At 45.5% G+C, this 144,179-nt stretch overlaps 2 protein-coding genes, 9 non-coding genes and 1 pseudogene across 11 annotated transcripts; 5 read left to right on the top strand and 7 right to left on the bottom strand.

The window, feature by feature from the left end:
• Positions 1-15,513: 15,513 nt before the first annotated feature.
• On the bottom strand, positions 15,514-22,777 carry LOC137311989 (transmembrane emp24 domain-containing protein 10-like; the record flags this gene model as incomplete). The annotated part of the gene is made up of 5 exons (XM_067978808.1): positions 15,514-15,762; positions 18,316-18,471; positions 20,193-20,313; positions 22,165-22,305; positions 22,562-22,777. Coding segments are annotated over 5 exons (756 nt in total), but the record flags the coding sequence as incomplete, so codon positions are not given.
• A 996-nt stretch (positions 22,778-23,773) lies between these two features.
• Positions 23,774-34,179, top strand: LOC137311990 (zinc finger protein 79-like). Its single transcript, XM_067978809.1, has 2 exons — positions 23,774-24,216; positions 32,653-34,179. Exon 2 carries the CDS (start codon positions 33,003-33,005, stop codon positions 33,630-33,632), a length of 630 nt encoding a protein of 209 aa, XP_067834910.1. The 5' UTR covers positions 23,774-24,216; positions 32,653-33,002; the 3' UTR covers positions 33,633-34,179.
• Positions 34,180-38,240: 4,061 nt separating this feature from the next.
• On the bottom strand, positions 38,241-38,334 carry trnay-gua (transfer RNA tyrosine (anticodon GUA)). Its single transcript has 2 exons — positions 38,298-38,334; positions 38,241-38,276 (listed from the first exon to the last, which is right to left on the bottom strand). It is a non-coding gene; the product is annotated as a tRNA-Tyr (tRNA).
• Positions 38,335-52,519: 14,185 nt separating this feature from the next.
• LOC137311987 (zinc finger protein 235-like) lies at positions 52,520-56,962 on the top strand (annotated as a pseudogene).
• A 65-nt stretch (positions 56,963-57,027) lies between these two features.
• trnat-agu (transfer RNA threonine (anticodon AGU)) lies at positions 57,028-57,101 on the top strand. Its single transcript has one exon. It is a non-coding gene; the product is annotated as a tRNA-Thr (tRNA).
• Positions 57,102-58,122: 1,021 nt separating this feature from the next.
• Positions 58,123-58,204, bottom strand: trnap-cgg (transfer RNA proline (anticodon CGG)). The gene has a single exon. It is a non-coding gene; the product is annotated as a tRNA-Pro (tRNA).
• A 4,842-nt stretch (positions 58,205-63,046) lies between these two features.
• trnaa-ugc (transfer RNA alanine (anticodon UGC)) lies at positions 63,047-63,118 on the bottom strand. Its single transcript has one exon. It is a non-coding gene; the product is annotated as a tRNA-Ala (tRNA).
• A 9,996-nt stretch (positions 63,119-73,114) lies between these two features.
• Positions 73,115-73,199, bottom strand: trnak-uuu (transfer RNA lysine (anticodon UUU)). The gene is given in 2 exon segments: positions 73,115-73,150; positions 73,163-73,199. It is a non-coding gene; the product is annotated as a tRNA-Lys (tRNA).
• Positions 73,200-76,376: 3,177 nt separating this feature from the next.
• trnaw-cca (transfer RNA tryptophan (anticodon CCA)) lies at positions 76,377-76,448 on the top strand. The gene has a single exon. It is a non-coding gene; the product is annotated as a tRNA-Trp (tRNA).
• A 1,591-nt stretch (positions 76,449-78,039) lies between these two features.
• Positions 78,040-78,131, bottom strand: trnar-ucu (transfer RNA arginine (anticodon UCU)). Its single transcript is given in 2 exon segments — positions 78,040-78,075; positions 78,095-78,131. It is a non-coding gene; the product is annotated as a tRNA-Arg (tRNA).
• Positions 78,132-107,281: 29,150 nt separating this feature from the next.
• On the top strand, positions 107,282-107,366 carry trnak-uuu (transfer RNA lysine (anticodon UUU)). Its single transcript is given in 2 exon segments — positions 107,282-107,318; positions 107,331-107,366. It is a non-coding gene; the product is annotated as a tRNA-Lys (tRNA).
• Positions 107,367-121,196: 13,830 nt separating this feature from the next.
• On the bottom strand, positions 121,197-121,290 carry trnay-gua (transfer RNA tyrosine (anticodon GUA)). The gene is made up of 2 exons: positions 121,254-121,290; positions 121,197-121,232 (listed from the first exon to the last, which is right to left on the bottom strand). It is a non-coding gene; the product is annotated as a tRNA-Tyr (tRNA).
• Between the last annotated feature and the right edge of the window lie 22,889 nt (positions 121,291-144,179).

Below are 144,179 nucleotides of genomic sequence, written 5' to 3'. Positions count from 1 at the left end.
GGAGTGAGTGTGAGAGAGTGAGTGTGAGAGAGTGTGAGTACAGCAGTGGGCTCGGTGTGGAGAATGAAGTGGGGCAGGTGGAGCATGTTTCAGTGGGGCAGCAGTGATCATAATCTCATTAGGTTTAGAATAGTTATGGAAAAGGACAAGGAACAGTCAAATGTGAAAATTCTTAACTGGAGGAGGGCTAATTCCAGTGAGTTAAAAAAGGATCTTTTCTGTGTGGATTGGAATCAAAAATTGGCAGGCAGAACAGTAATTGAACAGTGGGAGGCCTTCAAGGAGGAGTTGGTTTGGGTACAGAGTAGACAGATTCCAACGAGAAGGAAAGGAACAGCATCCAAAGCTCGAGCTCGGATGAATAAAGATATAGAGATCACCATTTCTCCTTCATTTACAGACGATCACTGACCGATCATCATTTCTCCTTAATTTACAGACATTCCCTGACCGATTACCGTTTCTCCTTCATTTAAAGACGTTCCCTGACCAATCACCATTTCTGCTTCATTTACAGATGCTCCCTGACCAATCACATTTCTCCGTCATTTCCAGATGCTCCCTGACCGATCGCCAGTTCTTCAATTACAGACACTCCCTGACCGATCTCCATTTCTCCTTCAATTGCAGACGCTCCCTAACCGATCTCCATTTCTCCTTCAATTACAGATGCTCCCTGACTGATCACTATTTCTCCTTCATTTACAGATGCTCCCTGACCGACCATTATTTCTCCTTCATTTACAGACGCTCCCTGACCGATCACCATTTCTCCTTCAATTGCAGACGCTCCCTGACAGATCACCATTTCTCCTTCATTTACAGATGCTCCCTGACTGATCACTATTTCTCCTTCATTTACAGACACGCCCTGACCGACCACTATTTCTCCTTCATTTACAGACGCTCCCTGACCGATCACCATTTCTTCTTCATTTACAGACACTCCCTGACTGACCACTATTTCTCCTTCATTTACAGACGCTCCCTGACCGATCACCATTTCTCCTTCATTTACAGACGCTCCCTGACCGATAACCATTTCCCCTTCATTTACAAACGCTCCCTGACCGATCACTATATCTCTTTCATTTACAGACGCTCCCTGACTGATCACCATTTCTCCTTCATTTACAGACGCTCCCTGACCGATCACCATTTCTCCTTCATTTACAGACGCTCCCCGACCGATCGCCATTTCTCCTTCATTTACAGACGGTCCCTGACCGATCACCATTTCTCCTTTATTTACAGATGCTCCCTGTCCGATCCCCATTTCTCCTTCATTTACAGACGCTCCCTGACCGATCACCATTTCTCCTTCATTTACAGACGCTCCCTGACCGATCCCCATTTCCCCTTCATTTCCCGGCGGGTAGTGAGGGGGGGATAATGTTCACTGTTTTATATTCGGGTCTGGGGCCGCACTCGGGGTTTGTAAAGCCTGAGCCTGGGCCTGAGCCCGGACCCGGGCCCCGGGGTTTATTGAGCCTCTTGCTCCGATCCTCTGACCTGCACCGAACGCGCTCCTCCCGCAGCCTCGACTGGCCGCGCATGCTCAGGACACACTGACCGGAAATGAGTCACTACCGCGCCTGCGTGCTGGGCTCCACTGATTCAGATAGGGCACAATCTGAACCGCGCTGCATGCTGGGTGATGCAGCCGCCATTGATGATCTTACTGTCCGGCCGAAAAGCAAAGACATTGGAAGCAGGGAGAGCGCGTTTGGACCAAGGATAATAAAATAAACTGAAATCCCAGCGCTTCGAGCCATTAAAACCGGCACAAACACACAGCATTGAAGCCCCCCTCCACCCCGAATTTGGTGAACTCCAGAAAAAAAATTTTCAGTGACTTTTATTAATTTCGTTTTATTAAATGTTGCAACTGAAGGGTTCAATTAATGTTTATTTTCCAAATGCACCTCGGGACCGCCAGTCTCACCATTAATCCCGCCTGGCTATTAAGGAGAGTTCCGGACCAATAGGAGGAGCGGAAATTTATAGGCATTTCATATAAATCGTGGGGTGTTGCAGGGATCAGTACTGTGGCCTCAATTATTTACAATATATATCAATGACTTGGATGGAGGAACAGAGTGTCTTGTGGCCAGATTTGCTGATGGTACAAAGATAGGTGGAAAAGCAAGTTGCAATGAGGACACAACGTGTCTGCGAAGGGATATTGACAGGTTAAGCGAATGGGCAAAAAATTGGCAGATGGAATATAATGTGGGAAAATGTGAAGTCATTCACTTTGGGAGGAAAACAATATTTTGCTTTTTTATTTGAATGGAGAAATACTACAAAATGCTGCAGCACGGAGGGATCTGGGTTTCCTCGTGCAAGAAAGACACAATTCAACATACAGGTGCAGCAGGTAATCCAGAAGGCAAACGGAATATTGGCTTTTATGTCTCGGGGGATGGTGCATTAAAGCAGTGAAGTGATGCTCCAAATGTACAGGGTGCTGGAAATGTACAGGAACCTAAAGCAATTAAGATTAGTAAAGAAAAAGTACTGGAGGAATTAATGGGACTAAAAGCTGACAAATTCATTGGACCTGATGGCCGACATCCTCAGGTTTAAAAAGAGGTGGCTGCAGAGAAAGTGGATGCATTGGTTTTATCTTCCAGAGTTCCCATGATTCCAGAAAGGTCAACATGGATTACAAGGTACCAAATGTAACCCCGTTATTCAAGAAAGGAGGGAGAGAGAAAACAGGGAACTACAGAACCTTTAGCCTGACAATAGTAGTAGGGAAATTGCGAGAATCTATTACTAGGGACGTGGTAACAGGGCACTTAGAAAATCATAATATGATTAGGCACATGCAACATGGTTTTATGAAAGGGAAATCGTGTTTGACAAATCTATTTGAGGTTTTGAGGGTGTTGATAGCAGGGTAGATAAGGGAGAACCAGTGGATGTAGAATATTTGGATTTTCAAAAGGTATTCGATAAGGTGCCACACAAAAGTTTGTTGAACAAGATTAGGGTTCATGGGATTCTGGGTAATATATTAGCATGGATTGGGGATTTGATGACGTAGAGAAAACAGGAAGTCGGAATAAAGAGGTCATTTTGGGGTTGGCAGGTTGTAACTAGTGGGGTGCGTGAAGATCAGTGCTTGGGCCTCAGCTATTTACAATCCATATTAATGACTGAGATGAAGGGACCGAGTGTAATGTATCCAAGTTTGCTGACGATACAAAACTGGGTGGGAAAGTAAGCTTTGGTCTTTCAGCAACGTGTTGAGGAGAATCCTTGTTTCTGTTGAACATGATGTAAGAAACATGGACAGTGAACTCGTGAGTTTACAATTCTACTTGTTTGTACAAAATGTCTTGTCATTCGTTAGCAGCAATTAAAAAATACACTTTACCCAATGGCTCAAAAGCTGAACTTGTTCCACACGGGAGCTGGAAAAGGCCTCTCGACATTTCAGCCGATCAACAATTGAAAGCTGAATAATTTCACCCGTTACACCGTGACACCAGGCAGCAGATTTGCCTCCCGAATTTTCCCTACACGACACTTCAAACCGATGAATCCCTGCTTCACGGAAAGAAGAATTGTGTGTTTGGTTCTTTAGATTTAAAGATGTCGTGCCGGCCGCTTTACCATTTCAGCTCTCGCCAATCGCCCCCTCTCCCTCCTATAAACAAATAAACTCTCGCCTGCTATTGCAAGACGGGAGGCCCGAGGAGTCTCAGTGCCCACATGGGGACATGAAGAAGTCGATGTGTTATGGAACTGGTTGTACCTTGAACTCCAGTCAAAATGTTTAGAAGGTTCAACTACTTTAGATGGCGCTGGAGCTCACAACCCCAGCATTTCTCGAGTGTATAATTATTGTAGAAATAACGCGCGCTGACCGATTGCGCCACTGGAGCCGTGCACGGTCTGTGTCCCCAGTGCTCCCATCAAACAGCTTCATCCTCGGTCTCTCAATTATCGCTTCCTGATCTTTCCCACACAGAAACCTCCAACCAAGAGGCGATTCGTTAAACATCAGCAGTGACCTTTAAAAGCCGTGGAATCTGAAACAAAACCCCAGACAATAAAAGTTCTTAATTATATTATTAGTGACTTAAGGACAATTATTTTCATGGTACTTTAAGGAGGATTTGGGCAAAGTGGGAGCTGAAATTATGAAACTCTCTCTGGGCTGTCGGTGATTGGAGAGATGGGCGTTATTTCATTTGAAAACCGAGGCTCGGAACTTCCTGATGGAGAAGTGTGAGAGAAGATTGTGGTTAGTGGCAGTTGCCGGGGAGATCGAGAGGAGAGGGAGAAAAGTCAAAGTCACAGCTGTGACAGCTCAAGTGCTCTGCTTATCTGTAATATTTAGACAGAAATGTACAGCACAGGACAAACCAGTTTAGAATGTGACCGTGACACGTAAATGTGACGACACGTTCTTGTTTCTGGGCTCATTGAGGTCGGGGTATAATTCTCGATGCGAGGTTCATATCCCGGCGAATCCCTAATTTAGCCCGGGACTTTTGATCTTGATCTGCGGTTCAAACTTTTGCAAAGAGGGAAAGGAAGTCCCCAAATCACTCCACCTGAATCTCAAGCGCTTTCGGAAGAAATTCAGTTCAAACAATCAGGACTTTAAAGGCACCTCAATGACCTGCACTTTCATTGAACGAGCTTTGCTTACAATTGCATTCGACCTTGAAACCGCTCTGGGCTTTCAACTCACTGAAGCAGAGTGAGGCCGCTCTGTATCTGTGAGCATGTCGGTGACGAGGTTCGCTTTGATATTGGTCGCTTTCAATTTTTAAAAATTTCACCAAACTCAGGGAAAAGAAACCGAGAATCGAATTGTCCCTGTAAGTGATGAATTGAAGGGATTGGTGCTCCAAGCAGATCTGGAAAATGCGCAGTGCGGTCGCTCAGGAATTCCAAATCCACCCTCTCGCCACTCATATTAACTGAGCTTTACTCTGGCCCAGTGTCACCGCGCTGAAATCGAGTATTTCTCCGGCACGTTTCTCTTAACTTCACAGTTGCTGGTTTAAGATTGAAGACCGGCTCGTTGGATTTTCACTCCTGCAAGTTTCAACCATTCATTTTGGACTGACTGCAGACAGCTGTTATATTGGTCACTGCAATCAAAAAGTTCAGCTCAGTGAGTTACTGGTTCAGTGGGTGAATTCTTCACCTGTCTCGGTGGTGCTATCGGTTGGTGCAAAAGTTTGATGGTTCGAGCCCTAATTTTATTTTCCCTAAGGATTCATCGCCTCAAAGTTCCAGGGTTTCAATGTGTGTTTTGTCTGCAAGAAAATGTACCGTGATCATTGCCGGCTGAGCAGGGCTGATATTCCACCATTTACCCTGTTGTCGGAGAGCAGGCACATGAATCATATAAAGGAATGGAACATTGGCTTCACAGAAATCACAATTCATAACCCATTTATTTTAAACGGGTTTATTTTAAATGAGTTAACACCTGCCTTAAATGGTAGACTCAGGACTGTCACACAAACAGGTTAAATCTTCATAGAATAATTACTACGGTCATTTTTAGACTGGACGCCTCACGGCGACATTGCTGTCAGTGAAGAGAGACGAGAAAGACCAAAGTGCCGTTTGCCCCTCTCAGTGTGGCCCTGAAGGACTGTGTCCAGGCTGAAGTTATGTTCCCACCGGACGATCCTCCCCCCAGATAGTCCTTTCTGAGCTCCAGTCAGGTGATGCTAAACACTCAGGTGGGAAAGACCAAAATCTACAACAAGGTGATTAAAACAAAGCTGATTTATTTAACAGATACCCAGAATATTAAACTCCAGCCCAGTTATAGGGCTTATTAACATCAGGAGAAACAAACCCCAACTGTCAGAATGAACATGGTTCAGTCCTGGATGGGATTAACAGCAGAATCCAACTCCTGTCGTCACTTTTGAACTCCCTGGTGTCTCAGTACGTGTGATGACTGAGTGAATCCCTTCCCACACACGGAATCATAGAATCAGAGAAAGCTACAGCACAGAAGGAAGCCATTCGGCCCATCGTGTCTGTGACGGCCGAAAAAGAGCTATCCAGCTTAATCCCACTTTCCAGGGCTTGGTCCGTAGCCCTGTAGGTTACGGCACTTCAAATGCACATCCATGCACTTTTGAAATGAGTTGAGGTTTTCTGCCTCGACCACCCTTTCAGACAGTGAGTTCCAGACCCCGACCACCCTGTCCGCTTCTGTGTATCCTCGAACTTTATCACTGCTATCTGGAGGTCGAGGAGACAACCATTCGCTCCTCTATGACATAAATCGTGAATTATACCCTGACCCCGACGAGCCCAGAAACAAGAACGTGTCCTTAAATTAAAGTGTTACAGACACATTCTATGAGAGGTCTGTCTGTGCGATGAAATGGTGTTTTTGAACAGTCATTCTGATATCAGTTTCCTCCTCAAACCTCAACAAATACCAATTCCAAAGTGTGACTTTGTCGCTGAATTCCACAAATTAGGTAAAAATAATAAATTACACAAAACACTGCTGGGAGTTAAACCCAGGATTGCCTGTTTGCAAGACAGATGTTTTAACCAACTGAACCACAGCACCAATTCACAGCACCTGTTCCCCACCTCGTCTCACTAATATCGATCAGCGACACGTTACTGTCTGTTCGAGGCACAGACCGTTTTATCTTTGTCTGTTTCCCTTGTCCGTTCACCTGTGCATCCTGATACTGCCTGCATTTCTCGCTGTGTTTATCTTTGTGTATCCATCAGTGTGTTGATGCACGGATGATTAAGTGTGCTTGTGTTTGTTACATTAAATAAATTAGGGGTTCAGACAATTCGGGGTTCAGACAATTCTCGCTCTGACATTGGAGAACTATTGAGTCATAGAGTTATACAGCACGGATAGAGGCCCTTCGGCCCATCATTGAGCCGAACTTTACAGCAAAGTGTTGTTTATTGTGGTGCTGAAACGAAAAACCCGAAGAGGTCCAAAAAGGGAAAAGGAGCAAAAACTTGTGAGGGAAAATAACGACAACAATCAAGGTATTTACAGGTATATTAAGAGAAAGAAGGGTGACTAAGAGTAATGTGGGACCCTTAAAGACAGATGGAGGTGATATTGTAATTGAAAATCAGGAAATGGCAGAGTTGCTAAATATTTAATTTAGATCGGTCTTCATGGAAATGGATGAGGCGAACATGGCAGAGACACGAGGAAAACCGTAAAGAAATCAAGGGGATTCAGTGTAAATCAGATAATGGCGATGGAGAAAATAATGAGATTGAAGATTGTCAAATCTCCAGGACCTGATTTTACCATCCCAGGGGAATAAGAGGAATAGGTAAGGAACTTGTACATGCTTACTCATGATCGATCAAAACTCTCTTGATTCAGGAATTGTTGCTTTAATTGAAACATTGTCAATGTCACTCCATTATTTCGGATGGGTCGGAGAGATAAAGTTGGAAATTCTAGGCCTATCAGTCTGACGCCTGTTGTGGGGAAGTTACCAGTATCCGTTATTGGGGAAACAATGACTGAGCACTTGGATAAATATGGAGTAATCAGAGAGAGCCAGCATGGATTTGTAAAGGGGAAGTCAAGTCTAACAAAGCTCGTTGAACTTTTTGAAGATGTAACTAACGTGCTCGATAATGGAGTGTCTCTGGGTGTTAGATGGACATTGACTTCCAAAGGCATCCAATAAGGGACCACATAAGAGACTGTCAACAAAAATGAGAGTGCGTGGAATTTAAGGCAACCTATTGAAATGGGTCGGGAGTTGGTTAGAAGGTGGGAGGCAGAGGCCCGGGATAATAAGGGATGTACTCAAATTGGCCGGATGTGATTAGTTCTGGAGCATCAGCTTTTTCCGATATGTATAAATGAGGGAGATGAAGGAATAGAGAGCCGAACACTCATGTTTGTCGCTGACATCGAGTTAGGAGGCGCAGTGAGTAGTGTAGATGGGAGCATAAAGTTACAAAGGGAAATTGATAGATTCAGTGAGTTGGTAAAACTGTGTCAGATGGAGCTTACATAGAATTACATCGAATGTACATCACAGAAACAGGCAATTCGGCCCAACCAGACTATACCGGTGTTTATGCTGCAGACGAGCCTCCTCCAACCCCTCTTCATCTAACCCTATGAGCAAACTCTAATATTCCCTTCTCCTCTATGTGCTTATCCAGCTTCCCCGTAAATGCATCCATTCTATTCGCCTTAACTACTCCTTGTGGTGGCAAGTTGAACATTCTAACGCCTCTCTGGGTAAGTCTGTTTCTCTTGAATGCCAGATTGGATACATTAGTGACTGTATTAATGTTTCAGAAGATGGGATGATCGAGTGAATCTCTTCCCACACACGGAGCAGGTGAAAAGTCTCTCCCCAGTGTGAGTGCATCGATGTCTCAGCAGTTCGTTTCTGATTTTAAATCTCTTCCCACAGTCAGAACATTTAAAGGTCTCTCAGTGTGAACTTGCTGGTGTCTCAGCAGGTTGGATGACTGAATGAATCTCTTCCCACACACAGAGCAGGAGAACGGCCTCTCCCCAGTGTGGGTGCGTTGGTGCATCAGCAGGGTGGATGACCGAGTGAATCCCTTCGCACACGCAGAGCATGTGAACGGTCTCTCCCCAGTGTGGGTGCGTTGGTGTGTCAGCAGAATACTTTTGCTTTTAAACCTCTTCTCACAGTCAGAACATTTAAAAGGTCTCTCATCAGAGTGAACTCGCTGGTGTGACAGAAGGTGTGATGACCGAGTGAATCCCTTCCCACACACGGAGCAGGTGAACGGCCTCTCCCCAGTGTGAGTGCGTTGGTGTCTCAGCAGGTTGGATGCCCAAGTGAATCCCTTCCCACAAGCAGAGCAGGTGAACGGCCTCTCCCCAATGTGAGTGCGTTGGTGTGTCAGCAGAATACTTTTGCTTTTAAACCTCTTCTCACAGTCAGAACATTTAAAAGGTCTCTCATCAGAGTGAACTCGCTGGTGTGACAGAAGGTGTGATGACCGAGTGAATCCCTTCCCACACACGGAGCAGGTGAACGGCCTCTCCCCAGTGTGAGTGCATTGGTGTTTCAGCAGAATACTTTTGCATTTAAACCTCTTCTCACAGTCAGAACATTTAATAGGTCTCTCATCAGTGTGAACTCGCTGGTGTGTCAGGAGGCCGGATGACTGAGTGAATCCCTTCCCACACATGGAGCAGGTGAACGGCCTCTCCCCAGTGTGACGGCGTCGATGAGTTTCCAGCTGTGACGGGTAATTGAATCCCTTCCCACAATCCCCACATTTCCACGGTTTCTCCGTGGTCCGGGTGTCCTTGTGTCTCTCCAGGTTGGACGATCAGTTGAAGCCTCGTCCACACACAGAACACGTGTACGGTGTCTCCCCACTGTGAATGGTGTGATGTTTTTTCTGGCTGTGTAACTGGTTAAAGCTCTTTCCACAGACAGTGCACTGGAATACTCTCACTCGGGTGTGTGTGTCTCGGTGCTTTTCCACTCACACTGATGTTTGAAACCTTCTCCCATGGATAGAACAGACAAACATTTCTCCTTCAACATTCAAAGGCCGATGATATTCAGGTCCTGATGAATCGAGTGACTCTGTCAGATCTTGACGTGATCTTTGGTTTGAGTTTCCCTCTGCAAATCCTCCCCTGTAAAAGTAGTTTATAAAAGTTATCACTGTAAGTACAGGATAGAAATTCAGATCAGACAACTCTACTTTCTATGGAACATTATTTCCTCTCTCATTCCTCAAAGCTGTAAATCCCCGTCCCACACACTCTCCCTCCTCCCTGTGCTGAAATCCAAACCCATCGCATCATCTTTCAGTGGCCCGAAACCATGAGTGAAAGGGTGAGAGAGGAATGTGAGAGAGTGAGTGTGTGAGAGTGTGAGTGTGAGTGAGTGTGAGTGTGAGAGAGTGTGAGTACAGCAGTGGGCTCGGTGTGGAGAATGAAGTGGGGCAGGTGGAGCATATTTCATTGGGGCAGCAGTGATGATAATCTCATTAGGTTTAGAACAGTTATGGAAAAGGACAGGGGACAGTCAAATGTGAAAATTCTTAACTGGAGGAGGGCAAATTCCAGTGAGTTAAAAAGGGATCTTGTCCAGGTGGATTGGAATCAAAAATTGGCAGGCAGAACAATAATTGAACAGTGGGAGGCCTTCAAGGAGGAGTTGGTTTGGGTGCAGAGTAGACAGATTCCCACGAGGAGGAAAGGAACAGCATCCAAAGCTCGAGCTCCCTGGATGACTGAAGATAGAGAGATCACCATTTCTCCTTCATTTACAGACGCTCCCTGACCGATCACCATTTCTCCTTCATTTACAGACGCTCCCTGACCGATCACCATTTCTCCCTTCATTTACAGACGCTCCCTGACCGATCACCATTTCTCCTTCATTTACAGACGCTCCCTGACCGATCCCCATTTCTCCTTCATTTACAGACGCTCCCTGACCGATCCCCATTTCCCCTTCATTTCCCGGCGGGTAGTGAGGGGGGGATAATGTTCACTGTTTTATATTCGGGTCTGGGCCCGCACTCGGGGTTTGTAAAGCCTGAGCCTGGGCCTGAGCCCGGACCCGGGCCCCGGGGTTTATTGAGCCTCTTGCTCCGATCCTCTGACCTGCACCGAACGCGCTCCTCCCGCAGCCTCGACTGGCCGCGCATGCTCAGGACACACTGACCGGAAGAGAGTCACTACGGCGCCTGCGCACTGGGCTCCACTGATTCGGATAGGGCACAATCTGTACCGCGCTGCATGCTGGGTGATGCAGCCGCCATTGATGATCTTAATATCAGGCCGGAAAACAAAGACATTGGAAGCAGGAAGAGCGCGTTTGGACCAAGGAAAATAAAATAAACTGAAACCCCAGCCCTTCGTGCCACTTAAACCGGCACAAACACACAGCGCAGACGTTCCACCAGTTTGGTGAAATCAGGAAATATTTTTTACGGTAACATTTATTAATTTCGTTTTATTAATTGTTGCAACTGACGGGTTCAATTAATGTTTATTTTCGAACCGCACCTCAGGATGTCAATTTCACCTCTAATCCCGCCCTGGTGATTAAGGAGAGTTCCGGACCAATCGGAGGAGCGGAAATCGACAGGAAGGGTGAGAGGGTGAGTTGGTCCTCCAACAAGTCGGAGTGTGTGAGGGGCGGGAGTTGAGGCACAGAATGGGCGGGTCTAAGCCCAGATGTCCCTCATCGTCTGAAACATAATATTTAAAACCTAATTTATCTTAAACTCCAGGAGACAACTCGACCTTTCTGTTGCGTCTTGAAACAGATCAAACCAGATGAGGTGGAGCAAACATTTCAACATTTGTTAGAAAAACATATTAATTATCAAAGGCAAAAATGAATCATTTGAGATAACTCAAGTCTACTGATAAAGTGAATGTAGTGGATGTTGTGTACATTGATTGTGAAAGGGTTTTTGGTAAGATGCCGGACAGGAGGCTTGTTGATAAAATTAGTACTTACCGTATTAAAAGGAATGAGGCAGTGTGTATCGGAAGTTGTGTAAAGGGCAGAAAACAGAGAATAGTGGTTAATGGATGTTCTCCAGACTGGAGGGATGTAAACAGTGGTGTCCCCCAGGGTCAGTGTTGGGACCATTACTAACCACAATATAGAGAATGATATGAGCTTGGGTTTGTGGGACACAAGGTGAAAATCTCTAGATGACTCCAAAATTGGCACCGGGGCAACTGTGAAGAGGAGTCAGTGACTTCACTGTGACGTCCACGGGTTAGTAAATGGGCCAGGTGAAATTTAATGCAGAGAAATGTGACGTTTTGCATTTTGAGAGGAAGAAAAATGAGATGAAATGTAAACTAAATGGTCAAAGTTTAAAAGTAGAGCAGCAGAGAGACTTAGGGATGGAAGGTTCTAAATAATGCATTGTCTTATTAATTAACAAGTCTGAGAGTCAGCAACTTTAATACCTCATTAAGAAATATATGAGTAAATTCTCTTTCCTCTCCCATACCAGACTAAACATGCAAATCCCCCGTGTAGACGAGATCAGCCCTCTGGATGGAACCACGGACTCCCTGAGCTTGATCTCCGGTGTCTCCAGTCCCAACTGCCCCTTACATCAGTAGCCCCTCACTTTTATACCCTGTTGTGATCCATCTCTGTCACTGGAGCTGGAACTTCCCTAATCTGTGGTTTACAAGGACACATTGCTTGGTTCCCAGCAGTTACTTTTCTTCAGTAGTGTTCTCATGATCCCTGAACTACCCTGCTTAGTGTTAATTAGAATCATAGAATCATAGAAAATTTACAGCACAGAAGGAGGCCATTCAGTCCATTGTGTCCGCGCCAGCCGAAAATGAGTCACCCAGCCTAATCCCACTTTCCAGCACTTGGTCCATAGCCTTGTCGGTCACGGCACTTCAGGTGCATATCCGGGTACCTTTTAAATGAGTTGAGGGTTTCTGCCTCTCCCACCCTTTCAGGCAGTGAGTTCCAGACACCTACCAGCCTCTGGGTGAAAAATGTTTTCCTCAGCTCCTCAATAATCCTTCCACCAATCACTTTAAATCTATGCCCTGCCCCTTGTTTATTGACCTCTCTGCTCAGGGAAATCGGTCCTTCCTATCCAGCCTATCTCGGCCACACATAAATTTGTACACCTCAATTAAATCAATCCTCAGCCTCTTCTGTTTCAAAGAGAACAATCCCAGCCGATCCAATCTTTCCTCATAGCTAAAATTATCCAGTCCTGGCAACATCCTCGTAAATCTCCCCTGCACCCTCTCGAATGCAATTACACCCATCCTGTAATGTGGTGACCAGAACTGTACGCAGTACTCAAGTTGTGGCCTAACCATTGTTTTATACAGTTCCAGCCTAACCTCCCTGCTCTTATATTCTATGCCGTGTCTAATGAAGGAAAGAATTCCATTTGCCTTGTTAACCACCTTATCTACCTGTCCTGCTACCTTCAGGGATCTGTGGACATGCATTCCAAGGTCCCTCACTTCTTCTACACCTTTCAGTATCCTCCCATTTATTGTGTGCTCCCTTGCCTTATTTGCCGGTCCCAAATGCATTACCTCACTCTTCTCCGGATTAAATTCCATTTACCATTTTCCTGCCCACCTGACCAGTCCATTGATATCTTCCTGCACTCTACAGCTTTCCTCCTCACTGTCAACCATGCGGCCAATTTTGTATCATCTGCAAACTTCTTGATCAAGCCCCCTACATTTAAGTCCAAATCATTAATACACATCACAAAAAGCAAGGGACCGAGTACTGAGCTCTGCGGAACCCCACTGGAAACAGCCTTCCAGTCAAAAAAACACCCCTTGATCATTACCCTTTTCTTCCTGCCACTGAGCCAATTTTGGATCCAACCTGCGCCTGGTTATCAGTATCTCAGTTTGGAGATTCAAACACGCACAGCCCACCAAACAAACTAGTTATATTTTTCGCTATTCCCAATACTCTGGAATGCAGGCAGCTGGAGGCTGATCTTAAAATAGCTCCTGCCCCCCTCCCGGGGAGGAACGGTCAGTCCTGTTCCAGCATCACGCTGGGCGAGTTTGGGAAACACACGGACATGGAGCAGTTGGGACTGGGATTATCAGGGGGTCACATCAGATGGACGAGTGGCGTCTTGTCGATATTGTGAGTGATGTTGGGACTGAGAACTTGTCCGTCAAAGCGGAGAGCGATTTGACGAGCGCGGCTCTGGTGACTCTCTCTCTCTCTCTCTCTCACCCTCCGCAAAGTGCTTAAGCCCGGCCTTCGGGAATCTCGTTTCTTATTCCTGAATTTTGCCTCGGGCCAGTGCAGGGAAAGTTTTTATTAATGATCCAGCTTTCAGACTGATCGTGGTGTGAAAAGATGGGAAATACAGAATGTGAACTTGCACTGGATTACAATGAGAAGTGTTTCATTTTGGACTCTGAAGAAATTCAGTATCTTTTTTTTGAAAATACATATTATTAAAATGAGTTTCTTTGTGTCTCACATTCCCCTTAAAGTTCTTTCATCCCCAGGGTCCTCACTCACCTCCTGTTAGTTCACAGTTGACTTCTGCTCAATTATCCGGTGGTGGGAATTAAGAAATGATTTCAATTTGAATTAACTGTTAATTCAAAAAGCAGCCACTTTAATTCAAGAGTAAGGAATCTTACAACACCAGGTTATAGTCCAACAAATTTATTTTAAAATCACAAGCTTTCGGAGATTATCTCCTTCTTCATCTGACGACGGAGATAATCTCCGAAAGCTTGTGATTTTAAAATAAATTTGTTGGACTATAACCTGGTGTTGTAAGATTCCTTACATTTGTCCACCCCAGTCCATCACCGGCATCTCCACATCTTAATTTAAGAGCAGCGGAGGCTGTAAAGGTTCGACAGGAATAAACCAGGCCTGGACTCGCAAGGAACAGAGATTGTGCCTTGAAACAATAAACCGTTTTGTTTTTCCAAAATAATTTCTCAGAGACGCCGTTTCTTGTCGAAAGGGAAGAAAATTTGATCCGTTTGCCTTTCTCTCCCGACCTTTCCTGGGCCGTGAGGTCGAACAGCTTCTATCAGGTCACTGGTGCCAGGCCTGGGCACCAGTTAGACCTGCGTTGCCCACGCTGAGGAGGAGGCACTGTGCTTTCCCTGGCGGTTATAAGGCGTCCAAAATCAGAATACCAGGTTAATAGCACAGCGGAGAGAGATGTCACCGGTGGACACAATGCCTGGACTTTCCAGCAACAGGGTGAGGGCGGGAATTCTGCCCATCGCCCCCTGACCGCACCCTGGTCATTACCCAGTTTCCTGGGTCAGCGGCCATTAGTCACGGTGGGCCCCGGCCCCTGATGGAAATTCCACCGGCGAGCAGCAGCCCAGCGGCCCCCGGGGAAATTTGTAATAACTTTCAAAAGGGAACAGGCTAAATATTTGAAGGGGAGAAATCTGCAGGACCGCGGGGAAAGAGCAGGGGGGAGTGGGACTAATTGGAGAGCTGTTTGAAGGAGCCAGCACAGGCACGATGGGCTGAACGGCATCCTCCTGTGCTGTCAGATCCTATGAGGTTCAAGGTGCAGCGGGGTCAGGGTGGAGCGGCTGTCACCAGCTCTGCCTGATGACCATCAGGTGAAGTCCAACACAGTGAAGGAAATGCAGCCCCCAGTGCACTCTCCCTCCCTGCAGCATTCCTCCAGGAATCCACTCGACACTGTGCAGCATCACACCGGCAAATGAGTTGGAGAGGAACTTCTACAAACGTTAGATTTTTCCCAAAGAAGTTCGGACGTTTGTCTCTCTCTCTCTCTCCTGGGGAGCAACGGGGCCGGGTGGAATTAATCCCAGTACCTTCCGAAAACAATCAATCAATCATCGAAAGCTCAGGGCAGCGAACACTATTGGTCCCACCTCCTGATCCAGGGCATGTCTGAGGATACTGATTGTTTCCAGGACTCCCTCAGACTGGTCTGAAACACCGACCGGGGGCCAATTACTGACTGCAATGCTACGAATTAAAACACAACCTACAGTTTAAACATTCAAAGCACCCCATTTAATATAAAGAGACATTATTGAAAATTACCCCCACCCACTGAACACTCTCCAGGCACAGACAGACACACGGGCCAGCGTTTTACACACACACACACATCGTCGTTACTCAATGAGCTTCTTGGCTTTGAAGAAGCGTCGCAGGTAGAAGACCTGCCAGGTGGCCAGGCCGACGAGGCAGCACATGGAGAAGATGCTGAAATACAGGACACGAGCACTGGTGGACTCTGCACGGAGGGGGAGAGAGAGAGAGAGAGGGGCCCATCAAACAGGTTGGAGGAGTGGATTCAATCTGCACTAAGATCACTTCACTGAAGGCAGCCCTCCCTCTTCCCTTCACCTTGCTGCCCCGAGCACCGTTTCCCTGCTCCTGGGTCACTGCTGCTCCGAGTCTGCCCTTTGGTCGATGCCTGGGGTCACTCCCTCCCCCGAATCCCCATCCTGGATCCACTCTCGCTAAACAGCTCAGGTGAGAGCAGGGACATGGCAGGCCTTTCATGGGAGCGTCACTCTGTCCACAACTGACACCCTGTCCCTTTCTAACAGGTCAATCCCACCACCTAGAATCTTACAGCACAGGAGGCCTCTCGGCCCATCGTGCCTGTGCTGGCTCTTTGAAAGAGCTGTCCCATTAGTCCCACTCCCCTGCCCTTTCCCCATAGCCCTGCAAATGTTTCCTTTCAGTGTTTATCCAATTCCCTTTTGAAAGTTATTATTAAATCTGCTTCAGGCAGCGCATTCCAGGTCATAACTCGCTGCGTAAAATAAAACCCTCATCGCCATCTGGTTCTTTTGCCAATTACCTTAAATCTGTGTCCTCTGGTTACCGACCCTTCTGCCACTGGAAATAGTTTCTCCTTATTTAATCTATTAAAAGTCTTCATAATTTTGAACACCTCTATTAAATCTCCCCGTAACCTTCTCTGCTCTAAAGAGAACAATCCCAGTTTCTCGACATCACTGAAGTCCCTCATCCCGGGTACCATTCTAGTAAATCTCCTCTGCACCCTCTCCAAGGCCTTGACATCCTTCCTAAAGTGTGGTGCCCAGAATTGGACACAATACTCCAGCTGAGGCCTAACCAGTGTTTTATAAAGGTTTAGTATAACTTCCTTGCTTTCGTACTCTATGCCTCTATTAATAAAGCCCAGGATCCTGTATGCTTTTTTTAAACAGCCTTCTCAATTTGTCACCTTCAAGGATTTGTGTCTGTGCACTCCCCAGGTCTCTCTGTTCCTGCATTCCCTTTAAAATTGTACCATTTAGTTTATATTGCCTCTCCTCATTCTTCCTGCCAAAATGTATCACTTCCCACTTCTGTGTTAAATTTCATCTGCCATGTGTCTGCCCATTCCACCAGTCTGTGTCCTCCTGAAGTCTGTTGCTATCCTCCACATTGTTAACTACATTTCTGAGTTTCGTATCATCTGCAAAGTTTGAAATACCCTGAATACCTAAGTGCAAGTCATTAATATATATCAAAAAGAGCAGTGGTCCTAATACTGACCCCTGGGGAACACCACTGTATATTTCCCTCCAGTCTGAAAAACAACCGTTCACCACTACTCTCTGTCCCTTAGCCAATTTTGTAACCATGCAGCCACTGTCCCTTTAATCCCAGGGGCTTCAAATGATCCCTTCTGTCTCTGGACCCCGTTTATACCGTCCTTCCCCAAAAACTTATTCCACAACTCTGCCCTCTGGTGTAGAAAGGTCCCAGCCCTCTGACTCCAACTCCCTGGTTTAGATGAGTGGAGGCCTCCAGCCCATGGAGCACCCCATCTAACGGCCCATGAAAGGACTCTGTGTTTTCCCTCCGCTACCCGACTGAGAGCCTCCCCTCCGGGTGTTCCATCCTGCCCACACTCGCCCCAGTTTGTACACACGTTCCCTTATCCTGCAGTCAAACTTGGAATGAAAATATGCAGAATCTTATCTGCCTCGACAAGGCCCCCTTGTCAGAAGGTCGTGGGTTCGAGCCCCACTCCAGAGACTCGAGCACCTAATCCAGGCCGACACTCCCAGTGCAGTACTGAGGGAGTGCGGCACTGTCTGAGGTGCCGTATTTCCGATGAGACGTTAAACTGAGTCCCTGCCTGCCCCTCTCAGGTGGACGTAAAAGATCTCACAGACACTAATGGGAGAAGAGCAGAATTCTCCCCTGGGTGTTCTGGCCAATATTTATCCCTCAACCAACGCCACTAAAACACAGATTATCTGGTCATTATCACAACGCTGTTTGTGGGATCTTGCTGTGCGCAAGTTGGCTGCCCGTTCCCTAAATTGCAACAGTGACTCCACTTCAAAATAGTACATTACTGGCTATTAAGTGCTCTGGGACGTCCCGAGGTCGTGGAAGGGGCGAAATAAATGTACGTTTTTTTAAAAACTAAGTCCCTTTGACACTGGGGATCAGTCCTGCAGTCCTTTTAACCCCTGACCCCTGGTACCCAAGCCCTAGACCACCCCTCTTTACTCAGAGGGCGAGTGGAGGGCAGTTGGGGCAAGGGATGCTTTGCCACAAAGTGCCTGAAGCAGAACCCACTGCATCTTTCACAGGACGACTGGATAACCGTATGAAGCTGAGGCTCGTGCTATGGGGGAGAGAAGGGGAGAGGGGCTTATGTCCCGGGAGGTGGAGGGAGCTAAAACCCACAAACTTCTGACTCGGAGGGGTGAGTGACGCTGACCGAGGAACGAGACAGGGTCCCCGAGACCGAGAGCAGTAAGTGGAGAAGGGGCGGGTGTTGCAGACTGAAGCCTGTGCTGGGTGCTCCTACCATTGGTGTCCCTCATCTCTTCCTCTCGCTGCTTCATGTAGGCAAAGTCATTGACGATCGACTCTGACAGATCCTCCAATCGTCGCAGCTCCACCTCAAGTGGCTTCTCCGCCTTGGCGATCTGGGCAGGGAGAGAGAGAGAGAGAGAGAGACGGTCTGGAAGATCAGACAAAGATGTAGTAAATCCATTGTTGACTTGAGAGACCCACACTACAGAAAGGATATTGAAGCACTGGAGGCGAGGGGAGGAGATGCAGAGAGGGACTAGGTTCTTAACACTCCCAATCTTGTTTCTTGATATCACGTGGAGTGAAACAAATTGGCTGAAGACTGGCTTCTGTGATGGTGGGGATATCAGGAGGAGGCCGAGACGGATTATCCACTTGGCACTTCTGGCTGAAGATGGTTGCAAACGCTTCAGCCTTGTCTTTTGCACTCACGCTGGACTCCGCCATCATTGAGGATGGGGATGTTTACAGAGCCTCCTCCTCCCGTTAGTTGTTTAATTGTCCACCACCATTCACAACTGGATGTGGCAGGACTGCAGAGCTTTGATCTGATCCGTTGGTTGTGGAATCGCTTAGCTCTGTCTACAGCATGTTGCCTCCGCTGTTTACCATGCATGTAGTCCTGTGTTGTAGCTTCACCAGGTTGGCACCTCATTTTTAGATACGTCTGGTGCTGCTTCTGGCATGCTCTTCTACACTCGTCCTTGAACCAGGGTTGATCCCCTGACTTGTTGGTAATGGTGGAGTGAGGAAAATGTCGGGCCATGAGGTTACAGATTGTGCTGGAATACAATTCTGCTGCTGCTGATGGCCCACAGCGCCTCATGGATGCCCAGTTTTGAGCTGCTAGATCTGTTCTGAATCTATCCCATTTAGCATGGTGGTAGTGCCACACAACACGTTGGATGGTGTCCTCAGTGCGAAGACGGGACTTCGTCTCCACGAGGCCTGTGCGGTGATCACTCCTACCAATACAGTCCTTTTATACTTGTTTTAACCGTCTGATTCACTTTTTTTATTCCTTATGCTATCTGCACTTGTGGAGAGAACTCTTATTTGGGCAACAGACCGACTAGACCATATCTAGAATATACTGTGTGCAGTTTTGGTCTCCTTATTTAAGGAAGGACATACTTGCTTTGGAGGCATTTCAGAGAAGGTTCCCTCGACTGATTCCTGGGATGAGGGGGTTATCTTATGAGGAAAGGTTGGACAAGTTGGGCCTGTACAGGCTGGAGTTTAGAAGAATGAGAGGTGATCTTGAGGAGACTAGAAGGGGTAGATGCTGAGAGGATGTTTCCCCTTGTGGGAGAGACTAGAACTCGGGGACCACAGTTTAAAAATAAATGGTCTCCCATTTAAGACGGAGATGAGGAGAAACTTTTTCTCTCAGAGGGTGGTGAGTCTGTGGAACTCCCTTCCCCAGAGAGCGGTGGAGGCAGGGTCAGTGAATATTTTTAAGGCTGAGTTAGATGGATTCCTGATTAACAGGGGAGTCAAAGGTAATAGTTGGTGGATGGGAAAGTAGGGTTGAGGTCACAATCGGATCAGCCTTGATCTTATCAAATGGCAGAGGGGCCGAATGGCCTACTCCTGCTCTTAATTCATATGTTCTATGCTGTTTTTCTCACTTCTTAAAAATATCACACTTGTTTTTCATCACTGCTGTATTATTTTTTAATCAGTTATTTTATTATTTCCTCTATTTTTTTTTGATGAACCTGAAGTATTTATATTACCTGTGACACTATTTGTGACCTGGACTTTGTTCTCATCCCTTTTTCTTATCAGTGAGCTATTTTCCCTTTTATTATTATTTCTGCCCGAGCCCTCCCCGTACCCCAGGACCCCCCCCTCGGACTCACTCACCCGGGGGCAGGCGGCTCTCGAAGCAGATCTCGAACATGTCGTAGTCGTCAGTGGTGAAGGCGAATTTGCCCTTAGTCGCCTCCTCCTTAGAGTACAGGATGTGGCCGGAGGAGTCCGTCACCTGGGGGGAGGGGAAACAGAGAGGTTACACCCTGGCTCCAGCCCGGAACTGTCCCCCACAGCTCCCTCCCCACACCACCCTCCCAATGGTGGAAAGGTACAAAAAGATCATTAAAAAGGATAATGGAACGTTGGCCTTTATCTCGAGGGCTGGAATACAAAGAGGTGGAAGTTATATTACAGCTGGACAGAGCTCTGGTCAGACCCCATCTGGAGACACTGCGTCCAGTTCTGGGCACCGTCCCCTCAGGAAGGATATATCGGCCTTGGAGGGGGTGCAGTGCAGATTCACCAGAATAACACCGGGGCTAAAAGGGTTAAATTACGAGGACAGGTTGCAGAGACGAGGCTTGTATTCCCTCGAGTGTAGAAGATTAAGGGGTGATCGAATCGAGGGGTTTAAGATGATTAAAGGATTTGATGGGGTCGATAGAGAGAAACTATTTCCTCTGGTGGGGGGAGTCCAGAACAAGGGGGAATAATCTTAAAATTAGAGCCCGGCCGTTCAGGGGTGATGTCAGGAAGCATTTCTTCACACAAAGGGGAGTGGGAATCTGGAACTCTCTCCCCCGGAAAAGGGGGAGGCCGGGGGTCAATTGAAAATTTCAAAACTGAGACTGATGGATTTTTGTTGGGTGAGGGGATTAAAGGGAATGGAACCAAGGGGGGAAATGGAGTGAAATACAAATCAGACATGGTCGGACTGAATGGGAGACATGGTCGGACTGAATGGGGGACATGGTCGGACTGAATGGGGGACAAGCTACCGCCGCCCGCCCCCCCCCTCCCCCCTCTCCCTCTCCCCCCCCCCTCCCCCACCTCACCTCTCCCCCCCCCCTCTCCCCCACTCCCCTCCCACCCCTCCCCTCTCTCCCACCTCACCTCTCCCCCTCCTCTCCCCCACTCCCCTCCTCACCCATCCCCTCTCTCCCTTCCCCCCCCTCTCTCTCTCCCCCCCCCCTCCTCTCTCCCCCCCCCTCCCTCTCTCCCCCCCCCCTCCCTCTCTCTCTCCCCCCCCCCTCCCTCTCTCTCTCCCCCCCCCCTCCCTCTCTCTCTCCCCCCCCCTCCTCTCTCTCTCCCCCCCCCCTCCCTCTCTCTCTCCCCCCCCCCCTCCCTCTCTCTCTCCCCCCCCCCCTCCCTCTCTCTCTCCCCCCCCCTCCCTCTCTCTCTCCCCTCCCTCCTCTCTCTCTCCACCCCCCCCCCTCTCTCTCTCCCCCCCCCCCCCTCTCACTCTCTCCCCCCCCCCCCCCTCCTCTCTCTCTCCCCTCCCTCCCTCTCTCTCCCCTCCCCCCCCCTCCCTCTCTCTCCCCTCCTCTCTCTCCCCCCCCCTCCTCCTCTCCCCCCCCTCCTCTCTCTCCCCCCCCCCCCTCTCTCTCCCCCCCCTCTCTCACCCCCCCCCCCCCCTCCCTCTCTCTCTCCCCCCCCCCTCCCTCTCTCTCTCCCCCTCCCCCCCTCCCTCCCTCTCTCTCCCCCTCTCCCCCTCCCCCCCCCTCCCTCTCTCTCCCCCTCCCCCCCCCCCTCCCTCTCTCTCTCCCCCCCTCCCTCTCTCTCTCCCTCCCTCTCTCTCTCTCTCCCCCCCCCTCCTCTCTCTCCCCCCCCCCCCCTCCTCTCTCTCCCCCCCCTCCTCTCTCTCCCCCCCCCCCTCCCCCCCTCTCTCCCCCTCCCCCCCTCCCTCCCCCTCCCCCCCCTCCCCCTCCCCCCCCTCCCCCCCCCTCCCTCTCTCTCCCCTCCCTCTCTCCTCCCCCTCCCTCTCTCTCCCCCCCCCCCTCCTCTCTCCCCCCCCCCCCTCTCTCTCCCCCTTGAGGTGGGGGCGGGCGGCCGGCTGTTCGCTCAGCTCGGACTCTCCGCTCACCAGCCTGTCCTTGTGGATCTCCTCCCGCAGACACTTCCTGGCGTTGGACGGCAGTTGGAAGGAGATGGCGCCGGCGGCCAGCAGCTGGTTCAGGGCGGCGAGGGGCAGGAGCAGGGCGGGGGGAGGAGGTGAGGGCCTGAGGCCGGGGACTGGGAGTCGGGGAGGGGCCTGAGGCCGGGGACTGGGAGTCGGGGAGGGGCCTGAGGCCGGGGACTGGGAGTCGGGGAGGGGCCTGAGGCCGGGGACTGGGAGTCGGGGAGGGGCCTGAGGCCGGGGACTGGGAGTCGGGGAGGGGCCTGAGGCCGGGGACTGGGAGTCGGGGAGGGGCCTGAGGCCGGGGACTGGGAGTCGGGGAGGGGCCTGAGGCCGGGGACTGGGAGTCGGGGAGGGGCCTGAGGCCGGGGACTGGGAGTCGGGCCTGAGGCCGCTCTCGGGTCGCTCGGTTCCTGCGCGGTTTCCAGGGGCAACGGATTCCGGGCCCAGGCCCAGCGACCGTTACTATGGGCGGCCTGGTATTATGGGATGGAGGGAGAGGCCTGTCCCCAACTTTAGTTCTTTCAATGTGGACGCCGGGCAGGGTGGGATGTGTCGGAGGTCCCCGGGGTGTTTGGGTCACGGGGGGAGGGGGGAGACAGGCTGAGGGTGGGGGGGACTCGGTTTGGGGTGAGGGAAGAGGGGGAGACAGGCTGAGGGTGGGGGGGACTCGGTTTGGGGTGAGGGAAGAGGGGGAGACAGGCTGAGGGTGGGGGGGACTCGGTTTGGGGTGAGGGAAGAGGGGGAGACAGGCTGAGGGTGGGGGGGACTCGGTTTGGGGTGAGGGAAGAGGGGGAGACAGGCTGAGGGTGGAGGGGACTCGGTTTGGGGTGAGGGAAGAGGGGGAGACAGGCTGAGGGTGGGGGGGACTCGGTTTGGGGTGAGGGAAGAGGGGGAGACAGGCTGTGAGGGTTTCAAATCAGTAAAATAGGTCCTTGAAATGTGGCTCATTCCAGCAGACAGGTCTCCTGGTCAAACCAGTCCTGTCCTGGGCTGTCCCTGGATTAACATGAGAACGGACAGGTCCCTGAGGGAGACCCATTGAGATTCAGTCTAATATCTCAAATGATGTGGAGATGCCGGTGATGGACTGGGGTGGACAAATGTCAGGAATCTTACAACACCAGGTTATAGTCCAACAGTTTTATTTGAAAATCACAAGCTTTCGGAGGCTTTCTCCTTTGTCAGGTGAGTGTGGGATTCCATAGTCAGAGCACAATGCCTGGTGATCACAGATAATCTTTCCAACTGCCCGTTGTCAAGGCAATCAAAGGATTCGAATAGTGTTCAGACAGAGAGACACTACATACGGGACAATCAGTATATTCAGTAGTCCCGTATGTAACTGATTGGAATTTGAGATTTTAATCCCATATTCATTTGTGGCACAGCTCAGCTCAATTCAAACCCAATGTCTGTGCAAGGGACACGTGTCTCCTGACTGTACAGTCTGTGTGTGTGTGTGTGTGTGTGTGTCTCAGTCTCACTGGTCTCATAACATAACTTTAAAGCAGTAAAATTAACCAGAACTTGCTCCAAAGACAAAACCGATCCACACCCATGAGGACGGCCTCAACCGGGATCTTGGGTTCATGTCACGCTGCACGTAACCCCACCAGCGAACAAAAGCTATCTGTTTTTAATATAACGGGTCATATGCTGGCTTTCTCTGCCTTCTGGATGTTTCTGCCTCTCTCTTTTCTGTTTTTATTTGTGTTGACTGTATATTCGGGGGCTCTGTAGGTAACACCTCTCTGTCTGAACACTGTGATTGCCTTGGCAACGGGCAGTTGCAAAGACTATCTGTAATCACCATGTATTGTTCTGTGATTTATAAATGCGTAGGCTTCGAGGAGTTCCTGACATTTACCTGAGGAAGGAGGAAGCCTCCAAAAGCTTGTAAATTTCAAATAAAATCGTTGGACTATAACTTGGTGTTGTAAAATTGTTTACAATTGTCAACCCCAGTCCATCACCGGCATCTCCACATCATGGCTAAAACCGATCCAGATCTTGAAGGTGTGATGATTTCCTCCTTCTCTCTGCTCTGTTGGTGGGAGGCTCATTTCCAGTCCCAGGTATTTGTCTATTCCCCATGTCTGATGGGTTGGTTCCTGTGAACAGTTTGTCAGAGAGTGTTTCACTGCCTCAGGGTGTTTACAGAGAGTGCCTCAGGGTGTTTACAGTTTTTTTCCACACCGTTCACCTGAGGAAGGAGGAAGCCTCCGAAAGCTTGTGGAATTTAAAATAAATTTGTTGGACTATAACTTGGTGTTGTAAAATTGTTTAGAATTTACAGAGAGAGAGATAAGCAGCTCCCATCCTGGTCTGAAAGACCCAGTCAATGAGAGATTTATGAACAATCCAGCCCAGTGCAGTTAAACCTTGTCCCCCATTAATCCAAACACACCATATTGTGAGCAAAATTCAATATTTCACAGGGCCAGTGAGTCCCAGACACAGATTGTACCCACCTCCCTAAACTCAACTCCTTACTGTAAAAAGTGTCTGTCAAAACACAGCCCGTTTAGGGACTGAACCCCTCAAATAACCGTTACACTCAACATTGCAATCTCTCAGTGAATCGTTCCCTTTTACCCACTGTGTACTGTACATGTACAGGAGCTGACACTGAGACACACACGGGCCGTACAGTACCAGACAGGAGTGAATCGTTCCCTTTTACCCACAGTGTACTGTACATGTACAGGAGCTGACACTGAGACACACACGGGCCGTACAGTACCTGAGTACTTTTCAATCAAGAGAAATTCAGAAAGACAACAGAGAGAGAGGGGCAGAGAGAGAGAAAAGGACAGAGAGAGAGGGGGAGAGAGGCAGAGAGAGAGAGAGAAAAAGGCAGAGCGGGGAGAGAGTCAGAGAGAGAAAGACAGAGAGGGTGAGAGAGAGAGGAGCGAGAGGCAGAAGGAGAGAGGGGGACAGAGAGAAAGAAAAAGAGAGAGAGAGGGGCAGAGAGTGTGGTAGAGAGGCAGAGAGTGGATTGGTCCTGCCTGGTGATTTACCCATTTCCCGCGAGCAGCCAGGCCTCTCTGGGCTGTTTAATGGCTTCTCACCAGCAAGGGGGGCCCCCATCTCCCACCTCGCAATAAACTCTTTCAATCAGATGCTTCCTCTCACCCTCACACATTACCACTGTTGCAAGCCGCACACCCACAACCCACAGGTCACACACACTGGCACCTATTCAACCATGACAGGCACATCACCCAAACAACCACCAGGTCCCTCACCGACACACGTCCCGTTTTCTTGCAGGGAGTCCCCCTCTCTCTGTCCCCCCTCTCTCTGTCCCCCCTCTCTCTGTCTTTTTCTCTCTCTGTCTTTTTCTCTCTCTGTCTTTTTCTCTCTCTGTCTTTTTCTCTCTTTGTCTTTTTCTCTCTCTGTCTTTTTCTCTCTCTCTCTTTTTCTCTCTCTGTCTTTTTCTCTCTCTGTCTTTTTCTCTCTCTGTCTTTTTCTCTCTCTGTCTTTTTCTCTCTCTGTCTTTTTCTCTCTCTGTCTTTTTCTCTCTCTGTCTTTTTCTCTCTCTGTCTTTTTCTCTCTCTGTCTTTTTCTCTCTCTGTCTTTTTCTCTCTCTGTCTTTTTCTCTCTCTCTCTTTTTCTCTCTCTCTCTTTTTCTCTCTCTGTCTTTTTCTCTCTCTGTCTTTTTCTCTCTCTCTCCCACTCTCTCTCTCTACCGCTATCTCTGTCACTCTCTCTCTCTCCCTCAGCCCTCTCACTGTCTTTTTCTCTCTCTCTCTCTGCCTCTCTCCCGCTCTCTCTCTTCCCCTCTCTCTTTGTGACTCCCTCTCTCCATCCCTCTCTCTGTCCCCATCTCTCTCTTTCTTTTTCTCTCCACCTGTCTCTCTCTCTCCCCCCCCTCGCTGCCGCTCTTCCTCTCTCTGTCCCGATCTCTCTCCCCCTGTCTCTCTCTCTCTCTCGCTGCCTCTCTCCCTTCTCTGTCTTTTTCTCTCTCTCTCTCTCTCTATCTATCTTTTTCTCTGTCTCTCTGTCCCTCTCTCTCCCTCTGCCTCTTTGCCCCTCTCTCTCTGTCTCTCTCTCTGTCTTTTTCTCTCTCTCTGTCCCTCTCACCCCTCTCTTTCTCTCTCACCCCTCCCACTCTGTCTTTTTCTCTCTCTCTCTGTCTCTCCCCCTCTCTCTCACCCCCCCCTCTCTCTGCCTCTCTCCTGCTCTCACTCTGTCTCTCTCTCTTCCCCTCTCTTTCGCTGCCTCTCTTCCTCTCTCTGTCTTTTTCTCTCTCTCTCTCTCTCTCTCTCTCTATCTCTCTCTGCCTCTCTCTGTGTCTTATTCTCTGTCTCTCCCCCATCCTCTGTCGTTTTCGCTCTCTCTCTCTGCCTCTTTCCCCCTCTTCCTCTGTCTCTCTCTCTCTCTGTCTTTTTCTCTGTCTCTCTGTCCCTCTCTCTCCCTCTGCCTCTTTCCCCCTCTCTCTCTGTTTCTCTCTTTCTCTGTGTGTCTCTCTCTCTCTGCCTCTCTCCCTCGTCTCTCCGTCCTTTTCTCTCTCTCTATCCCTCTCTCCCGCTCTCTCTGTCTTTTTCTCTCTCTATCCCTCTCTCCATCATTCTCTCTCTCTCTCTGCCTCTCTCCTCCACTCTCTCTGTCCCTCCCTCTCTCAGCCTCTCTTCTCCTCTCTCTGACCTTTTCTCTCTCTCTCTCTCCCCCTCTCTCTCTCTGTTTTACTCTCTATCTATCTGTCCCCCTCGCTTTCTCGCTGCCTATCTCCCCCTCTCCCTCTGTCTTTTTCTCTCTCTGACCTTCTCTCTCTCTCTCTCTCTCTCCCCCTCTCTCTCTCTGTCCATTTCTCTCTCTCCCCCTCTCTCTCTCTCTCTCTCTCTCGGCCTCTCACACCCTCTGACACTGAGACACACATGGGCCGTACAGTACCAGACAGGAGTGAATCGTTCCCTTTTACCCACTGTGTACTATACATGTACAGGAGCTGACACTGAGACACACACAGGCCGTACAGTACCTGAGTACTTTCCTAACAAGAGAAATTCGGAAAGACAACAGAGAGAGAGGGGGTGAGAGGCAGAGAGAGAGAGAGAGAGAAAAAGACAGAGCGGGGAGACAGAGAGAGAGGAGGCGAGAGGCAGAGAGAGAGAGAAAAAGATGGAGACAGGGCGAGAGAGAGGCAGAGAGTGAATTGGTACTGCCTGGTGATTTACCCGATTCCTGCGAGCAGCCAGGCCTCTCTGGGCTGTTTAATGGCTTCTCAACAGCAAGGGGGGCCCCCATCTCCCACCCACCAAAAAACTCTTTCAATCAGATGCTTCCTCTCACCCTCACACATTACCACTGTTGCAAGCCGCACACCCACAACTCACAGGTCACACACACTGGCAGCTATTCAACCATGACAGGCACATCACCCAAACACCCTGCAGGACCCTCACCGACACAAGTCCCGCTTTCTGGCAGGAGACCCCCTCACACTCTCTCTCCCCCTCGCTCTGTCTTTTTCTCTCACCCTCTGTTCGCTGTCTTTCTCTGCCTCTCTCCCCTCTCTGTCATTTTCTCTCTCTCTCTTTCTCTCTCTCTATCTCTCTGCCTCTCTCTGTTATTCTCTCTCTCTCCCCCCACTCTCTCTGTCTTTTTCTGTCTCTGCCTCTGTCTCTCTCTGCCTCTCTCCCCTTCTCTCTGTCCCTCTCTCTCCCTCTGCCTCTTTACCCCTCTCTCTGCCTCTCTCGCCCTGTCTTTGCCTTTTTCTCTGTCTCTCTCTCGCTCTCTTTCTATCTCTCTCTCCATCATTCTCTCTCTCTCTCTCCTCCTCTCCCTCTCTATCCCCCTCTCTCTCTCTCGGCCTCTCTTCCCCTCTCTGACTTTTTCTCTCTCTCTCTCCCCCTCGCTCTCTTTCTCTCTCTCTCTGTTTTTCTCACGACCTATCTGTCCCCCTCGCTGTCTCTCTGCCTATCTCCCACTCTCCCGCTGTGTTTTTCGCAATCTCTGTCTCTCTCTCTCTCTCTCTCTCTCGCTGTTACTCTCTCTCTCTCTCTCTATCTCTGTCACCCTCTCTCTGTCTCGGCCTCTCACACCTTTGACACTGAGACACACACGGGCCGTACAGTACCAGACAGGAGTGAATCGTTCCCTTTAACCCACCATGTGCTGTACATGTACAGGAGCTGACACTGAGACACACAGTAACAAACTTTATATGGGATCAGGAGTTAACCCCTTACATGCTGTTTCTAGCAATACAAAAATATAATTTAAATTAGATGGTGGGGAGGGCAGGAATGCTGTGGATCCAATCACTCATCTCTGCCCAGCTCCGTCATGCCAGAATATCAGCATCTGTTCGAGCCCAAATTCCTCCCTTCGTTCATTGCAAGTGCAACTTTTCAGAAATAACACAAAGTGGATCAAACTATTATTCAGAGGCTGACAATGTGACATATCTGGGGTCTTAATTGAAATTAAAAACTCTTTCAGGGAGCGTCCTGCAGCACCCAGAGGGCCCAAATGTGAAAACAGCCTCCAAATGTTTTCTGAGTTTGAAGTTTAATTTTTGAAAAGGTCACTGACAACTCAGAAAGAAATCGTGTTAATTCCGAAGCCATTTTGGGCCCCCATGTGAAATTGTATTGTAATGGAACCACACAGACACATGGGGAAGCTCGGGAGCAAACTGATTGGAATTTGAGATTTTAATCCCATATTCATTTGTGGCACAGCTCAGCTCAATTCAAACCCAATGTCTGTACAAGGGACACGTGTCTCCTGACTGTACAGTCTGTGTGTGTGTGTGTGTGTGTGTGTGTGTCTCAGTCTCACTGGTCCCATAACATAACTTTAAAGCAGTAAAATTAACCAGAACCTGCTCCAATGACAAAACCGATCCAGATCTTGAAGGTGTGATGATTTCCTCCTTCTCTCTGCTCTGTTGGTGGGAGGCTCATTTCCAGTCCCAGGTATTTGTCTATTCCCCATGTCTGATGGGTTGGTTCCTGTGAACAGTTTGTCAGAGAGTGTTTCACTGCCTCAGGGTGTTTACAGAGAGGGAGAGAGAGAGAAGCAGCTCCCATCCTGGTCGGAAAGACCCAGTCAATGAGAGATTTATAAAACAATCCAGCCCAGTGCAGTTAAACCTTGTCCCCCATTGATCCAAACACACCATATTGTGAGCAAAATTCAATATTTCACAGGGCCAGTGAGTCCCAGACACGGATTGTACCCACCTCCCTAAACTAAACTCAACTCCTTACTGTAAAAAGTGTCTGTCAAAACACAGCCCGTTTAGGGACTGAACCCCTCAAATAACCGTTACACTCAACATTGCAATCTCTCAGTGAATCGTTCCCTTTTACCCACTGTGTGCTGTACATGTACAGGAGCTCACACTGAGACACACACGGGCCGTACAGTACCAGACAGGAGTGAATCGTTCCCTTTTACCCACTGTGTACTGTACATGTACAGGAGCTGACACTGAGACACACACGGGCCGTACAGTACCAGACAGGAGTGAATTGTTCCCTTTTACCCACTGTGTACTGTACATGTACAGGAGCTGACACTGAGACACACACGGGCCGTACAGTACCAGACAGGAGTGAATCGTTCCCTTTTACCCACTCTGTGCTGTACACGTACAGGAGCTGACACTGAGACACACACGGGCCGTACAGTACCAGACAGGAGTGAATCGTTCCCTTTTACCCACTGTGTGCTGTACACGTACAGGAGCTGACACTGAGACACACACGGGCCGTACAGTCCCAGACAGGAGTGAATCGTTCCCTTTTACCCACTGTGTGCTGTACATGTACAGGAGCTGACACTGAGACACACACGGGCCGTACAGTACCAGACAGGAGTGAATCGTTCCCTTTTACCCACTCTGCTGTACATGTACAGGAGCTGACACTGAGACACACACGGGCTGTACAGTACCAGACAGGAGTGAATTGTTCCCTTTTACCCACTCTGTGCTGTACACGTACAGTACAGTTGTGGTGGTGGTTGTTGTGGCGGCCCAAACGCAAAGGCCGCCGCTCTGGCATCGCTCTGGGATCCCCGGCTGCACCCTGGCCTCACTCTGGGCTGACTGGGTGCACGCTGGGATCCCGGCATCACTCTGGGGTCACTGGGACATTCTGGGGTCACTGCGGGATCACTGGCGACACTCTGTCGGCCTCTTGCCGCCATCTGATAAGATGACGGCGGCGGCCATTTTTTCCAAGATGGTGGCCGTGCTTGCCGCCATTTTATCCAAGATGTCGGCCGCGCCTGCCGCCATGTTTTCCAAGATGGCGGCCGTGCTTGCTGCCATTTTTTCCAAGATGGTGGCCGCGCCGGCCGCCATTTTGTCCAATACGGACTCTGCGCTTGCCTCCATTTTGTCCAAGCTGGCTTCATTTATTATATAAATAATTGAAAAGTTTAAAATGTAAAATAAATAACTCAATATTTTAATTCATTAAATAAATGCTTATTTTATTATATCAATAATCAAATTGTTTTCAAGTGTTTAATTTATTATATGAATACTTCAAATGTTTCATTTATTATAAAGTGAATTCAATAGTTTAAATTATTCGATTGATTAATTTATTATGTAAATAACCGAGTTTAATTTATTGTATAAAAAATTCAACAGCTAAATTTATTATGTAAATAGTTCAATTGTTTAATATTTTATAAATAATTCAAGCGTTTAATTTTTATGTAAATTATTGAATTGTTTAATTTATTATATGAATAATTAAATTGATATATTTGATAAATAATTCAGTAGTTTAATTATATAATTGAAGTGTATAATTTACTATATAAATAGCTCCGTTTAATTTATTGTATAAATAATTCAATTTGTGAATTTATTATACAAATAAACAAGTGTTTAATTTATTATATGAAGCATTCAAGTGTATAATTTATTACGTAAATACTTCATTTGTTTAATTTATTATCTAAATAATTCAACTGTTTCATTTATTATATAAATAATTCAATAGTTTAATTCATTATATAAATAATCATTTGTTTAATTTCTTACATAACAGTTGTTAAATTAAACTATTGAATTATTTTCATAATAAATTAAATATCCAAATCATTCAATAGTTTAATTTATTATATAATAATGCATGTCTAATTTATTATATAAAAAAATCAATTGTTTAATTTATTATATAAATAATTCAAGTGTTAAATTTATTCTATGAAGAAACAATGGTTTAATTCATTATACAAATAATTTGTGTTTAATTTATTATATAAATAATTCAACAGCTTAATTTATTACATAAATCACACAAGTGTTAAATTTATTATATAAATAACCAATTATATTGTTTAGTTTATTATATAAATAATCCAAGTGTTAAAATTATTATATAAAGAGGTCAAGTGTTTAAATTGTATAATTAATTCACAGGTTTAACTTATCATACAAAGATTCAAGTGTTTATTTAATCATATTAATAATCCATTATTTAATTTATTGAATGAAGAATTTCAAAACGTTATTCATTATATAAATAATCAAGTGTTTCATTCATTATATAAATAATCAAGTGTTTCATTTATTATATAAATAATCAAGTGTTTCATTTATTATATAAATAATCAAGTGTTTCATTTATTATATAAATAATCAATTGTTGACTTTATTACATAAAGAAGTCTCGTGTTTAATTTATTATATAAATAATTCACCTAAATATTGAGTTCTTTATATAATAAATTAAACGAAGGAATATTTATATAATGAATTAAACTATTGAATTATTTCTATGATAAATTAAACACTAATTTTTTATGTAATAAATTAAAGAATTGATTATTTAATGAATTGAACTATTCAATTATTTATGAAATGAATTGAATGATTGAATTATTTAGAAAATAAATTAAACACTTGAATTGTCTGCTTCCAATGTTTTTGTTTTCCGGCCTGATATTAAGATCATCAATGGCGGCTGCATCATCCAGCATGCAGCGCGGTGCAGATTGTGCCCTGTCTGAATCAGTGGAGCCCAGTGCGCAGGCGCTGTAGTGCCTGCCAATTTTTGATTCCAATCCACCTGGACAAGATCCCTTTTTAACTCACTGGAATTTGCCCTCCTCCAGTTAAGTATTTTCACATTTGACTGTCCCCTGTCCTTTTCCATAACTGTTCTAAACCGAATGAGATTATGATCACTGCTGCCCCACTGAAACATGCTCCACCTGCCCCACTTCATTCTCCACACCGAGCCCACTGCTGCTCTCACACTCACTCACTCTCTCACCCTTTCACTCATGGTTTTGGGCCACTGAAAGATGATGCGATGGGTTTGGATTTCAGCACAGGGAGGAGGGAGAGTGTGTGGGACGGGGATTTACAGCTTTGAGGAATGAGAGAGGAAATAATGTTCCATAGAAAGTAGAGTTATCTGATCTGAATTTCTATCCTGTAATTACAGTGATAACTTTTATAAACTCCTTTTACAGGGGAGGATTTACAGAGGGAAACTCAAACCAAAGATCACGTCAAGATCTGACAGAGTCACTCGATTCATCAGGACCTGAATATCATCGGCCTTTGAATGTTGAAGGAGAAATGTTTGTCTGTTCTATCCGTGGGAGAAGATTTCAAACATCAGTGTGAGTGGAAAAGCACCGAGACACACACACGAGTGAGAGTGTTCCAGTGCACTGATTGTGGAAAGAGCTTTAACCAGTTGCACAGCCAGAAAAAACATCGCACCATTCACAGCGGGGAGAAACCGTACACGGGTTCTGTGCTTGGACGAGGCTTCAACTGATCGTCCAACCTGGAGAGACACAAGGACACCCAGACCATGGAGAAACCGTGGAAATGTGGGGACTGTGGGAAGGGATTCAATTACCCTTCAGAGCTGGAAACTCATCGACGCAGTCACACTGGGGAGAGGCCGTTCACCTGCTCCTTGTGTGGGAAGGGATTCACTCAGTCATCCGACCTGCTGAAACACCAGCGAGTTCACACTGGGGAGAGACCTTTTAAATGTTCTGACTGTGAGAAGAGATTTAAAAGCAAAATTGAACTGCTGAGACACCAACGCACCCACACTGGGGAGAGGCCGTTCACCTGCTCCGTGTGTGGGAAAGGATTCACTCAGTCATCTGCCCTGCTGACACACCAGCGAGTTCACACTGGGGAGAGACCTTTTAAATGTTCTGACTGTGAGAAGAGGTTTAAAAGCAAATTTAATCTGCTGAAACACCAACGCACTCACACTGGGGAGAGGCCGTTCACCTGCTCCGTGTGTGGGAAAGGATTCACTCAGTCATCTGCCCTGCTGACACACCAGCGAGTTCACACTGGGGAGAGACCTTTTAAATGTTCTGACTGTGAGAAGAGGTTTAAAAGCAAATTTAATCTGCTGAAACACCAACGCACTCACCAGCGAGTTCACACTGGGGAGAGGCCGTTCTCCTGCTCTGTGTGAAAGAAGAGATTCACTCGGTCATCCCTCCTTCTGTCACACCAGCGAGTTCACACTGAAGAGAGACCTTTCAATGTTCTGACTGTGAGAAAAGATTTAAAATCAGAAATGATCCGCTGAGACATCGACGCACTCACACTGGGGAGAGACTGTTCACCTGCTCCGTGTGTGGGAAGGGATTCACGAATTCATCCCACCTTCTGAAACATCCACTTGTTGACACTATTGAGTGACCTTTTAACTCAGTGACTGTGAGAAGAGCTTTAAAAGCAGAAATGAACTGCTGACACATCAACGCATGCCCATTGGTTGAGAGACTGTTCACCTGCTCCGTGTGTGGGAAGGGATTCACTCAGTCATCACACGTGCTGAGACACCAGCGAGTTCACATATGACTGCAGGGGTTGGATTCTGCTGTTAATCCCATCCAGGACTGAACCATGTTCATTCTGACAGTTGGGGTTTGTTTCTCCTGATGTTCATCACCCCGATAACTGGGCTGGAGTTTAATATTCAGGATATTTGTGAAATAAATCAGCTTTGTTTTAAACACCTTGTTGTAGATTTTGGTCTTTCCCACCTGAGTGTTTAGCATCACCTGACTGGAGCTCAGAAAGGACAATCTGGGGGGAGGATCGTCCGGTGGGAACAGAACTTCAGCCTGGACACAGTCCTTCAGGGCCACACTGAGAGGGGCAAACGGCACTTTGGTCTTTCTCGTCTCTCTTCACTGACAGCAAAGTCACCGTGCGGCGTCCAGTTTAAAAATGACAGTGGTCATTATTCGATGAAGATTTAACCTGTTTGTGTGACAGTCCTGAGTCTACCATTTAAGGCAGGCGTTGACTCATTTAAAATAAACCTGTTAAAAATAAATGGGTTAAAGTCTGAATTAAAATAGCAGAGGGAGGAGTTCACAGGAGCCTCTTAACTGCTGGTACAATTATACAACAGTCATTCGATCTCCAGATAAAGAAGGACCTGCAGTGTGTTCCAGAATTCCCGGTTTTATTGATGTGTGCGTGTTAGACACCAGGATCACTAAAAATACACGATCCGGACCATCCACAGGGTGGGGGCGATCCCGACAGTTACTCTGGGATCACTCCCACTGCGGAACTCCACCACTGACCCTGCTGAAGGTTGTAGGCTCAGGGAGTGGGGCCTCCAGGAGTGGACTGTAAGAAAGCTGACAAAGATATGCTGAGGTACCAGAGGAATCCTTACTAAGGAACCGTCTGGGTCTCAGTGTGGGTCTCGCGGTGAATGATTCCTGACTCCCCGAACTGTCTTACATTTAACCCAGATCGGATCAGGATGAATTCAGTTTACAGGAGAATTGGGTCAAATATCACCCACAATCGAGGGAGACAAAAGCAGCCATTAGAGAAGCTCAGAGATCTTTGGAAAAGAAGATGGTGCCCAATTCTGAGAATAATAGCAAATGTCTTTCCAGCTACGTCAGGAGTCAGAAGACCATTCAAGATGCTTTAGGGCCACTGAAAGACAGTTCAGGACAGATTCCCGGGCTATGGCAGAGCTGTTGAATGATTATTTCTCATCAGTCTACACTCCTGTGGATGAGGCTCAGATTCCAGCTGTGGGATGTGCTGTCAACAATAACATCATAAATATTAAAATAGAATGGGATGTCACTTTGGATAAAATATGAACTCTCAAAATGCATTGTGCTCCAGGTCCAGATGATATCCACCCCCGGGTGTTTAAAGAGATGGGACGGGTGCTCTGTGAGCCCCTTGCCTGTATCTTCAACAGCTCAAGAGTCAGGGATTGTCCCCTGAGATAGGAAGGGAGCTCACGTAGTTCCCATTTTCATTGAAGGGTCAAATCAGAGCCGGGGAATGACAGGCCCATCAGTGTAACCTCGATCAGAGGGAAGATGCTTGAAGGGATCCTAAGAGATGCTGTTTATGATCACGGGGAAAGAGAAGGAGCCATTAGAGATACTCAACACGGCTTCTGGGAAAGAAAATGGTGTCTTACAAACTTGCTTGAGTTTTTTAAAGAAGTTGCTGGGTTAGTGGATGAGGGTAATCCGGTTCACATTGTCTATCTCAGGGATGTCAAACTCATTTCCTATGGTGAACCTGACCCGATATCCTGGCACTTGGCCTGGGCCCCATTCAGCAAAAGTTATTAAACTAGAAATAGATGAAGATGAACTGTATTGGTATTTACTTACATTTAGATTTTATTTACAGCTACTGCTGCTCCCGATACCTGGCACCTCTGAGCTTGAACTATTGCACCAACATTTAGAGTAAATGACTGGGCTGAGGCCTGTTTTGGATAAAAACATGAGGACCACTTGTCATTACAGAACTGTGTGCCCCAAACACTAACCGTGGAAGTGAATTCCACAGACTGCCTACTCCCTATGTAAAGAAGTTTCTCTTGACGACTGCTCTAAAACAGAGAGTGGGGTTAATTGTAGCGACTCACACTGTATAAGGTGGAAAGTGGGGCTCCACAAGGATTGGTTCTGGGACCACTGTTCACAATTCACATCAATGAATTGGACTCGGGAATCGGAAGTACAATTTCAAAATTTACAGATGACACCAGATTGGCGGGGTGGGGTGGAGTTTGGATAATATTGATGAAGATTGCGACCAAATACAAAATACATGAATAAACTTGCAAAATGGGTGTATAATTGGCCGATGAATTTTAATGCAGATGACAGTGAAGTGGAGCATTTTGGTAGCAAGAATTTGGAAATTGTGCCCTGTATCCCCAAGTCCAAGTCATTAATGTATATCAAGGAAAGCAGTGGTCCCAGCACCGACCCCTGGGGAACACCACTGTACACCTCCCTCCATTCCGAAAAACAACCGTTCACCACTACACTCTGTTTCCTGTTATTTAGCCAATTCTGTATCCATGCTGCTACTGCCCCTTTTATTCCATGGGCTTCAATCTTGATGACAAACCCATTATGCGGCACTTTATCTGACGCCTTTTCGAAGTCCATACACACCACATTAACTGCATTGCCCTCATCTACTCTCTGTTACCTCATCAAAAAACTGTATCAATTTAATTAAACACGATTTGCCTTTAACAAATCCGTGCTGGCTTTCCCTAATCCTTGTCCAATTGACTGCTAATTCTGTCCCGGATTATCGTTGCTAGAACTTTCTCCACTACCGAGGTTAAACTGACTGGTCAGTAGTTGCTGGATTTTTTCTTTCACCCTTTCTTGAACAGGGGTGTAACATTTGCAATTCTCCAGTCCTCTGGCATCACCCCCATATCGAAGGATGTTTGGAGGTTTTTTGCCAGTCCCTCTGCAATTTCCACTGTTACTTCCCTCAGCAACCTCGGATGCATCCCATCCGGACCAGATGACGTATCTACTTTAAGTACAGCCAGCCTTTCCAGTACCTCCTGTTTATGAATTTTGAGCCAATCCAGTATCTCTACAACATCTTCCTTTACTGACACTCTGGCAGCGTCTTCTTCCTTGGGAAAGACAGATGCAATGTATTTATTTAGTACCTCCGCCATGCCCACTGCCTCCCACTGCTACTAATTCGTTATAATCTGGGCCAGTGGTGCAATGGATAACGCATTAGGTTCGATTCCTACCTGGCTTAGATTTTTTTATGCAATATGTTATGGCCTTCAATACCTTGCAAGCTGTCCTACTTGGTGGTGCTGCCTGGCTCCATACCTGGTAAGTGCCTTCTCAGTGCAGCAAGCAGTGCATCAGTGTCATAATCTGAAGGGCTTGAATTCAATCTTCAGAGAAGGCATCAAGGATTACGAAGCTTTTTTTCCATCTCTCACCTCATCTTTCCATCTTTGCTGCATCGCAAAATCAAGAACCTTTGCTGACTGCAGCACATCAAAAGATTTGCTGCCCCTTGATCTCTCTGTACCCAAACACACAGTGAAGTTTAGGAAGTCCATGGGCGATGGACTCACTGACAACACTCTTGTTTCTGTATAATTGCCCCAAGACAAACGGTGAGTGGAGAATATAATCAACGATCCCGCTACCTCTCACAGGCCAAGTGAGCGCTCCACCAGTTGAGCTAATTCCTCGTTTGCTGTTTGTAAATCGCCCCTCACAGTTCCTGCCTCACACTCGCCTTCAAGCTGCTCCAAGACCAGCAGAGAAATCTTGCCTTGGGTTGCCGCTCCCTGAATATATTAAATACTTTGCTCCAATCGGCGGTATCGAGCATCAGCAAGTGAGGATCAGCAGAACGGGAAGCCGCAGTAATCATGAGTGATGCTGAGAAGAACCCGAGCCTTCGGAAGGAAGACGAGGTCACCGGAAAGCAACAGCCGCCCGAGCTCGAGGAGCAGCGAGAGCCCTGACTGACTGACTGATCGAAGACCATTTTGCCTGAAATTGAGGGCGATTTGAAGTGTTGCTGCTCAAAGGCACTCCCTGCTGGTGAGCAGAGGGAAATGCTCGAGTGAAACAGCCGTGCTCGGGCAGACACAGAAAGCTTTTCGGTTTTGGAAAGGAAAAGAGGTGTCTTGTGCCTGAGTGACAACATGTTAATCTGTGAGCTGCCTGTGAAGTTCAGAGAGTGACCTTGAGGTAATTGCTGCTTATTCCAAAATCACACTCACTCCTTCGAGCCGGAATTGAACCAGCGACCTAAGGATGACTTTATTTTGTTTTATTCACTACAGTCCTCCGCTCTACCAGCTGAGCTATCGAAGGGAAGTGATAAACAGTGCTGTCTTTGGTGATTGTTCACCGTGCGCCTGTTGACACGTTCAGACTCGTGGAGTCCGGTGCTGATCGAAGACTTCTTTTGCCTGAAAGCGAGAGCTGAGTGTTTTGAAGTCTTGCTCCTCAAAAGCACTCCCTGCTGGTGAGCAGAGGCAGAGCAGCCTTGTTTGGGCAGACACAGAAAGTTTTCAGGTTTGAGAAAGGAAAAGAGGCGTCCTGTGCCTTCATGGCAACATGTTAATCTGTGAGGTGCCTGTAAAGTTAAGAGAGCGACCTTGAACTAATTGCTGCTTGTTGCAAAATCACGCGTTCTCCTTCGAGCAGGAATTGAACAAATGACGGAAGGATGACTTTGTCTTATTTTCCATGACAGTCTTGTCACTCGACCAGCTGAGGTATCGAAGGGAAGCGGCAAAAATGTTTCACTTTGGTGATTGTTCACCGTGCACCTTTGACACACCCGGACTCGTGGATTCCAGTGCTCATGACTGAGGCTGACTCGGTACCTGCTCATACCGCAGTGCTGTGGGAGTGGGAGCTGCTCCGTGTTCTCCACAGCCTGGGCCAGTGACACAATGAATAATGGGACTGATTATTGATCTGGAGATTGGGGGTTCAAGTTTACGGAGGGTGTAAAGTGGAAGGCCGGGCCTGGAGAGCATTGGAATAGTCGAGTCTGGAGATAAACAAAGGCACGGATGAGGGATTCAGCAGCAGAACATCATTCTGGAAGTTGGGATTTGTTTCTGCTGATGTTAATAACCACTATAACTGGGCTGAAATTCAATATTCTGGATCGATGTCAAATAAATCAACTTTGTTTCAAACAGAATGGGTCAATTACTTGATGAATTCAAGATAAGAGACTAATTGATGTCCTCATTACCGATTATTTTGCCTTTTCTCCTTTCTCACTGTGGATCATTTCAGTTCTCATACCTTCAATTACTGTCATGGCCAAGTCCCAGCTCCCCGGTCCTTCCCGAGTGCCTCTCCCAGCCTTGGGATCCAGGGAAGGTATCAGTAATGTACCCGGGATCACTAAACACAAAACCCAGTCTGTGAATCACTTTCAGCTACTGGACTTATCGTGTGTCCCACAGCATCTCTCTCACCTTCGATGTGTGAATAGAGCATCAGGCCTGGGAATCTCGTCTTCAATTTAAATACACTCAGCAAATGTATTTAACAAAATACAAACAAGTAAACACATCAAGGCCCAATAATCCAGCACTAAATTCAAAGGAGTAAGTCTGTTATCAAACTCCTTGAGTGGACAGAATAAAGAAAAATCCCAACTCTGAGATCCCCTCGAATCCTTTGCAAATTCCTCACAAATCTTGACAATAATCAACAAGTCTAATTGAATGTTGACCTTTATCTCGAGTGGGGTTGGAATACAGAAGTGATGCTTCAGTTGTAATGAACCTTGGTCAGACCCCACCTGGAGAACTGGGCACCGAACCGAGGGAGAGATAAATCGGCCTTAGAAAAGGTCCAGTGCAGATTCACCAGAATGATCCCGGGGTTAAAAGGGTTAAATTATGAGGAGAGGTGGCATAAACTTGGTTTTTATTCCCATGAGTTTAGAACATTGGGATGTGACCTCATCGAGGTGTTTAAAATAATAAAGGGATTCAATAAGGTCGATACAGAGAAATGATGTCTTCTTGGGGGGGGGGGGAATTCAGAACAAGAGGGAATAAGAAATCGGAGCAGGAGTGGGCCATACGGCCCCTCGAGCCTGCTCTGCCATTCAGTAAGAACATGGCTGATCTTCTACCTTAACTCCACTTTCCTGCCCGATTCCTTGATTCCCTCGGTGTCTAAAAATCTCTCGATCTCAGTCTTGAAAATACTTAACAACTGAGCATCCACAGCCCTCTGGGGTAGAGAATTCCAAAGATTGACAACCCTCTGAGTGAAGAAATATTTCCTCATTTCAGTCCCAAATGGCCGATCCCTTATCCTGAGACTATGCCCCCGAGTTCTAGACTCTCCAGCAAGGGGAAACAGCCTCTCAGCAACTATCCTGTCAAGCCCTCTAAGAATTTTTGACGTTTCAATGAGATCACCTCTCATTCTTCTGAACTTCAGACAATATCGGGACATTCGGCCCAATCTCTCCTCATGCAACAAACCTCTCATCCCAGGAATCAATCTAGTGAACCTTCATTGCACCCCCTCCAATCAAGTATATCCTTCCTCAGGTGAGGAGACCAAAACTGTACATAGTACTCCAGGTGTGGTCTCACCAAAGCCTGATATAATTGCAGCAAGACTTCCTTACTCTTATACTCCAACCCCCTTGCAATAAAGGCCAACGTACTATTTGCTTTCCTAATTGCTTGCTGGATCTGCATGTTAACTTTATGTGATCCGTGTACAAGGACACACAAATCCCTCTGAACACCAATAATTCTCAATCTCTCATCTATTAAATAATATTCCGCTTTTCTATTCTTCCTACCAAAGTGAATAATTTCACATTTCCCCACATTATACTCCATCTGCCACCTTCTTGATAATATTAAAATTAGAGCTGGGTCATTTATGAGCAAAATAAGGTTGCAATTTTTGACACAATGTGTTGCGGAAATTACAAACTCACTTCCCTGGAAGGCTGTGGATGCTGGGGCTCGACTGAAATTTTCATCATTGAGATTGAAAGGTTTTTGTTGTGTGAGGGTTGCAAGGGATTTTTTAAAAATTCGTTCATGGGATGTGGGCGTCGCTGGCGAGGCCAGCATTTATTGCCCATCCCTAATTGCCCTTGAGAAGGTGGTGGTGAGCCGCCGACTTAAACTGGTGCAGTCCGTGTGGTGAAGGTTCTCCCACAGTGCAGTTAGGAAGGGAGTTCCAGGATTTTGACCCAGCGACGATGAAGGAACGGCGATATTTTTCCAAGTCGGGATGGTGTGTGAATTGGAGAGGTGGTGTTGGTCCCATATGCCTGCTGATCTTGATCTTCTAGATGGTAGAGATCACGAGTTTGGGATATGTGTCGAAGAAGCCTTGGTGAGTTGCTGCAGTGCATCCTGTGGATAGTACACACTGCAGCCACTGTGCACCGGTGGTGAAGGGAGTGAATGTTTAGGGTGGTGGATGGGGTGCCAATCAATCGGGCTGCTTTGTCCTGGATGGTGTCGAGCTTCTTGAATGTTGTTGGAGCTGCACTCATCTAGGCAAGTGGAGAGTATTCCATCACACTCCTGACTTGTGCCTTGTCGATGTGTAAAGGCTTTGGGGAGTCAGGAGGTGAGTTACTTGCCGCAGAATACCCAGCCTCTGACCTGCGATTGAAGCCACAGTATTTATATGGCTGGTCCAGTTAAGTTTCTGGTCAATGAGGACCACCAGGATGTTGATGGTGGGGGATTTGGCGATGGTGATGCCGTTGAATGTCAAGGGGAGGTGGTTCGACTCTCTCTTGTTGGAGATGGTCATTGCCTGGCACTTGTCAGGCCCGAATGTTACTTGCCACTTATCAGTCCAAGGCTGGATGTTGTCCAGGTCTTGCTGCATGCGGGATCGGACTGCTTCATTATCTGAGGGGTTGTGAATGGAACTGAACACTGTGCAATCATCAGTGAACATCCCCATTTCCGACCTTATGATGGAGGGAAGGTCATTGATGAAGCAGCTGAAGATGATATGGAGCAAAGGCGAGTAAATGGAGTTGTGGTACAGATTAGTCCTGATCCAATTGAATGGCGGAGCAGGATTGTGGGGCTAAATGGCTATTTCCAATTCCTGAACCCAGTCACTGACACCAATCTCCTCCTGTCTGATATAAACCAACCCCACAGTCACGGACACCAATCTCACTGAATGATGGAACAGGATCGAGGGGCTGAATGGCCTACTCCTGTTCCGAATTATCCGATGTCACACTGAAGTTTCTAACAATCCTCTTCACTGTTCTTAATGCTCCCTATCTTGGTGTTGTCAGGAAATGTTGATCTGATGCCCTTGTACCCAAGCCCAGGTCATTGCTCTGTATTGAGAAGAGCAATGGTCCCAACACTGCCCCTGGGGGACACCACTGTTTACATCCCCACAGTCTGAAAAACATCCATCAACCAATACTCTGCCCTTTATCAAACTTCCCATCCACACTGACCCACTCCCTGTAACACCGTGAGCTTTAATCTGATCAACAAGCCTCCTGTCCGGCATCTTATCAAACACTTTTTAACAATCCATCTTCACAACATCCATTGCATTTTATCGCTACACTGTGTTATTTCCTCCAATAATCCCTGCTGTCTGTCCTGAATTATCCATTTTATCCCTACACTGTGTTATTTCCTCCAATAATCCCTGCTGTCTGACCTGAATTAATCCATTTTATCCCCACACTGTGTTATTTCCTCCAATAATCCCTGCTGTCTGTCCTGAATTAATCCATTTTATTCCTACACTGTGTCATTTCCTCCAATAATCCCTGCTGTCTGTCCTGAATTATCCATTTTATCCCTACACTGTGTTATTTCCTCCAATAATCCCTGCTGTCTGTCCTGAATTATCCATTTTATCCCTACACTGTGTTATTTCCTCCAATAATCCCTGCTGTCTGTCCTGAATTATCCATTTTATCCCTACACTGTGTTATTTCCTCCAATATTCCCTGCTGTCTGTCCTGAATTAATCCATTTTATCCCTACACTGTGTTATTCCCTCCAATAATCCCTGCTGTCTGTCCTGAATTAATCCATTTTATCCCCACACTGTGTTATTTCCTCCAATAATCCCTGCTGTCTGTCCTGAATTAATCCATTTTATCCCTACACTGTGTTATTCCCTCCAATATTCCCTGCTGTCTGTCCTGAATTAATCCATTTTATCCCTACACTGTGTTATTTCCTCCAATATTCCCTGCTGTCTGTCCTGAATTAATCCATTTTATCCCTACACTGTGTTATTTCCTCCAATAATCCCTGCTGTCTGTCCTGAATTAATCCATTTTATCCCTACACTGTGTTATTTCCTCCAATAATCCCTGCTGTCTGTCCTGAATTAATCCATTTTATCCCCACACTGTGTTATTTCCTCCAATAATCCCTGCTGTCTGTCCTGAATTAATCCATTTTATCCTTACACTGTGTTATTTCCTCCAATAATCCCTGCTGTCTGTCCTGAATTAATCCATTTTATCCCTACACTGTGTTATTCACTCCAATATTCCCTGCTGTCTGTCCTGAATTAATCCATTTTATCCCTACACTGTGTTATTTCCTCCAATAATCCCTGCTGTCTGTCCTGAATTAATCCATTTTATCCCTACACTGTGTTATTTCCTCCAATAATCCCTGCTGTCTGTCCTGAATTAATCCATTTTATCCCTACACTGTGTTATTCACTCCAATATTCCCTGCTGTCTGTCCTGAATTAATCCATTTTATCCCTACACTGTGTTATTTCCTCCAATAATCCCTGCTGTCTGTCCTGAATTAATCCATTTTATCCCTACACTGTGTTATTTCCTCCAATAATCCCTGCTGTCTGTCCTGAATTAATCCATTTTATCCCTACACTGTGTTATTTCCTCCAATATTCCCTGCTGTCTGTCCTGAATTAATCCATTTTATCCCTACACTGTGTTATTCCCTCCAATATTTCCTGCTGTCTGTCCTGAATTAATCCATTTTATCCCTACACTGTGTTATTCCCTCCAATAATCCCTGCTGTCTGTCCTGAATTAATCCATTTTATCCCCACACTGTGTTATTTCCTCCAATAATCCCTGCTGTCTGTCCTGAATTAATCCATTTTATCCCTACACTGTGTTATTTCCTCCAATATTCCCTGCTGTCTGTCCTGAATTAATCCATTTTATCCCCACACTGTGTTATTTCCTCCAATAATCCCTGCTGTCTGTCCCGAATTAATCCATTTTATCCCGACACTGTGTTATTTCCTCCAATAATCCCTGCTGTCTGTCCTGAATTAATCCATTTTATCCCTACACTGTGTTATTCCCTCCAATAATCCCTGCTGTCTGTCCTGAATTAATCCATTTTATCCCTACACTGTGTTATTCCCTCCAATAATCCCTGCTGTCTGTCCTGAATTAATCCATTTTATCCCCACACTGTGTTATTTCCTCCAATAATCCCTGCTGTCTGTCCTGAATTAATCCATTTTATCCCTACACTGTGTTATTTCCTCCAATATTCCCTGCTGTCTGTCCTGAATTAATCCATTTTATCCCTACACTGTGTTATTTCCTCCAATAATCCCTGCTGTCTGTCCTGAATTAATCCATTTTATCCCTACACTGTGTTATTTCCTCCAATATTCCCTGCTGTCTGTCCTGAATTAATCCATTTTATCCCTACACTGTGTTATTTCCTCCAATAATCCCTGCTGTCTGTCCTGAATTAATCCATTTTATCCCCACACTGTGTTATTTCCTCCAATATTCCCTGCTGTCTGTCCTGAATTAATCCATTTTATCCCGACACTGTGTTATTTCCTCCAATAATCCCTGCTGTCTGTCCTGAATTAATCCATTTTATCCCTACACTGTGTTATTTCCTCCAATAATCCCTGCTGTCTGTCCTGAATTAATCCATTTTATCCCTACACTGTGTTATTTCCTCCAATAATCCCTGCTGTCTGTCCTGAATTAATCCATTTTATCCCCACACTGTGTTATTTCCTCCAATAATCCCTGCTGTCTGTCCTGAATTAATCCATTTTATCCCTACACTGTGTTATTCACTCCAATATTCCCTGCTGTCTGTCCTGAATTAATCCATTTTATCCCTACACTGTGTTATTTCCTCCAATAATCCCTGCTGTCTGTCCTGAATTAATCCATTTTATCCCTACACTGTGTTATTCCCTCCAATATTTCCTGCTGTCTGTCCTGAATTAATCCATTTTATCCCCACACTGTGTTATTTCCTCCAATAATCCCTGCTGTCTGTCCTGAATTAATCCATTTTATCCCTACACTGTGTTATTTCCTCCAATATTCCCTGCTGTCTGTCCTGAATTAATCCATTTTATCCCCACACTGTGTTATTTCCTCCAATAATCCCTGCTGTCTGTCCTGAATTAATCCATTTTATGCCAACACTGTGTTATTTCCTCCAATATTCCCTGCTGTCTGTCCTGAATTAATCCATTTTATCCCTACACTGTGTTATTTCCTCCAATAATCCCTGCTGTCTGTCCTGAATTAATCCATTTTATCCCCACACTGTGTTATTTCCTCCAATATTCCCTGCTGTCTGTCCTGAATTAATCCATTTTATCCCGACACTGTGTTATTTCCTCCAATAATCCCTGCTGTCTGTCCTGAATTAATCCATTTTATCCCTACACTGTGTTATTTCCTCCAATAATCCCTGCTGTCTGTCCTGAATTAATCCATTTTATCCCTACACTGTGTTATTTCCTCCAATAATCCCTGCTGTCTGTCCTGAATTAATCCATTTTATCCTTACACTGTGTTATTTCCTCCAATAATCCCTGCAGTCTGTCCTGAATTAATCCATTTTATCCCTACACTGTGTTATTCACTCCAATATTCCCTGCTGTCTGTCCTGAATTAATCCATTTTATCCCTACACTGTGTTATTTCCTCCAATAATCCCTGCTGTCTGTCCTGAATTAATCCATTTTATCCCTACACTGTGTTATTCCCTCCAATATTCCCTGCTGTCTGTCCTGAATTAATCCATTTTATCCCTACACTGTGTTATTCCCTCCAATAATCCCTGCTGTCTGTCCTGAATTAATCCATTTTATCCCTACACTGTGTTATTCCCTCCAATATTCCCTGCTATCTGTCCTGAATTAATCCATTTTATCCCTACACTGTGTTATTCCCTCCAATATTTCCTGCTGTCTGTCCTGAATTAATCCATTTTATCCCTACACTGTTATTTCCTCCAATAATCCCTGCTGTCTGTCCTGAATTAATCCATTTTATCCCTACACTGTGTTATTCCCTCCAATAATCCCTGCTGTCTGTCCTGAATTAATCCATTTTATCCCTACACTGTGTTATTTCCTCCAATAATCCCTGCTGTCTGTCCTGAATTAATCCATTTTATCCCGACACTGTGTTATTCCCTCCAATATTCCCTGCTGTCTGTCCTGAATTAATCCATTTTATCCCTACACTGTGTTATTCCCTTCAATATTCCCTGCTGTCTGTCCTGAATTAATCCATTTTATCCCCACACTGTGTTATTCCCTCCAATAATCCCTGCTGTCTGTCCTGAATTAATCCATTTTATCCCTACACTGTGTTATTCCCTCCAATAATCCCTGCTGTCTGTCCTGAATTAATCCATTTTATCCCTACACTGTGTTATTCCCTCCAATATTCCCTGCTGTCTGTCCTGAATTAATCCATTTTATCCCTACACTGTGTTATTCCCTCCAATATTCCCTGCTGTCTGTCCTGAATTAATCCATTTTATCCCTACACTGTGTTATTTCCTCCAATAATCCCTGCTGTCTGTCCTGAATTAATCCATTTTATCCTTACACTGTGTTATTTCCTCCAATAATCCCTGCTGTCTGTCCTGAATTAATCCATTTTATCCCTACACTGTGTTATTCCCTCCAATATTCCCTGCTGTCTGTCCTGAATTAGTCCATTTTATCCCTACACTGTGTTATTTCCTCCAATAATCCCTGCTGTCTGTCCTGAATTAATCCATTTTATCCCTACACTGTGTTATTCCCTCCAATATTCCCTGCTGTCTGTCCTGAATTAATCCATTTTATCCCTACACTGTGTTATTTCCTCCAATAATCCCTGCTGTCTGTCCTGAATTAATCCATTTTATCCCTACACTGTGTTATTCCCTCCAATATTCCCTGCTGTCTGTCCTGAATTAATCCATTTTATCCCCACACTGTGTTATTTCCTCCAATAATCCCTGCTGTCTGTCCTGAATTAATCCATTTTATCCCTACACTGTGTTATTCCCTCCAATAATCCCTGCTGTCTGTCCTGAATTAATCCATTTTATCCCCACACTGTGTTATTCCCTCCAATAATCCCTGCTGTCTGTCCTGAATTAATCCATTTTATCCCTACACTGTGTTATTCCCTCCAATATTCCCTGCTGTCTGTCCTGAATTAATCCATTTTATCCCTACACTGTGTTATTCCCTCCAATATTCCCTGCTGTCTGTCCTGAATTAATCCATTTTATCCCCACACTGTGTTATTCCCTCCAATAATCCCTGCTGTCTGTCCTGAATTAATCCATTTTATCCCTACACTGTGTTATTCCCTCCAATATTCCCTGCTGTCTGTCCTGAATTAATCCATTTTATCCCTACACTGTGTTATTCCCTCCAATATTCCCTGCTGTCTGTCCTGAATTAATCCATTTTATCCCTACACTGTGTTATTCCCTCCAATATTCCCTGCTGTCTGTCCTGAATTAATCCATTTTATCCCTACACTGTGTTATTTCCTCCAATATTCCCTGCTGTCTGTCCTGAATTAATCCATTTTATCCTACACTGTGTTATTCCCTCCAATATTCCCTGCTGTCTGTCCTGAATTAATCCATTTTATCCCTACACTGTGTTATTTCCTCCAATATTCCCTGCTGTCTGTCCTGAATTAATCCATTTTATCCCTGCACTGTGTTATTCCCTCCAATAATCCCTGCTGTCTGTCCTGAATTAATCCATTTTATCCCTACACTGTGTTATTCCCTCCAATAATTCATGCTGTCTGTCCTGAATTAATCCATTTTATCCCTACACTGTGTTATTCCCTCCAATATTCCATGCTTTCTGTCCTGAATTAATCCATTTTATCCCTACACTGTGTTATTTCCTCCAATATTCCCTGCTGTCTGTCCTGAATTAATCCATTTTATCCCTACACTGTGTTATTCCCTCCAATAATCCCTGCTGTCTGTCCTGAATTAATCCATTTTATCCCTACACTGTGTTATTCCCTCCAATAATCCCTGCTGTCTGTCCTGAATTAATCCATTTTATCCCTACACTGTGTTATTCCCTCCAATATTCCATGCTGTCTGTCCTGAATTAATCCATTTTATCCCTACACTGTGTTATTCCCTCCAATATTCCCTGCTGTCTGTCCTGAATTAATCCATTTTATCCCTACACTGTGTTATTTCCTCCAATAATCCCTGCTGTCTGTCCTGAATTAATCCATTTTATCCCTACACTGTGTTATTTCCTCCAATATTCCCTGCTGTCTGTCCTGAATTAATCCATTTTATCCCTACACTGTGTTATTTCCTCCAATAATCCCTGCTGTCTGTCCTGAATTAATCCATTTTATCCCTACACTGTGTTATTTCCTCCAATATTCCCTGCTGTCTGTCCTGAATTAATCCATTTTATCCCTACACTGTGTTATTCCCTCCAATATTCCCTGCTGTCTGTCCTGAATTATCCATTTTATCCCTACACTGTGTTATTTCCTCCAATAATCCCTGCTGTCTGTCCTGAATTAATCCATTTTATCCCTACACTGTGTTATTCCCTCCAATAATCCCTGCTGTCTGTCCTGAATTAATCCATTTTATCCCTACACTGTGTTATTCCCTCCAATATTCCCTGCTGTCTGTCCTGAATTAATCCATTTTATCCCTACACTGTGTTATTCCCTCCAATATTCCCTGCTGTCTGTCCTGAATTAATCCATTTTATCCCTACACTGTGTTATTTCCTCCAATAATCCCTGCTGTCTGTCCTGAATTAATCCATTTTATCCCTACACTGTGTTATTCCCTCCAATATTCCCTGCTGTCTGTCCTGAATTAATCCATTTTATCCCTACACTGTGTTATTCCCTCCAATATTCCCTGCTGTCTGTCCTGAATTAATCCATTTTATCCCTACACTGTGTTATTCCCTCCAATATTCCCTGCTGTCTGTCCTGAATTAATCCATTTTATCCCTACACTGTGTTATTCCCTCCAATATTCCCTGCTGTCTGTCCTGAATTAATCCATTTTATCCCTACACTGTGTTATTCCCTCCAATATTCCCTGCTGTCTGTCCTGAATTAATCCATTTTATCCCTACACTGTGTTATTCCCTCCAATATTCCCTGCTGTCTGTCCTGAATTAATCCATTTTATCCCTACACTGTGTTATTCCCTCCAATATTCCCTGCTGTCTGTCCTGAATTAATCCATTTTATCCCTACACTGTGTTATTCCCTCCAATATTCCCTGCTGTCTGTCCTGAATTAATCCATTTTATCCCTACACTGTGTTATTCCCTCCAATATTCCCTGCTGTCTGTCCTGAATTAATCCATTTTATCCCTACACTGTGTTATTCCCTCCAATAATCCCTGCTGTCTGTCCTGAATTAATCCATTTTATCCCTACACTGTGTTATTCCCTCCAATATTCCCTGCTGTCTGTCCTGAATTAATCCATTTTATCCCTACACTGTGTTATTCCCTCCAATATTCCCTGCTGTCTGTCCTGAATTAATCCATTTTATCCCTACACTGTGTTATTCCCTCCAATATTCCCTGCTGTCTGTCCTGAATTAATCCATTTTATCCCTACACTGTGTTATTCCCTCCAATAATCCCTGCTGTCTGTCCTGAATTAATCCATTTTATCCCTACACTGTGTTATTCCCTCCAATATTCCCTGCTGTCTGTCCTGAATTAATCCATTTTATCCCTACACTGTGTTATTCCCTCCAATATTCCCTGCTGTCTGTCCTGAATTAATCCATTTTATCCCTACACTGTGTTATTCCCTCCAATATTCCCTGCTGTCTGTCCTGAATTAATCCATTTTATCCCTACACTGTGTTATTCCCTCCAATATTCCCTGCTGTCTGTCCTGAATTAATCCATTTTATCCCTACACTGTGTTATTCCCTCCAATAATCCCTGCTGTCTGTCCTGAATTAATCCATTTTATCCCTACACTGTGTTATTTCCTCCAATATTCCCTGCTGTCTGTCCTGAATTAATCCATTTTATCCCTACACTGTGTTATTCCCTCCAATATTCCCTGCTGTCTGTCCTGAATTAATCCATTTTATCCCTACACTGTGTTATTCCCTCCAATAATCCCTGCTGTCTGTCCTGAATTAATCCATTTTATCCCTACACTGTGTTATTCCCTCCAATATTCCCTGCTGTCTGTCCTGAATTAATCCATTTTATCCCTACACTGTGTTATTTCCTCCAATATTCCCTGCTGTCTGTCCTGAATTAATCCATTTTATCCCTACACTGTGTTATTCCCTCCAATATTCCCTGCTGTCTGTCCTGAATTAATCCATTTTATCCCTACACTGTGTTATTCCCTCCAATAATCCCTGCTGTCTGTCCTGAATTAATCCATTTTATCCCTACACTGTGTTATTCCCTCCAATAATCCCTGCTGTCTGTCCTGAATTAATCCATTTTATCCCTACACTGTGTTATTCCCTCCAATAATCCCTGCTGTCTGTCCTGAATTAATCCATTTTATCCCTACACTGTGTTATTTCCTCCAATATTCCCTGCTGTCTGTCCTGAATTAATCCATTTTATCCCTACACTGTGTTATTCCCTCCAATATTCCCTGCTGTCTGTCCTGAATTAATCCATTTTATCCCTACACTGTGTTATTCCCTCCAATATTCCCTGCTGTCTGTCCTGAATTAATCCATTTTATCCCTACACTGTGTTATTCCCTCCAATATTCCCTCCTCTTTGTCCTTTATTAAAGTCCAGTTTTTCTCCTCGAGTTTGACATCAATCAGGTTTAAAATTGATGCAGAGTTTCAGCCAATGAGGGAGATCCGGGCTCAGCCCCGCCCACTCGGTGCCACAAGTTCCGCCCCTCACCCACTCCCATTGGTTGGAGGACCAACCGCCCGCTCGGTCCTCCAGCCCCTCTCCGCTCTTCCTATTGGTCCGGAGCTCCCGTCAATCACCCGGGCAGTGTGAGCTGAGCATGCGCGGCGGGCGGGGAGTGAGGCCGAGATCGTGTCGGCAACAGGTGAGAGATGGGCGGGGGGAGCGGGTTAATAAACCCCCGGGGGAGGGGGCGGGGGCTTCACAAACCCCGAGTGCGGCCCCGGGCCCGAATATCAAACAGTGAACATTCTCCTCTCTCTCTCTGCACTCCGGGGGCTCCGGTTTCGATCAGACCCGAAACTCAACACACGGCCCGCGGCCTCCGAGCATGCGCAGTGTCAGCGTCAAACCTCGTGACTCATCGAATCAGGGAGCGTCTGTAAATGAAGGAGAAATGGGGATCGGTCAGGGAGCGTCTGTAAATGAAGGAGAAATGGTGATTGGTCAGGGAGCGTCTGTAAATGAAGGAGAAATGATGTTCGGTCAGGGAGCGTCTGTAAATGAAGGAGAAATGGTGATCGGTCAGGAAGCGTCTGTAAATGAAGGAGAAATGGTGATCTCCATATCTTCAGTCATCCAGGGAGCTCGAGCTTTGGATGCCGTTCCTTTCCTCCTCGTGGGAATCTGTCGACTCTGTACCCAAACCAACTCCTCCTTGAAGGCCTCCCACTGTTCAATTACTGTTCTGCCTGCCAATTTTTGATTCCAATCCACACGGACAAGATCCCTTTTTAACTCACTGGAATTCGCCCTCCTCCAGTTAAGAATTTTCACATTTGACTGTCCCCTGTCCTTTTCCATAACTGTTCTAAACCGAATGAAATTATTATCACTGCTGCCCCACTGAAACATGCTGCACCTGCCCCACTTCATTCTCCACACCGAGCGCACTGCTGCACTCACACTCTCTCACACTCACTCTCTCACACTCACTCTCACCCTTTCACTCATGGTTTCGGGCCACTGAAAGATGATGCGATGGGTTTGGATTTCAGCACAGGGAGGAGGGAGAGTGTGTGGGACGGGGATTTTCAGCTTTGAGTAATGAGAGAGGAAATAATGTTCCATAGAAAGTAGAGCTATCTGATCTGAATTTCTATCCTGTACTTACAGTGATAACTTTTATAAACTCCTTTGACAGGGGAGGATTTACAGAGGGAAACTCAAACCAAAGATCACGTCAAGATCTGACAGAGTCTCTCGATTCATCAGGACCTGAATATCATCGGCCTTTGAATGTGGAAGGAGAAATGTTTGTCTGTTCTATCTGTGGGAGAAGATTTCAAACATCAGTGTGAGTGGGAAAGCACCGAGACACACACACCCGAGTGAGAGTGTTCCAGTGCACTGACTGTGGAAAGAGCTTTAACCAGTTACACAGCCAGAAAAAACATCGCACCATTCACAGCGGGGAGAAACCGTACACGTGTTCTGTGTGTGGACGAGGCTTCAACTGATCGTCCAACCTGGAGAGACACAAGGACACCCGGACCATGGAGAAACCGTGGAAATGTGGGGACTGTGGGAAGGGATTCAATTACCCTTCAGAGCTGGGAACTCATCGACGCCGTCACACTGGGGAGAGGCCGTTCACCTGCTCCGTGTGTGGGAAGGGATTCGCTCAGTCATCCGGCCTCCTGACACACCAGCGAGTTCACACTGGGGAGAGACCTTTTAAATGTTCTGACTGTGAGAAGAGGTTTAACTGCAAAAGGAATCTGCTGGAACACCAACGTACCCACACTGGGGAGAGGCCATTCACCTGCTCCGTGTGTGGGAAGGGATTCGCTCAGTCATCCAACCTGCTGACACACCAGCGAGTTCACACTGATGAGAGACCTTTTAAATGTTCTGACTGTGAGAAGAGGTTTAAAAGCAAAATTGAACTGCTGAAACACCAACGCACTCACACTGGGGAGAGGCCGTTCACCTGCTCCGTGTGTGGGAAGGGATTCACTCGGTCATCACACTTTCTGTCACACCAGCGAGTTCACACTGGGAAGAGGCCGTTCACTTGCTCAGTGTGTGGGAAGGGATTCGCTCATTCATCCACCTTGCTGACACACCAGCGAGTTCACAATGGGGAGAGGCCGTTCTCCTGCTCCATGTGTGGGAAGGGATTTACTCAGTCATCCAACCTGCTGACACACCAGCGAGTTCACACTGATGAGAGACCTTTTAAATGTTCTGACTGTGAGAAGAGCTTTAAAAGCAAAATTGAACTGCTGAAACACCAATGCACTCACACTGGGGAGAGGCCGTTCACCTGCTCCGTGTGTGGGAAGGGATTCACTTGGTCATCCACCCTGCTGAAACACCAGCGAGTTCACACTGAGAGACCTTTAAATGTTCTGACTGTGGGAAGAGATTTAAAATCAGAAACGAACTGCTGAGACATCGACGCACTCACACTGGGGAGAAACTTTTCACCTGCTCCGTGTGTGGGAAGAGATTCACTCGATCATCCCACCTTCTGAAGCATTAACTTGTTGACACTATTGAGTGACCTTTTAATGCAGTGACTGTGAGAAGAGCTTTAAAAGCAGAAATGAACTGCTGCCACATCATCGCATGCCCATTGGTTGAGAGACTGTTCACCTGCTCCGTGTGTGGGAAGGGATTCACTCAGTCATCACACGTGCTGAGACACCAGCGAGTTCACGAAATGAGCAGGTCCAACGAGCCGGTCTGTAACACAGGCCAATGACTCAGTGCAGCTCGTGACCCAGTCACTGGGCTCCGTTATAGCCTCTCCTGTCAGTAACACACAAAGAGAAATTGTAAATCTGAAACAGAAAGAGATAATGTAGAACACTTCATATCAACCACCAGTTTTTCCCTCTTTCCGGCTTTTAAAACAATCTGTTTCACAGTTTGTCAAACCCGAAACAGCCTCTGGGATTTGCTGATTGAGAATTTCAGTGGAAATTGGGACCGTCATTAAGTATCGGAACAAAAATACCCGCTGAGGTTTCGGGATTGTTACTGGTTTATTTATATCATTGAGTGACCAATTTTAAACTAGGTGAGGGTCTAAACCTAAGGTAAGAGCCTGGGATAGACAAGAGATTCTTCAATGTATCAAGTGAAATTACACTGATTCCACCAACACTGGACATCACATCCCTCAAACATTGTTACCTGTTGCTGTATAAAACTGGTGAGGGTGGAAATGGGAAATAACTGCAAAAAACTTCATTGTATCAAAGTTAATTCTGATCATTATTATTATACAAACATTCTACAGCCGGTCCCTTAAAAAGGACCCAATATCAAACCAGTCCCTAATCCTTGGGCCTGTGCCTATGTTGTGATTTGCACCCGCTTCTGACTGACTTGGTATCAGACGCACTCCCGTCAACAGTAAACGGATGGAGCCGGATCCATAAGAGAAAAATGAGGACCGACCTCCGCGGTTCTCCCAGAGTGCGGGAGGCGGAGTAACAGCAGCAGACAGAGAGATCTCTCTAAACCAGCCGCTGCCGCCGGAGAGAAGCGAGTCCCGTTCGGAGCCGTGTCTGTCAGGCGCCCGCTGACCCTCTCTTCACTGAAGGGGACCGATTCAGCACCAACTCACACACCCACCATTGGATCATTGAATCACCTTCAACACCTGAATTACATCACCACTTAATCATCTATACACGAGGAAATACAAACCTTGTCCACGCAACTTGCCCTCATAATGTAACCATTTTAGCCCCGGTATCATTCTGGTCTTTCTGCGCTGCACCTCCTGCAAGGCCAATATATCCTTCCTGAGGTCTGGTGCCCAGGACTGAATGCCGTACTCTAAATGTGGCCTTAGCAGAGTTTATAGAATTCTAACATAACTTCCACCCTTTTGAATTCCAGTTCCCTTGAGATAAAGGCCGATATTCCATTAGCCATTTTAATTATTTTTTGCACCTGTCTGCCAACTCTTCCTGATTTCCCGAAGTATCTCTGCTCACCCACAGTTCCTGGCTTCTCACCATTTTGAAAATACTCTGATTTATCTTGCTTCGGGCCAAAGTGGATGGCCTCACATTTCCCCAGATTGAAACTTTGAACAGTCTGGGGCTCTTTTGTATAGAAAAGAGAAGGCTGAGGGTGACCTGATCCAGGACTTTAAGATTATGCAAGGGTTTGATTGGTCAGATGTAGATAAGGTGTTTGTACTTTTGGGAGTGGGGACGTCAGAACTTAGGGCCATGAATATAATAGTCATCAATAAATCCAATCTGGCATTCAAGAGAAACATATTTATCCAGAGAGGCGTTAGAATGTGCAGCTCGCTCCCACAAGGAGTAGTTAAGGCGAATATCATGGATGCATTTACAGGGAAGTGAGATAAACACATGGAGGAGAAAGGAATATTCGGGTTTGCTCATCGAGTTAGATGCAGAGGGGTTGGAGGAGGCTCGTCTGCAGCATAAACACCGGTATAGTCTAGTTGGGCCGAATTGCCTGTTTCTGTGATGTACATTCGATGTAATTCTATGTAAGCTCCATCTGACACAGTTGTACCAACTCACTGAATCTATCAATTTCCTTTTGCAACTTTATGCTCCCATCTACACGACTCACTGTGCCTCCTAACTTGGTGTCATCAACAAACCTGGATATACCGCTCTCTATTCCTTTATCTGCCTCATTTATACAGATCCCTGGGGGACACCACTAATCACATCCTGTCAATTTGAGTACATACCCATTAACCCTACTCTCTGTCTCCTACCTCCAAACCAACTCCCTCCCCATGTCAATGGGTTGCTTTGAATTCCACATGTCAACAGAAATGAGAACAGTCTCTGATGTTAAACCTTAACGAATGCCTCTGGAAGTCAATATACACATAACCCCCAGAGACACTCCATTATTTACCACGTTAGTTACATCTTCAAAAAGTTCAACTATTTTCGTTAGACTTGACTTACCCTTTACAAATCCATGCTGGCTCTCTCTGATCAATTCATGTTTATCCAAGTGCTCAGTCATTCTTTCCCTCATAACAGATTCTGGTAACTTCCCCACAACAGACGTCAGACTAATGGGTCTATAATTTCCTGTTTTATCTCTCCTACCCTTCCGAATTAATGGAATGACATTTGAATTTTTTCAATCCATGGAACAATTCCTGAATCAAGAGAGTTTTGAACGATCATGACTAAAGCATGTCCAATTTCCTCACCTATTCCCCTTCGTCCCCTGGGATGGTAAACATCAGGTCCTGGAGATTTGTCTATCTTTAGTCTAATTATTTTCTCCATTACCATTATTTTACTTACACTGAATCCCCTTGATTTATTTTCAGTTTTCCTCGTGTCTCTGGTTTATTATCCTCATGCTTTTCTGTGAGTATTTAGCAAGTCTGCCATTTCCTGATTTTCAATTACAATATCACCTCCATCTGTCTTTAAGGGGCCCACATTACTCTTAGTCACCCTTCTTTCTCTTAATATACGTGTAAAAACCTTGAAAGTTGTCCTTAATTTCACTCACAAGTTTTTCTCGTTTTCCCTCTTTGCACCTTTTACGATTTTTTTTAGTTTCAGCACCACAATAAACAACTCTTCACTGTGAAATTTGCTCAATTAGTTCTTCAGTGTCAGAGCGAGAATTGTCCATCCCTAATTTATTTAAAGTAACAAACAAACACAAGCACAAATATTCATCCGTGTATCAAAGCACTGATGGACACAGAAAGATAAACACAGCTTGAAACGCAGTCAGTATCGGGATTCACAGGGAAACGGGCAAGTGAAATAAACAAAGATCAAACAGTCTGAACCCCCAACAGAATGTGACGTGTAGCTGATAGATATTAATGAGAGGAGGTGAGAGACAGGACCATGAATTGGCACCGTGGCTTAGTTGGTTAAAGCACCTGTCTAGTAAACAGGAGATCCTGGGTTCAACTCCCAGCGGTGCCTTTGTGTAATTCGTGGTGTTTGTGAATTTGAGAAGCACACAGTGCTGTGTTTTGTTCAGGATCCAACACGGAACTGATCAGGAGGTCTTTTCAAAAATGCCTTTTCATCATACAGACAGCCCTCTCAGAGAATGTGTCCGTGACACGTTCTTGTTTCTGGGCTCGTTGAGGTCGGGGTATAATTCTTGATTCGATGTTTCATACCCTGGAGAAACCCTAATTTAGCCCTGGACTTTTGATCTTGATCTGCGGTTCAAAGTTTTGCGAAGAGTGAAAAGGAGTCCCCAAATCACTCCACCTGAATCTCAAGCGCTTTTGAAAGAAATTCAGTTCAAACAATCAGGACTTTAAAGGCACCTCAATGACCTGCACTTTCATTGAACGAGCTTTGCTTCCAATTACATTCAACCTTGAAACCGCTCTGGGTTTTCCCCTCACTGAAGCAGAGTGTGGCCGCTCTGTATCTGTGATCATGTCGGTGACGAGGTTCGCTCTGATATTGGTCGCTTTCAATTTTTAAGATCTCGCCAAGCTCAGGGAAAAGAAACCGCGAATCGAATTGTCCCTGTAAGTGATGAATTGAAGGGATTGGTGCTCCAAGCAGATCTGGAAAATGCGCAGTGCGGTCGCTCAGGAATTCCAAATCCACCCTCTCGCCACTCCCCCCGTCTCAGTCTTTCCATCTTTACCCTTCACTGCCGGTGTTCCAGGTTCGATCATCCGTGGCCGTTCAACGAAGCCTGAGAAGTCCATGAGGGAAAAACACAGAGAGTCAAGAGACAGAGACAAGGTGGGATCAAAGTATAGGAAGAAATAGGATCAATGTCAAGTTCTGCGAACGGGCAGAATTTAAGATGGAGCTTGGGAGAGATTCCTTCACGTGTCTTGCAATTTTGCAAGAGACCATTGGGCTCCGAATTAAAAGCATGAGCCGCGCTGGAGAGTCTCTCTGAGAGAGGGAATGCGGTTCGTCAACTCCAGTTCATCGTTATTTGAGCAGTAAACATAACTTTAAGAAGTCGCGCTGCGAGGAGGATTCGAACGTACGCAGGAAATCCCCAGGGGATTCCGAGTCCAACGCCTTAACCACTCGGCCATCGCAGCTACAAACATCTGTTATGCACGGCTGTAAATCAGAATGTGTCGGTTTATCACAAGCGATCTGTGATACAATGTTCTCTCCGACAGGTGAAAGGCCCTGATCCCTGGTCTGTGCTGATTCTCTGATGGTTTACTGGGTAAAGGCCCTGATCCCTGGTCTGTGCTTATTCCCTGATAGTTTAGTGGGATTCATTCTGTATCTCTCAGTCTCTGGTACTGTGTGTGAGTGTGGGATTCATTCTGTATCTGTCAGTCTCTGATACTGTGTGTGAGTGTGAGATTCATTCTCTGTCTTGTCAGCAGTGTGTGTGAGAGTTTGTGATTCATTCTTTATCGGCAGTCTCTCATACTGTGTGTTAGTGTGGGATTCTTTCGGTATCTGTCAGTCTCTGTTTCTCCATGTGAGTGTGGGACTCATTCTTTATATACAGTCCCCAGTACTGTATGTGGGAGTTGAATTCATCCTAAATATGCAGTTACTCATACTGCATGTTAGTGTGGGATTCATACTGTACCTATCAGTCCCTGGTACTTGATGAGAGTGTTGGATTCATTCTGTGTCTGTGTGTCTTTGGTACTGTATCTGAATGTGAGTTTCATTCTGTATCTGTACATAATTATTCTCTCAGATTACATTATTGCGTTCAATACTTCAGCTTTAATATCTTAATGTTTGAAGAGTTTTACTCCTTATTTAATTTGTAAATATGGACGAACTTTAGGATTTAATGTTGGAGGTTTTAATCAGATAATTTGTGTGCTTTTTGGACCACTATTAAATCTGTATCTCTGTGAGTAATATTGTGGATGATAATGAATCTTTCAAACTGATAAGGTGACATTTTTGAATTGGTTTGTAATGTGTAGATCAGTCTGTAGAAATGGAATTGATACTGTATCTTTCAGTCTAATATTGTATGAGATTTTTGGACTGGTATATAATGTGTATCTCAGTCTGCACTAATAGAATTGATACTCTATCTTTAAATTTCATTCTACGAGTGCATTCTGAACAGGTATCTAATTTGTTTCTCAGGTTTACTATATTTCAGTATTTCTCAATCGATACTGTATGTGAGGTTTGGATTTGTTTGCAATTTGTAGCAAATGGTTCACTTTTCGAATGGATATTTCATGTATTAAAGTCATGTGTGTGAGAGTTCTGGGATAGTATTCAATTGGAATCTCGGGTACATTATTGGGATTCATTCTGTCCCTTTCAATCGGATACCATGTGTGATTTCTCTCTGGTATTTAATTCGTAGCTGTGTTGCCCGATTGTGAGATTGACACAGTGCCTTTCAATCTGAGAGTGTGATTTTGGACTGGGATTTTTGTATCTGCCTGTCAGCGGGACAGAGTTCGGGGCAAATGGAACAGTGTCTGCCTCACCCGCTCTGTTTGAATGTTGGATTGAAAGTGTGTCTCTGGAACTTGGGATCAGTGTGGGACTGACTACTTCTACTGTCTGAGACTGTGGAACTGATGACCTGTCTGTGTCTCTGTGCTCTGTGGGTGATAATGTACCTCCTGTGTGTGAGAAGGAGCTGGCTGCACTCCTCCTTGTGCCTCGGGTGGAGGAAACATCACATTCATTCTGGATCATTCATGGATTCGCCTGCAGGAAGAAAAATGATCTGTTGTAACTCAAGAAACAGCGAGGTTGAAAATAGAATAGAGATCAGTTTAATATCTCTGCTAATGATCATTTTGAATATCCACAAATGAAAACCAGTGATACAAACAGTGTCAGTGTCTGACTCCACTGCAGCACTCAGCTTCTGCACACCAGGTGTGTTGGGCTGTTTTACAACAATTTAGTGACATCCAGACACAACCCAACCCCTGCACTGATCCATGAATGGGACTACCCGATGGGGCAGGGACCTTTGTCCAGGTCAGGTTTCTAATCCCCTCTCCCATGGGACTAACCGTTCAACCCAAATATAACAGCCGCTGTTTAAATTGTGTCCTTCACACTTCTAACCTGGTGCCTGCAATAGATGCTCTTTGTATAACTCCCCACATCCTTACTGTCCGGCTCTGTTTCCACTCTTCACTGTCCAATAACAATAAACAGGGTGAGACTGGAACTAAACCAGGACCATTCACTCCTGGTTTGGGGAGTGAAAGCAGCAATGGTTTTAATAGCAGGTTCTTCCCATTCTCTCTCCCTTCCCCTGGACACACCCTGTCCACACACAGCCCGAGAATGACCTCTCCCTTCCCCCCTCTCACTCCATGTTCCGGGACCAGTTCCTGATCCACTCCGCCTCTTACAAACAGCCCCCGGACTCCCCCTGCCCTTCCCCCGGACTCAATGCCGATCTCTGAGCCCATCTGCGGACACGGTCCCGGAGCGATGAGCTGCTGTAACGAGGCTGCTCTTTGCTCCCTTCCCCCGGGGGCCGTGATCTCTCCATTCCCGCCTGTCTGAGCAAAGGAAGTGGGTCTGGGGGAAAGGTCAGAGGGAATGGGCTCCACAGGCAGTGCAGGAACAGGCACCAGAATGGGAAACAGATGGGATTCCACCAGTGCCCAACGCTGGAATCCAGACTGACTTTACAATCTCCAACTATTAAACTCGAGGTTTCCATCCCTGCTGTTTCTCTCGGGCTCTTTTGATGGGAAAGAGTCTTTCAGAGATAAAGTGAGCGGCTGTGGAATGAGCCAATGGGTTCTGTTCATTCTTGGCTCCCTTACTGATAAAGTAACGTTTGACTCCGAAACTGGAGGGAGGATTCCTCAAACCAATCCTGGAGAAACGGGGGAGGAAAGTGTGAGTCGGTGTATTTGCTGGGACCGTGTAGGATTAATATCAGGCAGCAACAGTCCCAGTTTATTTCAATCGGAGTGAAACTCTCGGTCACTGAGAGTAATACAGAACGGCCCTGAGCTGCAAGATTGCAGAGGGGACAACATGCAAGAGAGGGTTAAATGTGTGACACTGTCCCTGAGAGTGGGATTAATAATGTGTCTGTCTCTGAAATAATATCAGTGAGAGATGAGACTGCATCTTCTGTCACTCCACCTTGGAATAGCAATTGGAATGGAATATTTTCCAATTTGTTACTGGGTGAAAACGGGACATTACAGGTCAGTTTCTCTCTCTTTTGTACAGATTATGAAGGTGGGATACTGTTCCTGAGAGTGATACAGAGACACTGATAGGAAGTGTAATTCTGATACTGTGCCTGTCTGTTTTTATCTCTCTCTAGCGCTGTACATGAAGGTGGAATATTGTTACTGAGTGTGAAACGGACATACTGATGGGAAGTGTAATTCTGATACTGTGTTTGTTTGTCTGTGTCTCTCTCTGTCTGTCTTTCTCTCTCCCTAGTGCTGTACAAGGAGGCGGGATACTGTTACTGAGCATAATATAGACACACTGATAGAAAGGGAAAGACTGATTCTGTGTCTGTGAACAAACCTCCGGTGCTATTGGTGAGACGGTCACTGTCCCTTTTACTGTATATCAGCCGGTCTGACGGGGCATTCATCATTCGCCAGTCCTGTAAGGAAAGGTGGAGAGAAACCGTCTGTAACTGTCTGACACTGGACTGTCTGTGAGTGTTGAATTTATTCAGTAACTAGTCGTGTCTGGGTGTTGAGAACGGGATGGAGAGGACACCAGTTACTATTATCTGACAGTCAGTCAGTTTAGCAGGAGAGAGAAACACAGAGAGACTGGAGGAGCCCAGAGCGGATAATTTTTATTTTCATCTTAACCAAACGGACAATACAATAATGTAAAAGGAGGAGGACAAGGTGAGGCACAGACAGCATTGAGTCTCATTTCACTATAGACGGACACAGGACTTGTCCCAGGTGAGGGTTTTGTGTTTAAAGATCACTTCACGAAAAACACCTTGACGATCTGGGGTTACAGACGGACATGACGGGCAGGAAAAGACCAGCTCGTTCATCAATCCTGCCCCACATGCCTGGAGCATCGTGACTGGACACTTCCTACACACACCACCAGCCCCACCCACCGGGAACATGGAATCTCCTGGGAGCGGTTACAAACCAGAAAAAAATCCAGGGCCAATCAGGAGGGGAAATTCTGGGAAATTCCTCCCCGACTCCCTCAGGCTATCGAATCGAGTCCAGTGGATCACACTGACCATGCGTAGGTTAACTGTAAAACCACTCACCTTCCATATGATGCGATCTCTGCCCCAGTCAAGAACCGGTCCAGATCCCTCGAGAAGGCAGGGAGAGAGTCAGCACTTACCGCACCAAAGAGAGTCAGAGTCAGCGCCCACCGCACCAGAGAGAGTCAGAGTCAGCGCCCACCGCACCAGAGAGAGTCAGAGTCAGCACCCACCGCACCAGAGAGAGTCAGCACCCCCCGCACCAGAGAGGGTCAGCACCCCCCGCACCAGAGAGGGTCAGCACCCCCCGCACCAGAGAGGGTCAGCACCCACCGCACCAGACAGAGTCAGCACCCCCCGCACCAGAGAGAGTCAGCACCCCCCGCACCAGAGAGGGTCAGCACCCCCCGCACCAGCCAGGAATACATTCCAGATGCTCACTCCTCTCTGGGAAAAGAAGAAGCTCCCAACATCCAGACTATTCTTCCCTCTTTGTGGTCGGAACGCCGGTCCGCTGCTTCCCCCCAATCTGTGAAACTGGAAATAATCTATCACTGGGCAAGCTGTTCAACCATGAGATGGGAGCCATTGAAACACCGTGGGCGCTCTCGCATTGAATTATATTCTGTGCGGAGCGTTCGGTTTTTCGCGAGGTGAAGAAACTCTTGTCTCTCCTTGTGTGTCAATGTGAGGCGAGTCTCAGATGATATTCTCACAGTTGAATCTAAAATTTGAAATGTAACTTGTTTGGAGATGCCGGGGATTGAACCCGGGACCTCATACATGCAAAGCATGCGCTCTTCCACTGAGCTACATCCCCACGGGGCAAAAGGTACCTGAGAAATAAACAAGCAGACACTTTAGAAGTGAAGCCGTGAGCTTTCTGCTCCGTCTCTCCAGGACATCGAGATGCCCAGCGGTCCCGCGTGTTCACAATGTTCAACCTCTGCTTCAGTTCACAGGGTTTCTGCTCCTCTTTACTTTGAACTTTCCAAAAAAAATCTGCGGAAATAAAAAAACCCAATCGCTAATGGTCAGTGACAAGGCTGAAATCCAACCTCTGAATCATAAAGTGAGATGGAAGAATGACAGAGCGTCAAACAGGAACAAGAGCTGGGACTGCTCGCTCGATATTGCACCGTCACACATTCCCCTCAGTCGGCGGCTGCTTTGAGTTGAGCTGTTGAGGGGACCGTGAGATGAAGTCCCGCTCCGGGACAATTTAATGCTTGTGGAGCCTCAGAAGTTGGAACTCGCTGAGCTCAAAAAGCGTCATTCAACTTTCCGTGGGTAATTCTGGTGAAAAATTATTTAGGAAGATGCTAAGAGTTGAACCCAGGACCTCAACACATGCAAAACATGCGCTCTATCACTGAACTAAATCCCCAGATCACAAAACCCTCTAACCAAGGAAAGAAGAACTGATTGTCCTCATTTTATGAGGCCACCCGTGGTGGGTGTGCACTCCACTCTGCATTTTACTGGAGAAATAATCAATTTATATTATGTAACTATCCCCCACTCACTGCATTTTACTGGAGAAATAATCAATTTATATTATGTAACTATCCCCCACTCACTGCATTTTATGCCTGAGAGACACCTTGATTTAATGAACCTTCAGTCCCTTTATCTACATGTCTTTTAGACATTATGCTATCACAGCACATTCCTCCCTTAGGTCTGTTCATTCCCACTTTACTGTTGTCAGCATCCTTTTAGTTTTAACTGCAAACTTGACTATAATAACCATCATGCATCCTTCTCGGCCCACCAGCACTTTCTTATTGAACACACGTTACATGGTTCATTCTATATTAATACACAGTGCAGTTTACATTTATAGATACATAGATTCACAGTACATTTTGTTCTACTTCTACTATTGATTATAATTATACTAAATTCTATCTGTTAATGGGTTAATCCTTACACGTTGTTCTTCCTGACTCGAAACACCGTAGTTCAATCCTGGATGTGATTAACTGCAGAATCCAACCCCTGCAGTCACTTGTGAACTCGCTGGTGTCTCAGCACATGTGATGACTGAGTGAATCCCTTCCCACACACTGAGCAGGTGAACAGTCTCTCCACAATGTGCGTGAGTTGATGTGTCAGCAGTTCATTTCTGCTTTTAAAGCTCTTCTCAAAGTTACTGCATTAAAAGATCACTCAATAGTGTGAACAAGTTGATGTCTCAGAAGGTCAGATGAATTTGTGAATCCCTTCCCACACATGGAGCAGGTGAACAGTCTCTCCCCAGTGTCAGTGTGTTGGTGTTTCAGATCATTTGTTTTAAAGCCCTTCTCACAGTCAGAACATTTCAGAGGTCTCTTATCAGAGTGAACTCGCTGGTGTCTCAGCAGGTGTGATGACCGAGTAAATCTCTTCTTACACAGGGAGCAGGTGAACGGCCTCTCCCTAACGTGAGTGTGTCGATGTCTTCACAATTTGTATCTGCATTTAGAGCTCTTCGTGCAGTCAGAACATTCAAAAGGTCTCTCCCCAGTCTGAACAAGTTGATGTTTCAGCAGGGAGGATGAATGAGTGAATCTCTTCTTACACACGGAGCAGGTGAACGGCCTCTCCCCAGTGTGAACTCGCTGGTGTGACAAAAGTTGTGATGACAGTGTGAATCTCTTCCCGCACACGGAGCAGGTGAACGGCCTCTCCCCGGTGTCACTGCGTTGATATCTCAGCAGTTCGTTTCTGCTTTTAAAGTTCTTCCCACAGTCAGAGCATTTAAAAGGTCTCTCATCAGAGTGAACTCGCTGGTGTGTCAGCAGGGTGGATGACCGAGTGAATCTCTTCCCACACACGTAGCAGGAGAACGGCCTCTCCCCAGTGTGAACTCGCTGGTGTTTCAGCAGGTCGGATGATCGAGTGAATCCCTTCCCACACACGGAGCAGGTGAACGGCCTCTCCCCAGTGTGATTGCGTCGATGAGTTTGCAGCTCTGAAGGGTAATTGAATCCCTTCCCACAGTCCCAACATTTCCACGGTTTCTCCATGGTCCGTGTGTCCTTGTGTCTCTCCAGGTTGGACGATCAGTTGAAGCCTCGTCCACACACAGAATACGTGGACGGTTTCTCCCCGCTGTGAACGGTGTGATGTTTTTTCAGGCTGTGTAACTGGTTAAAGCTCTTTCCACAGTCAGTGCACTGGAACACTCTCACTTGAGTGTGTGTGTCTCGGTGCTTTTCCACTCACACTGATGTTTGAAATCTTCTCCCACAGATAGAACAGACAAACATTTCTCCTTCCACATTCAAAGGCCGATGATATTCAGGTTCTGATGAATCGAGTGACTCTGTCAGATCTTGGCGTGCTGTTTGGTTTGAGTTTCCCTCTGCAAATCCTCCCCTTCTAATACCCTGCAAAAGGAGTTTATAAAAGTCATCACTGTAAGTACAGGATAGAAATTCAGAACAGACACTTCTAGTGTCTACAAAACATTCTTTCCTCTATTGTGCCTCAAAGCTGTAAATCCCCGTCCCACACACTCTCCCTCCTCCCTCTGCTGCAATCCAAACCCATCGCATCATCTTTCAGTGGCCCTCAACCATGAGTGAAAGGTTGAGAGAGTGAATGTGAGAGAGTGAAAGGGTGAGAGAGTGAAAGGGTGAGAGAGTGAATGTGAGAGAGTGAATGTGAGAGAGTGAGTGTGAGAGTGTGTGAGAGAGTGAGTGAGAGAGAGTGAGTGTGAGAGTGAATGTGAGTGAGTGTGAGAGAGAGTGAGTGTGAGAGAGTGAATGTGAGTGAGTGTGAGAGAGTGAATGTGAGTGAGTGTGAGAGAGTGAGTGTGAGAGTGAATGCGAGACATTGAATGTGAGAGAGTGAATGTGAGTGTGAGAGGGTGAGTGTGAGAGAGTGAATGTGAGTGAGCGTGAGAGTGTGAATGTGAGAGAGAGTGAGTGTGAGAGTGAGTGTGAGGGAGTGAGTGTGAGAGAGTGAGCGTGAGAGTGTATGTGAGAAAGTGAATGTGAGAGTGAGTGTGAGAGAGTGAGTGTGAAAGAGTGAATGTGAGAGAGTGAGTGTGAGCACAGCAGTGGGCTCGGTGTGGAGAATGAAGTGGGGCAGGTGGAGCATGTTTCAGTGGGGCAGCAGTGATCATAATCTCATTCGGTTTGGAACAGTTATGGAAAAGGACAGGGGACAGTCAAATGTGAAAATTCTTAACTGGAGGAGGGCAAATTCCAGTGAGTTAAAAAGGGATCTTGTCCAGGTGGATTGGAATCAAAAATTGGCAGGCAGAACAGTAATTGAACAGTGGGAGGCCTTCAAGGAGGAGTTGGTTTGGGTACAGAGTAGACAGATTCCCAAGAGGAGGAAAGGAACAGCATCCAAAGCTCGAGCTCGGATGAATAAAGATATAGAGATCACCATTGCTCCTTCATTTACAGACGATCACTGACCGATCACCATTTCTGCTTCATTTGTAGACGCTCCCTGACAAATCACATATCTCCTTCATTTACAGATGCTCCCTGACCAATCACATATCTCCTTCATTTACAGACGCTCCCTGACTGGTCACCAGTTCTTCAATTACAGACGCTCCCTGACCGATCACCAGTTCTTCAATTACAGATGCTCCCTGACCAATCACCACTTCTCCTTCATTGGCAGAAGCTCCCTGACCGATCACCATTTCTTCTTCAATTGCAGACGCTCCCTGATCGATCACCATTTTCCTTCATTTACAGACGCTCCCTGACCGATTACCATTTCTCCTTCATTTACAGACACTCCCTGACCGATCTCAATTTCTCCTTCAATTACAGACGCTCCCTGACCGATCACCATTTCTCCTTCATTTACAGACGCTCCCTGACCGATCCCCATTTCCCCTTCATTTCCCGGCGGGTAGTGAGGGGGGGATAATGTTCACTGTTTTATATTCGGGTCTGGGGCCGCACTCGGGGTTTGTAAAGCCTGAGCCTGGGCCTGAGCCCGGACCCGGGCCCCGGGGTTTATTGAGCCTCTTGCTCCGATCCTCTGACCTGCACCGAACGCGCTCCTCCCGCAGCCTCGACTGGCCGCGCATGCTCAGGACACACTGACCGGTAATGAGTCACTACAGCGCCTGCGCGCTGGGCTCCACTGACTCAGATAGGGCACAATCTGAACCGCGCTGCATGCTGGGTGGTACAGCCGCCATTGATGATCTTAATATCAGGCCGAAAAACAAAGACATTGGAAGCAGGGAGAGCGCGTTTGGACCAAGGATAATAAAATAAACTGAAACCCCAGCGCTTCGAGCCATTTAAACCGGCACAAACACACAGCATAGAAGCCCTCCCCCCTCCACCCCGAATTTGGTGAACTCCAGAAAAAAACATTTCAGTGACTTTTATTAATTTCGTTTTATTAACTGAAGGGTTCAATTTATGTTTATTTTCCAAATGCACCTCGGGACCGCCAGTCTCACCATTCATCCCGCCTGGCGATTAAGGAGAGATCCGGACCAATAGGAGGAGCGGAAATTTATAGGCATTTCATATAACTCGTAGGGTGTTGCAGGGATCAGTACTGTGGCTCAATTATTTACAATGTATATCAATGACTTGGATGGAGGAACAGAGTGTCTTGTGGCCAGATTTGCTGATGATGCAAAGATAGGTGGAAAAGCAAGTTGCAATGAGGACACAACGTGTCTGCGAAGGGATGTTGCCTGGTTAAGCGAATGGGCAAAAATTGGCAGATGGAATATAATGTGGGAAAATGTGAAGTCATCCACTTTGGGAGGAAAAAAATATTTTGCTTTTTTATTTGAATGGAGAAATACTACAAAATGCTGCAGTACAGAGGGATCTGGGTTTCCTCGTGCAAGAAAGACACAATTCAACATACAGGTGCAGCAGGTAATCCGGAAGGCAAACGGAATATTGGCTTTTATGTCTCGGGGGATGGAGTATAAAAGCAGTGAAGTCATGCTACAAATGTACAGGGTGCTGGTGAGACCACAACTGGAGTACTGCGTACAGTTCTAAGGAAGGACATACTTGCATTTGAGGCAGTTCAGAGAAGGTTCACGAGGTTGATTCCGGGTATGGAAGGGTTGTCTTATGATGAAAGATTGAACAGGCTGCGTCTATACTCAATGGAGTTTAGATGAATGAGAGGAGATCCAATTGAAACAGACAAGATTCTGAGGAGACTCGATAGCGTAGATGCTGAGAGGATGTTACCCCTCATGGGGGAATCTAAAACTAGGGGGCATAGTCTCAGAATAAGGGGTCACCCGTTTAAGACGGAAATGAGGAGGAATTTCTTCTCCAAGAGCATCGTGAGTCTTTGGAATTCTTTACCCCAAAAAGCTGTGGAGGCTGAGTCATTGAATACATTCAAGTCTGAGTTAGACAAATTTTTGATCAGCAAGGGAGTCAAAGGATATGGGGAAAGGGCGGGAAAGTGGAGTTGAGGTAAAAATCAAATCAGCCATGATCTCATTTAATGGCGGAGCAGGCTCGAGGGGCCGAATAGCCTACTCCTGCTCCTATCTCTTATGGTCTTATGGTAAATTGACTGGACGGCTGTGCGGACAGTTGGTCCTCCAACCAATCGGAGTGTGTGAGGGGCGGGAGTTGCGCCACTGGATGGGCAGTTCTAAGTCCAGATATCCGTCATTGTCTGAAGCATCATTTAAAAAAATTAATTTATCTTAAGCTCCAGGAGAAAACTCGACAATTCTGTTGTGGCTTGAAACAGGTGAAACCAGATGAGGTGGAGCAAACATTTCAACATTTGTTAGAAAAACACATTAATTAAGAACAGCCAACATGGATTAATTGAGATATCACAAGTCCACTGATGAAGGGAATGTAGTGGATGTTGTGTTGATGGATTGTGAAAAGGTGTTTGATAAGATGACGGACAGGAGGCTTATTGATAAAATTAATACCCACGGTATTAAAATGAATGGGGCAGTGTGGATAGGAAGTTGTGTAAAGGGCAGAAAACAGAGAGTAGTGGTTAATGGATGTTCTTCAGACTGGAGGGATGTAAACAGTGGTGTCCCCCAGGGTCAGTGTTGGGACCATTGCTCTTCTCAATATAGAGAATGATCTGAGCTTGGGTATGTGGGACACAAGGTGAAAATCTATAGGTGACACCAACATTGGCAGCGTGGGGAACTGGGAAGAGGAGTCAGTGACTTCATTGTGACGTCCACAGGTTCGTAAACAGGCAGGTGAAATTTAACGCAGAGAAATGTGACGTGATACATTTTGAGAGGAAGTAAAATGAGATGAAATGTAAACTAAATGGTCAAAGTTTAAAAGTAGAGGAACAGAGAGACTTAGGGATGGAAGGTTCTAAATAATGCATTGTCTTATTAATTAACAAGTCTGAGAGTCAGCAACTTTAATATCTCATTAAGAAATATATGAGCAAATTCTCTTTCCTGTACTGTACCAGAGTAAACATGCCAGTCCCCCGTGTACACGAGATGATCCCGCTGGATGGAACCTCAGGCACCCTGAGCTTGATCTCAGGTGTCTCCAGTCCTGACTGTCCCTTACATCAGTATCCCGTCACTTTCGGATAAAAGAGGCTTACAATGTTGCCAAAAAGAATAGTAAGCCTGAGGATTAGGAGAGTTTGAGAAATCAGCAAAGGATGACCAAGAAATTGATAACATGGGAGAAAATAGAATGAGGGTAAAACAGAAAGAAATATAAGAATGGATTGTAAGAGTTTCTACAAGTATGTGTGAAGGAAGGGATTAGCGAAAGTAAACATGGGTCCCTTGGAGACAGAGACAGGAGAATTTATAATGGAGAATAAGGAAATGAAAGAGACGTTAAACAAGTATTTTGTATCTGTCTTCACAGTAGAAGACACAAAAATCATACCAGAAGTATTGGGGAACCAAGGTTCTAATGAGTGAGGAACCTAAAGCAATTAAGATTAGTAAAGAAACAGTACTGGAGAAATTAATGGGACTAAAAGCTGACAAATTCTTTGGCCCTGATGGCCGACATCCTAATGTTTTAAAAGAGGTGGCTGCAGAGACAGTGGATGCATTGGTTTTATCTTCCAGAGTTCCCATGATTCTAGAAAGGTCCCCATGGATTGGAAGGTACCAAATGTAACCCCTTTATTCAAGAAAGAGGGAGAGAGAAAACAGGGAACTACAGGCCATTTAGCCTGACAATAGTAGCAGGGAAAATGCTAGAATCCATTACTCGGGACGTGGTAACAGGGCACTTAGAAAATCATAATATGGTCAGGCACATGCAACTCGCTTTTATGAAAGGGAAATCGTGTTTGACAACTCTATTAGAGGTTTTGAGGGTGTTGATAGCAGGGTAGATAAGGGAGAACCAGTGGATATAGAATATTTGGATTTTCAAAAGGCATTCGATAAGGTGCCACACAAAAGTTTGTTGAACAAGATTAGGGTTCATGGGATTGTGGGTAATTTATTAGCATGGATTGGGGATTGGTTGACGTAGAGAAAACAGGAATCATAGAATCATAGAATCATAGAAGTTACAACATGGAAACAGGCCCTTCGGCCCAACATGTCCATGTCGCCCAGTTTATACCACTAAGCTAGTCCCAATTGCCTGCACTTGGCCCATATCCCTCGATACCCATCTTACCCATGTAACTGTCCAAATGCTTTTTAAAAGACAAAATTGTACCCGCCTCTACTACTGCCTCTGGCAGCTCGTTCCAGACACTCACCACCCTTTGAGTGAAAAACTTGCCCCTCTGGACCCTTTTGTATCTCTCCCCTCTCACCTTAAATCTGTGCCCCCTCGTTATAGACTCCCCTACCTTTGGGAAAAGATTTTGACTATCGACCTTATCTATGCCCCTCATTATTTTATAGACTTCTATAAGATCACCCCTTAACCTCCTACTCTCCAGGGAAAAAAGTCCCAGTCTGTCTAACCTCTCCCTGTAAGTCAAACCATCAAGTCCCAGTAGCATCCTAGTAAATCTTTTCTGCACTCTTTCTAGTTTAATAATATCCTTTCTATAATAGGGTGACCAGAACTGTACACAGTACTCCAAGTGTGGCCTCACCAATGCCCTGTACAACTTCAACAAGACATCCCAACTCCTGCATTCAATGTTCTGACCAATGAAACCAAGCATGCTGAATGCCTTCTTCACCACCCTATCCACCTGTGACTCCACTTTCAAGGAGCTATGAATCTGTACTCCCAGATCTCTTTGTTCTATAACTCTCCCCAACGCCCTACCATTAACGGAGTAGGTCCTGGCCCGATTCGATCTACCAAAATGCATCACCTCACATTTATCTAAATTAAACTCCATCTGCCATTCATCGGCCCACTGGCCCAATTGATCAAGATCCCGTTGCAATCCTAGATAACCTTCTTCACTGTCCACAATGCCACCAATCTTGGTGTCATCTGCAAACTTACTAACCATGCCTCCTAAATTCTCATTCAAATCATTAATATAAATAACAAATAACAGCGGACCCAGCACCGATCCCTGAGGCACACCGCTGGACACAGGCATCCAGTTTGAAAAACAACCCTCTACAACCACCCTCTGTCTTCTGTCGTCAAGCCAATTTTGTATCCAATTGGCTACCTCACCTTGGATCCCATGAGATTTAACCTTATGTAACAACCTACCATGCGGTACCTTGTCAAATGCTTTGCTGAAGTCCATGTAGACCACGTCTACTGCACAGCCCTCATCTATCTTCTTGGTTACCCCTTCAAAAAACTCAATCAAATTCGTGAGACATGGAAGTCGGAATAAAGAGGTCATTTTGGGGTTGGCAGGTTGTAACTAGTGGGGTGCGTGAAGATCAGTGCTTGGGTCTCAGATATTTACAATCTATATTAATGACTTAGATGAGGGGACCGAGTGTAATGTATCCAAGTTTGCTGATGAGACAAAACTAGGTGGGAAAGTAAGCTGTGAGGAGGACGCAAAGAGGATGCAAAGTGATACAGACAGGTTAAGTGAGTGGGCGAGAATTTGGCAAATCAAGTATAAAGTGTGGAAATGTGAGGTTATTCACTTTGGTAGGAAGAATAGAAAACAGAATATCTTTTAAACGGTGAGAGAGTACAAAGTGTTGGTATTCAGAGGGATTTGTGTGTCCTTGTACACGGATCACAGAAAGTTAACATGCAGGTGCAGCAAGCAATTAGGAAAGCAAATGGTGTGTTGGCCTTTATTGCGAGGTGGTTGGAGAACAAGGATAAGGAAGTCTTGCTGTAATTATATCGGGCTTTGGTGAGACCGCATCTGGAGTACTGTGTACAGTTTTGATCTCCTTACCTGCGGAACGATACACTTGCCTGAGAGTGGGTGCAACAAAAGTTCACTAGATTGATTCCTGGGATAAGAGGGTTGTCCTGTGAGGAGAGATTGAGTAGAATGGGCCTATATTCTCTGCAGTTTACAATAATGAGGTGGTCTCATTGAAACATGTAAAATTCTTCGAGGGCTTGACAGGGTAAATGCTGGGATGCTGTTTCCCCTCGCTGGAGAGTCCAGAACTAATGGTTATAATCCCAAGATAAGGGGCCGGCCATTTGGTACAGAGAAGAGGAATAATTTCTTCACTGAGAGGGTTGTGAACCATTGGAATTCTCTACCGCAGAGGGCTGTGGATGCTGAGCCATTGAATAGATTCAAAACTGAGAAAGATAGATTTTTGGACACGAAGGAACTCAAGGGATATGGGGATAGGTCGGGAAAGTGGATTTGAGGTCGAAGATCAGGCTCGAGGGACTGAATGGCCAACTCTTGCTCCTTTCGCTGATGTTGGTCCGCTGGAAAAGCAGAACTTGCCAGCTGTTTTAAAACTTTTAGCCTGAACAGGGACTTGAACCCTGGACCCTCAGATCACTACCTGTTTTAAAAGTCTGATGCTCTACCGACTGAGCTATCCAGGCTCGCTGTTAAATTAGTTTCCATCATACAGATTCATGGTGGGACTCAAAATTATCCCTGTCGCTGTCCAATGATGGGGAGCATCTCTTTTATACAATTTTCAGCAACATGTTGAGGAGAATCCTTGTTTCTGTTGAACATGATGTAAGAAACATGGACAGAGAACTCGTGATTTTACAATTCTTCTTGTCTGTACAAAATGTCTTGTCATTCGTTCGCAGCAAATAAAAATAAAACACTTTACCCAATGGCTCAAAAGCTGAACTTGTTCCACACGGGAGCTGGAAAAGGCCTCTCGACATTTCAGCCGATCAACAATTGAAAGCTGAATAATTTCACCCGTTACACCGTGACACCAGGCAGCAGATTTGCCTCCCGAATTTTCCCTACACGACACTTCAAACCGATGAATCCCTGCTTCACAGAAAGAAGAATTGTGTGTTTGGTTCTTTAGATTTAAAGATGTCGTGCCGGCGGCTTTACCATTTCAGCTCTCGCCAATCGCCCCCTCTCCCTCCTATAAACAAATAAACTCTCACCTGCTATTACAAGACGGGAGACCAGAGGAGCCTCAGTGCCCACATGGGGACAGGAAGAAGTCGATGTGTTATGGAACCGGTTGTACCTTGAACTCCAGTCAAAATGTTTAGAAGGTTCAACTACTTTAGATGGCGCTGAAACTCACAACCCCAGCATTTCTCGAGTGTATAATTATTGTAGAAATAACGCGCGCTGACCGATTGCTCCACTGGAGCCGCGCACGGTCTGTGTCCCCAGTGCTCCCATCAAACAGCTTCATCCTCGGTCTCTCAATTATCACTTCCTGATCTTTCCCACACAGAAACCTCCAAACAAGAGGCGATTCGTTAAACATCCGCAGTGACCTTTAAAAGCCGTGGAATCTGAAACAAAACCCCAGACGATAAGAACTTTTAATTATATTATTATTATTAACTTAAGGACAATTATTTTCATGCTACTTTGAGGATTTGGGGAAATTGGGAGCTGAAATTATGAAACTCTCTCTGGGCTGTCGGTGATTGGAGAGATGGGCGTTATTTCATTTGAAAACCGAGGTTCGGAACTTCCTGACGGAGAAGTGTGAGAGAAGATTGTGGTTAGTGGCAGTTACCGGGGAGATCGAGAGGAGAGGGAGAAAAGTCAAAGTCACAGCTGTGACAGCTCAAGTGCTCTGCTTATCTGTAATATTTAGAAAGTAATGTAAAATACAGGACAAACCAGTTTGGTATCGGTTATCAAAAATACTAAAAGTCCCGGGTTCAAAGGCGGATTTGTGAAGAGGGAACGGTTTTAACCGCCAGACCGAAATCATTCCACATGAATCTGAAGCGTCTTGGGGAAAACGGCAGTGCGAACTGTTCTGTTCGTGTCATGACTTGAAAGACCCTCCAATTACCGACATTATCTTTGAACGAGTTGTGTAGACAAACCGCGATAGAAGCCGCTTTGCACTCGTCAAACGTGTAGGTGATGATATTGGGGGTGATCAGGGTCGATTTCAATTATTTGAATTCTCTCCATGTGACCCGAAGATTGACGGCAGAATCGAGTTTTTCCTGTAAGTCCTGAATTGAAGGGAAAGGCGCAACAAGCAGGTCGGAGAAATGAAGAGCAGAAACTGTGGGTGAAACTTGCACGAGTGAAAATCCCTGTATGTTGGAAGACTCAGTCCCCAGTGGTGGAGAGGATTGGGATTTCAAGCTGTCTCACAGCTCACACACACACCATTGGCTCATTTAATCACCTTCAACAACTCGAATACATCATCACTTAATCTTCTGTACACAAGGAAATACAAACCTTTTCTCTGCAACTTGTCCGCATAATTTAAACATTTTAGCCCCGGTATCATTCTGGTGAATCTGCACTGCACCCCCTCCAAGGCCAATATATCCTCCCTGAGGTGCGGTGCCCAGTACTCATTTAGTACCTCAGGCCATGCCCACTGCCTCCATGAGTAGATCTCCTTTATGGTCCCTAATCGTCCCCGCCCCTCCTCTTACTACCCGTTTCCTGTTAACATGTCTGTTGAAGACTTTTTGATTCACTTTTATGTTTCCCGCTTCATCTTACTCTCTATCTCTCTTATTATCCAGGGAGCTCTGACTTTATTTGCCCTACCTTTCTACCTCGTTGGAATGTACCTTCTATGTACCCGAATCATCTTTTTAAATTACTGTCCAATTATAGTTTTGCCTGACAATCTTTGATTCCAATTTACCGGGGCCAGATCTGTTCTCATCCCACTGAAATTGACTCTCCTCCAATTGAGTACATTTACTTTAGAGTGGACAGTGTCCATTTCCATAGCTATTCTAATCCTTATGATACTGATCGCTGCTCCCTAAATGCTCCCCCACTGACACTTGCTCCACTTGGCCCGCCTCATTCCCTTGAACCAAGTCCAGCAATGCCTCCTTCCTCAGTGGGCCAGAAACGTACTGGTCGAGAAAGTTATCCTGAACACATTTCAAAAATTCTTCCCCTTCTTTGCGCCTTATATTATTGTTATCTCAGTCTATATTAGGATAGTTGAAATCCCCTGTTATCACTACTCTATGGCTTATGCACCTCTCTATAATTTCCCTGAAAATTTGCTCCTCTGTATCCGTCCCACCAGCTGTTGGCCTATAGAATACACCAAGTAGTGTAATCGCACCTCGATTGTTCCTTAACTCGAACTCAGTCCCCAGGAGAAATTCCCTCCTTCCTGGGAACTTTTTGTTAAGCAGAAGTTAGCAGCAAAAAGTGTTCGTGGTGGAACTGAGAAATGTTTAAACAGCCGGCACCCTGTGAAACAGAGCTCCAAGTATCGGTTTAAATAAAGTCCTGAACTGACAGAGCGGAGGGCAGATGAGGATTGAATTAAATCCCAATTCACTGAATCTAAACAAGGTTTAAATAAGTGAACCTGTCAGGAGTGGGATTCCTGAGCTTGTGTGTGAGCTGAAACTGGATCGGTCCCGTTCTGTAAAGACTGAATGGCAGGCGGCTCCCAGACAGGGCTCAGGCCGGGACTGGCAGCTCTCCGCTGGGAACGGCTGGATTGGAGAGCGGGGCTCCTGCGCTGTTGCTGCTGCTGCTTCCGCCTCTTCGAGTCCCTGTGGCGGTCGGTACCGATCTCCCTCCTATGGATCCGGCTCCAGGTGGGCGCTGTGGACCTCGTGGCGCAACGGTAACGCGTCTGACTCCAGATCAGAAGGACGCGTGTTCGAATCACGTCGGGGTCATTGCATTTTCACAACGTTTCAGTGTCACTCTGTTTTATCGCGGGGCAGTCTTTCAGGGATGGTCTGTTCACTGTGTGTAAAATAATATTTATCACAGAATGAACACACCACAGAAGGAGGCCATTCAACCCATCAATACCTTACCTGCCTTTTGTAAGACCAATCCCATTGGTCCCATTCCCCGTCCCTTTCCCCGGGGCCCTGCATTTTCCCCTTCAAGTATTTATCAAATTCCTTTTTGAAAGCCACGATTGAATCTGCTTCCACCGCCCTTTCAGGCAGCGCATTCCAGATCATAACCATTCGCTGCGTAAAAAAGATTTTCCTCATGTCGCCTTTGGTTCTTTTGCCAATCACCTGAAATCTGTGTCCTCTGGTTCTCGACACTTCCGCCAATGGGAACAGCTTCTCTTTATTAACTTTATCTAAACCCTTCATGACTTTGAACACTTCTATCAAATCTCCTCTGAACCTTCTCTGCTCGAAGGAGAACAACCCCAGCACGGGGTAAATGCGGTCAATTAGCACCAATTTATTTATTTGGGCATTAAACAAAGTGTGAGAGACTGGCGAGGCGTTGTGCGAACGGAGCTCACTGCTTCAAGACAATAAATCCAATCACTGCGTGGGCGCTGGGTTCAAATCTCACCACTGATAGAATTTCTGGCAATGTTCATTTTGATCTGTTCGCAGAAAACCCGATTGTCGTGCGATGGAGCAGAGGATGTGAAAGAAGCTGAAAGTGGAAGTGCAGATATTAGTTTCATCACAGTGACTGGACACGTTTCCACAGGTTCGGGCCTCTCACCTGAATATTCTTTCCAGCAGAGTGGGACAGGTGATCAGAGTGACCGGGCTCCAGCGGCGCAATCGGTCAGTGCGCGGTCCTTATCTGACAGAACAGGGTCGGGAAATACCGAGGTTGTTAATTCGAGTCTCACCGAGATCAAACAATCCTTTTGCTTGTAAACATTTTGACCGGAGTTGAAGGTATAATTAGTTTGTTCCAAAATGCATCTACTTATTTGTATTGCCATGTGGTTCCTCCGGATTACGCTGTTGCAATAGCAGATGAGATGTTCAGTATTACTTGTTTACAGGGGGGACGCTGCGGTTTTGGAGACACAAACTATGATTTTGATCCATCTACAAATCGTGGGATTTAACTGGAGCTTTAAACCAGCGCCTTAGACCGCTCAGCCAGGATACTTTCCAACCTGCACTTCAGGAGCTAGTTTTACAGGAATAGAATTACTGCAAGCAAGAATTCTCCCCCTCAAGCACCAATGCTCACACGGCAGCAGGATGCATGTGTCCAGTTAGAAACCTGTCTGAAGGAACATTCAGTCTGACAGAGCCGGAAGTCCAGCAGATTGACTTTCGGTCTGAGCAGATGATGAGCCTCCTTCTGAGAGAGTTTCGCCAATCCAGCTCAGAGTGGATTAAGATTCATAAATCCGGATGTGACTGGAGCCACTTGTGTAAGATGAAGTGTCGGGGGCAGTTTCACATCCTTGACGGACATTAATGACCCTGTTGCGGATTTGCTGCAAAATTTCACTTCCCAGCTCACGATCCGTGAACTAAAATCCAACTCTGGTGGGACTCGAACCCACAACCTTTGAATGTCCCCTCCGATTATTAAGTAGAAGTCCAACACGCTGTCCATTGCGCCACAGAGTCAGTTATCGAGTTTGAAGGAGAGCGGGGGTCCTGTGCTGTGGTTGAGGCGGTCAGGCTGCTCCTGCTTCCGCCTCTCACATTCCGAGAGCCGGGGCGGCAGTCTGCACCGATCGCCCTCCAATGGATCCGGCTCCAGCCGCTTGTTGTGGGCCTGGTGCAAGAACAGTCGCGTCTGACTCCACATCAGAAGGCTGCGTGTTTTGAACCAGGTTGAAATCACAACATTTTCACTGTGTCTCAGGGTCCTGCCGACTGATTTTAGATCGGGACAGTGTTTTAGCGATGGGATGTTCAGTGTTTGTGCAACAATATCAAAACTAATTTTGATACATTAATGAGCTTTTTTTCTGTTACTTTCTATTTCCACCCTCTCCAGTTTTATGTAGAAACAGTTAACAATGTTTAAGGGATGTGGTGTGCAGTGTTTGTGGAATCAGTGTAATTAAATTTGATACTTTCATCTGTTCCTTCTCCAACCCAGACTCTTATCATTAGATTTGTACCTTCACCCTGTTTAAAATAGGTTACTCAGTGATAGAAATAAATCAGTAACAACCCCGAAACCTCAGCGGGTATATTTGTTCCAATACCTTGTGATGGTCTCGATTTCCATTCAAATTTTCAATCAGCAAATCCCAACGGGTGTTTTGGGTTTGACAAACTAAGTTAAGTACTTGACTGGTTCCTGGAAATGATCCAGTGGGGATTTCCTTACCGGTACAGATATAGAAATAAATACATTCCACCATTTCACAAATGACAGTTGCATAAATAAATATATCGTGATATCCAACATGGAAAAGCAGCTCTTCATGTTCATAAAAAAAATTCCACATTTTATTGTATTAATCCACTTACGTTTCAATGTAGAACATATATTCAGAGCATCCCTCTAAACTTAAAGAATGGTAAAACAATTGCGGATTTTACAAACACATAACACGCTATCGTATAAGTAAGATTAATCCCTACTTTGTGAAAGTTGTATTCTAATTGTCTATATGTTGTTAAGAAAAATATTTCTAGTTGTACATCCCCAACTTAACGGAGAAACTAAGATAAAAACCAAAAGGATTTTTCAAAAACTATTTGGGACGATATTCTCAGTTCCCCTTCTCCTTTCTTTCATTGTTACCTTTTGTTAATTGTTCATCTTGATCCGTTTGCTTCATTTTTTTCTCAGTCATTTATGGTGAATTTTCTATCTGTTAACATTCTTAAATATTTGATTTGTTTGTTCCTTTCCTCTTGACTTGTGATTTGTTGACCTCCAGGTTAAAGTGTGAAACAGAAATGTGTTTATATTCAGGCGTGACTCTGAAGTGTGAGACCGAGAGGTGATGCCGGATGTGTGACCGAGAGAACAACTGCTGGAGGCGGAACTGTCCGTAACCTGACATACCCCCTGTGGCATTGCTCATGGTAAGTCGGATGACAATGTTTTATATTGACTGAACGGCTATGTATATAACACACAACGGATTTTACTGCTGCTTTAACTCCACAAAGTATAATCACCATAAATGACCAAAGTCTCAGATCAGTTAGAATTGAATTGCTGTTGGTGAGGGGAGTTTGTACATTGGAAGGAGTTTATATATTTACAGCTCCAGGTAAACCTGCAAACCTCCCTCGCCTGTAGGTTACGTCACCATGAGGTTTCGACCTTCCTTTGCGCTTCTGGTCTTCTGAAGTGTGATTGAACCTGACCAAAAGTTTCCTATAATTAGTGAGGAAGGAAGGTATCAGTGTAAATGGGAGATAGAAACGTGGATATTTCACTGGGTACCATGGGAACCAGATACACTGCTCATTCCAGTTAATTGTCCAGCAGCAAACAGAAATCATTCTCTTCAACTGTACTCGCCCGAAGGAAAAGGAAACAAACAAAACTGCTCAGTTCTTTGTTTTAGCTTCTTCTGTTGGTTTACGTTCACTCACCGAGAAAGTGACAGAGAGACTGAGAGATTGGATTGGCTTTTTTCACTTTATAATCTATTATACTTTGTACTTATTGTTAGAGACGGTTCCATCCCAACAATCCTGTGCCTGACCTTCTCATTGATACTCAGATGTGTTCAAAATGAGTTTCAACCAATTTTACAAAAGCTGAACAGCGAAAACTGCTCTGAAACGAGCTTCGCTTCGCAACTTTTAATAGAGATTCGGTTGCTGGTTGTAAGTAAAGAAGTTTGTACAATCAGCCCTCTCGAGCAATATCCTCAAAAGGTGTTTCGGACACATTGTATGAGAGGTCCGCCTGTACAGTGCAGGAACATTTACATACTGCAGATCTGGAATCCTTTCCTTGTTGGCTCCGCAACTAATACAAATACCGCTCTGTGTTATTTTGTTGCTTAATTCACAAATTGGGTAAATATCACAGAGGAGGCTGAAGACAAAAAAGGCCCCGACCAAACGGGCACTTTGAGCAGCTCAGCCACGGAGCCAAATCAAACTGCAAATTCACCACCTCCTCTCACTGATACCTGTCAGATACTCGCCACTGTCTGGTGGAGTTTGAGGCCGTTTGGTACATTTCTATATCTCTTGTCGATTTCGCTGTGTTTACCGACACTGTCTGCATCTCTCGCTGTGTTTATCTCTCTGTGTCAATCTTTGGGTTGATTCTGAATGAAAAATGAAATCAAACAGATCAGCTGGGCCAGTGGCGCAATGGATAACGCGTCTGACCACGGATCACAAGATTGTAGGTTCGACTCCTACCTGGCTCGGATTTATGCAATTTTCCCTCTGACACTGGGGAACTGAGAATCAAATTTCATAATAACATATTGTTTATGGTGAATCAGCGAAGAAAACATTCCATTTTCAATGATTTCCGTTCAGTTATGTATAGAATGAAACTGTGACCACAACGTGTTTCGAACACGCCGCCTTTTAAGTTGATGTCCGGCTCGCTAACATTACAGCACGAGGTGTGGGCACCGCACTGATAACCTTCAGGTGTATCCGGGCCTTTCAGACACTTCGTGTGACACAAGAGCTTTCCAATCCCCGCCAGCTCCTGGACACCGAGACTTCCGTTCGAAGCAGCATTCACCGCCAGGACCGCTATTCCGCTCCCTTTGCCGGTCTGCATAAAATCCGATGCTAAAATTACAAAGTAGGACGGACAGTATCTGGAAAACAGTTCAACTTTCAGTGTTCAGACTTTGGTGAGAGCTGTGAACAGGACTTTGGGTAAATATAAATTGGGTGTGGATTAGGAGTGCGCTGTTCTGTTATAAACTGCGGGTGTGGAGATATGAGTGTGATGTTTATATATGAACTGTGGGTGTGTATATATGAGTGTGATGTTTATATGAACTGTGGGTGTGTATATATGAGTGTGATGTTTATATATGAACTGTGGGTGTGTATATATGAGTGTGATGTTTATATATGAACTGTGGGTGTGTATATATGAGTGCGATGTTTATATATGAACTGTGGGTGTGTATATATGAGTGCGATGTTTATATATGAACTGTGGGTGTGTATATATGAGTGCGATGTTTATATATGAACTGTGGGTGTGTATATATGAGTGCGATGTTTATATATGAACTGTGGGTGTGTATATATGAGTGCGATGTTTATATATGAACTGTGGGTGTGTATATATGAGTGCGATGTTTATATATGAACTGTGGGTGTGTATATATGAGTGTGATGTTTATATATGAACTGTGGGTGTGTATATATGAGTGTGATGTTTATATATGAACTGTGGGTGTGTATATATGAGTGTGATGTTTATATATGAACTGTGGGTGTGTATATATGAGTGTGATGTTTATATGAACTGTGGGTGTGTATATATGAGTGTGATGTTTATATATGAACTGTGGGTGTGTGTACATGAGTGTGATGTTTATATATGAACTGTGGGTGTGTGTATATGAGTGTGATGTTTATATATGAACTGTGGGGTGTATATATGAGTGTGATGTTTATATATGAACTGTGGGTGTGTATATATGAGTGTGATGTTTATATATGAACTGTGGGTGTGTATATATGAGTGTGATGTTTATATATGAACTGTGGGTGTGTATATATGAGTGTGATGTTTATATATGAACTGTGGGTCTGTATATATGAGGTTTTTTTTTATTCGTTCACGGGATGTGGGCGTCGCTGGCAAGGCCGGCATTTATTGCCCATCCCTAATTGCCCTCGAGAAGGTGGTGGTGAGCCGCCTTCTTGAACCGCTGCAGTCCGTGTGGTGACGGTTCTCCCACAGTACTGTTAGGAAGGGAGTTCCAGGATTTTGTCCCAGCGACAATGAAGGAACGGCGATATATTTCCAAGTCGGGATGGTGTGTGACTTGGAGGGGAACGTGCAGGTGGTGTTGTTCCCATGCGCCTGCTGCCCTTGTCCTTCTAGGTGGTAGAGGTCGCCGGTTTGGGAGGTGCTGTCGAAGAAGCCTTGACTAGTTGCTGCAGTGCATCCTGTGGATGGTGTACACTGCAGCCACAGTGCGCCGGTGGTGAAGGGAGTGAATGTTTAGGGTGGTGGATGGGGTGCCAATCAAGCGGGTTGCTTTATCTTGCATGGTGTCGAGCTTCTTGAGTGTTGTTGGAGCTGCACTCATCCAGGCAAGTGGAGAGTATTCCATCACACTCCTGACTTGTGCCTTGTAGATGGTGGAAAGGCTTTGGGGAGTCAGGAGGTGAGTCACTCGCCGCAGAATACCCAGCCTCTGACCTGCTCTCATAGCCACAGTATTTATATGGCTGGTCCAGTTAAGTTTCTGGTCAATGGTGACCCCCAGGATGTTGATGGTGGGGGATTTGGCGATGGTAATGCCGTTGAATGTCAAGGGGAGATGGTTAGACTCTCTCTTGTTGGAGATGGTCATTGCCTGGCACTTATCTGGCGCGAATGTTACTTGCCACTTATGAGCCCAAGCCTGGATGTTGTCCAGGTCTTGCTGCATGCAGGCTCGGACTGCTTCATTATCTGAGGGGTTGCGAATGGAACTGAACATTGTGCAGTCATCTGCGAACATCCCCATTTCTGACCTTATGATGGAGGGAAGGTCATTGATGAAGCAGCTGAAGATGGTTGGGCCTAGGACACTGCCCTGAGGAACTCCTGCAGCAATGCCCTGGGGCTGAGATGATTGGCCTCCAACAACCACTACCATCTTCCTTTGTGCTCGGTATGACTCCAGCCACTGGAGAGTTTTCCCCCTGATTCCCATTGACTTCAATTTTACTAGGGCTCCTTGGTGCCACACTCGGTCAAATGCTGCCTTGATGTCAAGGGCAGTCACTCTCACCTCACCTCTGGAATTCAGCTCTTTTGTCCATGTTTGGACCAAGGCTGTAATGAGGTCTGGAGCCGAGTGGTCCTGGCGGAACCCAAACTGAGCATCGGTGAGCAGGTTATTGGTGAGTAAGTGCCGCTTGATAGCACTGTCGACGACACCTTCCATCACTTTGCTGATGATTGAGAGTAGACTGATGGGGCGGTAATTGGCCGGATTGGATTTGTCCTGCTTTTTGTGGACAGGACATACCTGGGCAATTTTCCACATTGTCGGGTGGATGCCAGTGTTGTAGCTGTACTGGAACAGCTTGGCTAGAGGCGCAGCTAGTTCTGGAGCACAAGGCTTCAGCACTACAGCTGGGATGTTGTCAGGGCCCATAGCCTTTGCTGTATCAAGTGCGACATGAGTGCGATGTTTATATATGAACTGTGGGGTGTATATATGAGTGCGATGTTTATTCATGAAGTGCGGATTGACCGGGAGGGGCAATTCCTCCTGGGGTTTTATTTTCTTCCAACATAATGACACAAAGTTCAATTTGCAGTGGGACGGAAATCGCTCAGTTGGGAGGGCGTTAGAATAAAGATCTAAAGATCTCGTTTTTCACAAGTTTGAGTTATTTAGTTTCTGCCTCTTTGAATCCCAGAATCATTGAATGGTGACAGCACGGAGGGAGACCGTTCGGCACGTCGAGTCCGTGCTGGCACTCTGCAAGAGCAATCCAGCTTGTCACAACCCCCCGCCCCACTCCCCCAGTTTACCCGTAGCCCTGCATTTTTTCCCTTCAAGTACTTATCCAATTCTCTTTTGAAAGCCACGATTGAATCTGCCTACAGCACTCACTTAGGCAGTGAATTCCAGATCTTAACCACTCGCTGTGTAAAAGCGTTTTTCCTCATGTTGACTTTGATTCTTTTGCAATCTCCATAAATCTTTGTCCTCTGGTTCTTGACCCTTCCGCCCATGGGAGCAGTTTCTCTCGATCCACTCTGTCTAGAATCTTCATGTTTTTAAAAACATCGATGAAATATCCTCTCAACATTCTCTGCTCTAAGGAGAACAACCCCAGCTTCTCCAGTCTATCCACGTAACTGAAGTCCTTCATTCCTGGAACCTTTCCAATAAATCTGTTCTGCACCTTCTCAAAGGCCTTCACATCCTTCCTAAAGTGCGGTGCCAAGAACTGGACACAATGCTGCAGTTGTGGCCGAACAAGTGTTTTATAAAGGTTCATCATAACTTCCTTCCTTATGTACTCTATGCCTCTATTTGTAAAGCCCGCGATCCTGTATGCTTCTTTAACCGCTTTCTCAATCTGCCCGGCCATCTTTAAAGATTTGTTCACATGAACCCCCAGATTTCTCGGTTCCTGCAGCTCCTTTCGAATTGTGCCCTTCAGTTTATTTCTCCTCTCCTCGTTCTTCCACCAAAATGTATCGCTTCGCACTTCTTTGCGTTAAATTTCATCTGCCATGCTTCTGCCCATTCCACCAACCTGTCTTTGTCCTGTCACTCTCCTCCTCACTGTTGTTGGACTGGAAAAATACGCTTGTGAACACAGATCCAAAACCTCCAGCCTCCCCTCACCTAACCTGATATATATATAATAAAGAATGATTAGCCACTCCTATCCTCACAAAAATTCGATAGTTAAATCGCACATGTCGCATTTAGGTAGCAGCAAAGCATGATGGGATACTTGACCATTATGGGAGCAGTTCGTAACCCACACTGTAAGAGCTGACAAAGGCAGGTTTGTTGGATTTATGGCCACCCCCTCGATTATCTCCAGAACACACTAAGGAATGTTTACTCAAGGACATTGTTTATCCTAACTAACTCACTTGGGATGATTAAGGGAGAAGCGGTGGATATCTCCAAGGTCACCCCAGCACAAAAGGGAGTGAGGGATGAGCTGCTCAGGACTTGTGAAGACCCCCGCCCAGTCTCAATGTTTGGGACTTATGTGTTTACTGATAAGGGCCCTCCTCAGGAATGTGAGATGTTTAAAGTCATGGGACGATCCAAGGTAGCCCCTGACAAGTGAGTGGCAGACTATACCACCCAATGAAACCCACTGTAGTTACGTAAACATGTACCCTCACCTTTCACAGCAGGTGGGTGTTGCTTATTGAAAGGTATAAACATGCTTGTAGTGGTGATGTTCCTTTGAGAGTTAGTCACGAGCTTGAGGAAGCTGACCCCTCTCCCTTTGTGCACAAAGCTTTCTAATAAACTTTAACTTTGTCAGCAGTTCCGTCTCCGTCTGGTTTTGCTCCAAAAATTCGAGTCTAACAGTTGATGTCAGAAGTGGGATACTGCGCTGCAGGTCGGCTAACGGATCCTGTATTGGAGGGTACGTGGTATAGTGAAACAGGATAGCCCTGTACTCCAGATGGGGGCTGCCCCTGTATAAAGCCCTCGAGGGTGAGGCCGGTAGCCTATGGTAGGGGCTCGGCTCATCATTGGAGACAGGATTGGCAGTGGCACTTGCCGCAGTATTAAAATTATCCACGTAGTAAAATTCCTCACGGAGACCACGGATTGACGGAATTGACTAGACCTGTAGGTTTATAAGATATAGTGTAAGTGTTTGTTTGCTTAGAGTATAAGTTTATGCCGCTATTCCGATACAGTATAAGGTTGGATTTTGAGAGTCACGTGGTGATCGACACGGACAAGGATGGTGGTTTATCTCAAACACCGAGCCTGAGCCTGAATTCAGAGGACCAAGTCCCACGTGACGGTCAGGATTAAGTAGGCGAAGGGAACGACAACCACCACAGGATTGTGATCCGGTGACCAGTGAGTGTGTATAAATTAGACTATAAGGTGATACGTTTGTGCCGATTAAAGTATAAGATTAGAGTAAAATAAATTAAAGTATAAGATAGAGCATAAGGATATACATAACGATTGACATGAGTAACGAGGGGAAACCCCTTCCTCCGGACGTCCCGGCTCTGCCCACCAGTGTCTCTGTTGTAAAACGAGTCCAAGAGGCTAATTTAAAATATCAAAGTGAAATGATCAGGAACGGATGGAAGGAAACGAGTCCAGTCGTCGATCAAATAGAGTGGTGGGCGGGACACAAGGCTGCTAAACAAATTAATTATGGCACCGTTCTGCTCGCTAGTTGGGCAGATCAGACAGGATATTTAATCGTGGACAAATGGGGGAGACCGTCTTCTCTACAGGACTTTTTGAGATCTGTACAAGAGGTTAAAGTTCGAGTTTTCAGTCTGTTGGATCTGGAAGCGCCAGCAACGGAGGAGTTAGACGATTTAAAGGTTTGGGGGGGGGGGGGAATTGTTAAGGCAATGGAGGCTTAGCAGCACAAAACGCCGCAGACCGAGGGCCTGCCCGAATACAACCGTATCTGCCCTTCGGCACCGGTACAACCTGGAAATGGGGAGCCGAAGTCCATGGCCCCTGTCCGAGTAAACCCAGCCGGAGGGGCAGCAAATGGGGAAATGGGAGGCATGGGCATAATGGGGGAATCTCAGCCTTTTACACCACAGGAGAGATCCAGCCTGATCCTTCTCATTACTGACCTGAAGCGATATAATCCCAATGTCGATGTATGGGCAAAGATACAAAGCGCCGCCCGACATTTTAATCTGTCCATGTAGGACATAAAATATATCATTGAGGTTAAGTGCCCCTCCGCTGTCCATGGGGCATTGCCCCCTTGGGATTTGCAGGTCCCAGCTACTATGGTCGAGTATGACACCCAATTTGAAGCTCTAAAGACCTGGGTTCAAGATGGATTGGGTAACGGCACTGCCACCTGGACAGAACTCACGGCCCCACGACAAAACCCGGGGGAAGACCCCAGTGCGTATATTGACCGGATAATTGAACGGTATGAACATTGGGGACTGAATATACAAATCCATCCTTGGATTAGATGAATTTCACATGTATTAGTCGTAGTGCAGTTTGTTGTAATGTGCTTCTTGATTTTCATGGCATGTAATAAATGTAAGCAGAGGATGAAGGGTTTGGCAAAGGTAGTAAAACAGAGCCTGGGTGAGAATGTCCCCATTGTCTCTGTGATTTCAACTAAGAAAACATCTTAATGGTACCGGGACTAGCACCCGCTGGGGTAAGGTGCATGTAAAAGGGGAGACAATCATAGTTTGATAGGATTATCAGATGCTCTGCCTCTCTTCCACCCGGACTGGTGGCCAACACGAAGGGAACCTGGTTAAGATGAGGTCCAGCATCTTGCATATGTAAATATCCAGGGGATGCCTAGGTGCTTGCAAGAGGGCAACACTGAGCGGGGCATACCTATGGGCAACCATGGGTGACAGATAAAGGTTGGATATCTTGGGCTTAGCCAAGAGCCCAAGGGGGGATATAATAGGGATAAAATTTGGATTAAGGGCTGTAAAGGGGTGGGCCCCAATTCACTGGTATAAAACGGTCTGAAAGGTACCATTCAGTCTAGTTAGGCTGGAAACAAAACACAAAGCACCATGGGATACTTGACTATGTTAGCCCTTTTCAAACTAACATGGATAGGTTTAGCTGACCAAGGACATTCCCAGCTTACTTGAGAAATGTTTAGAAGGAGTCTGTTCCTGAGAAGAGATAAGAGTTCAAATGCGTATTGATGAAACATCTGCTGATGGCATGGGAAAGAAGTCAGTTTGGCTGCATAACTCAATAAAACTTTGTATTCCAGCAGACCATGTTCCCACTGAAGATCCCTCCCGATAGTGATAACAAGGGGAAGAGATAGCTCAAGAATGCGAAGTTAGAGTGAAGCTTCTGCAGCCCATCAGCTTCTCACAGGGAGGTATTCGAGTTCAAAGGGCAGGCCTAGTAGTTGATTGATTGATTAACCCTATAAACCAATGATGTGTTAATATTACCATGTATACACCCCCATTAGTAATTAGTGGGTGTTGTCTAATAAACTGTATAAACTAAGTTGTATTGTCACTTTTCCTTCGAGAACGAGGTCTCCAGCTGGGGTGGCTGAGACTGTTCTCCTGTGTGCACTCGTAATAAACTATTGATCTGGGTAACACCTGAGTCTGTTAGTTCTGTTTTACCTTCCGGATTTTCCTCGCTTACGGTTTGGTGTCAGAAGAGGGCTCCTAGGGTTGGTACTAATAATACCCGGTGATGGCACCCGGGGAAGGGAGTTCCCCTAATCCCTGAAAGAAAACCTTTCAGCTCTCTTGTTTTTCCAGGACCAAGGTCAGAAGATCGAGTCAATTGTTTAGGATGTTCTGTATCTCTCTCTCTTCCTTACAGGTACATGGGCCGGCCCCAGTACTGTCACCACTACCGGACATATCGACTCTCCAACGCTCCATGCTATTGGTCACCCAGACTGGAATATAACTAACCTCGTCCCGGACACGCCTCTTAAATTTCAGAGCGCTGAGAACAGCTGAGAGGAGCCGAGCCGAGCGGAGGGAGCGTCCGATAAAAGGCGGGATTTCAGAGCGCTGAGAACAGCTGAGAGGAGCCGAGCCGAGCGGAGGGAGCGTCCGATAAAAGGCGGGATTTCAGAGCGCTGAGAACAGCTGAGAGGAGCCAAGCGGAGGGAGCGTCCGATAAAAGGCGGGATTTCAGAGCGCTGAGAGGAGCCGAGCCGAGCGGAGGGAGCGTCCGATAAAAGGCGGGATTTCAGAGCGCTGAGAGGAGCCGAGCCGAGCGGAGGGAGCGTCCGATAAAAGGCGGGATTTCAGAGCGCTGAGAGGAGCCGAGCCGAGCGGAGGGAGCGTCCGATAAAAGGCGGGATTTCAGAGCGCTGAGAGGAGCCGAGCGGAGCGGAGGGAGCGTCCGATAAAAGGCGGGATTTCAGAGCGCTGAGAACAGCTGAGAGGAGCCGAGCGGAGCGGAGGGAGCGTCCGATAAAAGGCGGGATTTCAGAGCGCTGAGCCGAGCCGAGCGGAGGGAGCGTCCGATAAAAGGCGGGATTTCAGAGCGCTGAGAGGAGCCGAGCGGAGCTGCGACCGAGTTCGAAGTGACGTCAGGAATCAGATCGGGACGCGACACAGGGGAGGCACCTGATTGGTGAGTAGGTTCAGGTGAGTATTTCTACTTATCGACAGTAACGAAAGTAAAAGGAAAGGGAAGGTCTGCAGGTCTTATAGGAAGTAGCGTTTATTTTTTAGTCAATCAAGGTCCCTAGTGTAGTTAACATTCTCTAAATTGAGAACAATTTAAAGGAGTAAACTCCTTAAAGGGAGTGGTAAGTAGTTTTTCTTTCCTTTTTTTTCTCTTGACATTGCAGTTGTTGTTAAGCTAACTTAAGGGTTAAGTCATGGCAGGAGATCCCAGCGCCGTGTCATGTTCCTCTTGTGGGATGTGGGAATTCAGGGCTCCTTCATGTATCCCTGATTCCTTCACCTGCGGGAAGTGTGTCCAGCTGCAGCTATTGTTTGACCGCTTGACGGCTCTGGAGCTGCGGATGGACTCACTTTGGAGCATCCGCGATGCTGAGAAAGTCGTGGATAGCACGTTCAGTGAGTTGGTCACACCGCAGATAAAAATTACTGAGGGAGATAGTGAATGGGTGACCAACAGACAGAGGAAGAGTAGGAAGGCAGTGCAGGGGTCCCCTGCGGTCATCTCCCTCCAAAACAGGTATACCGTTTTGGATACTGTTGGCGGAGATGGCTCACCAGGGGAAGGTGGCAGTGGCCAGGTTCATGGCACCGTGGCTGGCTCTGCTGCACAGGAGGGCAGGAAAAAGAGTGGCAGAGCTATAGTGATAGGGGACTCGATTGTAAGGGGAATAGACAGGCGTTTCTGCGGACGCAACCGAGACTCCAGGATGGTATGTTGCCTCCCTGGTGCAAGGGTCAAGGATGTCTCGGAGCGGCTGCAGGACATTCTGGAGGGGGAGGGTGAACAGCCAGTTGTCGTGGTGCATATAGGCACCAACGATATAGGTAAAAAACAGGATGAGGTCCTACAAGCTGAATTTAGGGAGTTAGGAGTTAAACTAAAGAGTAGGACCTCAAAGGTAGTAATCTCAGGATTGCTACCAGTGCCACGGGCTAGTCAGAGTAGGAATGACAGGATAGCTAAGATGAATACGTGGCTTGAGAGATGGTGCAAGAGGGAGGGATTCAAATTCCTGGGCCATTGGAACCGGTTCTGGGGGAGGTGGGACCAGTACAAATTGGACGGTCTGCATCTGGGCAGGACTGGAACCAATGTCCTAGGGGGAGTGTTTGCTAGTGCTGTTGGGGAGGGTTTAAACTAATGTGGCAGGGGGATGGGAACCGATGCAGGAAGTCAGTGGGAAATAAAGTGGTGACAGAAACAATAGGCAGTAAGGGAGAGTGTACAGAACATGACCGGACAGATGGTCTGAGAAAGCAGGGCAAAGACCAAGGGAAGACTAGATTAAACTGCATTTATTTCAATGCAAGAAGTCTGATGGGCAAGGCAGATGAACTCAGGGCATGGATGGGTACATGGGACTGGGATGTTATAGCTATTACTGAAACATGGCTAAGGGAGGGGCAGGACTGGCAGCTCAATGTTCCAGGGTACAGATGCTATAGGAAAGATAGAGCAGGAGGTAAGAGAGGAGGGGGAGTTGCGTTCTTGATTAGGGAGAACATCACGGCAGTAGTGAGAGGGGATATATCCGAGGGTTCGCCCACTGAGTCCATATGGGTAGAACTGAAAAATAAGAAGGGAGAGATCACTTTGATAGGATTGTACTACAGACCCCCAAATAGTCAACGGGAAATTGAGGAGCAAATATGTAAGGAGATTACAGACAGCTGCAAGAAAAATAGGGTGGTAATAGTAGGGGACTTTAACTTTCCCAACATTGACTGGGACAGCCATAGCATTAGGGGCTTGGATGGAGAGAAATTTGTTGAGTGTATTCAGGAGGAATTTCTCATTCAGTATGTGGATGGCCCGACTAGAGAGGGGGCAAAACTTGACCTCCTCTTGGGAAATAAGGAAGGGCAGATGACAGAAGTGTTAGTGAGGGATCACTTTGGGACCAGTGATCATAATTCCATTAGTTTTAAGATAGCTATGGAGAAGGATAGGTCTGGCCCAAAAGTTAAAATTCTAAATTGGGGAAAGGCCAATTTTGATGGTATTAGACAGGAACTTTCAGAAGTTGATTGGGAGAGTCTGTTGGCAGGCAAAGGGACGTCTGGTAAGTGGGAGGCTTTCAAAAGTGTGTTAACCAGGGTTCAGTGTAAGCACATTCCTTATAAAGTGAAGGGCAAGGCTGGTAGAAGTAGGGAACCTTGGATGACTCGGGAGATTGAGGCCCTAGTCAAAAATAAGAAGGAGGCATATGACATGCATAGGCAGCTGGGATCAAGTGGATCCCTTGAAGAGTATAGAGATTGCCGGAGTAGAGTTAAGAGAGAAATCAGGAGGGCAAAAAGGGGATATGAGATTGCTTTGGCAGATCAGGCAAAGGTGAATCCAAAGAGCTTCTACAAATACATAAAGGGCAAAAGGGTAACTAGGGAGAGAGTAGGGCCTCTTAAGGATCAACAAGGTCATCTATGTGCGGAACCACAAGAGATGGGTGAGATCCTGAATGAATATTTCACATCGGTATTTACGGTTGAGAAAGGCATGGATGTTAGGGAACTTGGGGAAATAAATAGTGATGTCTTGAGGAGTGTACATATTACAGAGAGGGAGGTGCTGGAAGTCTTAACGCGCATCAAGGTAGATAAATCTCCGGGACCTGATGAAATGTATCCCAGGACGTTATGGGAGGTTAGGGAGGAAATTGCGGGTCCCCTAGCAGAGATATTTGAATCATCCACCGCTACAGGTGAGGTGCCTGAAGATTGGAGGGTAGCAAATGTTGTGCCTTTGTTTAAGAAGGGCGGCAGGGAAAAGCCTGGGAACTACAGACCAGTGAGCCTGACATCTGTAGTGGGTAAGTTGTTAGAGGGTATTCTGAGGGACAGAATCTACAGGCATTTGGAGAGGCAGGGACTAATTAGGAACAGTCAGCATGGTTTTGTGAGAGGAAAATCATGTCTCACGAATTTGATTGAGTTTTTTGAAGGGGTAACCAAGAAGATAGATGAGGGCTGTGCAGTAGACGTGGTCTACATGGACTTCAGCAAAGCATTTGACAAGGTACCGCATGGTAGGTTGTGACATAAGGTTAAATCTCATGGGATCCAAGGTGAGGTAGCCAATTGGATACAAAATTGGCTTGACGACAGAAGACAGAGGGTGGTTGTCGAGGGTTGTTTTTCAAACTGGATGCCTGTGTCCAGCGGTGTGCCTCAGGGATCGGTGCTGGGTCCGCTGTTATTTGTTATTTATATTAATGATTTGGATGAGAATTTAGGAGGCATGGTTAGTAAGTTTGCAGATGACACCAAGATTGGTGGCATTGTGGACAGTGAAGAAGGTTATCTAGGATTGCAACGGGATCTTGATAAATTGGGCCAGTGGGCCGATGAATGGCAGATGGAGTTTAATTTAGATAAATGTGAGGTGATGCATTTTGGTAGATCGAATCGGGCCAGGACTTACTCCGTTAATGGTAGGGCGTTGGGGAGAGTTATAGAACAAAGAGATCTGGGAGTACAGATTCATAGCTCCTTGAAAGTGGAGTCACAGGTGGATAGGGTGGTGAAGAAGGCATTCAGCATGCTTGGTTTCATTGGTCAGAACATTGAATGCAGGAGTTGGGATGTCTTGTTGAAGTTGTACAGGACATTGGTGAGGCCACACTTGGAGTACTGTGTACAGTTCTGGTCACCCTATTATAGAAAGGATATTATTAAACTAGAAAGAGTGCAGAAAAGATTTACCAGGATGCTACCGGGACTTGATGGTTTGACTTACAGGGAGAGGTTAGACAGACTGGGACTTTATTCCCTGGAGAGTAGGAGGTTTAGGGGTGATCTTATAGAAGTCTATAAAATAATGAGGGGCATAGATAAGGTCGATAGTCAAAATCTTTTCCCAAAGGTAGGGGAGTCTATTACGAGGGGGCACAGATTTAAGGTGAGAGGGGAGAGATACAAAAGGATCCAGAGGGGCAATTTTTTCACTCAAAGGGTGGTGAGTGTCTGGAACGAGCTGCCAGAGGCAGTAGTAGAGGCGGGTACAATTTTGTCTTTTAAAAAGCATTTGGACAGTTACATGGGGAAGATGGGTATCGAGGGATATGGGCCAAGTGCAGGCAATTGGGACTAGCTTAGTGGTATAAACTGGGCGACATGGACATGTTGGGCCGAAGGGCCTGTTTCCATGTTGTAACTTCTATGATTCTATGATTCTACGTCATTTATTTTTCTCTTCCTCCTTCTCCTCCTCTCTATTTCTTTCCCCTTTTTCCCAGGTCTATTGGACCCCTCTCCCCCTACCCCGGCCCATCATTGGTCCCTGAACCTGAGACAGTAACGACTTGAACACTATGAAATGGTCTGTATCAGGGACGATAGGATTGTTGGGACTGCTGGTTGAAAGACATACTTGCTCTCGAGACAGTACAAAGAAGGTTCACTCGGTTAATCCCGGGAATGAGGGGGCGGACATATGAGGAGAGGTTGAGTAGATTGGGACTCTACTCATTGGAGTTCAGAAGAATGAGAGGCGATCTTATTGAAACATATAAGATTGTGAAGGGGCTTGATCGGGTGGATGCGGTAAGGATGTTCCCAAGGATGGGTGAAACTAGAACTAGGGGGCATAATCTTAGAATAAGGGGCTGCTCTTTCAAAACTGAGATGAGGAGAAACTTCTTCACTCAGAGGGTAGTAGGTCTGTGGAATTTGCTGCCCCAGGAAGCTGTGGAAGCTACATCATTAAATAAATTTAAAACAGAAATAGACAGTTTCCTCGAAGTAAAGGGAATTAGGGGTTACGGGGAGCGGGCAGGAAATTGGACATGAATTTAAATTTGAGGTTAGGATCAGATCAGCCATGATCTTATTGAATGGCGGAGCAGGCTCGAGGGGCCGATTGGCCTACTCCTGCTCCTATTTCTTATGTTCTTAAAGCTGCTGACTCGGAGTTGGGATGGTGTAGGGATGGGTTTGGTACACACACAGGCTATATGGATGATAACCGAGGCGGGGTGAGTATGCGTTAGTTGCGATACCGGGGAGCGGAGGGCCATGTGCTGCCAGAACAATCAAGGGATTTGGCATCCCTCCTGTACCCCCACCAGGGTTGAGTGTTAAGAATACGGAAAAATAGTGGAGCTTAACGGTCCTACCCCACCCAAGTGGAGTGCAAACCGGATGGGGGAGGGCTCCTGGGTCTGTTTCTGGTCATCCCAGTCCTGACCCCGGAGACTCAGGAGCGAGAGGTGTATCGGGTGCAGAATATTGGTGTAATAAAAGACGGCATGCATGGATCTCATCACAATGTGTTACCTTTTGCAGTGATAATAAACGAAAATTTGGTCGGAACCAAATTGGAAGGATGTGTCACTCGACATGCCATCATAGTCTGTCCACAGACGATCAGCCGAAGCCCACAAGCCCAATGCGGATTTAACAACACTGACCTGGAAATTAACTGCACCATGGAGGCACTGGACGCCGACACAAAACCCACTCAAGTGGCTTACACCGGAAAAGGCAAATATTGTGTGATGACTCATTTAAGCTCGTTCGAGTCGGCCTACTTAATGTGTGCCAGCCCCAGTCCGGAGTTTAGCTTCACCCCGGAAATTCCCGTACGAATTGGACACGAGGAGCTGGTGGACATACACCAGGACAACACGACCTTTCTTCAAGTGTCTGAAGACATTAGGAACGACGTATGGAACTACATCAACACGATTCGATATCCAATACCTCCATTGCCCGAACACCTGAGACAGTTACGAGAGAAGGTTGAACATTCCCAGCAGGTGTATTATACCATGGAACAGGGGAGCAAGGAGTTGAGGAAAGACATAGACGCGATCAAGGTGACCATGTGGTGGGATCACTTATGGGACTGGGAACTAAATGGATCCGACTAATTTCCCATGTTTTGGTCATGGTGCAGTTAATACTGGTCTTTATTCTGCTATGTGTTGCATGTAAGAAATGTAAACGGGCTGCGGCAAAACATCTGGCTGGACAGGTGGTTAAAACAGCTGGTGTATGCGCCCCTCCCCCACCCGTGATTCAGATGATTTCAGCCGCTTGTGGGAAAAATCAAGTGTGTGGGTGAGGAGAGCAGCAGGAGATTGAATCGGGAATGGTTTTAATGTCAATGACTAATTACCCTCTTTTGATGCAGACCCGGTGACTCGACAGGCGGCCGCCTCGACAGGATTCATGTCGGATCATATGGGACCAATAGAGGATCCCCCTGGAATAGCCGGTGGGCTGGGGAGGGGAGAGGGGGAATAAATTAGGTTGATTATTAGACAAAACCTCAGTCACTTGCGCTCTTGCTTTTCCCTGAATAATCCAATTTCCAACCCCACTGTAAAGGTGTTTTTCGGGGGTTGGAGGGGGGGGACTGTTGGACTGGAAAATAGGCTTGTGAACAGAAATCTAAAACCTCCAGCCCCCCCTCACCTAACCTGATATATATATATATATATTAAAGAATGATTAGCCACTCCTATCCTCACACACACAAGTAGTTAAATCGCACATGCAGCATTTAGGTAGCAGCAAAGCATGATGGGATACTTGACCATTATGGGAGCAGCTTGTAACCCACACTGTAAAAGCTGACAAAGGCAGGTTTGTTGGATTTGTGTCCACCACCTCGCTTATCTCCAGAACACACTAGGGAATGTTTATTCAAGGCCGAAGCCGACATTGTTTATCCTAACTAGCTCACTTCGGATGATTAAGGGAGGAGCGGTGGATATCTCCAATGTTACCCCAGCTCAAGAGGGAGTCAGATAGGAGCAGCTGCTCAGGACTTTGTGAAGACCCTTTGTGTAGTTTCAATGTCTGGGACTTGTGTTTATTGATAAGTGTCCTCCTCAGGAATGTGAGATGTTTAATGTCATGGGACGACCCAAGGTAGCCCCTGACAAGGGAGTGGCAGACTATACCACCCAATGAAACCCTCTGTAGTTACGGAGACCTGTACCACATTCTACGGCAGGTGGGTGTTGCTTATTGAAAGGTATAAACATGCTTGTAGTGCTGATGTTCCTTTGAGAGTTAGTCACGAGCTTGAGGAAGCTGCCACTCTCCCTTTGTGCACAAGGTTTTCTAATAAACTTTAACTTGGTCAGCAGTTCCGTCTCCGTCTGGTTTTGATCCAAAAATTCGAGTCTAACAAGTCTGAGGATTGATTTAATTGAGGTGTACAAATTTATGTGTGGCCGAGATAGACTGGATAGGAAGAACCGATTTCCCTTAGCAGAGAGGTCAATAAACAAGGGGCAGGGCATAGATTTAAAGTGATTGGTAGAAGGATTATTGAGGAGCTGAGGAAGACATTTTTCACCCAGAGGGTGGTCGTTGTCTGGAATTCACTGCCTGAAAGGGTGGTAGAGGCAGAAACCCTCAACTCATTTAAAAGGTAGCCGGATATGCACCTGAAGTGCCGTGACTTACAAGGCTATGGACCAAGTGCTGGAAAGTGGGATTAGGCTGGGTGGCTCATTTTCGGCTGGCGCGGACACGATGGGATGAATGGCCTCCTTCTGTGTTGTAAATTTTCTCTGATTCTATGATTCTGATTAACAGTAAGCAGGGTAGTTCAGGGATCATGAGAACACTACTGAAGAAAAGTAACTGCTGGGAACCAAGCAATGTGTCCTTGTAAACCACAGATTAGGGAAGTTCCAGCTCCAGTGACAGAGATGGATCACAACAGGGTATAAAAGTGAGGGGATACTGATGTAAGGGGCAGTTGGGACTGGAGACACCGGAGATCAAGCTCAGGGAGTCCGTGGTTCCATCCAGAGGGCTGATCTCGTCCACACGGGGGATTTGCATGTTTAGTCTGGTATGGGAGAGGAAAGAGAATTTACTCATATATTTCTTCATGAGGTATTAAAGTTGCTGACTCTCAGACTTGTTAATTAATAAGACAATGCATTATTTAGAACCTTCCATCCCTAAGTCTCTCTGCTTCTCTACTTTTAAACTTTGACCATTTAGTTTACATTTCATCTCATTTTTCTTCCTCTCAAAATGCATCACGTCACATTTCTCTGCATTAAATTTCACCTGGCCCATTTACTAACCCGTGGACGTCACAGTGAAGTCTCTGACTCCTCTTCACAGTTGCCCCGGTGCCAATTTTGGCGTCATCTCGAAATTTTCACCTTGTGTCCCACATACCCAAGCTCAGATCATTCTCTGTATTGTGGTTAGCAATGGTCCCAACACTGATCCTGTGGGACACCACTGTTCACATCCCTCCAGTCTGGAGAACATCCATTAACCACTACTTTCTGTTTTCTGCCCTTCACACAACTTCCTATACACACTGCCTCATTCCTTTTAATACGGTAAGTACTAATTTTATCAACAAGCCTCCTGTCCGGCATCTTACCAAACACCCTTTCACAATCAATGTACACAACAACCACGACATTCACTTTATCAGTAGACTTGAGTTATCTCAAATGATCCATGTTGGCTGTTCTTCGTTAATGTGTTTTTCTGACAAATGTTGAAATGTTTGCTCCACCTCATCTGGTTTGATCTGTTTCAAGACGCAACAGAAAGGTCGAGTTGTCTCCAGGAGTTTAAGATAAATTAGGTTTTAAAAATTATGTTTCAGACAATGAGGGACATCTGGGCTTCGACCCGCCCATTCGGTGCCACAACTCCCACCCCTCACACACTCCGATTGGTTGGAGGACCAACTCACCCCTCAGACGCCCACCCCTCAAGTCAATTTCCGCTCCTCCTCTTGGTCCGGAACTCTCCTTAATCACCAGGGCGGGATTAGTGTTGAGACTGACATCCTGAGGTGAAGTTCGAAAATAAATATGAATTGAACCCGCCAGTTGCAACATTTAATAAAACGAAATTAATAAAAGTTACCGAAAAAATATTTTCTGGAGTTCACCAAAGTGGTGGAGCGTCTGCGCTGTGTGTTTGTGCCGATTTAAATGACACGAAGAGCTGGTATTTCAGTTTATTTTATTGTCTCTGTTCCAAACGCGCTCTTCCTGCTTCCAATCTCTTTGTTTTCCGGCCTGATATTATGATCATCAATGGCGGCGGCATCACCCAGCATGCAGCGCGGTTCAGATTGTGCCCTATCTGAATCAGTGGAGCCCAGTGCGCAGGCGCAGTAGTGACTCATTACCGGTCAGTGTGTCCTGAGCATGCGCGGCCAGTCGAGGCTGCGGGAGGAGCGCGTTCGGTGCAGGTCAGAGGATCGGAGCAAGAGGCTCAATAAACCCCGGGGCCCGGGTCCGGGCTCAGGCCCAGGCTCAGGCTTTACAAACCCCGAGTGCGGCCCCAGACCCGAATATAAAACAGTGAACATTATCCCCCCCTCACTACCCGCCGGGAAATGAAGGGGAAATGGTGATCGGTCAGGGAGCGTCTGTAAATGAAGGAGAAATGGCGATCGGTCAGGGAGCGTCTGTAAATGAAGGAGAAATGGTGATCGGTCAGGGAGTGTCTGTAAATGAAGGAGAAATGGTGATCGGTCAGGGAGTGTCTGTAAATGAAGGAGAAATGGGGATCGGTCAGGGACCGTCTGTAAATGAAGGGGAAATGGTGATCGGTCAGGGAGTGTCTGTAAATGAAGGAGAAATGGTGATCGGTCAGGGAGCGTCTGTAAATGAAGGGGAAATGGTGATCGGTCAGGGAGAGTCTGTAAATGAAGGAGAAATGGTGATCGGTCAGGGAGTGTCTGTAAATGAAGGAGAAATGGTGATCGGTCAGGGAGAGTCTGTAAATGAAGGAGAAATGGTGATCGGTCAGGGAGCGTCTGTAAATGAAGGAGAAATGGTGATCTCTATATCTTCAGTCATCCAGGGAGCTCGAGCTTTGGATGCTGTTCCTTTCCTCCTCGTGGGAATCTGTCTACTCTGTACCCAAACCCACTCCTCCTTGAAGGCCTCCCACTGTTCAATTACTGTTCTGCCTGACAATTATTGATTCCAATCCAACTGGACAAGATCCCTTTTTAACTCACTGGAATTAGCCCTCCTCCAGTTAAGAATTTTCACATTTGACTATCCCCTGTCCTTTTCCATAACTATTCTAAACCGAATGAGATTATGATCACTGCTGCCCCAATGAAAGATGCTCCACCTGCCCCACTTCATTCTCCACACCGAGCCCACTGCTGTACTCACACTCTCTCACACTCACTCTCTCACATTCCTCTCTCACCCTTTCACTCATGGTTTAGGGCCACTGAAAGATGATGCGATGGGTTTGGATTTCAGCACAAGGAGGAGGGAGAGTGTGTGGGACGGGGATTTACAGCTTTGAGGAATGAGAGAGGAAATAATGTTCCATAGAAAGTAAAGTTATCTGATCTGAATTTCTATCCTGTACTTACAGTGATAACTTTTATGAACTCTTTTTACAGGGGAGGATTTGCAGAGGGAAACTCAAACCAAAGATCACATCAAGATCTGACAGAGTCACTCGATTCATCAGGACCTGAATATCATCGGCCTTTGAATGTGGAAGGAGAAATGTTTGTCTGTTCTATCCATGGGAGAAGATTTCAAACATCAGTGTGAGTGGAAAAGCACCGAGACACACACACCCGAGTGAGAGTGTTCCAGTGCACTGACTGTGGAAAGAGCTTTAACCAGTTACACAGCCAGAAAAAACATCACACCATTCACAGTGGGGAGAAACCGTACACGTGTTCTGTGTGTGGACGAGGTTTCAACTGATCGTCCAACCTGGAGAGACACAAGGACACCCGGACCATGGAGAAACCGTGGAAATGCGGGGACTGTGGGAAGGGATTCAATTACCCGTCACAGCTGGAAACTCATCGACGTCGTCACACTGGGGAGAGGCCGTTCACCTGCTCCGTGTGTGGGAAGGGATTCGCTGAGTCATCCGGCCTCCTGACACACCAGCGAGTTCACACTGGGGAGAGACCTTTTAAATGTTCTGACTGTGAGAAGATGTTTGAATGCAAAAGTATTCTGCTGAAACACCAACGCACTCACACTGGGGAGAGGCCATTCACCTGCTCCGTGTGTGGGAAGGGATTCAATCGGTCATCACACCTTCTGTCACACCAGCGAGTTCACTCCGATGAGAGACCTTTTAAATGTTCTGACTGTGAGAAGAAGTTTAAAAGCAAAAGTATTCTGCTGACACACCAACGCACTCACACTGGGGAGAGGCCGTTCACCTGCTCTGCTTGTGGGAAGGGATTCACTTGGGCATCCAACCTGCTGAGACACCAGCGAGTTCACACTGGGGAGAGGCCGTTCACCTGCTCCGTGTGTGGGAAGAGATTCACTCGGTCATCACACCTTCTGTCACACCAGCGAGTGCACTCCGATGAGAGACCTTTTAAATGTTCTGACTGTAGAAGAGATTTAAAAGCAAAATTCATCTGCTGACACACCAACGCACTCACACTGGGGAGAGACCGTTCACCTGCTCTGCGTGTGGGAAGGGATTCACTCGGTCATCCACCCTGCTGATGCACCAACGCACCCACACTGGGGAGAGACCGTTCACCTGCTCTGCGTGTGGGAAGGGATTCACTCGGTCATCCACCCTGCTGATGCACCAATGCTCCCACACTGGGGAGAGGCCATTCTCCTGCTCTGTGTGTGGGAAGAGATTCATTCAGTCATCCAACCTGCTGAGACACCAGCGAGTTCACACTGGGGAGAGGCCGTTCTCCTGCTCCGTGTGTGGGAAGAGATTCACTCGGTCATCCCTCCTTCTGTCACACCAGCGAGTTCACACTGAGAGACCTTTAAATGTTCTGACTGTGGGAAGAGATTTAAAAGCAAAATTCATCTGCTGACACACCAACGCACTCACACTGGGGAGAGACCGTTCACCTGCTCTGCGTGTGGGAAGGGATTCACTCAGTCATCCACCCTGCTGATGCACCAACGCACCCACACTGGGGAGAGACCGTTCACCTGCTCTGCGTGTGGGAAGGGATTCACTCGGTCATCCACCCTGCTGATGCACCAATGCTCCCACACTGGGGAGAGGCCATTCTCCTGCTCTGTGTGTGGGAAGAGATTCATTCAGTCATCCAACCTGCTAAGACACCAGCGAGTTCACACTGGGGAGAGGCCGTTCTCCTGCTCCGTGTGTGGGAAGAGATTCACTCGGTCATCCCTCCTTCTGTCACACCAGCGAGTTCACACTGAGAGACCTTTAAATGTTCTGACTGTGGGAAGAGATTTAAAAGCAAAATTCATCTGCTGACACACCAACGCACTCACACTGGGGAGAGACCGTTCACCTGCTCTGTGTGTGGGAAGGGATTCACTCGGTCATCCACCCTGCTGATGCACCAATGCTCCCACACTGGGGAGAGGCCATTCTCCTGCTCTGTGTGTGGGAAGAGATTCATTCAGTCATCCAACCTGCTGAGACACCAGCGAGTTCACATTGGGGAGAGGCCGTTCTCCTGCTCCGTGTGTAAGGAGAGATTCACTCGGTCATCCCTCCTTCTGTCACACCAGCGAGTTCACACTGAGAGACCTTTAAATGTTCTGACTGTGGGAAGAGATTTAAAATCAGAAACGAACTGCTGAGACATCGATGCACTCACACTGGGGAGAGACTTTTCACCTGCTCCGTGTGTGGGAAGAGATTCACTCGATCATCCCATCTTCTGAAACATTAATACAGTCACTAATGTATCCAATCTGGCATTCAAGAGAAACAGACTTCCCCAGAGAGGCGTTAGAATGTTCAACTCGCCACCACAAGGAGTAGTTAAGGCGAATAGAATGGATGCATTTACGGGGAAGCTGGATAAGCACATAGAGGAGAAGGGAATATTAGAGATTACTCATAGGGTTAGATGAAGAGGGGTTGGAGGAGGCTCGTCTGCAGCATAAACACCGGTATAGTCTAGTTGGGCCGAATTGCCTGTTTCTGTGATGTACATTCGATGTAATTCTATGTAAGCTCCATCTGACACAGTTTTACCAACTCACTGAATCTATCAATTTCCCTTTGTAACTTTATGCTCCCATCTACACTACTCACTGCGCCTCCTAACTCGATGTCAGCGACAAACGTCAGTGTTCGGCTCTCTATTCCTTCATCTCCGTCATTTATACATATCGGAAAAAGCTGATGCCCCAGAACTAATCACATCCGGCCAATTTGAGTACATCCCTTATTATCCCGGGCCTCTGCCTCCCACCTTCTAACCAACTCCTGACCCATTTCAATAGGTTGCCTTAAATTGCACGCACTCTCATTTTTGTTGACAGTCTCTTATGTGGTCCCTTATTGGATGCCTTTGGAAGTCAATGTCCATCTAACACCCAGAGACACTCCATTATCGAGCACGTTAGTTACACCTTCAAAAAGTTCAACGAGCTTTGTTAGACTTGACTTCCCCTTTACAAATCCATGCTGGCTCTCTCTGATTACTCCATATTTATCCAAGTGCTCAGTCATTCTTTCCCCAATAACGGATACTGGTAACTTCCCCACAACAGGCGTCAGACTGATAGGCCTAGAATTTCCAACTTTATCTCTCCGACCCATCCGAAATAATGGAGTGACATTGACAATGTTTCAATTAAAGCAACAATTCCTGAATCAAGAGAGTTTTGATCGATCATGAGTAAGCATGTACAAGTTCCTTACCTATTCCTCTTATTCCCCTGGGATGGTAAAATCAGGTCCTGGAGATTTGACAATCTTCAATCTCATTATTTTCTCCATCGCCATTATCTGATTTACACTGAATCCCCTTGATTTATTTACAGTTTTCCTCGTGTCTCTGCTATGTTCGCCTCATCCTTTTCCATGAAGACCGATCTAAATGAAATATTTAGCAACTCTGCCATTTCCTGATTTTCAATTACAATATCACCTCCATCTGTCTTTAAGGGTCCCACATTACTCTTAGTCACCCTTCTTTCTCTTAATATACCTGTAAATACCTTGATTGTTGTCGTTATTTTCCCTCACAAGTTTTTGCTCCTTTTCCCTTTTTGGACCTCTTCGGTTTTTTCGTTTCAGCACCACAATAAACAACACTTTGCTGTAAAGTTCGGCTCAATGATGGGCCGAAGGGCCTCTATCCGTGCTGTATAACTCTATGACTCAATAGTTCTCCAATGTCAGAGCGAGAATTGTCTGAACCCCTAATTTATTTAATGTAACAAACACAAGCACACTTTATCATCCGTGTATCAACGCACTGATGGATACACAAAGATAAACACAGCGAGAAATGCAGGCAGTATCAGGATGCACAGGTAAACGGACAAGGGAAACAGACAAAGATAAAACGGTCTGTGCCTCGAACAGACAGTAACGTGTCGCTGATCGATATTAGTGAGACGAGGTGGGAAACAGGTGCTGTGAATTGGTGCTGTGGTTTTGTTGGTTAAAGCATCTGTCTTGTAAACAGGCGATCCTGGGTTCAACTCCCAGCAGTGCTTTGTGTCGCTTATTATTTTTACCTAATTTGTGGAATTCAGCGACAAAGTCACACTTTGGAATTGGTATTTGTTCAGGTTTGAGGAGGAAACCGATATCAGAATGACTGTTCAAAAACACCATTTCATCGCACAGACAGACCTCTCACAGAATGTGTCTGTAACACTTTAATTTAAGGACACGTTCTTGTTTCTGGGCTCGTCGGGGTCAGGGTATAATTCACGATTTATGTCATAGAGGAGCGAATGGTTGTCTCCTCGACCTCCGGATAGCAGTGATAAAGTTCGAGGATACACAGAAGCGGACAGGGTGGTCGGGGTCTGGAACTCACTGTCTGAAAGGGTGGTCGAGGCAGAAAACCTCAACTCATTTCAAAAGTGCATGGATGTGCATTTGAAGTGCCGTAACCTACAGGGCAACGGACCAAGCCCTGGAAAGTGGGATTAAGCTGGATAGCTCTTTTTCGGCCGTCACAGACACGATGGGCCGAATGGCTTCCTTCTGTGCTGTAGCTTTCTCTGATTCTATGATTCCGTGTGTGGGAAGGGATTCACTCAGTCATCACACGTGCTGAGACACCAGGGAGTTCAAAAGTGATTACAGGGGTTGGATTCTGCTGTTAATCCCATCCAGGACTGAACCATGTTCATTCTGACAGTTGGGGTTTGTTTCTCCTGATGTTAATAACCCCTATAACTGGGCTGGAATTTAATATTCTGGATATCTGTTAAATAAATCAGTTTTGTTTTAATCACCTTGTTGTAGATTTTGGTCTTTTCCTCCTGAGTGTTTAGCATCACCTGACTGGAGCTCAGAAAGGACAATCTGGGGGGAGGATCGTCCGGTGGGAACAGAACTTCAGCCTGGACACAGTCCTTCAGGGCCACACTGAGAGGGGCAAACGGCACTTTGGTCTTTCTCGTCTCTCTTCACTGACAGAAAAGTCACTGTGTGGCGTCCAGTTTAAAAATGACTGTGGTAATTATTCTATGAAGATTTAACCTGTTTGTGTGACTGTCCTGAGTGTACCATTTAAGGCAGGCGTTAACTCATTTAAAATAAACCCGTTTAAAATAAATGGGTTATGAATTGTGATTTCCGTGAAGCCAATGTTCCATTCCTTTATATGATTCATGTGCCTGCTCTCCGACAACAGGGTAAATGGTGGAATATCAGCCCTGCTCAGCCGGCAATGATCACGGTACATTTTCTTGCAGACAAAAGACACATTGAAACCCTGGAACTTTGAGGTGATGAATCCTGAGGGAAAATAAAATTAGGGCTCGAACCATCAAACTTTCGCACCAACCGATAGCACCACCGAGACAGGTGAAGAATTCACCCACTAAACCAGTAACTCACTGAGCTCAACTGTTTGATTGCAGTGACCAATAGAACAGTTGTCCACAGTCAGTCCAAAATGAATGGTTGAAACTTGCAGGAGTGAAAATCCAACGAGCCGGTCTTCACTCTTAAACCAGCAACTGTGAAGTTAATAGAAACGTGCCAGAGAAATACTCGATTTCAGCGCGGTGACACTGGGCCAGAGTAAAGCTCAGTTAATATGATCGTCGAGTGGTGAGAGGGTGGATTTGGAATTCCTGAGCGACCGCACTGCGCATTTTCCAGATCTGCTTGGAGCACCAATCCCTTCAATTCATCACTTACAGGGACAATTCGATTCTCGGTTTCTTTTCCCTGAGTTTGGTGAAATTTTAAAAATTGAAAGCGACCAATATCAGAGCGAACCTCGTCACCGACATGCTCACAGATACAGAGCGGCCACACTCTGCTTCAGTGAGGGGAAAGACCAGAGCGGTTTCAAGGTCGAATGCAATTGTAAGCAAAGCTCGTTCAATGAAAGTGCAGGTCATTGAGGTGCCTTTAAAGTCCTGATTGTTTGAACTGAATTTCTTCAGAAAGCGCTTGAGATTCAGGTGGAGTGATTTGGGGACTTCCTTTCCCTCATCGCAAAAGTTTGAACCGCAGATCAAGATCAAAAGTCCCGGGCTAAATTAGGGATTCGCCGGGATATGAACCTCGAATCGAGAATTATACCCCGACCTCAATGAGCCCAGAAACAAGAACGTGTCGTCACATTTACATGTCACGGTCACATTCTAAACTGGTTTGCCCTGTACTGTACATTACTTTTTAAATATTACAGATAAGCAGAGCACTTGAGCTGTCACAGCTGTGACTTTGACTTTTCTCCCTCTCCTCTCGATCTCCCCGGCAACTGCCACTAACCACAATCTTCTCTCACACTTCTCCATCAGGAAGTTCCGAGCCTCGGTTTTCAAATGAAATAACTCCCATCTCTCCAATCACCGACAGCCCAGAGAGAGTTTCATAATTTCAGCTCCCACTTTGCCCAAATCCTCCTTAAAGTACCATGAAAAAATTGGCCTTTAGTCAATAATAATATAATTAAAAGTTCTTATCTTCAGGGGCATTGTTTCAGATTCCACGGCTTTTAAAGGTCACTGCGGATGTTAAGCGAATCGCCTCTTGGTTGGAGGTTTCTGTGTGGGAAAGATCAGGAAGTGATAATTGAGAGACCGAGGATGAAGCTGTTTGATGGGAGCACTGGGGACACAGACCGTGCGCGGCTCCAGTGGAGCAATCGGTCAGCGCGCGTTATTTCTACAATAATTATACACTCGAGAAATGCTGGGGTTGTGAGTTTCAGCACCATCTAAAGTAGTTGAACCTTCTAAACATTTTGACTGGAGTTCAAGGTACAACCGGTTCCATAACACATCGACTTCTTCATGTCCCCATGTGGGCACTGAGGCTCCTCTGGCCTCCCCTCTTGCAATAGCAGGCGAGAGTTTATTTGTTTATAGGAGGGAGAGGGGGCGATTGGCGAGAGCTGAAATGGTAAAGCGGCCGGCACGACATCTTTAAATCTGAAGAACCAAACACACAATTCTTCTTTTCATTGAAGCAGAGATTCATCGGTTTGAAGTGTCGTGTAGGGAAAATTCGGGAGGCAAATCTGCTGCCTGGTGTCACGGTGTAACGGGTGAAATTATTCAGCTTTCAATTGTTGATCGGCTGAAATCTCGAGAGGCCTTTTCCAGCTCCCGTGTGGAACAAGTTCAGCTTTTGAGCCATTGGGTAAAGTGTATTTTTTATTTGCTGCGAACGAATGACAAGACATTTTGTACAAACAAGAAGAATTGTAAACTCACGAGTTCGCTGTCCATGTTTCTTACATCATGTTCAACAGAAATAAGGATTCTCCTCAACACGTTGCTGAAAATTGGAAAAAGGAATTCTCCCCTTCTTCTCCATCGACAGGGATAATTCAGAGTCCCACCATGAATCTGTATGATGGAAACTAATCCAACAGCGAGCCTGGATAGCTCAGTCGGTAGAACATCAGACTTTTAAAATAGGTAGTGATCTGAGGGTCCAGGGTTCAAGTCCCTGTTCAGGCTAAAAGTTTTAAAACAGCTGGCAAGTTCTGCTTTTCCAGCGGACCAACATCAGCGAAAGGAGCAAGAATTGGCCATTCAGTCCCTCGAGCCTGCTCCGCCATTTGATCAGGTCATCGCTGATCTTCGGCCTCAACTCCACTTTCCCGACCTGTCCCCATATCCCTTGAGTTCCTTCGTGTCCAAAAATCTATCTATCTCAGTTTTGAATCTATTCAATGGCTCAGCATCCACAGCCCTCTGGGGTGGAGAATTCTAATGGTTCACAACCCTCTCAGTGAAGAAATTATTCCTCATCTCTGTACCAAATGGCCGGCCCCTTATCTTGGGATTATAACCATTAGTTCTGGACTCTCCAGCTAGGGGAAACAGCATCCCAGCATCTACCCTGTCAAGCCCTCCAAGAATTTTATATGTTTCAATGAGATCACCTCATTATTGTAAACTCCAGAGAATATCGGCCCATTCTACTCAATCTCTCCTCACAGGACAACCCTCTTATCCCAGGAATCAATCTAGTGAACTTTTGTTCACCCACTCTAAGACAAGTGTATCATTCCGCAGGTAAGGAGATCAAATCTGTACACAGTACTCCAGATGTGGTCTCACCAAAGCCCTATATAATTACAGCAAGACTTCCTTATCCTTGTTCTCCAACCACCTCACAATAAAGGCCAACACACCATTTGCTTTCCTAATTGCTTGCTGCACCTGCATGTTAACTTTCTGTGATCCGTGTACAAGGACACACAAATCCCTCTGAACACCAACATTTCGCAGTCTCTCACCTTTTAAAAGATATTCTGCTTTTCTATTCTTCCTACCAAAGTGAATAACCTCACATTTCCCCACTTTATACTTCATTTGCCAACTTCTAGCCCACTCACTTAACCTGTCTGTTTCACTTTTCATCCTCTTTCCGTCCTCCTCACAGCTTACTTTCCCACCTAGTTTTGTCTCGTCAGCAAACCTGGATACATTACACTCGGTCCCCTCATCTAAGTCATTAATATAGATTGTAAATATCTGAGGCCCAAGCACTGATCTTCACGGCACCCCACTAGTTACAACCTGCCAACCCCAAAATGACCTGTTTATTCCGGTTTTCTGTTTTCTCTCCGTCAACCAATCCCCAATCCATGTTAATATATTACCCACAATCCCATGAACCCTAATCTTGTTTAACAAACTTTTGTGTGGCACCTTATCGAATGCCTTTTGAAAATCCAAATATTCTATATCCACTGGTTCTCCCTTATCTACCCTGCTATTTAAACCCTCAAAACCTCTAATAGAGTTGTCAAACACGATTTCCCTTTCATAAAACGAGTTGCATGTGCCTATCTATATTATGATTTTCTAAGTGCCCTGTTACCACGTCCCTAGTAATAGATTCGAGCATTTTCCCTGCTACTATTGTCAGGCTAAATGGCCTGTAGTTCCCTGTTTTCTCTCTCCCTCCTTTCTTGAATAGAGGGGTTACATTTGGTACCTTCCAATCCATGGGGACCTTTCTAGAATCATGGGAACTCTGGAAGATAAAACCAATGCATCCACTGTCTCTGCAGCCACCTCTTTTAAAACCCTAGGATGTAGGCCATCAGGGCCAATGAATTTGTCAGCTTTTAGTCCCATTAATTTCTCCAGTACTGTTTCTTTACTAATCTTAATTGCTTTAGGTTCCTCACTCTCATTAGAAACTTGGTTCCCCAATAGTTCTGGTATGATTTTTGTGTCTTCTACTATGACGACAGATACAAAATACTTGTTAAACGTCTCTGTCATTTCCTTATTCTCCATTATTAATTCTCCTGTCTCTGTCTCCAAGGACCCATGTTTACTTTTACTAATCTCTTCCTTTATACATACTTGTGGAAGCTCTTACAATCCATTTTGATATTTTCTGCCAGTTTACCCTCATTCTTTTTTCACCCATTTTATCAATTTCTTGGTCATCCTTTGCTGATTTCTAAAACCCTCCTGATCCACAGCTTACGACTATTTTTGGCAACATTGTAAGCCTCTTTGAAACTAATCCTGTCATTAATTTCTCCAGTTCACCAAGGTTGCACCACTTTTCCGGTGGAGTTTTTAACCCTCAAGCGAATGTAATTTTGTTGAGGAATTATGAATTATTTCTTTAAATGTTCGCCATTGCTTATCTATTATCATATTTTTAATCTAATTTCCCAAACTACCTTAGCCAACTCACCCCTCATAACTACGTTATTGGTTTTTAGACTTAAGACCCTAATTTCGGACTTAACGACATAACTCTCAAACTCAATATGAAATTCTGCCATATTATGATCATTCTTCCCCAGAGGATCATCTACTACAAGATTACCAATTAACCCTGTTTCATTACACAATACTAGATCTAAAATAGCCTGTTCACTTGTTGGTTCCTCGACATATTGAGATAGAAAACTGGCTCAAATGCAATCCATGAATATCAAACAGCTTATCTTGAGTTGCTCACATGATGTCAGCACGATGGGATGATATATGACTAGAAGACACGGCCAGATCTGCCAGGTGAATTAGATGTTTGCTGCTAACATGGAGAATTATTGAAACCAAGACTTCCCTGCAAAGCAGGGAGTTGGAAAGAAAGATGCTGGGCATTGAGAGGCGAAGGATTTTGTTGATAGCAGGATGAATAGACAAAAGGATCTCAACTCCCTGCTTATTTTCTATACTGATAAATATAGACAGAAATCTCATCTCCGTGTTTCTTTCAGATAACGAATGTCTTCATGCTCAAGAGATCACTGATCCAAGCCAATTATCTCCTCTCGCACTCTCCTTCCAATCTTGCACACGTTGCTTAGCTTTGAAATTGTTCATTTTTTCACACTGGGATTCAATTTGAAGAAACGATGCTGTGATCAGCTGGTGTTGTTCAGGAAATGGAGTACAAGAAGATACATAAAAGGCCAATGATAACAGTGACTGTTCGGACACTGTGAGCTGCAGTTAAAAGTCGGCAACATTTAAAGTGTCAGGCAGCAGATCTTTTCCAAATCATGTCAGAAATTACAAGAAAACTTCATGCAGACTTTGATGAGCGGCACGACTTTCGAACAGGAGGCATTTTTCAGAAGGCAAGAAAGTGCATTGTGTATTGCTCTTCTGGGTTGTAAAATTGAAGAATGATGGGCTGCTGGCTGTTCAGGCAGGAGCGGTGAAATTGCTCATGTTGATCAGGAGCGAGCTTTGTGCTCAGTCGGGGGAATTTGGTTGGTGATATTTTGAACAACACCAGGAAAGTCAAGTTCCCTGATCGGGGATCAAACATGGTGCTGCGGCGGTGAGAGCCCCGAATCCTCAGCACTGGACCACCAGCGAATCTGCTGCAATTTTCATTCAAGCAAACAGACCAACGCTGCCTTTCCGACTTGTCCCTTTGAAACTCACGTCACTTTCGCCCCAGACAAGTTGCTCGCACAAAATGGAATTTACTGTTTGAACATGAAAGACTTGTTCAGACAATGACAGCACCAAGTGCGGGTCGGCAGGTACATGAAATGGACAGTGAGGGGAAATATTACCACAAGCTGCTGGTGGAACTGTTTCCATTTCCAAAACACACGCACCGAATCAGTGCAGCTCCTGGGAAAGGTGCAAGGCAACTCAGGACTGTCATGTCTCACTTGAAGCAATTGACACACACAAGATTCTGCCATCACGAGCCATCTCCTTCTGTTTCTGTCATTACTTTATCTCCAGCTTCCTCTGCTCCTCCAGATGCCGGTGAATTAGATGTTCAAAGCAAATACTGCGACTTAACGAGAAAAAATACCTTAACTGGAAAGCAGGAGAGGGGAAGATGGATGCTGGGTATTGAGAGACGATGGATTTTGCAGATACCACGATAAATAGACACAACGACCTCATCTCCCTGCTTCTTCGGATACTGAATATCTTCATGCTCAAGAGATGTTCTCACTGCCCCAGGCCCATTTTCTCCAGTCGCATCTCCCACCAATCTTGCATAAGTTGCTTCACTCTGAAATTGTGCATTTTTTTCACACTGGGATTTAATTTGAAGAAAACATTGCTGTGATCAGCTTGTGTTGTTAAGGAGACGGAGCACAAGAAGATACATAAAAGGCCAATGTTAACAGTAACTGTTCAGACACTGTGAGCTACAGTTAAAGATCGGTAAGATTTAAAGTGTCAGGCAGCAGATCTTCTCCAAATCATGACACAAATGGCAAGAAAATGTAACGCGGACTTTGATCAATGTCACGACTTTCAAATAGCAGACATTTTATACACAAGGCAAGAAAGATTTACAAGGGTGTTGCCTGGACTGTAGAATTTTAGCTAAGAGGAAAGATTGGATAGGTTGGGGATGTTTTCTTTGGAACAGAGGAGACTGAAGGCAGATTTAATTGAGGTGAACAAAATTATGAGGGGGCCAAGATTGTGTGGATTGGAAGGACCCACTTCTCTTAGCAGAGAGGTTAATAACCAGGGACATAGATTTAAAGTGATTGGTAGAAGGATTAGTGGGGAGTTGAGGAGAAATTCTTTCACCCAAGGGTTGTGGGGGACTGGAACTCACTGCCTGAAAGGGTGATAGAGGCAGATACCCTCATCGCATTTAAAGAGTACGTGGGTATGTACTTGAAGTGCCGTGACCTACAAGGCTACAGACCAAGAGCTGGAAAGTGGGATTAAGCTGGATAGCTCTTTTTCGGCCGGCACGGACATGTTGGGCCGAATGGCCTCTTTCTGTGCTATAAATTTCTTTGATTCTATGATTCTATTTAACAGTAAGCAGGATGGTTTAGGGGTCATGAGAGCGCTACTGAAGAAAAATAACTGCTGGGAACCAAGCAATGTGTTCTTGTAAACCACAGATTAGGGAAGTTCCAGCTCCAGTGACAGAGATGGATCACAACAGGGTATAAAAGTGAGGGGATACTGATGTAAGGGACAGTCGGGACTGGAGACACCGGAGATCAAGCTCAGGGCGCCTGAGGTTCCATCCAGTGGGATCATCTCGTGTATACGGAGGACTTGCATGTTTACTCTGGTGGAGGAAAAAGAATTTGCTCATATATTTCTTAATAAGGTATTAAAGTTGCTGACCCTCAGACTTGTTAATTAATAAGAAAATCTGTGCACGTCACAATGAAGTCACTGACTCCTCTTCACAGTTCCCCACGCTGCCAATTTTGGCGTCATCTGGAGATTTTCACCTTGTGTCCCACATACCCAAGCTGAGATCATTCTCGATATTGAGAAGAGCAATGGTCCCAACACTGACACTGGGGGACACCACTGTTTACATCCCTCCAGTCTGAAGAACATCCATTAACCACAACTCTCTGTTTTCTGCCCTTCACACAAATTCCACCCACACTGCCCCATTCATTTTAATAGTCTCCTGTCCGGCAGCTTGTCAAACACCTTTTCACAATCCATCTACACAACATCCATTACATTCCCTTTATCAGTAGACTTGAGATATCTCAAATAATCCATGTTGGCTGTTCTTAATTCATGTGTTTTTCTAACAAATGTTGAAATGTTTGCTCCACCTCATCTGGTTTCATCTGTTTCAAGCCACAACAGAAAGGTCGAGTTTTCTCCTGGAGCGAAAGATGCTTCAGACAACGAGGGACTTCTGGGCTTAGACCCGCCCTTTCAGTGCCGCAACTCCCGCCCCTCATACACCCTGATTGGTTGCAGGACCAGCTGTCCGCTCATCTCTCCAGTCAATTTACCAAAAGGCCATCAGAGAAAGGAGCAGGAGGAGGCCATTCGGCCCCTCGAGCCTGATCCACCATTTAATGAGATCATGGCTGATCTAATTTTTAGATTAATTCGACTTTCACGCCCTTTCCCCATATCCTTTGACTCCTTTGCTGATTAAAAATTTGTCTAACTCAGCCTTGAATGTATTCAATGAATCAGCCTCCACAGCTTTATGTGGTAAAGCATTCCAAAGATTTACGACCCTCTGGAAGAAGAAATTCCTCCTCATTTCCGTCTTAAACGGGCGACCCCTTATTCTGAGACTATACCCCCTAGTTTTAGATTCCCCCATGAGGGGTAACATCCTCTCAGCATCAACCCTGTCGAGTCCCCTCAGAATCTTGTATGTTTCAATAAGATCTCTTCTCATTCTTCTAAACTCCAATGAGTATAGACCCAACCTGTTCAATCTTTCCTCATAAGACAACACTTCCATGCCCGGAATCAACCTAATGAACCTTCTCTGAACTGCCTCCAAAGCAAGTATGCCCTTCCTTAAATAAGGTCACCAGAACTGTACGCAGTACTCCAGATGTGGTCTCACCAGCACCCTGTAGAGTTGTCGCATGACTTCCCTGCTTTTATACTCCATCCTCCTAGAAATAAAGGCCAATATTCCGTTTGCCTTCCGGATTACCTGCTGCACTTGTATGTTGACTTTTTATGTTTCATGTACGAGGACACCCAGATCCCTCTGTACCGCAGCGTTTTGTAGTATTTCTCCATTCAAATAATATTTTGCTGTTTTATTTTTCCTCCAAAGTGGATGACTTCACATTTTCCCACATTATATTCCATTTACCAAATTTTTGCCCATCTGCTTAACGTGTCAATATCTCTTGACAGACACTTTGTATCCTTATCGCAATTTGCTTTTCCACCAATCTTTGTATCATCAACAAATTTGGCCACAAGACACTCTGTTCCTTTATCCAAGCCATTAATATATATTGTAAATAGTTGAGGCCCCAGCACTGATCTCTGCGGCACCCCACCGATAAAAGGAAATTCCTATCAATTCCTGCTGCTCCTATTGGTCCGGATATCTCCTTAATCACCAGGGCGGGGTGAATAGTGAAACTGACGGTCCTGAGGTGCAGTTGGAAAATAAACATTAATTGAACCCGTCAGTTGCAACAATTAATAAAACGAAATTAATAAAAGTAACCGAAAAAAATATTTTCTGGAGTTCACCAATGTGGGGCGGGGGCTTCGACGCTGTGTGTTTGTGCCGGTTGAAATGGCACGAAGGGCTGGGCTTTCAGTTTATTTTATTATCCTTGGTCCAAACGCGCTCTTCCTGCTTCAAATGTCTTTGTTTTTCGGTCTGATATTAAGGATCATCAATGGCGGCTGCATCACCCAGCATGCAGCGCGGTTCAGATTGTGCCCTATCTGAATCAGTGGAGCCCAGTGCGCAGGCGCAGTAGTGACTCTCTTCCGGTCAGTGTGTCCTGAGCATGCGCGGCCAGTCGAGGCTGCGGGAGGAGCGCGTTCGGTGCAGGTTAGAGGATCGGAGCAAGAGGCTCAATAAACCCCGGGGCCCGGGTCCGGGCTCAGGCCCAGGCTCAGGCTTTACAAACCCCGAGTGCGGCCCCAGACCCGAATATAAAACAGTGAACATTATCCCCCCCTCACTACCCGCCGGGAAATGAAGGGGAAATGGGGATCGGTCAGGGAGCGTCTGTAAATGAAGGAGAAATGGGGAACGGTCGGGGAGCGTCTGTAAATGAAGGAAAAATGGTGATCGGTCAGGGAGCGTCTGTAAATGAAGGAGAAATGGTGATTGGTCAGGGAGCGTCTGTAAATGAAGGAGAATTGGTGATCGGTCAGGGAGCGTCTGTAAATGAAGGAGAAATGGTGATCGGTCAGGGAGCGTCTGTAAATGAAGGAGAAATGGTGATTGTTCAGGGAGCGTCTGTAAATGAAGGAGAATTGGTGATCGGTCAGGGAGCGTCTGTAAATGAAGGAGAAATGGTGATCGGTCAGGGAGCTTCTGTCAATGAAGGAGAAATGGTGATCGGTCGGGGAGCGTCTGTAAATGAAGGAGAAGTGGTGATCGGTCGCGGAGCGTCTGTGAATGACGGAGAAATGGTGATCGGTCAGGGAACGTCTGTAAATGAAGGAGAAATGGTGATCGGTCAGGGAGCGTCTGTAAATGAAGGAGAAATGGTGATCGGTCGGGTAGCGTCTGGAAATGAAGGAGAAGTGGTGATCGGTCGGGGAGCGTCTGTGAATGAAGGAGAAATGGTGATCGGTCAGGGAACGTCTGTAAATGAAGGAGAAATGGTGATCGGTCAGGGAGCGTCTGTAAATGAAGGAGAAATGGTGATCGGTCGGGGAGCGTCTGGAAATGAAGGAGAAATGGTGATCGGTCAGGGAGCTTCTGTAAATGAAGGAGAATTGGTGATCTCTGTATCTTCAGTCATCCAGGGAGCTCCAGCTTTGGATGCGGTTCCTTTCCTCCTCGTGGGAATCTGTCCACTCCGTCCCCGAACCAACTCCTCCTTGAAGGCCTCCCATTGTTCAATTACTGTTCTGCCTGCCAATTTTTGATTCCAATCCACACGGACAAGATCCCTTTTTAACTCACTGGAATTAGCCCTCCTCCAGTTCAGAATTTTCACATTTGACTGTCCCCTGTCCTTTTCCATAACTGTTCTAAACCGAATGAGATTATGATCACTGCTGCCCCATTGAAACATGCTCCACCTGCCCCACTTCATTCTCCACACTGAGCCCACTGCTGTATTCACACTTTCTCACACTCACTCTCTCACACTCACTTCCTCACACTCACTCTCACATTCCTCTCTCACACTCACTCTCTCACACTCTCTCACACTCACTCTCACATTCCTCTCTCACCCTTTCACTCATGGTTTTGGGCCACTGAAAGATGATGCGATGGGTTTGGATTTCAGCACAGGGAGGAGGGAGAGTGTGTGGGACAGGGATTTACAGCTTTGAGGAATGAGAGAGGAAATAATGTTCCATAGAAAGTAGAGTTATCTGATCTGAATTTCTATCCTGTAATTACAGTGATAACTTTTATAAACCCCTTTTACGGGGAGGATTTGCAGAGGGAAACTCAAACCAAAGATCACATCAAGATCTGACAGAGTCACTTGATTCATCAGGACCTGAATATCATCGGCCTTTGAATGTGGAAGGAGAAACGTTTGTCTGTTCTGTCTCTGGGAGAAGATTTCAAACATCAGTGTGAGTGGAAAAGCACCGAGACACACACACCCGAGTGAGAGTGTTCCAGTGCACTGACTGTGGAAAGAGCTTTAACCAGTTACACAGCCAGAAAAAACATCGCACCGTTCACAGCGGGGAGAAACCATACACGTGTTCTGTGTGTGGACGAGGCTTCAACTGATCGTCCAACCTGGAGAGACACAAGGACACCCGGACCATGGAGAAACCGTGGAAATGTGGGGACTGTGGGAAGGGATTCAATTACCCTTCAGAGCTGGAAACTCATCGACGCCGTCACACTGGGGAGAGGCCGTTCACCTGCTCCGTGTGTGGGAAGGGATTCTCTCAGTCATCCACCCTGCTGACACACCAGCGAGTTCACACTGATGAGAGACCTTTGAAATGTTCTGACTGTGGGAAGAGCTTTAAAAGCAAAAGGAATCTGCTGACACTCCAACGCTCCCACACTGGGGAGAGGCCGTTCACCTGCTCCGTGTGTGGGAAGAGATTCACTCGGTCATCACACTTTCTGTCACACCAGCAAGTTCACACTGATAAGAGACCTTTAAATGTTCTGACTGTGGGAAGAGATTTAAAATCAGAAACGAACTGCTGAGACATCGACGCACTCACACTGGGGAGAGACTTTTCACCTGCTCCGTGTGTGGGAAGAGATTCACTCGATCATCCCACCTTCTGAAACATTAACTTGTTGACACTATTGAGTGACCTTTTCATGCAGTGACTGTGAGAAGAGCTTAAAAGCAGAAATGAACTGCTGACACATCAACGCATGCCCATTGGTTGAGAGACTGTTCACCTGCTCCGTGTGTGGGAAGGGATTCACTCAGTCATCACATGTGCTGAGACACCAGCGAGTTCACATATGACTGCAGGGGTTGGATTCTGCTGTTAATCCCATCCAGGACTGAACCATGTTCATTCTGACAGTTGGGGTTTGTTTCTCCTGATGTTAATAACCCCTAAAACTGGGCTGGAGTTTAATATTCTGGATATCTGTTAAATAAATCGGCTTTGTTTTAAACACCTTGTTGTAGATTTTGGTCTTTCCCACCTGAGTGTTTAGCATCACCTGACTGGAGCTCAGAAAGGACAATCTGGGGGGAGGATCGTCCGGTGGGAACAGAACTTCAGCCTGGACACAGTCCTTCAGGGCCACACTGAGAGGGGCAAACGGCACTTTGGTCTTTCTCGTCTCTCTTCACTGACAGCAAAGTCACTGTGCGGCGTCCAGTTTAAAAATGACCGTGGTAATTATTCTATGAAGATTTAACCTGTTTGTGTGACAGTCCTGAGTCTACCATTTAAGGCAGGCATTAACTCATTTAAAATAAACCCATTTAAAATAAATGGGTTAAAGTCTGCATCAAAATAGCAGAGGGAGGAGTTCCCAGGAGCCTGTTAACTGCTGGTACAATTATACAACAGTCATTCGATCTCCAGATAAAGAAGGACCTGCAGTGTGTTTCCAGAATTCCCGGTTTTATTGATGTGTGCGTGTTAGACACCAGGATCACTAAAAATGCACGATCCGGACCATCCACAGGGTGGGGGCGATCCCGACAGTTACTCTGGGATCACTCCCACTGCGGAACTCCACCACTGACCCTGCTGAAGGTTGCAGGCTCAGGGAGTGGGGCCTCCAGGAGTGGACTGTAAGATAGCTGACAAAGATATGCTGAGGTACCAGAGGAATCCTTACTAAGGAACCGTCTGGGGTTTTACCTGTCAGTGTGGGTCTAGCGGTGAATGATTCCTGACTCCCCGAACTGTCTTACATTTAACCCAGATCGGATCAGGATGAATTCAGTTTACAGGAGAATTGGGTCAAATATCACCCACAATCGAGGGAGACAAAAGCAGCCATGAGAGAAGCTCAGAGATCTTTGGAAAAGAAGATGGTGCCCAATTCTGAGAATAATAGCAAATGTCTTTCCAGCTACGTCAGGAGTCAGAAGACCATTAAAGATGCTTTAGGGCCACTGAAAGACGGTTCAGGACAGATTCCCGGGCTATGGCAGAGCTGTTGAATGACTATTTCTCATCAGTCTACACTCCTGTGGATGAGGCTCAGATTCCAGCTGTGGGATCTGCTGTCAACAATAACATCATAAATATTAAAATAGAATGGGATGTCACTTTGGATAAAATATGAACTCTCAAGATGCGTTGTTCTCCAGGTCCAGATGATATCCACCCCCGGGTGTTTAAAGAGATGGGACGGGTGCTCTGTGAGCCCCTTGCCTGTATCTTCAACAGCTCAATAGAGTCAGGGATTGTCCCCTGAGATTGGAAGGGAGCTCACGTAGTTCCCATTTTCATTAAAGGGGACAAATCAGAGCCGGGGATCTGAGGGAAGATGCTTGAAGGGATCCTAAGAGATGCTGTTTATGATCACGGGGAAAGAGAAGGGGCCATTAGAGATACTCAACACGGCTTCTGGGAAAGAAAATGGTGTCTTACAAACTTGCTTGAGTTTTTTGAAGAAGTTGCTGGGTTAGTGGATGAGGGTAATCCGGTTCACATTGTCTGTCTCAGGGATGTCAAACTCATTTCCTATGGTGAACCTGACCCGATATCCTGGCACTTGGCCTGGGCCACATTCAGCAAAAGTTATTAAACTCGAAATAGATGAAGATGAACTTTATTGGTATTTACTTACATTTAGATTTTATTTACAGCTACTGCTGCTCCCGATACCTGGCACCTCTGAGCTTGAACTATTGCACCAACATTTAGAGTAAATGACTGGGCTGAGGCCTGTCTTGGATAAAAACATGAGGACCACTTGTCATTACAGAACTGTGTGCCCCAAACACTAACCGTGGAAGTGAATTCCACAGACTGCCTACTCCCTATGTAAAGAAGTTTTCCACACCGTCTGAGGAAGGGGAAAGCCCCCGAAAGCTTGTGGGATTAAAAATAAAATCGTTGGACTATAACTTGGTGTTGCAAAATTGTTTACAATTGTTAACCCCAGTCCATCACCGGCATCTCCACATTATATCAAGGAAAGCAGTGGTCCCAGCACCGACCCCTGGGGAACACCACTGTACACCTCCCTCCATTCCGAAAAACAACCGTTCACCACTACACTCTGTTTCCTGTTATTTAGCCAATTCTGTATCCATGCTGCTGCTGCCCCTTTTATTCCATGGGCTTCAATCTTGATGACAAACACATTTTGCGGCACTTTATCTGATGCCTTTTCGAAGTCCATACACACCACATTAACTGCATTGCCCTCATCTACTCTCTGTTACCTCATCAAAAAACTGTATCAAGTTAATTAAACACGATTTGCCTTTAACAAATCCGTGCTGGCTTTCCCTAATCCCTGTCCAAGTGACTGCTAATTCTGTCCTGGATTATCTTTGCTAGAACTTTCTCCACTACTGAGGTTAAACTGACTGGTCAGTAGTTGCTGGATTTTTTCTTTCACCCTTTCTTGAACAGGGGTGTAACATTTGCAATTCTCCAGTCCTCTGGCATCACCCCCATATCTAAGGATGTTTGGAGGTTTTTTGCCAGTACCTCTGCAATTTCCACCGTTACTTCCCTCAGCAACCGAGGATGCATCCCATCCGGACCAGATGACGAATCTACTTTAAGTACAGCCAGCCTTTCCAGTACCTCCTGTTTATAAATTTTGAACCAATCCAGTGTCTCGACAACATCTTCCTTTACTGACACTCTGGCAGCGTCTTCTTCCTTGGGAAAGACAGATCCAATGTATTTATTTAGTACCTCCGCCATGCCCACTGCCTCCCACTGCTACTAATTCGTTATAATCTGGGCCAGTGGTGCAATGGATAACGCATTAGGTTCGATTCCTACCTGGCTTGGATTTTTTAATGCAAAATTTTATGGCCTTCAATACCTTGCAAGCTGTCCGACTTGGTGGTGCTGCCTGGCTCCATACCTGGTAAGTGCCTTCTCAGTGCAGCAAGCAGTGCATCAGTGTCATAATCTGAAGGTCCTGAATTCAATCTTCAGAGAAGGTATCAAGGATTACGAAGCTTTTTTTCCATCTCTCACCTCATCTTTCCATCTTTGCTGCATTGCAAAATCAAGAACTTTTGCTTACTGCAGCACATCAAAAGATTTGCTGCCCCTTGATCTCTCTGTACCCAAACACACAGTGAAGTTTAGGAAGTCCATGGGCGATGGACTCACTGACAACACTCTTGTTTCTGTATAATTGCCCCAAGACAAACGGTGAGTGGAGAATATAATCAACGATCCCGCTACTTCTCACAGGCCAAGTGAGCGCTCCACCAGTTGAGCTAATTCCTCGTTTGCTGTTTGTAAATCGCCCCTCACAGTTCCTGCCTCACACTCGCCTTCAAGCTGCTCCAAGACCAGCAGAGAAATCTTGCCTTGGGTTGCCGCTCCCTGAATATATTAAATACTTTGCTCCAATCGGCGGTATCGAGCATCAGCAAGTGAGGAACAGCAGAACGGGAAGCCACAGTAATCATGAATGATGCTGAGAAGAGCCCGAGCCTTCGGAAGGAAGACGAGGTCACCGGAAAGCAACAGCCGCCCGAGCTCGAGGAGCAGCGAGAGCCCTGACTGACTGACTGATCGAAGACCATTTTGCCTGAAATTGAGGGCGATTTGAAGTGTTGCTGCTCAAAGGCACTCCCTGCTGGTGAGCAGAGGGAAATGCTCGAGTGAAACAGCCGTGCTCAGGCAGACAGAGAAAGCTTTCAGGTTTTGGAAAGGAAAAGAGGTGTCTTGTGCCTGAGTGGCAACATGTTAATCTGTGAGCTGCCTGCAAAGTTCAGAGAGTGACCTTGAGGTAATTGCTGCTTATTCCAAAATCACACTCACTCCTTCGAGCCGGAATTGAACCAGCGACCTAAGGATGACTTTATTTTGTTTTATTCACTACAGTCCTCCGCTCTACCAGCTGAGCTATCGAAGGGAAGTGATAAACAGTGCTGTCTTTGGTGATTGTTCACCGTGCGCCTGTTGACACGTTCAGACTCGTGGAGTCCGGTGCTGATCGAAGACTTCTTTTGCCTGAAAGCGAGAGCTGAGTGTTTTGAAGTGTTGCTGCTCAAAAGCGCTCCCTGCTGGTGAGCAGAGGCAGAGCAGCCTTGTTTGGGCAGACACAGAAAGTTTTCAGGTTTGAGAAAGGAAAAGAGGCGTCCTGTGCCTTCATGGCAACATGTTAATCTGTGAGGTGCCTGTAAAGTTAAGAGAGCGACCTTGAACTAATTGCTGCTTATTGCAAAATCACGTGTTCTCCTTCGAGCAGGAATTGAACAAATGACGGAAGGATGACTTTGTTTTATTTTCTACGACAGTCTTGTCGCTCGACCAGCTGAGGTATCGAAGGGAAGTGGCAAAAATGTTTCACTTTGGAGATTGTTCACCGTGCACCTTTGACACACCCGGACTCGTGGATTCCAGTGCTCATGACTGAGGCTGACTCGGTACCTGCTCATACCGCAGTGCTGTGGGAGTGGGAGCTGCTCCGTGTTCTCCACAGCCTGGGCCAGTGACACAATGAATAATGGGACTGATTATTGATCTGGAGATTGTGGGTTCAAGTTTACGGAGGGTGTAAAGTGGAAGGCCGGGCCTGGAGAGCATTGGAATAGTCGAGTCTGGAGGTAAACAAAGGCACGGATGAGGGTTTCAGCAGCAGAACATCATTCTGGAAGTTGGGATTTGTTTCTGCTGATGTTAATAACCGCTATAACTGGGCTGAAATTCAATATTCTGGATCGATGTCAAATAAATCAACTTTGTTTCAAACAGAATGGGTCAATTACTTGATGAATTCAAGATCAGAGACTAATTGATATCCTCATTACCGATTATTTTGCCTTTTCTCCTTTCTCAGTGTGGATTATTTCAGTTCTCATACCTTCAATTACTCTCATGGCCAAGTCCCAGCTCCCCGGTCCTTCCCGAGTGCCTCTCCCAGCCTTGGGATCCAGGGAAGGTATCAGTAATGTACCCGGGATCACTAAACACAAAACCCAGTCTGTGAATCACTTTCAGCTACTGGACTTATCGTGTGTCCCACAGCATCTCTCTCACCTTCGATGTGTGAATAGAGCATCAGGCCTGGGAATCTCGTCTTCAATTTAAATACACTCAGCAAATGTATTTAACAAAATACAAACAAGTAAACACATCACGGCCCAATAATCCAGCACTAAATTCAAAGGAGTAAGTCTGTTATCAAACTCCTTGAGTGGACAGAATAAAGAAAAATCCCAACTCTAAGATCCCCTCGAATACTTTGCAAATTCCTTACAAATCTTGACAATAATCAACAAGTCTAATTGAATGTTGACCTTTATCTTGAGTGGGGTTGGAATACAGAAGTGATGCTTCAGTTGTAATGAACCTTGGTCAGACCCCACCTGGAGAACTGGGCACCGAACCGAGGGAGAGATAAATCGGCCTTAGAAAAGGTACAGTGCAGATTCACCAGAATGATACCGGGGTTAAAAGGGTTAAATTATGAGGATGGGTGGCATAAACTTGGTTTTTATTCCCATGAGTTTAGAACATTGGGATGTGACCTCATCGAGGTGTTTAAAATAATAAAGGGATTCAATAAGGTAGATTCAGAGAAATGATTTCTTCTGGAGGGGGAATTCAGAACAAGAGGGCATAAGAAATCGGAGCAGGAGTGGGCCATACGGCCCCTCGAGGCTGCTCTGCCATTCAGTAAGAACATGGCTGATCTTCTACCTTAACTCCACTTTCCTGCCCGATTCCTTGATTCACTTGGTGTCCAAAAATCTCTCAATCTCATTCTTGAATATACTCAATGACTGAGCATCCACAGCCCTCTGGGGTAGAGAATTCCAAAGATTGACAACCCTCTGAGTGAAGAAATATTTCCTAATTTCAGTCCTAAATGGCCGATCCCTTATCCTGAGACAATGCCCCCTGGTTCTCGACTCTCCAGCAAGGGGAAACAGCCTCTACCCTATCAAGCCCTCGAAGAATTTTTGACGTTTCAATGAGATCACCTCTCATTCTTCTAAACTTCAGACAATGTAGGGACATTCGGCCCAACCTCTCCACATGCAACAAACCTCTCATCCCAGGAATCAATCTAGTGAACCTTCGTTGCACCCCCTCTAATCAAGTATATCCTTCCTCAGGTAAGGAGACCAAAACTGTACATAGTACTCCAGGTGTGGCCTCACCAAAGCCCGATATAATTGCAGCAAGACTTCCTTACTCTTATTCTCCAAACCCCTTGCAATAAAGGCCAACGTACTATTTGCTTTCCTAATTGCTTGCTGGATCTGCATGTTAACTTTATGTGATCGTGTACAAGGACATCCAAATCCCTCTGAACACCAATAATTCTTAATCTCTCATCTTTTTAATAATATTCTGCTTTTCTATTCTTCCTACCAAAGTGAATAATTTCACATTTCCCCACATTATACTCCATCTGCCACCTTCTTGATAACATTAAAATTAGAGCTGGGTCATTTATGCGCAAAATAAGGTAGCAATTTTTGACACAATGTGTTGTGGAAATTACAAACTCACTTCCCTGGAAGGCTGTGGATGCTGGGGCTCGACTGAAATTTTCATCATTGAGATTGAAAGGTTTTTGTTGTGTGAGGGTTGCAAGGGATTTTTTAAAAATTCGTTCATGGGATGTGGGCGTCGCTGGCGAGACCAGCATTTATTGCCCATCCCTAATTGCCCTTGAGAAGGTGGTGGTGAGCCGCCTACTTAAACTGGTGCAGTCCGTGTGGTGAAGGTTCTCCCACAGTGCTGTTAGGAAGGGAGTTCCAGGATTTTGACCCAGCGACGATGAAGGAACGGCGATATATTTCCAAGTCGGGATGGTGTGTGAATTGGAGAGGTGGTGTTGTTCCCATATGCCTGCTGATCTTGATCTTCTAGATGGTAGAGATCACGAGTTTGGGATATGTGTCGAAGAAGCCTTGGCGAGTTGCTGCAGTGCATCCTGTGGATGGTCCACACTGCAGCCACAGTGCGCCGGTGGTGAAGGGAGTGAATGTTTAGGGTGGTGGATGGGGTGCCAATCAAGCGGGCTGCTTTGTCCTGGATGGTGTCGAGCTTCTTGAGTGTTGTTGGAGCTGCACTCATCCAGGCAAGTGGGGAGTATTCCATCACACTCCTGACTTGTGCCTTGTAGATGTCGGAAAGGCTTTGGGGAGTCAGGAGGTGAGTTACTTGCCGCAGAATACCCAGCCTCTGACCTGCTCTTGGAGCCACAGTATTTATATGGCTGGTCCAGTTAAGTTTCTGGTCAATGAGGACCACCAGGATGTTGATGGTGGGGGATTCGGCGATCGTAATGCCTTTGAATGTCAAGGGGAGGTGGTTAGGCTCTCTCTTGTTGGAGATGGTCATTGCCAGGCACTTGTCTGGCCCGAATGTTACTTACCACTTATCAGTCCAAGGCTGGATGTTGTCCAGGTCTTGCTGCATGCGGGCACGGACTGCATCATTATCTGAGGGGTTGTGAATGGAACTGAACACTGAACAATCATCAGTGAACATCCCCATTTCTGACCTTATGATGGAGGGAAGGTCATTGATGAAGCAGCTGAAGATGATATGGAGCAAAGGCGAGTAAATGGAGTTGTGGTACAGATTAGTCCTGATCTAATTGAATGGCGGAGCAGGATTGTGGGGCTAAATGACTATTTCAAATTCCTGAACCCAGTCACTGACACCAATCTCCTCCACTTTGATAAAAAAAAACACCAGTCACTGACACCAATCTCCACCTGTCTGAAAAAACCAACCCCACAGTCACTGACACCAATCTCCACCTGTCTGAAAAAACCAATCCCACCGTCACTGATACCAATCTCATTCTGCCTGATATAAACCAACCCCATTCTCACTGACACCAATCGCACTGAATGGTGGAACAGGATCGAGGGGCTGAATGGCCTATTCCTGTTCCTAATGTTGCGATGTCACACTGAAGTTGCTGACATTCCTCTTCACTGTTCTTAATGCTCCCGATCTTGGTGTTGTCAGGAAATGTTGATCTTATACCCTTGTACCCAAGCCCAGGTCATTGCTCTGTATTGAGAAGAGCAATGGTCCCAACACTGCCCCTGGGGGACACCACTGTTTACATCCCCACAGTCTGAAAAACATCCATTAACCAATACTCTGCCCTTTATCAAACTTCCCATCCACACTGACCCACTCCCTGTAATACGGTGAGCTTTAATCTGATCAACAAGCCTCCTGTCCGGCATCTTATCAAACACTTTTTAACAATCCATCTTCACAACATCCATTGCATTTTATCACCACACTGTGTTATTTCCTCCAATAATCCCTGCTGTCTGTCCTGAATTAATCCATTTTATCCCTACACTGTGTTATTTCCTCCAATAATCCCTGCTGTCTGTCCTGAATTAATCCATTTTATCCCTACACTGTGTTATTTCCTCCAATAATCCCTGCTGTCTGTCCTGAATTAATCCATTTTATCCCTACACTGTGTTATTTCCTCCAATAATCCCTGCTGTCTGTCCTGAATTAATCCATTTTATCCCTATACTGTGTTATGTCCTCCAATAATCCCTGCTGTCTGTCCTGAATTAATCCATTTTATCCCTACACTGTGTTATTTCCTCCAATAATCCCTGCTGTCTGTCCTGAATTAATCCATTTTATCCCTACACTGTGTTATTCCCTCCAATAATCCCTGCTGTCTGTCCTGAATTAATCCATTTTATCACGACACTGTGTTATTTCCTCCAATATTCCCTGCTGTCTGTCCTGAATTAATCCATTTTATCCCTACACTGTGTTATTTCCTCCAATATTCCCTGCTGTCTGTCCTGAATTAATCCATTTTATCCTCACACTGTGTTATTTCCTCCAATAATCCCTGCTGTCTGTCCTGAATTAATCCATTTTATCCCTATACTGTGTTATTTCCTCCAATAATCCCTGCTGTCTGTCCTGAATTAATCCATTTTATCCCTACACTGTGTTATTTCCTCCAATAATCACTGCTGTCTGTCCTGAATTAATCCATTTTATCCCTACACTGTGTTATTTCCTCCAATAATCCCTGCTGTCTGTCCTGAATTAATCCATTTTATCCCTACACTGTGTTATTTCCTCCAATAATCCCTGCTGTCTGTCCTGAATTAATCCATTTTATCCCTACACTGTGTTATTTCCTCCAATAATCCCTGCTGTCTGTCCTGAATTAATCCATTTTATCCCTACACTGTGTTATTTCCTCCAATAATCCCTGCTTTCTGTCCTGAATTAATCCATTTTATCCCTACACTGTGTTATTTCCTCCAATATTCCCTGCTGTCTGTCCTGAATTAATCCATTTTATCCTTACACTGTGTTATTTCCTCCAATATTCCCTGCTGTCTGTCCTGAATTAATCCATTTTATCCCCACACTGTGTTATTTCCTCCAATATTCCCTGCTGTCTGTCCTGAATTAATCCATTTTATCCCTACACTGTGTTATTTCCTCCAATATACCCTGCTGTCTGTCCTGAATTAATCCATTTTATCCCTACACTGTGTTATTTCCTTCAATATTCCCTGCTGTCTGTCCTGAATTAATCCATTTTATCCCTACACTGTGTTATTTCCTCCAATATTCCCTGCTGTCTGTCCTGAATTAATCCATTTTATCCCTACACTGTGTTATTTCCTCCAATAATCCCTGCTGTCTGTCCTGAATTAATCCATTTTATCCCAACACTGTGTTATTTCCTCCAATATTCCCTGCTGTCTGTCCTGAATTAATCCATTTTATCCCAACACTGTGTTATTTCCTCCAATATTCCCTGCTGTCTGTCCTGAATTAATCCATTTTATCCCTACACTGTGTTATTTCCTTCACTAATCCCTGCTGTCTGTCCTGAATTAATCCATTTTATCCCTACACTGTGTTATTTCCTCCAATAATCCCTGCTGTCTGTCCTGAATTAATCCATTTCATCCCTACACTGTGTTATTTCCTCCAATAATCCCTGCTGTCTGTCCTGAATTAATCCATTTTATCCCAACACTGTGTTATTTCCTTCACTAATCCCTGCTGTCTGTCCTGAATTAATCCATTTTATCCCTGCACTGTGTTATTTCCTCCAATATACCCTGCTGTCTGTCCTGAATTGATCCATTTTATCCCTGCACTCTGTTATTTCCTCCAATAATCCCTGCTGTCTGTCCTGAATTAATCCATTTTATCCCTACACTGTGTTATTTCCTCCAAGATTCCCTGCTGTCTGTCCTGAATTAATCCATTTTATCCCTACACTGTGTTATTTCCTCCAATATTCCCTGCTGTCTGTCCTGAATTAATCCATTTTATCCCTATACTGTGTTATGTCCTCCAATAATCCCTGCTGTCTGTCCTGAATTAATCCATTTTATCCCTACACTGTGTTATTTCCTCCAATAATCCCTGCTGTCTGTCCTGAATTAATCCATTTTATCCCTACACTGTGTTATTCCCACCAATAATCCCTGCTGTCTGTCCTTAATTAATCCATTTTATCACGACACTGTGTTATTTCCTCCAATATTCCCTGCTGTCTGTCCTGAATTAATCCATTTTATCCCTACACTGTGTTATTTCCTCCAATATTCCCTGCTGTCTGTCCTGAATTAATCCATTTTATCCTCACACTGTGTTATTTCCTCCAATAATCCCTGCTGTCTGTCCTGAATTAATCCATTTTATCCCTATACTGTGTTATTTCCTCCAATAATCCCTGCTGTCTGTCCTGAATTAATCCATTTTATCCCTACACTGTGTTATTTCCTCCAATAATCACTGCTGTCTGTCCTGAATTAATCCATTTTATCCCTACACTGTGTTATTTCCTCCAATAATCCCTGCTGTCTGTCCTGAATTAATCCATTTTATCCCTACACTGTGTTATTTCCTCCAATAATCCCTGCTGTCTGTCCTGAATTAATCCATTTTATCCCTACACTGTGTTATTTCCTCCAATAATCCCTGCTGTCTGTCCTGAATTAATCCATTTTATCCCTACACTGTGTTATTTCCTCCAATAATCCCTGCTGTCTGTCCTGAATTAATCCATTTTATCCCTACACTGTGTTATTTCCTCCAATAATCCCTGCTTTCTGTCCTGAATTAATCCATTTTATCCCTACACTGTGTTATTTCCTCCAATATTCCCTGCTGTCTGTCCTGAATTAATCCATTTTATCCTTACACTGTGTTATTTCCTCCAATATTCCCTGCTGTCTGTCCTGAATTAATCCATTTTATCCCCACACTGTGTTATTTCCTCCAATATTCCCTGCTGTCTGTCCTGAATTAATCCATTTTATCCCTACACTGTGTTATTTCCTCCAATATTCCCTGCTGTCTGTCCTGAATTAATCCATTTTATCCCTACACTGTGTTATTTCCTTCAATATTCCCTGCTGTCTGTCCTGAATTAATCCATTTTATCCCTACACTGTGTTATTTCCTCCAATATTCCCTGCTGTCTGTCCTGAATTAATCCATTTTATCCCTACACTGTGTTATTTCCTCCAATAATCCCTGCTGTCTGTCCTGAATTAATCCATTTCATCCCTACACTGTGTTATTTCCTCCAATAATCCCTGCTGTCTGTCCTGAATTAATCCATTTTATCCCAACACTGTGTTATTTCCTTCAATAATCCCTGCTGTCTGTCCTGAATTAATCCATTTTATCCCTACACTGTTATTTCCTCCAATATTCCCTGCTGTCTGTCCTGAATTAATCCATTTTATCCCTACACTGTGTTATTTCCTCCAAGATTCCCTGCTGTCTGTCCTGAATTAATCCATTTTATCCCTACACTGTTATTTCCTCCAATATTCCCTGCTGTCTGTCCTGAATTAATCCATTTTATCCCTGCACTGTGTTATTTCCTCCAATATTCCCTGCTGTCTGTCCTGAATTAATCCATTTTATCCCTACACTCTGCTTTTTCCTCCAATAATCCCTGCTGTCTGTCCTGAATTAATCCATTTTATCCCTACACTGTTATTTCCTCCAATATTCCCTGCTGTCTGTCCTGAATTAATCCATTTTATCCCTACACTGTGTTATTTCCTCCAAGATTCCCTGCTGTCTGTCCTGAATTAATCCATTTTATCCCTACACTCTGTTATTTCCTCCAATAATTCCTGCTGTCTGTCCTGAATTAATCCATTTCATCCCGACACTGTGTTCTTTCCTCCAATAATCCCTGCTGTCTGTCCTGAATTAATCCATTTTATCCCAACACTGTGTTATTTCCTTCAATAATCCCTGCTGTCTGTCCTGAATTAATCCATTTTATCCCTGCACTGTGTTATTTCCTCCAATATTCCCTGCTGTCTGTCCTGAATTGATCCATTTGATCCCTACACTCTGTTATTTCCTCCAATAATCCCTGCTGTCTGTCCTGAATTAATCCATTTTATCCCGACACTGTTATTTCCTCCAATATTCCCTGCTGTCTGTCCTGAATTAATCCATTTTATCCCTACACTGTGTTATTTCCTCCAAGATTCCCTGCTGTCTGTCCTGAATTAATCCATTTTATCGCTACACTCTGTTATTTCCTCCAATAATTCCTGCTGTCTGTCCTGAATTAATCCATTTTATCCCTACACTGTGTTATTTCCTCCAATAATCCCTGCTGTCTGTCCTGAATTAATCCATTTTATCCCTAAACTGTGTTATTTCCTCCAATAATCCCTGCTGTCTGTCCTGAATTGATCCATTTTATCCCTACACTGTGTTATTTCCTCCAATAATCCCTGCTGTCTGTCCTGAATTAATCCATTTTATCCCTACACTGTGTTATTTCCTCCAATAATCCCTGCTGTCTGTCCTGAATTAATCCATTTTGTCCCCACACTGTGTTATTTCCTCCAATAATCCCTGCTGTCTGTCCTGAATTAATCCATTTTATCCCTACACTGTGTTATTTCCTCCAATAATCCCTGCTGTCTGTCCTGAATTAATCCATTTTATCCCCACACTGTGTTATTTCCTCCAATAATCCCTGCTGTCTGTCCTGAATTAATCCATTTTATCCCTACACTGTGTTATTTCCTCCAATAATCCCTGCTGTCTGTCCTGAATTAATCCATTTTATCCCTACACTGTATTATTTCCTCCAATAATCCTTGCTGTCTGTCCTGAATTAATCCATTTTATCCCCACACTGTGTTATTTCCTCCAATATTCCCTGCTGTCTGTCCTGAATTAATCCATTTTATCCCCACACTGTGTTATTTCCTCCAATATTCCCTGCTGTCTGTCCTGAATTAATCCATTTTATCCCTACACTGTGTTATTTCCTCCAATAATCCCTGCTGTCTGTCCTGAATTAATCCATTTTATCCCTACACTGTGTTATTTCCTCCATTAATCCCTGCTGTCTGTCCTGAATTATTCCATTTTATCCCTACACTGTGTTATTCCCTCCAATATTCCCTGCTGTCTGTCCTGAATTAATCCATTTTATCCCTACACTGTGTTATTTCCTCCAATAATCCCTGCTGTCTGTCCTGAATTAATCCATTTTATCCCGACACTGTGTTATTTCCTCCAATAATCCCTGCTGTCTGTCCTGAATTAATCCATTTTATCCCTACACTGTGTTATTTCCTCCAATATTCCCTGCTGTCTGTCCTGAATTAATCCATTTTATCCCTACACTGTGTTATTTCCTCCAATAATCCCTGCTGTCTGTCCTGAATTAATCCATTTTATCCCGACACTGTGTTATTTCCTCCAATAATCCCTGCTGTCTGTCCTGAATTAATCCATTTTATCCCTACACTGTGTTATTTCCTCCAATATTCCCTGCTGTCTGTCCTGAATTAATCCTTTTTATCCCGACACTGTGTTATTCCCTCCAATAATCCCTGCTGTCTGTCCTGAATTAATCCATTTTATCCCTACACTGTGTTATTTCCTCCAATATTCCCTGCTGTCTGTCCTGAATTAATCCATTTTATCCCTACACTGTGTTATTCCCTCCAATAATCCCTGCTGTCTGTCCTGAATTAATCCATTTTATCCCTACACTGTGTTATTTCCTCCAATAATCCCTGCTGTCTGTCCTGAATTAATCCATTTTATCCCTACACTGTGTTATTCCCTCCAATAATCCCTGCTGTCTGTCCTGAATTAATCCATTTTATCACGACACTGTGTTATTTCCTCCAATATTCCCTGCTGTCTGTCCTGAATTAATCCATTTTATCCCTACACTGTGTTATTTCCTCCAATATTCCCTGCTGTCTGTCCTGAATTAATCCATTTTATCCTCACACTGTGTTATTTCCTCCAATAATCCCTGCTGTCTGTCCTGAATTAATCCATTTTATCCCTATACTGTGTTATTTCCTCCAATAATCCCTGCTGTCTGTCCTGAATTAATCCATTTTATCCCTACACTGTGTTATTTCCTCCAATAATCACTGCTGTCTGTCCTGAATTAATCCATTTTATCCCTACACTGTGTTATTTCCTCCAATAATCCCTGCTGTCTGTCCTGAATTAATCCATTTTATCCCTACACTGTGTTATTTCCTCCAATAATCCCTGCTGTCTGTCCTGAATTAATCCATTTTATCCCTACACTGTGTTATTTCCTCCAATAATCCCTGCTGTCTGTCCTGAATTAATCCATTTTATCCCTACACTGTGTTATTTCCTCCAATAATCCCTGCTGTCTGTCCTGAATTAATCCATTTTATCCCTACACTGTGTTATTTCCTCCAATAATCCCTGCTTTCTGTCCTGAATTAATCCATTTTATCCCTACACTGTGTTATTTCCTCCAATATTCCCTGCTGTCTGTCCTGAATTAATCCATTTTATCCTTACACTGTGTTATTTCCTCCAATATTCCCTGCTGTCTGTCCTGAATTAATCCATTTTATCCCCACACTGTGTTATTTCCTCCAATATTCCCTGCTGTCTGTCCTGAATTAATCCATTTTATCCCTACACTGTGTTATTTCCTCCAATATTCCCTGCTGTCTGTCCTGAATTAATCCATTTTATCCCTACACTGTGTTATTTCCTTCAATATTCCCTGCTGTCTGTCCTGAATTAATCCATTTTATCCCTACACTGTGTTATTTCCTCCAATATTCCCTGCTGTCTGTCCTGAATTAATCCATTTTATCCCTACACTGTGTTATTTCCTCCAATAATCCCTGCTGTCTGTCCTGAATTAATCCATTTCATCCCTACACTGTGTTATTTCCTCCAATAATCCCTGCTGTCTGTCCTGAATTAATCCATTTTATCCCAACACTGTGTTATTTCCTTCAATAATCCCTGCTGTCTGTCCTGAATTAATCCATTTTATCCCTGCACTGTGTTATTTCCTCCAATATTCCCTGCTGTCTGTCCTGAATTGATCCATTTTATCCCTACACTGTGTTATTTCCTCCAATAATCCCTGTCTGTCCTGAATTAATCCATTTTATCCCTACACTGTTATTTCCTCCAATATTCCCTGCTGTCTGTCCTGAATTAATCCATTTTATCCCTACACTGTTATTTCCTCCAATATTCCCTGCTGTCTGTCCTGAATTAATCCATTTTATCCCTACACTGTGTTATTTCCTCCAAGATTCCCTGCTGTCTGTCCTGAATTAATCCATTTTATCCCTACACTCTGTTATTTCCTCCAATAATTCCTGCTGTCTGTCCTGAATTAATCCATTTTATCCCTACACTGTGTTATTTCCTCCAATATTCCCTGCTGTCTGTCCTGAATTAATCCATTTTATCCCTACACTGTGTTATTTCCTCCAATATTCCCTGCTGTCTGTCCTGAATTAATCCATTTTATCCCTACACTGTGTTATTTCCTTCAATATTCCCTGCTGTCTGTCCTGAATTAATCCATTTTATCCCTACACTGTGTTATTTCCTCCAATATTCCCTGCTGTCTGTCCTGAATTGATCCATTTTATCCCTACAATGTGTTATTTCCTCCAATAATCCCTGCTGTCTGTCCTGAATTAATCCATTTCATCCCTACACTGTGTTCTTTCCTCCAATAATCCCTGCTGTCTGTCCTGAATTAATCCATTTTATCCCAACACTGTGTTATTTCCTTCAATAATCCCTGCTGTCTGTCCTGAATTAATCCATTTTGTCCCTGCACTGTGTTATTTCCTCCAATATTCCCTGCTGTCTGTCCTGAATTGATCCATTTTATCCCTACACTCTGTTATTTCCTCCAATAATCCCTGCTGTCTGTCCTGAATTAATCCATTTTATCCCGACACTGTTATTTCCTCCAATAATCCCTGCTGTCTGTCCTGAATTAATCCATTTTATCCCGACACTGTTATTTCCTCCAATATTCCCTGCTGTCTGTCCTGAATTAATCCATTTTATCCCTACACTGTGTTATTTCCTCCAATAATCCCTGCTGTCTGTCCTGAATTAATCCATTTTATCCCTACACTGTGTTATTTCCTCCAATATTCCCTGCTGTCTGTCCTGAATTAATCCTTTTTATCCCGACACTGTGTTATTCCCTCCAATAATCCCTGCTGTCTGTCCTGAATTAATCCATTTTATCCCTACACTGTGTTATTTCCTCCAATATTCCCTGCTGTCTGTCCTGAATTAATCCATTTTATCCCTACACTGTGTTATTCCCTCCAATAATCCCTGCTGTCTGTCCTGAATTAATCCATTTTATCCCTACACTGTGTTATTTCCTCCAATAATCCCTGCTGTCTGTCCTGAATTAATCCATTTTATCCCTACACTGTGTTATTCCCTCCAATAATCCCTGCTGTCTGTCCTGAATTAATCCATTTTATCACGACACTGTGTTATTTCCTCCAATATTCCCTGCTGTCTGTCCTGAATTAATCCATTTTATCCCTACACTGTGTTATTTCCTCCAATATTCCCTGCTGTCTGTCCTGAATTAATCCATTTTATCCTCACACTGTGTTATTTCCTCCAATAATCCCTGCTGTCTGTCCTGAATTAATCCATTTTATCCCTATACTGTGTTATTTCCTCCAATAATCCCTGCTGTCTGTCCTGAATTAATCCATTTTATCCCTACACTGTGTTATTTCCTCCAATAATCACTGCTGTCTGTCCTGAATTAATCCATTTTATCCCTACACTGTGTTATTTCCTCCAATAATCCCTGCTGTCTGTCCTGAATTAATCCATTTTATCCCTACACTGTGTTATTTCCTCCAATAATCCCTGCTGTCTGTCCTGAATTAATCCATTTTATCCCTACACTGTGTTATTTCCTCCAATAATCCCTGCTGTCTGTCCTGAATTAATCCATTTTATCCCTACACTGTGTTATTTCCTCCAATAATCCCTGCTGTCTGTCCTGAATTAATCCATTTTATCCCTACACTGTGTTATTTCCTCCAATAATCCCTGCTTTCTGTCCTGAATTAATCCATTTTATCCCTACACTGTGTTATTTCCTCCAATATTCCCTGCTGTCTGTCCTGAATTAATCCATTTTATCCTTACACTGTGTTATTTCCTCCAATATTCCCTGCTGTCTGTCCTGAATTAATCCATTTTATCCCCACACTGTGTTATTTCCTCCAATATTCCCTGCTGTCTGTCCTGAATTAATCCATTTTATCCCTACACTGTGTTATTTCCTCCAATATTCCCTGCTGTCTGTCCTGAATTAATCCATTTTATCCCTACACTGTGTTATTTCCTTCAATATTCCCTGCTGTCTGTCCTGAATTAATCCATTTTATCCCTACACTGTGTTATTTCCTCCAATATTCCCTGCTGTCTGTCCTGAATTAATCCATTTTATCCCTACACTGTGTTATTTCCTCCAATAATCCCTGCTGTCTGTCCTGAATTAATCCATTTTATCCCAACACTGTGTTATTTCCTTCAATAATCCCTGCTGTCTGTCCTGAATTAATCCATTTTATCCCTGCACTGTGTTATTTCCTCCAATATTCCCTGCTGTCTGTCCTGAATTGATCCATTTTATCCCTACACTGTGTTATTTCCTCCAATAATCCCTGTCTGTCCTGAATTAATCCATTTTATCCCTACACTGTTATTTCCTCCAATATTCCCTGCTGTCTGTCCTGAATTAATCCATTTTATCCCTACACTGTTATTTCCTCCAATATTCCCTGCTGTCTGTCCTGAATTAATCCATTTTATCCCTACACTGTGTTATTTCCTCCAAGATTCCCTGCTGTCTGTCCTGAATTAATCCATTTTATCCCTACACTCTGTTATTTCCTCCAATAATTCCTGCTGTCTGTCCTGAATTAATCCATTTTATCCCTACACTGTGTTATTTCCTCCAATATTCCCTGCTGTCTGTCCTGAATTAATCCATTTTATCCCTACACTGTGTTATTTCCTCCAATATTCCCTGCTGTCTGTCCTGAATTAATCCATTTTATCCCTACACTGTGTTATTTCCTTCAATATTCCCTGCTGTCTGTCCTGAATTAATCCATTTTATCCCTACACTGTGTTATTTCCTCCAATATTCCCTGCTGTCTGTCCTGAATTGATCCATTTTATCCCTACAATGTGTTATTTCCTCCAATAATCCCTGCTGTCTGTCCTGAATTAATCCATTTCATCCCTACACTGTGTTCTTTCCTCCAATAATCCCTGCTGTCTGTCCTGAATTAATCCATTTTATCCCAACACTGTGTTATTTCCTTCAATAATCCCTGCTGTCTGTCCTGAATTAATCCATTTTGTCCCTGCACTGTGTTATTTCCTCCAATATTCCCTGCTGTCTGTCCTGAATTGATCCATTTTATCCCTACACTCTGTTATTTCCTCCAATAATCCCTGCTGTCTGTCCTGAATTAATCCATTTTATCCCGACACTGTTATTTCCTCCAATATTCCCTGCTGTCTGTCCTGAATTAATCCATTTTATCCCTACACTGTGTTATTTCCTCCAAGATTCCCTGCTGTCTGTCCTGAATTAATCCATTTTATCGCTACACTCTGTTATTTCCTCCAATAATTCCTGCTGTCTGTCCTGAATTAATCCATTTTATCCCTACACTGTGTTATTTCCTCCAATAATCCCTGCTGTCTGTCCTGAATTAATCCATTTTATCCCTAAACTGTGTTATTTCCTCCAATAATCCCTGCTGTCTGTCCTGAATTGATCCATTTTATCCCTACACTGTGTTATTTCCTCCAATAATCCCTGCTGTCTGTCCTGAATTAATCCATTTTATCCCTACACTGTGTTATTTCCTCCAATAATCCCTGCTGTCTGTCCTAAATTAATCCATTTTGTCCCCACACTGTGTTATTTCCTCCAATAATCCCTGCTGTCTGTCCTGAATTAATCCATTTTATCCCTACACTGTGTTATTTCCTCCAATAATCCCTGCTGTCTGTCCTGAATTAATCCATTTTATCCCCACACTGTGTTATTTCCTCCAATAATCCCTGCTGTCTGTCCTGAATTAATCCATTTTATCCCTACACTGTGTTATTTCCTCCAATAATCCCTGCTGTCTGTCCTGAATTAATCCATTTTATCCCTACACTGTATTATTTCCTCCAATAATCCTTGCTGTCTGTCCTGAATTAATCCATTTTATCCCCACACTGTGTTATTTCCTCCAATATTCCCTGCTGTCTGTCCTGAATTAATCCATTTTATCCCCACACTGTGTTATTTCCTCCAATATTCCCTGCTGTCTGTCCTGAATTAATCCATTTTATCCCTACACTGTGTTATTTCCTCCAATAATCCCTGCTGTCTGTCCTGAATTAATCCATTTTATCCCTACACTGTGTTATTTCCTCCATTAATCCCTGCTGTCTGTCCTGAATTATTCCATTTTATCCCTACACTGTGTTATTCCCTCCAATATTCCCTGCTGTCTGTCCTGAATTAATCCATTTTATCCCTACACTGTGTTATTTCCTCCAATAATCCCTGCTGTCTGTCCTGAATTAATCCATTTTATCCCTACACTGTGTTATTTCCTCCAATATTCCCTGCTGTCTGTCCTGAATTAATCCATTTTATCCCTACACTGTGTTATTTCCTCCAATAATCCCTGCTGTCTGTCCTGAATTAATCCATTTTATCCCTACACTGTGTTATTTCCTCCAATAATCCCTGCTGTCTGTCCTGAATTAATCCATTTTATCCCTACACTGTGTTATTCCCTCCAATAATCCCTGCTGTCTGTCCTGAATTAATCCATTTTATCCCTACACTGTGTTATTCCCTCCAATAATCCCTGCTGTCTGTCCTGAATTGATCCATTTTATCCCTACACTGTGTTATTTCCTCCAATAATCCCTGCTGTCTGTCCTGAATTAATCCATTTTATCCCTACACTGTGTTATTTCCTCCAATAATCCCTGCTGTCTGTCCTAAATTAATCCATTTTGTCCCCACACTGTGTTATTTCCTCCAATAATCCCTGCTGTCTGTCCTGAATTAATCCATTTTATCCCTACACTGTGTTATTTCCTCCAATAATCCCTGCTGTCTGTCCTGAATTAATCCATTTTATCCCCACACTGTGTTATTTCCTCCAATAATCCCTGCTGTCTGTCCTGAATTAATCCATTTTATCCCTACACTGTGTTATTTCCTCCAATAATCCCTGCTGTCTGTCCTGAATTAATCCATTTTATCCCTACACTGTGTTATTTCCTCCAATAATCCCTGCTGTCTGTCCTGAATTGATCCATTTTATCCCTACACTGTGTTATTTCCTCCAATAATCCCTGCTGTCTGTCCTGAATTAATCCATTTTATCCCTACACTGTGTTATTTCCTCCAATAATCCCTGCTGTCTGTCCTAAATTAATCCATTTTGTCCCCACACTGTGTTATTTCCTCCAATAATCCCTGCTGTCTGTCCTGAATTAATCCATTTTATCCCTACACTGTGTTATTTCCTCCAATAATCCCTGCTGTCTGTCCTGAATTAATCCATTTTATCCCCACACTGTGTTATTTCCTCCAATAATCCCTGCTGTCTGTCCTGAATTAATCCATTTTATCCCTACACTGTGTTATTTCCTCCAATAATCCCTGCTGTCTGTCCTGAATTAATCCATTTTATCCCTACACTGTATTATTTCCTCCAATAATCCTTGCTGTCTGTCCTGAATTAATCCATTTTATCCCCACACTGTGTTATTTCCTCCAATATTCCCTGCTGTCTGTCCTGAATTAATCCATTTTATCCCCACACTGTGTTATTTCCTCCAATATTCCCTGCTGTCTGTCCTGAATTAATCCATTTTATCCCTACACTGTGTTATTTCCTCCAATAATCCCTGCTGTCTGTCCTGAATTAATCCATTTTATCCCTACACTGTGTTATTTCCTCCATTAATCCCTGCTGTCTGTCCTGAATTATTCCATTTTATCCCTACACTGTGTTATTCCCTCCAATATTCCCTGCTGTCTGTCCTGAATTAATCCATTTTATCCCGACACTGTGTTATTTCCTCCAATAATCCCTGCTGTCTGTCCTGAATTAATCCATTTTATCCCTACACTGTGTTATTTCCTCCAATATTCCCTGCTGTCTGTCCTGAATTAATCCATTTTATCCCTACACTGTGTTATTTCCTCCAATATTCCCTGCTGTCTGTCCTGAATTAATCCATTTTATCCCTACACTGTGTTATTTCCTCCAATAATCCTGCTGTCTGTCCTGAATTAATCCATTTTATCCCTACACTGTGTTATTTCCTCCAATAATCCCTGCTGTCTGTCCTGAATTAATCCATTTTATCCCTACACTGTGTTATTCCCTCCAATAATCCCTGCTGTCTGTCCTGAATTAATCCATTTTATCCCTACACTGTGTTATTCCCTCCAATAATCCCTGCTGTCTGTCCTGAATTAATCCATTTTATCCCTACACTGTGTTATTTCCTCCAATAATCCCTGCTGTCTGTCCTGAATTAATCCATTTTATCCCTACACTGTGTTATTTCCTCCAATAATCCCTGCTGTCTGTCCTGAATTAATCCATTTTATCCTGACACTGTGTTATTTCCTCCAATAATCCCTGCTGTCTGTCGTGAATTAATCCATTTTATCCCTACACTGTGTTATTTCCTCCAATAATCCCTGCTGTCTGTCCTGAATTAATCCATTTTATCCCTACACTGTGTTATTCCCTCCAATAATCCCTGCTGTCTGTCCTGAATTACTCCATTTTATCCCGACACTGTGTTATTTCCTCCAATAATCCCTGCTGTCTGTCCTGAATTAATCCATTTTATCCCTACACTGTGTTATTTCCTCCAATAATCCCTGCTGTCTGTCCTGAATTAATCCATTTTATCCCGACACTGTGTTATTTCCTCCAATAATCCCTGCTGTCTGTCCTGAATTAATCCATTTTATCCCTACACTGTGTTATTTCCTCCAATATTCCCTGCTGTCTCTCCTGAATTAATCCATTTTATCCCTACACTGTGTTATTTCCTCCAATAATCCCTGCTGTCTGTCCTGAATTAATCCATTTTATCCCTACACTGTGTTATTTCCTCCAATAATCCCTGCTGTCTGTCCTGAATTAATCCATTTTATCCCTACACTGTGTTATTCCCTCCAATAATCCCTGCTGTCTGTCCTGAATTAATCCATTTTATCCCTACACTGTGTTATTTCCTCCAATAATCCCTGCTGTCTGTCCTGAATTAATCCATTTTATCCCCACACTGTGTTATTTCCTCCAATAATCCCTGCTGTCTGCCCTGAATTAATCCATTTTATCCCTACACTGTGTTATTTCCTCCAATAATCCCTGCTGTCTGTCCTGAATTAATCCATTTTATCCCTACACAGTGTTATTTCCTCCAATAATCCCTGCTGTCTGTCCTGAATTAATCCATTTTATCCCTACACTGTGTTATTTCCTCCAATAATCCCTGCTGTCTGTCCTGAATTAATCCATTTTATCCCTACACTGTGTTATTTCCTCCAATAATCCCTGCTGTCTGTCCTGAATTAATCCATTTTATCCCTACACTGTGTTATTTCCTCCAATATTCCCTGCTGTCTGTCCTGAATTAATCCATTTTATCCCTACACTGTGTTATTCCCTCCAATAATCATTGCTGTCTGTCCTGAATTAATCCATTTTATCCCTACACTGTGTTATTCCCTCCAATATTCCCTGCTGTCTGTCCTGAATTAATCCATTTTATCCCTACACTGTGTTATTTCCTCCAATAACCCCTGCTGTCTGTCCTGAATTAATCCATTTTATCCCTACACTGTGTTATTTCCTCCAATATTCCCTGCTGTCTGTCCTGAATTAATCCATTTTATCCCTACACTGTGTTATTCCCTCCAATATTCCCTGCTGTCTGTCCTGAATTAATCCATTTTATCCCTACACTGTGTTATTCCCTCCAATATTCCCTGCTGTCTGTCCTGAATTAATCCATTTTATCCCTACACTGTGTTATTCCCTCCAATATTCCCTGCTGTCTGTCCTGAATTAATCCATTTTATCCCTACACTGTGTTATTTCCTCCAATATTCCCTGCTGTCTGTCCTGAATTAATCCATTTTATCCCTACACTGTGTTATTCCCTCCAATAATCCCTGCTGTCTGTCCTGAATTAATCCATTTTATCCCTACACTGTGTTATTCCCTCCAATATTCCCTCCTCTTTGTCCTTTATTAAAGTCCAGTTTTTTCCCTCGAGTTTGACATCAATCAGGTTTAAAATTGATGCAGAGTTTCAGCCAATGAGGGAGATCCGGGCTCAGCCCCGCCCACTCGGTGCCGCAAGTCCCGCCCCTCACCCGCTCCCATTGGTTGGAGGACCAACCGCCCGCTCGGTCCTCCAGCCCCTCTCCGCTCTTCCTATTGGTCCGGAGCTCCCGTCAATCACCCGGGCAGTGTGAGGTGAGCATGCGCGGCGGGCGGGGAGTGAGGCCGAGATCGTGTCGGCAACAGGTGAGAGATGGGCGGGGGGAGCGTGTTAATAAACCCCGGGGGAGGGGGCGGGGGCTTCACAAACCCCGAGTGCGGCCCCGGGCCCGAATATCAAACAGTGAACATTCTCCTCTCTCTCTCTACACTCCGGGGGCTCCGGTTTAGATCAGACCCGAAACTCAACACACGGCCCGCGGACTCCGGGCATGCGCAGTGTCAGCGTCAAACCTCGTGACTCATCGAATCAGGGAGCGTCTGTAAATGAAGAAGAAAAGTGATCGGTCAGGGAGCGTCTGTAAATGAAGGAGAAATGGTGATCGGTCAGGGAGCGTCTGTAAATGAAGGAGAAATGGTGATCGGTCAGGGAGCGTCTGTAAATGAAGGCGAAATTGTGTTCCGTAAGGGAGCGTCTGTAAGTGAACGAGAAATATTGATCTGTCGGGGAGCGTCTGTAAATGAAGGAGAAATGGTGATCGGTCAGGAAGTGTCTGTTAATGAAGGAGAAATGGTGATCGGTCAGGGAGCGTCTGTAAATGAAGGAGAAATGGTGATCACTCAGGGAGCGTCTGTAAATGAAGGAGAAATGGGAGGGAGCTCTGGGCTCTTGCTGTGCCTTTTTAATCCCTTGCTTTTGTATTTCAATCAATTCCCTCTCTCTCTCTCTCTCTCCTCAGGAATCTTTTCCATGAAATGCTGCAAGGAGATGATCCAGAAAGAGACATTTTGTGAGAAGGAGGAGGAGGAATCCTGGGCCAAGAATCGTTCTCTCCGCTGGGGACTGACTGACTGAGACCTTCACCGCAGCCTGGACCCGATGGGGGTCACGTGAGTAATGTCTGTCTGTTACCCCGGGGGTTAATTCCCTCTCAGAGCCCCTGGGTTTTAAACAGGAGGGTGGAGATCACACAGGGAGGGGGAGAGATTGAACAGGGAGTGGGGGGGGGGGGGGAGAGATTGAACAGGGAGTGGGGGGGGGGGGGAGAGATTGAACAGGGAGTGGGGGGGGGGGGAGAGATTGAACAGGGAGTGGGGGGGGGGGGGGGGGAGAGATTGAACAGGGAGTGGGGGGGGGGGGGGAGAGATTGAACAGGGAGTGGGGGGGGGGGGGAGAGATTGAACAGGGAGTGGGGGGGGGGGGAGAGATTGAACAGGGAGTGGGGGGGGGGGGGAGAGATTGAACAGGGAGTGGGGGGGGGGGGGGAGAGATTGAACAGGGAGTGGGGGGGGGGGGGAGAGATTGAACAGGGAGTGGGGGGGGGGGGGAGAGATTGAACAGGGAGTGGGGGGGGGGGGAGAGATTGAACAGGGAGTGGGGGGGGGGGGGAGAGATTGAACAGGGAGTGGGGGGGGGGGGGAGAGATTGAACAGGGAGTGGGGGGGGGGGGGAGAGATTGAACAGGGAGTGGGGGGGGGGGGAGAGATTGAACAGGGAGTGGGGGGGGGGGGGAGAGATTGAACAGGGAGTGGGGGGGGGGGGAGAGATTGAACAGGGAGTGGGGGGGGGGGGGGAGAGATTGAACAGGGAGTGGGGGGGGGGGGGAGAGATTGAACAGGGAGTGGGGGGGGGGGGAGAGATTGAACAGGGAGTGGGGGGGGGGGGGAGAGATTGAACAGGGAGTGGGGGGGGGGGGGGGGGAGAGATTGAACAGGGAGTGGGGGGGGGGGGGGGAGAGATTGAACAGGGAGTGGGGGGGGGGGAGAGATTGAACAGGGAGTGGGGGGGGGAGAGATTGAACAGGGAGTGGGGGGGGGTGGGGGGGGGAGAGATTGAACAGGGAGTGGGGGGGGGGGGGAGAGATTGAACAGGGAGTGGGGGGGGGGGGGGGGGAAGAGATTGAACAGGGGGTGGGGGGGGGGGGAGAGATTGAACAGGGGGTGGGGGGGGGGGTGGGGGGGGGGGGGGGGGGGGGGGAGAGATTGAACAGGGAGTGGGGGGGGGGGGGAGAGATTGAACAGGGAGTGGGGGGGGGGGGGAGAGATTGAACAGGGAGTGGGGGGGGGGGGGGGAGAGATTGAACAGGGAGTGGGGGGGGGGGAGAGATTGAACAGGGAGTGGGGGGGGGGGGGGAGAGATTGAACAGGGAGTGGGGGGGGGGGGGGAGAGATTGAACAGGGAGTGGGGGGGGGGAGAGATTGAACAGGGAGTGGGGGGGGAGAGATTGAACAGGGAGTGGGGGGGGGGGGGAGAGATTGAACAGGGAGTGGGGGGGGGGGGGGAGAGATTGAACAGGGAGTGGGGGGGGGGGGAGAGATTGAACAGGGAGTGGGGGGGGGGGGAGAGATTGAACAGGGAGTGGGGGGGGGGGGAAGAGATTGAACAGGGAGTGGGGGGGGGGAAGAGATTGAACAGGGAGTGGGGGGGGGGGGAAGAGATTGAACAGGGAGTGGGGGGGGGGGGAAGAGATTGAACAGGGAGTGGGGGGGGGGGGGGGAAGAGATTGAACAGGGAGTGGGGGGGGGGGAAGAGATTGAACAGGGAGTGGGGGGGGGGGGAAGAGATTGAACAGGGAGTGGGGGGGGGGGGAAGAGATTGAACAGGGAGTGGGGGGGGGGGGAAGAGATTGAACAGGGAGTGGGGGGGGGGGGAAGAGATTGAACAGGGAGTGGGGGGGGGGGAAGAGATTGAACAGGGAGTGGGGGGGGGGGGAAGAGATTGAACAGGGAGTGGGGGGGGGGGGAAGAGATTGAACAGGGAGTGGGGGGGGGGGGAAGAGATTGAACAGGGAGTGGGGGGGGGGAAGAGATTGAACAGGGAGGGTGGGGGGGGGGGAGAGATTGAACAGGGAGGGTGGGGGGGGGGGAGAGATTGAACAGGGAGTGGGGGGGGGGAAGAGATTGAACAGGGAGTGGGGGGGGGAAGAGATTGAACAGG

This window comes from Heptranchias perlo, unplaced genomic scaffold (assembly GCF_035084215.1).
Source record: "Heptranchias perlo isolate sHepPer1 unplaced genomic scaffold, sHepPer1.hap1 HAP1_SCAFFOLD_390, whole genome shotgun sequence".
Lineage (NCBI taxonomy): Eukaryota > Metazoa > Chordata > Chondrichthyes > Hexanchiformes > Hexanchidae > Heptranchias > Heptranchias perlo.
This window is presented reverse-complemented; position numbering and strand designations above follow the sequence as displayed.

What these genes read in the sequence shown, in the direction of transcription:
- LOC137311990 (XM_067978809.1), top strand. Translation starts at nt 33,003, where the DNA reads ATGGAGAAACCGTGGAAATGTGGGGACTGTGGGAAGGGATTCAATTAC.